The sequence below is a fragment of the Nipponia nippon genome, unplaced genomic scaffold (genome assembly GCF_047370975.1).
Source record: "Nipponia nippon isolate SJK-2023a ecotype South Korea unplaced genomic scaffold, ASM4737097v1 scaffold_12, whole genome shotgun sequence".
Classification (NCBI taxonomy): domain Eukaryota; kingdom Metazoa; phylum Chordata; class Aves; order Pelecaniformes; family Threskiornithidae; genus Nipponia; species Nipponia nippon.
This window is the reverse complement of record NW_028262313.1, coordinates 18634686-18778864: the sequence shown is the minus strand read 5'-3', so window position 1 is coordinate 18778864 and position 144179 is coordinate 18634686.

The window sequence follows — 144179 nt, the reverse complement described above, 5'->3', positions numbered from 1 at the left end:
AGTCACTGGAAGAATTAAAGTAGCATGTTTGGTAAATTATTTTTTCCCCCTGACCTCACAAAACCTAAATTGCTCTTCATGCCCACTGTAAAACAGTTACTGCCTGTCTCTTCATCATTAATATTTTCTATGGCCCTTCTGTTTTGATTCAGCTCTGCCTATACCCCATAGAGCCCCTCATTTTATTTGCAGCACCTCACATAGTCTTTATATACCAATGTGCCTGCTAGAGGCGCTGAGTGGATAAAACCAGAAATTGTCTTGTGGTGTTTCTCAGTAGAGTATTAATCTGAGTTGTCTCCCATCCCATATACACCACCTGTCATGAAATTTGTAGGAACTTAATCATCTTTGAAACTTCTGTCCCTTTGTCAAATCCGGTTGAAATTGGCCAAGAGATTCAACATTTACTGAAAGGAGCAAGGGAGACCTGACAGAGCACGCTATCACACAAATACTGTTTCCTTAGGACGCAAGGCTAAAATAACTGTGTAACATGGTTTGAAGGACACTGTCTCAAGAATGTACCAGTTAAATCACAGGCAAGTGATTTGTTTTGCATGTATTATCATAAATACGCTGCTTTACCCTTTGCAAAATCTCATTTAACTGCGTTAATTTTAAAAGAACAATTTCAGTCTGAGTTTTGTTTTTGTGGAACACTGAAGGGAAAATGTTCTCTTATCTTCAAATGTTATTAACTGGAAATAAGTGTAACCTACGCTTTGAGGTCCTTATTGCAATTTAGATAGACAATTAGATATACAATACCAAAAAGAAAGAGAGAACTTTGTAGTAGAGTTTTTTCTCCTGGTGCCCCAGGTGACTACAGTAGACTTCCTTCTGTGTTCAAATGATTAAAAACTTCAATATCCTTCAAGCCATTTTTAGAAAGCTATTTATAATTGCACTATCAAGTAATATAACTTTTTAAAAATTAGCTTATGAGATTTATGTAGGATTGTGGTTTTTATAGGAAGGTAAGTTGTGTCCTCATTTGCAATAGTTATTCTATTTTTTCAAGGCTAGAAACTTGCAATAGAGTAAACCAAATTCTTCCTTCACATAACTGCATACATGAAGAAGAATTTCAAACTTGGAGACTTCCAGTAGCTTCTGCTACAGATACATATCACTTCAACTAATAAAAATGTATGTGTCTGCTCTGTTACAAACCTATCCTTCAGGACAGTGCTGAAAATGAAATGCTTTATGCTGTGAAGTTATGTTAAAAAAAAAACAAACATCTAGTTAGATGTTCGAAAGGGACAAAAGATGACAAAAGAATATGATCCGTTTTCTTGTATCTATATGTTGCAAGCAACTATACTCATAAAGCTGTTACAGACAGAAGGAGCTTTACTGATTTAGTCACATGCGACCCATGAGAAAGTTTGTGATTTATCCACTGATGTTTTTTGCGGTAGCTTGCACGTTGTAAGATGGGAAACAGTACATAGCTTGAACAAATACTTCTTTGAGGGATAAATTACCTCCAAAATTAGAGGTGCACAGCTGTATTAAGTTTAGTTCAAAAGCATCTGCAGAATCATGCACTTAGAAGGGTTGATTTAAATGTTTTGTCTTCCACTTAGGAAATATTGCTGAGAAGAAGCCAGAGTGGAGCAAAGAATAGAATAAAGAATTTTGGCACCTCTATGCCAAAAAAAGACAGGGAAAAGAAAAAACATAAATGCAAATTCATTTGCTTTTCCCTAAATTGTAACTGTATTATTCAATCATGCATAGATTTTATCAACTGAAATGTATACTGTATGAGGTCTACAGGAGCCACACTCAGAGAATTTCCTAATTTTTCACTCACATATTTGCATTGGCATCAGATTTTGGGGGGTTCCGAGAGCATGTAATGCTGGTGGAATGATATTTTCATAATCACTGAAAATCTGCATAATTTCCTTTTGTTAAATGACTACTTCAGCACATGGTGTGCTGTAGGCAACTCATTGTTCACCTTTCATAATTAGCTTTTGTTTAACAGTGCTGTTGTGTGTTTTTGTTGAAGTTGTACCTGGGCAGAAGACCTTGGAGTGATGTGAGGGTATGACCCTGTAGAATGCCTTTGCTTAACTAGAGCCCCAAAGACGGATGTTAATTGGCTACAGAGAGTAATGTATACAGATAAATTGAAACAGTTTCCTCTGTTAACTGAAAAATTTATGTGATAATTAAACTCAATTTAAGAGAATAAACATCAACAGTTTTAGTAAAATAACTTTTTTGCAAAAGACTAAGCACATTAAGAAATACCTAAAGGTCAATTTATGTAAGAATAATGTGTAATCTTCACCAGGTACAACTCTGAATAAATTTTTCTTTTCCAAAACAAAACTTCTGGGAGATTTAATAATCAGCTCTTGGAAGGTAAAGATGAAAAACCAGACTAAACTAACAGTAGAAAACGTGCATCTTTTCAGAAATCCAAGGTTTCTGGAAACTTATAAAGGAACTGAGATACCAAAAATCAGAAAGTCAAAGGTAATCAGAGAAAGAGGCTGTTTTACTCTGTGGAAGTACATGCTTCACTCCAATGTTTGCTGTTTGAGAACACTGACTTCCTTTTTACCTGCATAACAATGATTTCTTTGTCATCTTCTTAATTTTAAGCTTTCCTAGCCAATTCCAGATTTAAACCTAAGGAACTCATTAAAATACAGAAAATGCTGTCCTTATCTCATGGATCTTGGTCATTCAGTGTCACCATGATCTACTGCAGGTTGACTCACTGGATCTCAGTTTGTCTACACAATACCTGTCTCTCTTTAATTGCAAATACAGGAAATATTGAATTGAACAAAATAATAAGCAAATATTTTAAAATTAAAATTTACTTTGGAACATATTTGAATGCTGATTAGGAATTTGAACTCAAGGTATGGATAAACTATATTATCTTTCTTTTTTTTAATTATTTTTTGTAAGATATGATCAAAGGATAAATCAATACACATTTTTCAGCTAGAAATTAATATCAAGAAGGTTCCATTAGCAGGACACATGTTTTGTACTGAGATCATTCCTTTAAGCAGAAATCAGTATTCCAGACTCTAAAACTGGAAGTCCTGTAAGTGTATTTCACTTACTTAAACTATACAAAATAATATCTGAATACATCTCTTCATTCATAAAAGTCAGTATGGTAATCTACATTAATGAAAGCCTTAAGTTAGGTTGTATTTCAAAATGATATCAAAATAACATAGATAAAATTTATCTAGCTTATGTTGCACTCTATATATGCTATAGCCTGCAGCACATCTAACTGATGTTATTTAGCTACGAAAAATGTAGCTACTTGATTTGGTGTAAAAGATTATAACCTATGTTTTATCAAAGAATTTTAAACTATCTAATACAGCCTGTTATGTAAATGCTGTATTTAAGTATTCGAAAAGTCATTTTTAACCCTTTTTTAAAAATTCGATTTGACTAACTGCTGAAAGACTAAGAGAAAAATAGACATTAACACCACTGTTCAAAATGTGTTCAGACTACAAACATGTGGAATGTTATAAAATAAACCAGAACTTACTCACTTAACATATAAGTGAAAAACTTACCTAAATGTCAGAGAAACTGTTGCAGATGTCAAACCAACTTTCTGATTAGCTTCAAAAAGCTTCACAGAAGGATCCTTGACTTCTTTTGTTTGACCTTTGAAATCATTTGGCCTCCTTTTTTTCCTCATTCCTCACTTTCTCTTCACCTTTCTTTTTTGAGGGCAACACTGAAACAGAAAGAATACCTTCCCTGAGGACAGCAGATGAAGACTTGAAGCTCCTCGCATTTCACTTGAATCAAACTCTGGAAGAGGATTATAGACTTGGTCAAGAGGGAAATGTTGTGGAAGACTATCAAGCCTGTCCATGTAGCACATTAAAAGACTCTTTCTCTCCACTTGACTTTGCTAATCCTTCCAGCCATTGTTGGTTTTATGCATAATTTTCACACCATGACAGACTTTAAATTGAAATGCTAATATAAATTTGAGAAATCAATACAAACTTTTAATATCAAAATAATTCTTTACAAAACATCAAAAAGTTTCTGTCAGGTATTGTGGCAACTACCATTTCCCTACCAGATTGTACGCAAATGTAATTGACAGTACTTTGATTTTAAATTACATCATCCTATCCGTTAGACAACTGGGAAAACTATTTTCACACCTAACAGCACTGCACCAGTATCTGAAGCTAATCTGAATTTAATTATATGGTTTAATTCTTAATTTGTCCCAATGCTTTAATATGTTTGCAGGAAAAGAAAAAGAAAAAAAATTTTCCATGGAACTAGTATTTTTCATTCAGTTTATTCCAGTATTCTTAAGTCTCAATACATGTAAATTGCAACCTCTTTTTTTTACTACTTAAAAACTAGTAATAAGCCCAAAGGGTAAATGCTTCATAATGGCATGTTTTATGTATTTTGAAAGCAAGAAAATAAAAAGTCAGAACACTGGTAAGCTGATAAAATTGCGGCCAACTTCCATTTATTACTAGTAAATCTTCAAAAAGAAAAACATGAGAATTTTCAAAATGGATGCACATATCTATAAAGCCGGTGAGTAAGCACAGTTTTTATGAGGATACTTTATATCTGCAATCCTTGCTCTGTGCTAGGCTTCAGAGCTGCATCAGTCTCACCCATTAAAAATTCAAAAATCAGAAAACATGATGTTTCATAATCCTGACACATTAACTCGTGTTTCTAGTTTACTGATATAATTCCTTTTATTTCCAACTAAAGTAAATGCTGGCAAAATTAAAAGTCTCGGAGGAAGACACAGACTAGTTGAAACATACATCCTCAATTTAATGGAGTTGTAAATGCTTTCATGCTAGGCAGTGGAAGGTCAACTTCTTTAACATTTCCCTACACGCATAATAGAAATAAATAGCGTTCTAGTTAAACGAGGTAGTCTGAATTCCTAGAAACTCTTTTATCTAATTTTAGAATCTTTAATTGTCTAATACTGAAATTTTATGAAGTACAAAAGCATTATCTTTAATCATCGTGCCAGATACATTTTAGAGGTGTTCCTTGTGAGATCATAAATCTGTAAATTTTTGTTCTTACCTAAGAATTTTTCTAGAGTGTGTGACTTCTTACAGCTAAGAAAACGTAATTTAGTTTTAAAGAGAGACAGCAGTGATTACAGTACCATCAAACTGCATATATAATTATTTTGGAAAGCAACCTTTGATAGAATTTATTATGAAGGTATTCATAAATCTTATATTTCTAACACAATTACTAGTAATTTTGCAGTAATAGGCCCAAAATAGCTAAAAAAAAAAAATACAAAGTACGCTAAATATTAAGTAGTATGATTTCAATTTAGTTTGCTTTCATTGACAGTCAAAATATATTTCAGATAGAATATTTCAGACTCCTTTTCTCCTGTTATTACTGACTACAGTTCAGTAGTCATTCTAAACAGTCCCATTCAGCCTTTGAGTCTCACATAACTTCTTTTGACTACAAAAAAAAAATCCCTTTGCACAGGATCAGTTGTTTCAAGAAGAGCAGAAATGGGTGAATACATTCAACTATTCATATTGATAGAAAAACAAAAGTAGTCAGACGAAATACAAATCCTTTCCATTCCCTAGAATGCAACTTTCATACAGAACTTCAAAATGCCATGGCAAAAACTTGTAAGCTATTCCATTCATTGTTTAACAATTTATTACAGCGTTATCATAATTACTACTCAGACTGTGGTATGTATATAGCTCCTATCCCATAAACTAGGTAGCTTTTAAAATCAAAACAAGAAAAAAGCTGAAAATCCTGCTGAAGGAATACATAGCACTTTACCATTACCTTACCAGAGGATATAATTTTTTTAATCCAAGAGAATTGTTAAAATCAAAAAATGGCTAATGTTGTCAGAAAGTCTTACCTAACTGCTAGCTATGATTCTGCATGTGTCTGTGACAACTTTAGAAGAGTATATGGTTTCAAAAATAAAAAGAAAATACAAATAGAATGTATGAGTAGTTAGTACTAATTCAAGCATTCTTCAAACTCTGTTTATCTGTTACAGGCAATATTAAGACTATTCTTCTAAAACATCTTCATTTATAAGCCCCAGATATATTGCTTCTATTTCCTACCTGCACCCAAATTTTAAGTGGAAGTATCTCTTATGGAGTAGTTCTTTGTAGTTGCTGATGACACAGACACAGTGTGAGACAATGTTATTAAGATTCCTGTGTTTCCCATTCCCACACTTGACACAAAGTGCAAAGACCATGCCTTTTTCTTATGCAACAGTCAAAATCATATCTTACCTATGTAAATCAAACTTGACAAAATAGAGACTCTTCAGGAAAGAGCTGGCAAGGTGTGGAGAAAGGGGTGCAGAGGAGTGGCTGGAACACACAGCTTCATCCTGGGGCAGCTGATGGGCCAGGGTAGAGCTTGTGGGAGAAGATAAGCACGGGTGATGCTGTGGTAGGCATCTGCTACAGAACAGCTGATCAAAAAGATGATATAGATGAAGCTTTCTTTAGAAGCTGATGAGCTTTACCTTTGTCCCTAGAAGGGCTATGGAGCAAATCCTTCTGGAAGCGGTTCCAAAGCCAGGTTATGCCTGACAACTTGATTGCTTGCCATGAAAAAATTACAGACTCTGTAGGCAAGGGGAGATCAACTGATGTTAATATAATCTGCAGTTTTAGCAAGGTCTTTGACACTGCTACTCACAGTATTTTTATAGCCAAACTGGTAAAATAAACTGGATAAGTGGATGATAAGTTGGATGGAAAATTGGCTCAACTGCTGGGTTGCAATTGGGAGTTCAAAGTCCAGCTAGTAACCGGTAAGTAGCAACATTCCTCAGGTATCAAATACTGTGGTCAGTAGAGGTAAATGTGTTGATTAATGACCTGGAATAGGGGACAGAGTGCACACTAAGAAAATTTGCACCATGCTAAACTAGGGGAAGTAGCTGATATGCTGGAAGGAAGGCTGAGCTGCTCTTCAGACTAATCTTGACTGGCTGGAGAAATGGACTGACAGAAGTCCCAGGAAGTTCAACAAAGGCAAATACAAGTTCAGCATCTCGAACTGAATAAGCCCACACAGCAGCACTGGTTGGGGCCAGCAGGACAGAAAGCAGCTTTGCAGAAAAAGACCTGGAGATCCCGGTGAACAAGTCAAACATGAGACAGCAACCTGCCTTTGTGGCAGAGATGACTGAACACAACCTGGGCTGTCTTACCAAGAGTGCAGCCAGCAGGCTGAGGGACATGATTATTGCCTCTTATTTGGTAGTTTTGTCTGTGTCCAGGTTTGGGCTCCTCAGCAGAAGCCAGACATAGACATACTGGAGCAAATCCAACATACACCACCGGGTGCTCATGGGGCTGGAGCACCAGGGAAGCTGAGTATTTTCAGCCTTCAGACAAGAAGGTCAAGGGGAGATCATATTGCTATGTACAACTGCATGGTGGGAGGGCAGAGAAAAGATGAAGCCAGACCTTTCTTGGAGATTCCTGGTGATAGGATGAGAGACAACAGACACAATTTGCAACACAGGAAATTCCAAGTATGTGCAAGGAAAGCTGTTTTCACCATGAGGGAAGTCGAACACTGCTACAAACTAGCATCCGTTTGAAGAATGTCTCCAGTATACCTCAGCGACAGATGTAAAGGTGTTATAATGGGGGATAGATGGGAAAGAGAGGGACTGAACAGCATATGTCACCAATTCAACTAAATACCAGAAGACAATCCTAGAAAAAGAAGGCTGCGTTTCACAGATTATTTGACAGAAAGAATTCCCACAATGGCAGAGAAAAAGCATATAGTAAATTAATACCAGTCTTTCCACTACAGCTTTATAACGTCCCTGTAATATCAGGCAATCCAAGTCCTTATTTAACAACCTGGCTTAGAAGTGCACACAAACCCTTGCGTTGGTGAATCTTTTCACAGGAGGGGATGCTGTTGAACTTCAAGGATACTATTGGCAATAGGGTAGAAAAAAAAAGATGCAGAAACTCTGAGAGGTTAGTACACTTAGACCCATTTTTGGTTTTCAGGTACATGACCCAGAAAGTAGCCCGAGAGTTAAGTAACAGAGCTAACAGCAAAACTACCAAATAATACAAAAAGAATTGTCAAAAATTGTCTTGAATTTAAAAATAAAAAGTTGTACAACCTATACCATAAGAGTTCCTTTGCTAACCAGTCTAATGCACTAATTGCCTTCAATAAGTTGAATTGTTTTTGCATGATAGTTGCATGCTCCTGTATGCCCATCTGTTGTAGACCTTCCATGAAAAACTATGTATTATTTTTAAAGTATACTAATTATTCAAAGGTGTTGAACACAAAACACTGTTATGGGAAAAATTAGGTACTTAGGGCATGAACCATAAAAATAACTTTTGAAATGTCAAATTACATATTTAGACAGTAAGAGTATACCAGATAGAATATAACTGCAAATTAGTTAGATACTCTATCTGCATGAACATATTTATACATTATAATTTAGAAGTAAATTATAACTTTAAAGAACTGTACTGTTTTATCTGTGACGTTTTAAGAACATTACTGGTTTATGTACAGTCTGGCTACATTCTTGATTTCATCAGAGTATCTGAATTTTTAACAATCAGGTTTGTGGCACAGATTTTTGTATTGGATAGCTGCAAAGGGTATAAATTGTGATTGTTAACATTTGGGGGATTGATGTTAAAAAACATTTGGCAGATTGCTTTCATTGCATTAGTAGGAAAGAAATAGTAAATGAGGAAGAAAGGACATACAGATGCCTGAAAATAAGTGAAGGGAGCACAAAAAGGAATGGAGAAAATAACAGTGAATGAGACACTTCATCTTCACATACAGCTAGTAAATGAAAAAAAAAAAAAAAAAAAAAGAGACAAATTAATGAGGAAAAAACCCCACAAATTGGGGTCAAGCAGAGCCAAAAGACTAAACAAGATGCTACTATTAGAGGTATATTATAAGAGATTTTTTTCTACAACCCAAGGAAATTTAAAAGCTAGCGGAATGGAAGCATTTCAGAAAGATGAGCTTGGGACTATTGTCAGCAGCGTGGTTAAGAGCTTCGTGTCCATACAGTAGCCAGAATGTTTTACATAATAGGGTTCAGCATCTACTCCCATTATAGCTAAAGTCAGTCTTCCATAAATGCATTCAAATTACTATCTGAGTTATCCACATATTTTCTTAAACTATTTAGTAAGTGCACTTCTGATGCAAAAAAGCTCAGTACAAAAGGGAAAGTTTTAGACTTACTAGGTTTGGATGAACAGGCAAGAGTAAGCCATTCAAACCTCTGGAAAATTTCTTATTTTGGATGACATTAAAAACTTCCAGACACTCGAGGGCTTAGTCTATGCTTCATTTCTCTATGATTAATACTATAATCACAAGTATAGTTTGTAATGTAACAAGTTATGAAAAGATTTTACCTTATTTACAGAACAAAAAAGCTATAACTACTCAGCAATCACTGCAAAGAAAATGCCTGTACATTGGGTCCAATGTTTTCTAATAAATGGCTTACTCTTATTCAGTAGCTATTTTTAGGGAAATGGGTAATCCTCAAAGAAATATGAATGTCCTTAAAATGTTTAGGGACAAGGCATAACATTCAGATAAAACATTAGATATGCAGTAAAAAGATCTTTCTATTTGTTGATTAAAGAACACCCATGCCTGCAAATATGGTGGTGGTCTTAATGGAAAAAACTTAAATGAATCAAGAACGGTGGAAATTTGTTTTAAAATACATTGCAGTTTAGCTGTTTGTGCAATTGACTATATGTGGATGTAAACATTCATTGTGGAATATAGGTCTTATCTAAAACTTGCGCTCCCTTGATATATAGCCAAATGATATTTAAAATGTGAACTTCTGAAAACCATGCCTTATTAAATTGTGAGTGAAAAAAATGAGACAAAATACTGTTAAGACAGTAGATCAGGGGATGGCACTCCGGCCTTACTATGGAGGAAGTCAGTACTGTACTAAAAAGAAACCAAAGAAGAAAAGACAGAATTTTCCTTAGAATACTCTTACCATTTTGTAAAAGAAAGTTGAAATGATCATTGTGCATAGCATTAAGAGGTCCATCTGGGAAAAGAGATCCCATTTAGCAAAAGCAGACAGCAGAAGAAAAAAGAAAGAGGAGATTGGGTGTGAAATCCAACCCCCTTTGAAGTCAATGGGAATTTTTCCATCGATTTCACTGGGTCAGGATTTCATGCAAGGTGGATGCAGACTGTGCTTTGTGATATCCATATTGAATTGAGGTTTCTAATTTCAAAAGCTGTATTAAAGTCACCCCCACATAAAACTAATGTAGCAGAGTACAGAATAAAGTCCATTACTTTTTTAATGAGAGAAAATTAAAAGATTAGAGCTAAAACCTTACTGTTAATACAATTAAGCATGGACAAAAGGAAAGAATACACATTTCAGCATTTACTTCCAATATCTATTTTGTTTTTTCTCTTTTAGTTTTCCTCCCTGAACACTCTTATGACTCCCTGCTTCATTCCTTATACTCACTTCAATGCTTAACTGCAAATTCCAGTGGGCAAAGTAAGCTGAAAAAAGCATACTCCCATTTTCGTACAACCTAGCCTCTTAAGCTGCACTATTCAAGTTCTGGGTAAAGTTTGTTAGACATAGTTTTTAATATATATTTTATATACATTTTTCAGTAAGAAAAAACAGTCTCAGATGCTTATTTTTGTTATTAATAGAACAGATTCAGATGTACAAATAAGAAAACGTCAGCTTTGACTGAGGTGGCATTTGATGTAAACAAATAGCATTTAAGTGTTATTTTCTACTATTGTGAACAAGCAATAATAAAGATAGGTTATTAATAATATCATAAACAATACTTTTTACAAAGGGGAAAACCAGATCCCTAATGAGATCTTTCTCATGAAATGCATTCAAAAGTTACAATAAGCCTTGTGCTTTTAGATAGGTCATCTTTACTGGTGGGAAGACACATTTCCTTGTCCAAAATTGCACATATCATGACAGCCAACAACTTTCATAGAAACCATATCCAATTAAAACTGAGAAAAAAAGAAAGAAAAATAAAATTTTATATGCTATACAAAAGTTTGCCTTCTTTCTAATTAAAATTACTTCTGGAACCTAATGTTAAAAATGTGTGTTCATTCCACACACGTATTTAATGGAATCAGTGGTGCTATTTAATCAGATGCTGGAGATTTAAGTTGGAAATAATGAATATCTGGTTGGGAAAGTATTCAAATATTCTTTACCTGCTTCTTTCCTACAGTTTGTTAAATGTATTTTTAATGCAAATATATCAGCGTGCTTTCTTCTCTCTGCTGTCCTTGATGAAGACAATCCCATAAGGGTGAAATGCTGGCCTCTCCTGTTTCTTCCCTGATGTGCCAAAAGAACAATTAAGTCCTAACTATCATAATATGTATGATGCTTACCTAAAGCTGGCAGATCTGCATCTAACATAATTTGGTTTTAATTTAAAAATATTCTTGCTTACAAAATGCAGCAGTTCAGAAAACTATTGTTGTACATGTAGCTGAAAAAATAAGAGTTGAATATTTATGAGGCTCTATAGAAATATTCCTTCCAAACAACTTCTTGTCTGCAGGGGAAGACTAGATTCCTGAGTTAAAGAAGGCATCCTTTTCTTTTAATGTCAACAGTGTCATTGAGTAAAGTGTTAATTACTGATAACTATAAGGATCACACCTAGCAGTCCCTTTCTGTCATGTAAATATTTTCTTTTAAAAATTGAAGTGATAAAAATATTTTTCCAAAAGCAAACTAGTTACTGAACTTTACGTGAAAGGTGATAAAAATAGGTCTTAAGTTTCATTTTTGCCTTCTGAATGTATCCAATTAAAGAGTATCATTATTCACCACTAAAATATAAGGATGAATAATAGTTAGGGAAAAAACCTTACAGAAAATTCTTTGACCAGGTTTCCAAGCTATTGCAATCCCTCACTGCCAAACCAGATCTTCTCCATTTTCCTTAAGTTGAGACTTCAGGCAAGCTCTTTTCAAAGGAAAGTAATTAATCAGTAGCAAATCAACAAACTCACACATACCACTGTGTGCCTCACTTTATACACAAATCACTCTGGAAAAAAATAAATTTTCCAAGGACCAGGTATTTTAAAATATATTTAAACCCCAAACTCTTACCTGATTACATAACTGTATAGCTACAGTTACCTATATATCTCTATATTTATACCTATCTATATATCTATGGCCCCTGAAGACTCAGTTATCATTTAAAATCCAGATCCTGAGAGATGCTAACTTGCTTTGACCTATGACCACAGAATATTACATCTCATTGAAAATAAAGGGAAGTCAGGCTAGTTTTGAATTTAGGGGATTGAAAATTTGACAAAATTTCCCTTGTTTTAGATGAACCTATAAGATCTTTCCTTGCTGAACAAGAAATACATCTCTTTGAACATCAAATGTATTAACTGTAAGGAAAAAGCCATGTGATGGTGTATAAATGAACCGTTACATACAGTGAAATAAAACTAGTTACTATCACAATGCCCTGGAACAATTAAATGTTATTTTTTGTTTCTTTTACTAGATGAAATTTTTTCTGTATTAAATATAGCCCATTTCTTCTGATAAAAAAGTGAATGTTCTAAAGTTTATCTTTTTTTTTTCTTTTCAAAGCTGTTTTCTTTCAAGTGTCCTTGTGAAAAAGATGGCGCGCTCTAAATGTTTTCAGAGGCATTTGTCACTTGTTCAGCCTTTAACCATGTTCAGCTTAATGCTGCGAATCATAATATTCCAAGCCCTTCCAGAAATTAGAAAAACAGTACATGCAATGGCAATCAAGGCAACAGTCACTTTCTACTGAAGGTTACACTGAACTGTATAGTCTGAAATATTTTTCAGGGAGGCTTTTAAAACCAGAAATATGTATATTAGGTCATTGTCCTCAAGTCGCTGAAGACATTTACAAACTGAAAGTTATTTTGCCTATATCTGTTAATTTTAGGGTTCAGCATGTTATGAATTAAATGAGTAAATTCTTTTTAAACACTTGTTTGCATCAAATCAACAGAAAAGTAGTAACTTTCAATCATATGCTTTGAGTTTTCTCTCAAAACTTCTGTATTTAGAATACGTTATAACATATACCAGGTTCCCAACTTTTGTCCAGTGAGACAGCTTTGTTTTTGAAGGATAAGTATACACACATAATAAGAAAAGTGGAATTATGTGTCAATACTGAGATCTACAATCAACCCTGATGGTTACCCTTGTCTTGTTCAAATCACAGGAGTCACAGTTCTCCATAGGCATCTTCTTGTGATGTTTCTCATATTATACATTTTAGCCCTCTGTCTTGGCTCTGTTTGATTCTTGGATTGTTTCTAAAGACTGACACTAGACCTAGGATGGCGAAGTAGAAATGGAAAGAAGAAGGAACGGTGGTGCTATGTTCAGGACCTCTAATGAGCAATTTATCTCCTGGTGTCTTAAGGGAATGGGCCTGCATGTAAGTCTCCAAGCACATTCTGACTTTCACCAGAGCTGCAGGACTCAAGCTAAATTGTTGCTGGGAAATCAAGCTAAAATTTGTTAGCATTCTGGGTTCCAGAATTACTTTAAACATCAGTTTAAATACACAATAAAGTTTATTTATTGACTGAGCAATTGTTATTTACAAATATATTGGTGACAGCAACCACTAGGGGGAAAAAAAAAGCTGTTAAAGCTCCTGATAGTGTTGTCACATCAGCATTAAAGCAAAGACGAAATTTAGACTACAAACAAGAAACTGGTTTATAACTCCCAAAAGGGTGAGATTCTCAAGCAGCCACCTTATGGGGTTAGGGGAGGGAGAGGAGGAAAGCACAACAAAGCAAAGCATACATTCATTTTAAAATGAAGCTTGATAAATTTAAAGATCCAGCCTCAGCAGAGGAAGGCCTTTCTAAGCCTGTATTCCAAATAAGATTAAAGGGATTGTTGAAATCACTTCAAGCCTACTGAGGTGCTGTCCAGTGAGACTTTAAAGGGATGTGCATGCTTCAGAAAAGGCACGTGATTATTGGGAGGACTCTGCAAATGGGGGCAGGTTTGTCTATATATGAGTTAACAAGGAAACTTTGCAGCTTGGTTGAAAATGAAGCAACCCCCAGGTTGTACTGCAAATTCAATGAAAAACACAAGAACGCTCTGTCTCTGCAGTAAAGGCTGTAAGCATACAGACTGGAAAGAAAAATGAGTATCATGAAGGTAATCCCTGTACCAATTCATCAGGTGGTTTGGTTGCTTGCTTTATTTTATATTTTGTACTACTCTAGCTCTAAGCCTTAAGCCTTTCTATAAACACTTCTCCTCTTAAAGGGCAAGGTGTGAATGATGTAGCATTTGTGCTTTAACAGCATTGCTGTGTTTTTAACCATTCCAGAGCCTTTTGTATAATATTCAACTGCTAATGCAGTCTGCTTACTCTGCCTCAAATATGTAAAAAATGTATTTTCTAGTGAAATTAAATAAAACTGACTTCTGTTATTGCAGTGAAAGATTAAGGCAAATCAAAAAAAAAAAGAAAACTGGTAGGCTAACTTCTGAACAAATGCAAAAGGACAATAATGGAGAAATTAATGTAATCACAAAATAATTAATTCTGCACCAGAAAAAAAACTATGAAGATTTCTCTCATTACAAAACACTGAAGGTCACAGCTAATTGTCACAAATTATCATTTGCCTTAATTTCAATGTTAAAAGAAAAAAATCCTTAAAAAATAAATGTGTGGCTGGTGTTTTTCATGTAGAGGAAGAGCAGGTTGTGGGTTTCATAAAGAAAAAATGCTCACTGATTACACACAGAATAGGACAGTTGTGCAGTACTGTCCTCTTCACCACGTATCTGACACTGGCTCCTTGGGATCAAAGCAGATCCTGAACACCATGGGGTTCGACAACAGACGGGCCTGTTCGGCTTGCAAGGATAGCTGTTTTATGCAGCAGGTTACCATAGCAACTTGTCCCAATTTACATAGCAAATAGCTGCATAAGTTAATGTGACTCAATACAAGCATTCACTCCCAGTTGAAGATTTCAGCTTATTAGCGTAAGACAGACAGAACTCCTATGTAGAAGTCAGAAGCTGAAATGCCTAGGCATAGCCATTTAAATGTCCCAAGCCCATCTTCCCTACACGAGGGTTCTCTCTTTGCAGTTCGTACCTTATGCATATTCCCTGCTCACAATAGTCATTTGCTAGCTTGAAACCTAGCTTGCACAAATGGAATAAGACTTTTTTATGTGAACTTAACCTGCACAAATAACTTCCTCTCATGTTGTGTTCAAAAAAAAAAAAAAAGCAACCCCAAAAAAACCAAACCCCAACAATTTATTTTATGGAGCATGAGACCAAAAGTCAGTTTCTTGTGCAGGACCCTTGGGTCTGCTTCTGTCCTTAATTACTTAATTCAGCCTGACAATGCAACTTCAGAGTTTTACTTCTAAGAGCATTTTAAACATTTTTCTGGACTAAGGGCAAGACACTGAAACTCAAAAACTCCCCAAAGTTTTTATTAGCATTGTGCCTAGTCTTAATCAAGACCTACTACTGACTAATATGCATTAATCCCACTTACGTACTTTTGTACTCTTACGTTCAACTACACACACATTTCTAAAAGCAGATTTCAATGTATGAAGGAGCTACTGAAGTAGGGCTAATCAGTTTTGCAAATACAAAATAAAGAATCAAAAATTAGACAGAAGTTCTTCAGAACAAAATCTGGGCATTGTTTTAGATTGTCACCAAAGTATGAGTCAATGTCATGATATTGTTGAAGGCAAATATCATACTGGGATCTACAAACAGGAGTTAATACTTGCAAGATGTATGAATTGATTCCTATTTACACAGCATGGATAAAATTTCCGTTGAAATAGGAGTTTCAGACATTGTCTTCCAAGAGATACATGGAGGAGAGCAATGAGATGGATGAGAGGTCAAGAGAAACATGTACTAGAAAAGACAGAGAGTTAGGTACTATTTAGCTGAAAGGAAAGACTGAGTTCTTTATGAATTTAAGAGGCCCTTGAAAAGAGGAAAGAAATAATCTGTTTTTCATGTTTGTGGGTTTAAATTTCAGTGAGAAAAAATAGGGTTAGACCTGGGAGGGAAGGGAAAACCTTTCTCACAGTAATGATGAAGCCCTACACTATAGAAAACCAGAGCAACTGTAGGGTCTCTATCAGTGAAGATCTTAAGAAATATGTTAGATAAACTTTTACCAGGAACAACGGAGTATAGTTGACAGGATAGTTCTGTTTAAATTCTCTCAAGCCTAGTACATTATATTTTATACACTGGAAATAAATATGGTACTGATAAGAAAAGTGAAGATTTTTCTCCTAGCAGGCTTATTTTTATTGCTTTAACTCAAGTAAGCATTGGAACAGTCATAAATAACTTTCACCTCATCGTACCACAGAGACCTTAATATTCCTTAAGTAGGGAGGGGAGAAGCAAGAGTCCAAAGATAAAGTTTGAAAAACTAATTTCCTTGGGATAATTTGTCCCATACAAATGGGAGCATAAAATGATTATTGACATTTCCTCTTCCACATTATTTTGGATCACCTGTACTCAGAATTATATTGAATTGTATTATATTGACTGTATTAATTTATTGCCATTCAAAGATAATTTGTTGATCAGTCACACAATAGTGAGTAAGGGTACTCTTGACATGAGCTCTTTCATTCATTATTCGGGTAAAGAGCCGGTCTGGTCTTTCCTACAGCACACCTTTCAGACTGGAAGTATTAGTTATAATAATGGAAGTTATTGAGCATGAACTGAAGTAAAACATAATGCTAAAGTTAAAATGTGTAAATTAAAGAGAAGAAAAGTTATAGTTGATTTTTTGCTTCTGAGCTAAGGCAAGATTCTAACTGGGTAATATTCTTATTGCTCTGCTTCAAGATCTGCAAAGACACTCCAATCGACCACTTTCAAAGGAAATTCTCCTTTCCCTGAAATTATTTTTTTCTTCTTTACTTCTAAAACTTCATTCTAAAGTTATCCTGGATTCCTTGATGATCAATAATTTCCCTCTGAATGCATTTATTAAGAGAAATAACTATATTCAATATATTTTACAAGTGTGAAATTTCTTTTTCTATAGAGACATAAATAACGTTTCTTCTTATCTCTGACTTCAGAAATATTCAGATAGTGGCCCTAGGACCATATACTCAGTAAGAGCAACTGTTTGAGGAATTCCATAATGCCAGTCTGAGTACAAAAATAACAGATGAGACAAAACACATGATCCATTTACACAATTGGGAAATACTGCTGATCACCCCCGCCTTCATCAGTGAATTTCAGAACATACAATTATTGCAAGATTTAGAATCAACTGATACCTGTCTTTCTGCTTGTTATGCCTTTGTTCTTTTTGCTGAGAGTGCTTTCCTTGGTTTTTTAAATAGAGTATTCTGAAAAGAACAGTGTCCATGGAATGAACAAAAATACTGAAGTTATTTTAAGAGTAACTTCTACCTGAAGAATTTTAATCTCAGAAAAGACCAAAAGAGAATATTGCTTGCTATCCCTATTTTTCAAATAAAGAAAATTAGAAACAGGCTGGTGAAATGGCTTTCCTGAAGAGGAAGAAAAAGAATCTAGGTTTCTGAAAACTTAGGCAGAGGCTATTTAAATAGGACATACTTTCTTTTTCTAACTCCAGGTAGGCAATTTCTAAAATTTTATTATCTAATTTCCAAGTCTAAACATTCTAAAAACTTCTGGAAAAATAGCAGCTCTATCATTTGGTATACAAGGTATTGAAAGAACAAGTACTTCACTTAGACTTTCTTAAATCTATTATGACCACTTACTAAATAACATACTTGAATGTGAGTACACATGAACACACAAAAAATATATCATTTTTTCACAGAAAAAGGCATCTTTTAAAGACTTGCTGCAAAAGTGCACCGTATTGTTGTTCACAAATTGTATTATTATCCACAAATAACACATTAAGTTCTACGTTAGACCTCTGGGAAAAGAATGTGGTCTTGTCTTTTCAGTTTTCTTCTAATAAATACTTTATGTATAGCTTGAAGGTTCATGGGCAGGAGACTATCCAGTGTCTAGTCTCTTCAAAGTCTGATTCAATAACTAACTCAACCCAAAACCCTAAACGATACTGAAAATATATGCAACATATCCTGGAAAGTGTTATACTTCATAGAATTGTGCTCTCTTTTCAGTACTGCTGAAAGAAACTTGCAAAGTTTTAGTGGTGGGAAACAGATATGACAGAAAGCTATTTGTCTTTGAGAAGCTTTATTGGAAGAAGAAAAGGCTGAAATAGCTGTGGCTTATTACAAGCAAACTTAATAAGATTCAAATTGTTACATGTCTTGAAAAGAAGAAAAGATGTCCAAATTGCACATTTTTTCCAGAATACAGGTACAATTCCTGGTATATCAATAGCCCAAGGGCACAACATATTGAATGACTTATTAAAGTTTCATGATACAAATTTATTTCCTAACAACACTGTAGGAACATGTTGTTTTCCATTACAGGAAGCAATGCTTCTCAAAAGTGTTTACAACTCTCAAATTGCAAAATTTAATTTTCGAATTGAATGAAGCATAATGAGCTTCATGAGCTCCTCATTCTTCACACCCAGGTTTAGCTACAAACATAACACAGCAAAACAGATTAGAACAAGTAAACCAGGTGTATTAAAGAATTCTGATGCAGTGAACGAGCATCTTTCTCTCGACCAATGGCAATTCAAGAGAGACTTCCAAAGAACAAAGCATGGTCAAGTTAACTGCCTATCTATCTTCCTCTCTAAGCTGAGAAAAACAATGAAATTATATTCTCTTTGCTGAACATGGGTGAGCGAACACTCATCAGATTGAATTTTTTTTATCATCTCATATAAAGCAGCACATTGTTGAGATGTATACCTACATATATCCTATGTCTAGTATCTTTGCAGAAGGTTATGATTCTATTATTAAAAATGCGGTTCTTGTATGATAACAGCATGGTGGCAAGGGGAAATGATTGAAGGAAAAATTTAGCAAAATGAGAACCAGAAGCACCAACCAAATTAGAGGTAGATAAATTGAAAAATTACTAAATCTGAGCTTTTGAGCCTGATTTTAGAAGCAGCAAGACTGATAGCGTAGATCAATTATACTCCACGCACCAAAATCTTCAGCTCTGCTTCTGTGTGAATATCACTGACTGCAAATTTTGAAACCTGATTATTTCTATTGATCCAGTCAAACAGAATCAAAATAAAGGAACCATCACACTTTTCAATGAACTACTGTGAAGGCTACCACAATTTAAACAAACAAAACTGACAAACCAACCAAAACACTGAATGTGGTGTAAAAATAGACATAACTGAAAATTTTCAGTTCTACACATTTTCCTATATTAATGACTTCATAAAATATTATATCACCAATTATTAAATCTATTTTGAATTAGTTTTCCTCATTTTTTGATCAATTTTATCAACAACTCAGGAGAAAAAAACTCATGGCAACTTAACTCTAAATTACTCAGTCCTCTAGGGTAGTCTTGACTTCATGTTCTTTGTCTTAAAGAGACTAAAAGACATTTAACTGAAAAGTTAGGTTTTATCAGAAAATAAATTAGAATATTTGTTTTTATAGAGAAAATTCAAAATAGCTAAGTAAGCCTGGGTAGAAATATAGAAACAACTCAAAAACAAGCGGCTAGATATATCTCTGCTTCCAGGTGGGTTTCAGTCTATTCTGCACCTTTCTGAATAGCAGCAAAATCTTAATAATCCCTGCTGATCAAGGAAGGTTATTTAGAAGGTTGTCGAGGCCTGGAAATCTGTTCCCTGCATTGCTTAGTCTACAGATCCTCTGTGAGTGCCCAGCTTGCTGTTATGACCCTGTCTCTCTCTTCTGCCTGGCATAATCTCCCCAGACAATGCTCAGTGTTTGCCTAGGAAAGGCACTGTCTCCCCTCTCTCCAGACAGTGTCACCTTGCCTGGTCCCTCCTTTATAAAAGAAATAAGATGCAAATTTAGAACAAAGAACTCAACCAAACGTTGTCTGTCACAGTACTACTGGACAAATTCACACGCATACAGAAAATAGACGAGGTACATGATTTACAGTGGGGATTGGAATCCAGTTCCACAAATAAATTGTAATTTTTTTCAGATTGTTATTAAAAAACAAGATAAATTTGAATAAAACTTCATAAATGTCAATGAGTGTCTTTCCTGTGACATGACAACATATAATTGAAGAAAAGCCCAGGAGTGGTAAGAGTTTAGTTTTCCCATGACAGTCATTTTCTTCTGGTTATGCTGTGACAGCTGGAGAGTGAGTCTTAATTTTTTTAGAAGTGAATTTAATTGCTTTAGAGAGCCAGTTTAGCATATCACTTCAGAAATGCCCCAAAGCTACAAGTAAACCCATTGTAAGCCAAATTGCTTCTTATTTGTAAGATTCTTAGTTTAGGGCTGTAGTTAACAAATTATGTTTTCAATACCTTACCACGTATTCCACAAGTGGCCTCCAAATCTTATCCCTGTTGGAACATTTTCAATTAAGTTTTATGATAAGGATCCATGATAGTCTGAGAAGTGTTGATGGGAGATAACGGGATATAATCCAATGAATGTGGGAATCAGTGGCTTAAAGGTTATCCTGGCAACAAGAATAATCCATTGATTCTAAGCAGTTCTAAGGAAATAATTGTTTAAAATATGATAATGCTTTTGAAAGAAGTGGTAAAATTCCTTTTCTGAAAAAGATAATGATTCTTAGCTTGAACGTAGCTTATCTTAAACAAAACAAATATAGTTGATAAATAACAGTGATTTACCTCCTCTGAGAATACAAAAAAATCTGCTGGTTTAATTGTAGAAAGTTTTCTAATCATCCAAATATCATGGCTATATGTTTCCCACTATATACAGTTCCTGGACAAATGTGTGATAGAAGCTTTATACCTGCAGATAAGGTATCTCTAGAAACAGCTTTGTCTTCTGGAGGCATACCATTGATTTCCAAATACACCAAAAAAAAAATCATTATTGCATATTTAAGGAAAATAAGGTAAGGCAACGTACAGTAGTGACATAAAATATAGCAATTATCCCCTAAAGTACAAAATTTTCTGGAGATAAAAAAATCAGAAAATTTAATCATCATCTTGTATTTCATGTACATCTTACCTCATAATGAACTGCTTTCCGCTACTTTTGTGAAGCTGTTCTTTATTTTGACTTTTTTTGTTTGCTTGTTCAAAGTGGTAAGAGAGAGATTAATTCATTAGTCATATAGTTAAAAATTATGATGCATATGTACATGTCCAATATATTCATATAGATGTACTGTTCACAAAAATGTGACTCAGTTACTATTCAATGACAGCTTGTCTTCTGATTGAAGATACGTTGATATGTTACATCTAGTTCTTGTAATAACCAATACTGCTGTCATTAACCAATTAATAGACCCTATTTACAGGCTGAATTTATTAATAATCTTTTTATTTCTCTTTTCAGAAAGACAGCAGAAAGGAAACTAAAATGGGGAGGATAAGCTCAATATGGTGAGACTATACTCAGAAAGCACACCAACTGTGTTCCAGGGAAATAAGAAAATCAAAAGCTAAAAGAAGGACAACCACTAAACTAATACATAAATGAGACTAGTAGAATACACTTATATTTCTCCAAAGATGCAGTTCATGGATCTGGAATGAGAGTTTATCCAAAGAAATTAGCAAAGTAACCCACCATCCAAACACAAAAATATCTAATAGTATATGAGGATAGCTCAATAAAAAGATAAAAAAAAATAAAGAAATCAGAATAGTTTTAATAAAGAAAAATGAAACTATTTATTGTAGAGCAACAATTATAATTTTGAAGATACTTCTTTAGCATTTGGAAATGTTTCTAGCATGTGAGGATTTGACCAGATATGCTTTCCCTCTGGCAAAAATCCTGCTCAAGAAAGGATTGTGTACAAATCTGTTTTTCCTTTTTAGAAATTTCTAAGTGATTTTCTGTCAATAGTGAATGAAATAATTGGATATTATTGGAAGAACACTTGTTCATGAACTTTAAATTATTTTACTTCATAAATGTACTAGGGACCTGTACTCACAAAGATAACACAAACACCAGAAGACCTGAATTTAAATTACATTATAAGCAACAATTCTGTAATATGGTGTCCTACCCTGCTCTTACACATGCTACGGTGAAGCAACAAAGCATGACACAAGGGCCATTAAAGGACACATATTGCAACAATTAGCAGCAATGCCAAAAAAGATCTGTCTCTGTGTAAGGATCTCCTCAACTCATCTGCAGCAAATCTATCAACGTGATGATTCCTGTTTTCCAGGTCACCATATCAGTAAAATCATACTGATGCTCCTGACTGACAAGAAGTTTCTGATTATCAGTCTTACCATTTCTCCTCCTTTCTGATGTTTAAAAGTTAGAAAAAATTTACAATACATAACTCAGTTATGATCAGTAATAGTAACCAAAAATGCAAGAAAGTTCCCTCAGTATTATGCTAAACTTATAGACTGTGATGGCTGAAATGTCAATGGATAGTCTTTTTACCTCCAAATAAAATATACTTAAAGGACATATGCAGAATTCTGCTGAGGTGTGCAGTGTGATATTTAGGCCCGTTTATTAATTTGTATTTTGCATGAGGGAATTTAGTAACTAGCTGTGAAATATAACTGCATTCAAATGTTACATTTGCTAGATACAGGCAGTCTCTTTACAGCTATTTATAGAGAACATAGTTCCAATAATCTCATTTGCCTTCAACTCAGTACAGAGCGTCCTTACATCTTTTATACAGGAGAATGTCATTCACACTCAAACTTTTTTGTGTGGAACTTCTGTGTTTCTGTGTTCTGGGTCAGCTGGCCACATGCTTGCAGGTCAGTTGGACTCAATGTGCAATTACTGTTTGCTGTGATCATCAGAATTCAGTAAAATGAACTACTGAAATCTTAAATCTAGAAAACCAAGGTCACCTTATTACAGTTAAAACAATGGAAAACACCTGGTGAATGCAGCATGCAACAAAAAGTCGTACTATGATACTTTTGTTTTCTTACAGGCATGAAGGGCTTTCTGCACTACATTCTACCAAATTTCAAGCACTGAAAGCAGATTAGTGATCACAATTGCTTCGAATACTTTTCTATCTGCTGTATAGGATTATGGCACTCCTTTTTCCTGCAGCACAAGCAAAGAAAAATTACTATTTCACCTCACAGAAACAGTCTAAATTTACTATCCAGATATTACAGAAAATGTACAAAAACATGTTACAGGACAGCTGATGAATACTTTATTTCTTGCAGCAGTTTTGTTCCTTTGTACCTTTTGGTGCATGGCTGATCTCTAATGCTTAGCTTTTCTAAGAGAATTGAGGATAGTTTCAACCCTGTAAGTAGAAATTAAAGAATAAAAGTCTACTAATTCATAAACATACACTCAGTGTAAAATCCAGACATAATCAGCTCATCTATGCTGTTTCTTCTCTTTGCTAAGCCTACTCTTGTATTTGTTGTGGCCTATTCTTTTTAGTCTCTCTTCAAACAGAGGTCTTTCCATACTCATAACTGTTTCTGCCTCCATGGCTGGACTCTGATAAACAGATTGTACTTACTCTTATTTCATCTAACTCTTTGATGATATGTGTTAATAGCTCAGCAATAAAACCATTTCTAGCCATAAACGTGAGCCACCATAATTTGTCATGCATTATTGGCACTTCAGTAGTTGACATTAAAAGAAAAAAATCACAAAGCCACGACAGTCTGAATTGAATTCGTAATCTAGTTTGGCAGGATTCTCAGAAGCACATGCCTATAGTTTAAAAAGAGTATAGCAAGTTACCATATTGGCTAACTTGCCTCAGACAGAGCAAAACCATCAAATCAAAATGGATGACTTAGTATGAAGCGGAATAAAAGAACCATCAGTTCAAAGATGATTTACACATTTGCCATTTATTCTGAGATACATCTTTGTCAATACCAATTTCTCACTTTAACATGCTAATTTACAAATACCACATTTGCAGTCACTGATTTTTTTATTCTTTTTTGAAGAGATTTAATTGTGACAAGAGTGTGTTTTCATGATTCAGGCCAGCCCTCTACAGTATTCTATTCATATGGAATGGAAGAGAATGGAATAGAATAGAATATTTCAGTTGGAAGGGACCTACAATGATCATCTAGTCCAGATGGATGCATGCATGATTATGAATTTTAATCCATAAGGCACCCAGTAACGCCACAACTGCTGTTTAAAAAGGTGGTTAATTTCTTAGCATGTGTGACCTTGTTACAGCAGACATGTATCAGACACCAAATAACAAAATGCAAACCCAACAGTTCTCAATACTAGATTAATCTGCCATTGAGAATTTAGAAGCTTATTTGACAAAATCACTAAATTCATACCCTGTCTTTTTTGAGAATTCAATAAGAGAAAGTGTGGTCCTGTGTAATCCACAGTTAAAGTGTATTTTGATGGCAGCGCATCATGCCCTGCCCAGATTACCCCAAGCCTCGTTGCTCCAGATGTGGAAGGCAGTTGCATTCTAATGGGAGTAGCATATAATTGGCATTGCAATTTAAGAGGTCAGAGAACATCAGCATTGATTTGGTCTCGGTTTAGATGGCAACACATGAATTAAAATCATGGATAAAACCTTCTGTACCAGAACAAATTAGCTGGTCACTCCTGAAAATGTTAAGCATGAGTTTGCATGACAAAATTGAAAAATAGCTTTCCTGTGAAAGGATATAATCTTGAGTATCACTTACAAAGTTTTTTGAACAAATTGTTTCCGCAATGTCTTTGATTTCATTTTATCCCGGTTTTCATTGATCTGTGCAACTGCTATTTCAGAGCAATGTTAAAAAGCAGTTGCATACGGGCTGAACAACAGAAGCTCTCTACAAGCTTTCTATTTAAAAACTCATAGAAGCCTTAAAAAATAATTGCCAGGTTCAGCATAGAGGGGTCATACCTTTGTCCTTATTTACATTCCCACACAACTGCTTGGGAGAAACAGAAGGTGATACAGGAAATGGGTACAAATAAACACTTCCAGATTTTTGCCATTCTGTTCAGCTCTATACAGGAAACATGGCAATGGTTTGGAAGGAGTTTCCAGATGTTGGATGACAAAGTAGACTCCAGTGAAATATTATACCAGCATAAGTTAGAGCTCTTATTGTTACTTTCAGTGGAGATGAAGAACTAATTTAATATTTGGACCTTAAATACAAAGTTTTTGATGATACTTCCAATTTTAATGCATGTTTATCTAAATTTAAACTTACTAATTACATAGGGATTTGAATGGCACCTTCAAACTGTACTGCTAAATCCTGTTAAACCACAATGCAAAGCTATGCTTATATTTAAAGACCAAATATATATATAGAAGGTATCTGGATTCTTTCTTCCCTTTTGGGTTTCCAGATAAGCTGTTTTGTAAATGTTGGACATCTTTGAAGAAAAATAAAATCTACTGCACAGTTCTGGAATATGCAATAACTCTCTATGTCCTGCCATTTCATAACTAAAGATTATTTTTTACACCCAGAGTAGTCCTGGCAAATCCCATGTTTTTGTCGTTGTTAGCTGTGATTTGGACTCATCAAGGGACCCTATTTAGTGAAAACTCTATTGGGATCTGTCAGATCAGCTGCCAAATTATATCAGAGTGTCATTAAAACATAGTCTTTGTGTTTTATTGGATGTCTTAAGCTGATATCTGAAAATTAAATTGGGTTTGGGATCATGGACATGGTGAAGGACTGGTACTTTGAATCCCATTACACCATCACAAAAGTAATCATTTTTAAGCAAAACTTCCAAAAAATTGAATTCTCAACTTTTTAAAAATGTTTTACATATAAAGAAATAGCAGAAGAATCTGGGAATAGAATATGTGTTCTTTTCATCCTTAGGGAAAAGGACTTCAGAGAGACTTTTATGGGACGCCTCACAGCTAAAAGATGTATGAGATGCATAGATTGCAAAACACAGCTGGAGTAAAGGCGTGAGCACATGAACACGTTATCACAAATTTAGCCAAGGCAGCCATTTGCTTCCTCATGATAAACGTAAAGTAACAGGACTTCACAAGTAGCTACTATGCCAAAGTAAGGTTTTCCAAGCGGATATGATCAGAACCAAATGCAAACTCGCACATCCTAATGCATTGCAGAGCCTGAGCTGGAGAGCAGATGTGCAATTGTACCACAGCTACTTAGACCACAGAGAAAGCTGCATTTGATGGACTCCAAAGGCTTTGGAATGACACAGAAGTGAGTGCAGTTGCATTCACTTAAGTTCTAAGCATCTAAGATACTTTTACTTCATGTAAAATATGCCATTCTCAATCACCTTTTTTTTTTTTTTTTTAAATCTCCCCATAAGCTGGCTATGATTGAATGCATGAGGCCCCCTAGGCAAAGACATCACTTTAGACTTACAGAGGAACTTATCAAAATTGTCAGTATTAAAGTTCTGTCCATGCTATAACAATTTTCTTGAGGAAAACATTATATCTGAATATTCAGCTGATTTTATTAAATCAGTTCTCCTAGGCCATGCTCACATCCTTTGGGGTGTTTGATTTTCATGAACATTTGAGTGACTAACTTATTGGCATGCACATTTGTGCAAAGTTAATTTCAAAGTACTATGCACCAGTATTTGCAAAAGGAAAGTAAAATCCACACACGAAAAGTATTTGTGCTGGAAGGTCTTGCTGCTGTGGGACTTACCTGATTTACCACAAAATCCCAACCTCCAGCAGTCAATAGCTACTGAACTACTCGTGATCTCTGGACTTAAAAATAATTTCAAACACTTGATTTTTTAAACTATTAACATTGGTTTTAAAAAAAAAAATCTACTCATAAACAACAACCAGAAAAAGTGACTTCAGGTTTTATAGTGAACATATTAACTACTTAGATCTACCAAACTTCAATTATAATTTCAGTAGATACAGCTTTCATGGAAAATCATATTTGTACAAGTCTACTGGACAGGGTTTTTCCTGTTTAGTTTTTACATGGGAACAATATAAATCCAATGTTAGTTCCAACGACAACTTTGCATGCTCCTTATCCTTCCGTTCCTTCCATATCAGCCCCCTTAAGAAGAAATCCATTTTTCCCCTCCAGAAGAGTGAAATAAGAGGTGATATCTATGGAAAATACAGCTTTATTTGATTTATTGAGTGAATCATTGCTTCTCTGGTTCATTAAACTTATCAGTAAGAAAATTCAAATTCATATACATTTTTCTCCATTTTCAAGTACACATTCCAGTAGTGTTGCTTATCTACTTTCAATATAAAAGATGAGTTAAAGCATTAATCTATGCAATCATCTTGTAAGGGAAGTAATGATAGTTTCATACAAAATTCACTGTATAATGCTGTAATCACATTTTGAAGAACGTCTCATAAAGTTACATTGAGCTGAGGAAGGAATAGAGCCTCGATAGTTGTCCTTATAGGACTTTACTATTATTTTCTGAGTTGCAGTTGCTAAACTCCATTGGAAACAGACCCTTGCTTATATTTCCACTTCAGAATTACATTTGGATTCTACAAGCTGTGGACATTGTCAGGAAACATGCAAAGTAAAAATACAAAAATTTAGTTAGAGGGCTCAAAACAAAGTTTTAGCCAGGCTTCATATTCCTACATGAAGATGCTTCTACTTATCACTGCAGGATTTGTAGGAAAGGAAGAAAACAACATATTAAGTTCTGCTTCCTTGTTTTTCTGTGATCAATGGAAAAGCTAAGTTTATTTTCATTTTTTAAAAAGATAATAGTCATGTAAGAAATGAACTTGGGTGCATTGTTTGGAATGGAATCATCATAACAAATATTAAAGATATGAACATTCATTGTTCATGTATGAGGGTATGTTGCTATTATTTTTACTACTGAAAATGAAAGACTGAAAAAGTTCAGGAAAGAACCAGGCTCTTCTGTCTTTAAAATCTGCATGGAAAGAAGTGGTAGGGAGATCCCAGTATTTGGCTTCTCCTGAATCAAGGAGGCATATAAAATAGAGAATCTGAAAGTAACCTGGACAGCTCGTTAGAAGAACGCCTCCAGCATTCCTGTGCTGCTCTGCCTCTGTAAAATCTTGCACTCACACACAGTAAGTGCCTCAGAAAGCAGCATGTCAGTGGGATTATTGGGTAGGCAGAAACCTCGCCTGGGGAGAATTGTACCCTTTTTTATTCTTTTTAGAATGTGATGTGCAGGGCTTACAAAAAATACACCTGAAGAAAGGAGAGATGCTAACCTGAAAAAATGTGAAAGAAAATAAAAGGTGCTCTGGGAGCCAGCACAAAACACGGAATGAGCGGAGGATTTCTTATTCGTATACATGAACATGGGTACATTTCACTTCCTTCACACACAACTATTCCACTTCTCTCTGTATTCCTACTTAACAGGTAGACATTCTCCTGGGAATCCTCCCTCCAGGAGCTTGTAAGGGACATTATAAGTTTTCTGACCTTTACACTTCTCTGCTTCAGGGTCTTACGTCACGACTACCAGATCTTTAGTCAAGGACTGGAGGCTGCTACTCAGAGCTAGTTAATACCACTCCATCCAGCCAGGTCAACATGGAATGCTAACAAATGTTTAATTTACAGGCCTAATGCAGACATCAGGGCAAAGCCAAAGACTGTTTCCAATACAACATGGCATAAAATATCAAACTGTTGTCCCAAGTTCAAATTTTAAATCTGATTTTTGTATTTGAATACAATTTATTAAGAGTTACCAATTTGTGAAGGTTTAATAAGAACTGATGACAATATCTTTCAGGTCAAAATTTAAATATATTTAGGACAAGGAGAAACTTTCATTTTGATACTTTGCAAATACGTAATTTCTTACGATTGAAATCTGAGTTGCTCAGTCTATTTCTTTGCCCACATGAACGCATCTATGATATATCCAGTGTATTACTTATAATAACTTCCAGCTACAGTTAAGGTCAAACAGTTTGTCATTATGGCAGTAGATGGGGAAAGGGAGTTGGAGGGAGACAGATAATTAGCCTTTCTCCCCTCCTCTTCTGTCCTTCCAATTTGTATCTTTTTCTTCCTTGGATCTCCCCCCCCGCGTCTCTCCCTGGCAGACAGCCTCACCATGTGAGCTCTCTTGACATGGCATAGGGAGAAGCTCCAGGACTGAATTTGTTCACATCAGGGTCATGTCCTTCCCTTTTCACTGTTACAAGCATTTTTAACAGATGCTCATAATATTTAAATAGTATTTCTTGTAAATATAAAAAATTTCCATGTTTTTCCTTTGGGAAAAAACATATGGATTAAAAGTAAGGTTTTGTTATTTCAAAGTTTGTCAAAATGAAAAAGAAAATAAGTCCATTAAGATACATTTACTTATACTGTATACAGAATTATCTATCTTTTGGCTGATTATTTCTCTTTTGCCATTGTAAGAAAGGTGCTGCCTTGAACCATTGACTTTGGCCTCACAGGTTAATTAGTCCATTGCTGTTGTGTGTACAGTTAGGCAAAAGTTAGTTGGAGGTAGTAGTTACCTTGCCAGATAGGTATGTGCCAAAAAGCGGAGTTCAATGTCTTTTCTCCATTCTGGGTGTTCATATGGATGCTGAAAGAACTAAGATTTATATTGCATAGGTAAAAAAACCTCACCCTTCCCACACACATATCCAAAACAAAAAACAAAAAACAAGCAAAAAAAAAAAAAGGAAAACCAAACTTGCAGGCACCAGAACCTGCAAGTTAGGGCTTGAACCTAAAAATTAGATGCAAACAGTTTAAGCCTTCATGCTACGGATTTTCCTCACAGTAATTGTAACCTCCAGTGAACTGAGTTTTGATTACTCATGACCCTTCCTAGGAATCTCTGGGTCAGAAGACCGGAAGAGAACAGAAAATGCTACTCGATGAAAATTCAGAGATAGTGGATGTCGTATAAAGCTACAGTTGATATCTATTGACATATTGGTGTTTGGAAGCTTTGCAAAGATTAGGCCATACCTGGCCCTTGAGCCTGTGGCAACATCAATGGATGTTCTGCAAAGATTTCTGCCTTTAGCATTGTCATCCTTTATCTTAGTAAACATCAAAATCTGAGCACAAAAGACAGAAAATGAGCTATTGATTTTCCAGTATTGTCTTAACCTGCAGCTTAATTGAAGGTCAGTGCATGTATTCCTGTCAAAGACAGACTTTTGCTATTCATTGTGAGTGTCTGACACAAAACTCTCCTCAAGAGGGAGAGCACAGATACTCTTTAGGCAGTCCACAAAAGGAGAATACGCAACCCAACTCTTTCAAACATTCTCTAAGGAAAACTGAGGCATGGAGAAGACAAACTGCAAAGTAATTGGATTAGATGTCAAAAGCTTTACAGAAAAGGAGGAGGGAGAGGGAGAGAGAGGGTCAGAAAGAGAGGAATGTGAGTTTGTCATTATAAGACAACAAATAAATTGTCTCTTTAGAGGAAGTAGATGGCTGCCTCTCTCCCTCTGTGTTGTTCTCTCTCTCACTGAGGGATGTAAAACTGCAAATTCTCCTTTTCCCAAGAGTGTAAAATAGCAGCTTTTGTGAATAAAAGTAGCTTGTTTTATTAGAAGACAAATGTAGTATGACAGTAAAACAGACATTGTCAGATAATAGATAGGAAAGAAAATCCACATCTTTCTCTTATTTTCTGTTATTGCTCTTGCTTTGTTATCCTTCATCATCCTCCTCCCATGAAGTATCAGATTTTGCCATTTCATATCCGTCATTCAAGAAAGTTGTAAAGATTATTTCTCAAAAAAGGATTATTTCTCGAAAAAAAAGAAAAAAATAAAACCAAAAGAAAAACAGACGAGTAGATACTTCTATTTCCAAGACTTTCCAAATCATTTATGAAGTTTGTACTTTTCCTCTGTCATTAATCTACTTTAAGTCTCTTTCTCCTCTACATTAAATGAATTCATTTTCTCCTATATATGTCAATCAACATCATCATATACTCCTCCTGCTTCCACTCTAATGATTGAAAACCTAGAGACATGAACAAAGGAAAAAGCTTTATGGTTCTTTAGCTTGACATTGCAGTGAAGCTCCTCAGATGGTGACAGTCAACCTAAAATGTTTTGGTAAAATCAGATAGTCCTGTAAAAACTCTTCATTTCTGTCAGTATAAGACTTTCTCAATGAGCTTCAGCCTGTTGTTGGAGGATGACTTGCATGATCACAAGGATACTGAGCAAAACCAACATTAAGTCATTCACATTTAATTCACAAAATTTTTGCAGCTGGGAGAACATAAAGATACCTGGCCTTACTGAAACTTTTAAACATGGATTCCTTGGTGGTGGATGAAGTGACTGTATTTCTTTAACTGTTATTTGCTCCAGAATGAATGTATGATAGCTGATAGCTATTAACTGATAAAGTTAATAAAAAAGCTGATAGCTAGTAACTGTTCATATTTCAACTTTCAAACCTTTTGTGTTTAGGGTTTAAAAAAATTAAGTTGATTTAAACAGATAAAAGTAAACCTAATCACAGCCACTGAGGAACATCTTGTAGTGGTTTAACCTCAGCCAGCAACTCAGCACCACACAGCCACTCGCTCATTCCCCCCAGGTGGGATGGGGGAGAGAATCGGAAGAGTAAAAGTGAGAAAACTCATGGGTTGAGATAAAGACAGTTTAATAGGTAAAGCAAAAGCTGTGCGTGCAAGCAAAGCAAAATAAGGAATTAATTCACTGCTTCATATCAGCAGGCAGGTGTTCAGCCATCTCCAGGAAAGCAGGGCTCCATCACGTGTAACGGTTACTTGGGAAGCCAAATGCCATCACTCCGAATGTTCCCTCCTTCCTTCTTCTTCCCCCAGCTTTATATCCTAAGCATGACGTCATATAGTATGGAATATCCCTTTGGTCAGTTGGGGTCAGCTGTCCCAGCTGTCCCAGCCCCCTCCCAACTTCTTGTGCACCCCCAGCCTCCTCACTGGTGGGGTGGGGTGAGAAGCAGAAAAGGCCTCAGCAATAACGAAAACATCCCTGTGTTATCAACACTGTTTCCAGCACAAATCCAAAACATAGCCCCATACGAGCTACTGTGAAGAAAATTAATTCTATCCCAGCCAAAACTAGCACACACCTCAAAAATCTTAGTGTTCTAAAAGCGTTCCTTGGGAAAACTGAATTCCCAAGTCCTGGAAGGACAAAAGGATTCATAATTTTTAAAAGTACTAAGTATCTTCAGACAGCAGTGTTCTATGGCCATACAGACACAAAATAAAAGGCAGATGTTTTATTCAGCAAGGAAGAATTTGTTTTTCATATCATGATTTTATTAAAGTCTCACTTTTCATTTGACCTCCAACCATCTTTGGACCTTTCCTGGCTCAGCTCTTTGAACAAAGATTGAATGGATGGCACTGTACATCTTTCATAATGTGATTATCATATTGAGTTTGTCATTGCAGATTCTGATACCGAATTCTTGCTATCGTTTATGATAGCTAGCATAGGTTTTTGAATGCTTATTATCTAATAAATCTGTTCCTTATTTTAAAAAATGTATGCACTGGTCTTTCATTAGAAGGGCTCCAAGTATGTGGATTTGTAGCCAAACCAGTCAGAGCTAGATCTATGACATGCATCAGGATTCTGGGGTTTCTAGCATGTAATCTTGTGATCAGACTACCACTACCATAAAGCATGCACAGTGATGTGGAACGGCACAAAAGCTACAGTAGCAGGTGTATGATATTGGAGCATTACTCACAAACAGCAAAACTTATGAGTCAGCTCTGGTGAGCATCCTAAATGAGTGCTAGTAAAACCTTTTGTATGGCACTTTCATATACACTACACGTCTTCATACTACAAGAAAATATTCTATGACCATTTGAAATAATTTAAATAACATTCTGTACCTATAAATGCAAGAGACAATTACCACAAATGGCTGAATGAATACAAGGGATCAAGAAAAAGTTTCAAGATACTCTCTTAAGGGATAACAAAAAGAATTTTAGCTGTATGTAAATGACTGAAAAGGATAAGGTTCTATTTCTGTAACTCAAACCAGGAAGAACAGTGGGATGCAGCTGAGGAAATTTAAAATACTATTCTAAGATATAGACACCTCAAAGAGGTGTCTCAAGTACAAATAGGGAAGTATTAATACCACTGTAAAAATGAAGTTGTTCTGCAACAGGGGGGTCAGGAAAACAGAGTCTGCTAAATGAGTGAGGATTAGAAATTCTTGGCTTGCTCATCCCAGAAAAATAAAGGCTTCACAAAGGTAGGGTTCCTGCAAGTTCAGGAGGCTGATAAACACCAGAGACATAAATACCAGAAAGATTAGCATATTGGAAGATGAGCAAGTAGATATAAACCAGCAATGAATAAGTCTTCTAAGACATTAAAAGGTTCTCAAGCAGTAGGAGAGGGAGTTCTTCACTAACTTAGTAATGCTTTATGCATTTATATTTTTTTTTAGTCTAGACTTTCCAATGATCCTTTCTAGACAATATGCTCTTACACTAGAAATCCACTAAAATGAAAAAATGGTAGCAGTACTAAAAAAAAAAAAACAAAAAAAAAAAAACCAAACGAAAACAAAAAACCCCAACAATTATCAAAGGCTAACTGACAGTGATTTAATGAAACCAAAAATAACTCAAAATGCTTTGTTTCTCACAAAATTTGGAAAATATTTTATGAGCAGAAAAAGAAGAAAATGTCTTCTAAAAAATACCCCCAAACAACACAGGCAATCATTTTGATACTGATGTGATTTAAATAAACAAAAACAAAACACTAAAACAAAAAAAACCCCAACCCCCCTTTTCAATACTGTCGAATTAATTGTGTCTGTTCGAAACAGAAAAGAGAATCTAACTTTCTCCCAGCTTTCTCTGAAAGTCTCAAAAGCCTTATTAGCATGAGAAAAGGTGTCAATGAATAGAGACAATGGAAGCCATCCTGAAATTCCTAAATTTTGCTATTTTGCCTCTACATAAACATATAGAGGGAAAAGAAAGCACCTGCCTCTATTTCTGGAGGAGGAGGAAATGAAGGCAATATTTTTACTGGGAAAGGTAGACTTTAAGCAACACAGACTATGAATCTCTTCACTTGTAGCCTTTCCATCATCTCCAGACAGACATATTTTTCCTACCTTAATGGCTATTTACTTTCTTTTTCATTTTTGTTTGAGAATTCTTTATATGTCACACACACCATACACAATTATGAAAACAAAAAGACAATCATAGGCTTTGAATGTGTTTATCTGCCTGTGTTACCCTACGCAGCATATCTATTGCTTTAACAGTTATCATGCTTATTCATTTATTATTTTTGTTTCAAAATGAGTTCTACTAGAGGTGGTGTTTTAAATATTAAGGTCCAAATCCTGTTTCCAGGAAGATGAAATAACTTACTCTACTAGAACTCATTCTTTTTTGCTCTGTTTATCCCATCTATTCCTTTGTTATTGTTCTTCATGTAAGGTAGCCGTCTATACTGGATATGACATTCTGGCCTGTTTCTTTATGCTTTCTCATTCCAGAGAAGGGAAATGTTTCTCTTACTTTTAGCTTAGTTTACTTTACTTTTAAATGAGTGTGTTACTTCAGAGCGCATTTCTAGTCCAGCATACTGGACTAGATGGTAACAGGGTTTCTCAGCCAGTCTTCAAAAAAGAGCATTATATAAGATTATTTGATTTCAGACCATGTCTCAAAAATAGTATATACAGTACCTGATATCCATAAGACCCATAGCTTCAAGGGTCAAAACTGAGCCATGGAAAAAGTCCTTTATTTAAGCAGCAGCTTACACTGGGCACTGTGGCATGGAGAAAAGAACATTTCAGGTAGGAGGATACAGATGATGCAAAAACATTTCAAATTAGTTTGGAAATATTTTCATGCTTCCTAAATGATTGTGGTCTGAATTATTCCTGTAGCTATGAGAGCTGTGAGTCATACTCCTTGGCAAATCACAGCCAACTTCTTTAGAGAAAGTTAACTAAGGCTATGGAAATAAAGCAAACTGAGAACAAAAACCTTCCTAAACACCTGAACACCTTCACAACTAAAGAAACATGAAGTTCTCCATGATGCCATAAACTTGTATCAATTCCTTTCACAGCAGGAATTCAATACAAATATAAATAGAATACTTCATCTCATGATATTTTCCCAATGGAATATTCATTCTTCTGGGATTTCTTATTGCTTCTTTTGAAAACACATTTTTTTTTTTTTTCCTCTGGTCCAAATTGTGAATTGTGATTACTACAGACAGCAGTATAAATTGGCATTGCAGTGGAGACTTAGCTGCACATCTTTCTGGCTATATTTATAACCGACCACCACCTGTATATTTTGGATCTAATACAATGTTTGTAGCACTACAGTGAGATTCTCTTTGGAGACTTCAGTCACATGTGAGATTGCCTGTGTTCTCTTTCCAGGCTCACAACTCTTTACAGTAATTTGTGATAGTAGGATTAACCCATAGCATGTATTTTCTGAATTATCATAATTACCAGTGTTTTCCTGCTGTCCAGAGAGCCCTTTTGCCTCCTTTTTTATTACATTATGTAAACTAAAGATTGAATGGGCACACCTCAAGTCAAGTACTCTATTATTGAATTCGGAATAACTAGTTCATATATTTTTAAGGAAGGCTGAAGAACACAGAGAACTGACTTGTAAACTGGACAACAAAACTGAGAAGCTTAAAAACATAAAAACATATTTACTTTTTTCAAGTAAAATATAGCCGAGATACAGAAAGCAAGCCATTCTCAAAAAGGTGGACTTTAACGTATAAACATACACATTCTCATACAAAGAGAATGCATTCAGTAGCCAGAGAACATGATCTAATGAAGAACTAAAGGACTAACTTGATTTTTTTTTTTTGTCCTACCAAAGCTTATAAAATCATTCTGTTCCAGCATTATAAAAATTCTGCTGATATGCCATACCTTCACAGTGGGAGTCTGTTTTTTTCTTTTTAATTACTAGGAAGCTGGAAAAGACTTGACTTCCCAAGAGAAAAAGGACTTGAAACTCAGCCAGCCATCTACAAGTGATCCTACAAAGACAGTACAAGCTACATTTCTATACCATGATCAAAAGCCTAAAAGAAATGACTGGGAATGCACTGAATTTAGAAGTTCCTATTTCCTCTTTTAGACACTGATACAAAAATCATAGATGCTATATTTTGCCTCTAAGTATCTCTGGAAAAATTTATAAATTATGTAAATTTAAACTACCATTCTCATCTTTTTAATCTTTTTTTTTTTTAATTAATCATTTTTTATTACATTTGTACAAGATAGCTTTTACATTTATACTTTTTTTTTTTACTTTGAAACATTTTCAGATTATAATCAGGATTTATTTATTTTCTATTTCATCACTCCTCTTTGACTTTCCCCTTCCTACATCCTAACTTCATACAACTTTGTATCTACCACATATTCTTAAGTTCAGGCTTTTTGCTCAAGCTTTCCAGAGTACTTTTATGCACCATTGCCTTCAGCATGGGCTTGTTTTTGCCTGGTTGAATTTATTGGGGGTGTTCTATAAACAACTAAGTACGAGCACCTAAGAATACTGGATTTGAGAAAGAAATCCCAGCCTGACAAATTTAGGGAGGGATTTCTCAAACCTTGAGCAGTTGGGGTTTGGCCACACATAACAGTCTGGTCTTCCTTCACAGCTGTACCAATAGGAGAGTCAGATAAGCTAAACGGAGGGAATGGTGAATGGGGGATTTTATTTTATATTTATTTATACAGACTCTTTCTTTGAAACATTATTTATAGTAAATATCAAGAATGCTCTCATACAGGGATATACTTAACTCCTGTAGGTTTTGGTGCTTGGTTTCTGGGTTGAGGGGATAAAACTTGGCATTAGTAGTTCTAAAAAGAAAAAAAATCTTTTTAATTCAAGAAAGAATAGTTGAGAAATCAGACAATAGAGTTTTCATCTTAAGTCACATGTGAAAGCTTTGGACTTTTCATCATCTGTAGGTGTGTCGGAGCAAGTTCACCAGTAACTCTCTGTACAGTCTCTCAGTCTTTCCCACTGAGCCCCCACAATCTCCTGTTGCACAAACAGAACAGAAAATACTGCTGTGTTAGTTCAGCAGGTTGTCTGTGCTTTTCAACTCTTCCTAAGGGATGTCTCTGTGTTTGATATCTCCTCTCTCTTCTGCTCTGTTCATTAAAGTCTGTGTCATATGAATATCACTTATTTCACTTTATTACCCAAGGGTAGTTCGTTATTTCTAAACTAAGATCTTCAGAAAGACTTTGGTACAAAAATCTCCTATAGGCTTTGTAAACAAATGTAAAGATTACTCTTGGTCTCAAAGCAAGAGTTTGTATTGCCAACAAATATTTTACATCCAAAAAGAATATGAAGTTCTGGATGAACTTCAAATTTCAAAGAATTCAGTGTAGATAAATTGTTTGGAGTTCAGAAACATATAAATTTTAGGGGAGCCAAGGCACTGAACATGAAAAAAATGTTACATATATTCAATGTTGCATCTTCATATATGGATTTTTTTCTCAGCTTTTCTTTTCTCATAAATTGTGTCCCTTCTGAAAAACCTTTTCAGCCTGCTTCATTTGAGTGTTGAAGTGGCCTTTTTACTTAACTGAGAGTTTTCTGGTTTTTGGATTTTTTTTGACAAATTTTCCTTTGAAACAATTTGGATAATTCTATCATACTAATCAGCCTAGTTATGTTTCATACACTACTGAAATTCTGGAAGAAAAAAGAAACTGTTTGTGAAATGTCTAATCTAGAAGAAACCTCAATAAGATGCTGTAGCATGTTAAACTGTAACCCTGCTAAATTTTTCCTAGAAATATGACAGGTGTCAGCTAGTGAGGTGCAATATTGGCAATAACTTCTTTTTACCCCTGTTGAATTGAGAAATACTAAAGGAAAAAAAAAAAAAAAACAAACAGAGAAATAGCCTTGAAATTTCATAGGTTTCTTACACAAGATTCCTGGTGAAGAGTGTTTTGCTGGTACAGATGCTCAATGAAATCAGCCCTTTTTCATGATATTTTAGTTAAATGAAAGATAAGATGTGGGCAGAGAAAAACCCTCAAAAGTCACTGATCATTTAATTGTAATTTTATCTCAAAGATTCAGAAATACCAGAAGGAAGTTAAATGCATTAAATGCAGTTCAGTTTTGTGATGCTAATTTACAACATGCAAGATCATAGGGGCACCTACTACCTAGCTAGTTTATATTTTCCCTTTTATTCTTTTAACTGTTCCTGAAGAATTAAAACCAAACCAATTTCTGAACCTGGATGGAAAAAAAAATTAAAACTAGCTATGAGAGAGAGTTTTCCCATGTTGGAGAAGAAATTTCAGAAAGCAAGTACAGATTAGCTAATAGCTATATAAATTAATTACTGTAGTGACTACTACTTATAGGATATATTTCATTGACTGCTGCCTCAAAAAATTTTAAAATATTATAAGTAATTTTATCAAGATCTTTTCTTCAAACCAACAGTATATCGAGCTACAGTTTTAGGGGTTTATAGGTTTGAGGATTATTTTTTGGTGTACTACCTAGAATATATTACATGAAGAGTGCTTTTGTCATTGTATTTGAAAGACTGAAATTAGGGAAGAGACACATGTGTAGCAACAGAGTTCTTAGAAAAAGATCTTGATATAATATTTAGCTAAATGCTATTCACATCAATCACATAAATACCTTTTTCAAGTATTACGCATTCCTTGGGCAATTCAAAACAACCTTTCCACAAACGTTAACCTTTTCTTCTCGTCTTCACTGTATCTTAAGGTTCTTGTTCCCTAGTACCTTTACATCAGCATAGAGATCAAAATTATGGTTATGTTTTATGTTTTTATTAAAGCTGTAACATTTAAAATACATCTCTATATAAAACTTACACAGGGACTCCTCAGAAGCTAATATATCAGCTAAAAACCCTAGTTATTTTTAAAATGCTCAGTGCTTTTCTGTGCATTATATCCATGTCTCCAAAGTTCGTTATTACAAGTTGTTTCAGTCCCCTATATTCAGTCTTTAAGTAAAGAAGAAGCTGAAACATTATACTTTGAGCCAACGCAATAACAGAAGTAGACGCTCAGCCTATATTGTATCTTGACAGCTGATTTTCTCATTTTGCTGTACAGGCATTACAAAGTGATCATCATCAACACTCACTTTCTGCCTGTGGTTTGATTTTTTATTAATAAATCACAAACAGAGTAAGTTCCAGCCTGTTGAAAGTCGGCTTTTCAGGCAGTTTGCCTTACAGGTTTACTTAGTTCACACACAAAAAAACCCCTTTTTTTGAGAAAGCCAATTCCAAACTACGCTTAGGTGGGCAAGAGACATCTGTCTGGTTAACTGTTCCACCTTGACCTTTCTATATGTTATCATATGTGACCTCCAAAGTGTGTTACTTTTTAAAGACATGGTCAAGCCCACTCCTTATAATAATATTCACTGAACAAAACATAGTCACCCCACTTAACAGAGATGATCTGAGCTGCAGTGCTTTTACTGCCAGCCATGAGGTATTACCAATTTTGGGGCAAAGTGTTTGGGAGCGTAGAGGAGAAACGTAAATATAATTAATGTTTAGAGGTCAACACCTTTCTGTGACTTTACATTCACACTGCACTGAAATGCCAATGCTCCCCTGCTCCTGCACACAGTTTATTATAATCCTTCTCCAGTACCAAAAACTTTCTGAAATTCACCTCTATGGTCTTCACAGTTGCACTTTAACCACAGCACAGTGTATCAGGAAAACACGTCACCCAGATTATTGGCACTTGTCTGACATTCATCTCTAAAAGAACAGTAACCCTTTTACGCATTAGTATTATCCCACAGCATGAAAAAAAACTTAAACTGATAAAAATAGAAAAAGAACTCTTATTCGCAGTTGATATTGTCTCTGCTCAACATGTTCAGGGTAGGTTATTGTCCAATACACAACCCCATATCTGTATGACTACCATTACAAATGAAAGCCATGTACAAGAAGGGATTCAATGTAGAGTTCACTGAATATCTCTATTTTTAGTGTTGACCTACCTATAAATGTGACAGCTAAATGTTTACCACACCTATTATTTAACACATTTATGAAATGCTTTGAGAAGTGCAAATAAAACTCATAAAATGAAGTCTCTTTATTTTACAGTTAACAGACAAATTCTGAAACCTATTTTCCTTTTTTAGGTGGGGGAAGCTTTTTATTTAATCTTTGACTTTCATTGAGGAAAAGCCACTAATGGAAAAAATATTTTTCCAAGTGCACTAATCACAATTATGTGTAGCTATGAAGCTTTCTGACAGTTCTTGTGATTTAAAGCACACAGAATCTATTGACACTCCTCAGACTTTTGGCAGCCATCAGATTTCCCTGAGCTAGTGCACAACTGTAACAACTGTGTTTGAAGCAACAGCCCTCCTTAAAGTCAGATGGATCCCTGCCCAGGCTGCTCCCTCGCCTGATTCACTGGAAGAGAAAGTGGAGGAGGAAAAGTACATCTGTTTTTCTTCATGGAGGATGTAGCCCTAGTCCCAGATATTATTCACATCTCCTATTACCTATAAAGAGGCGAGAGAAAATATGTTTGGTATTACGTGTTTTACCTAGTATGCAGTGGCGGAGAGGATTTTGGTAGCTCATGCATGAGGCCTGTTCTTGTAGCAGTGCTACATTGTGATTTGTGACACACTTTGCTTGCTTTCTGACTGGCTCAAATCCCACCTTCAACTCCTGTGTTCCCTTCCACAATCCCCCTTAAGGCTCCTTAACAGCTCATAATATCAAAGTTACTGAGGAAGAAGAAACCAGCTGCTATTTCCTCCTCCTCCTCCAACACTTCTTAGTTCACTACACAGAAAAACGGGAAAGCAAAATTAATTCTAATGTATAACAGCACATACACTGCCTAGAGTTGCAAGTCTGCCCATATCTGAAGCAGCACAACTCTCCTATCAAGCACAGGGAAGATATCCAAGGAAAGAGCTCTTAAGTATGTTCTCAAGCCATCTGTGAACATTTTAAAGTGAGTTCCAAAGCATGCAGGAGACTATGGCATCATTTGGAGTGTAAGTGGAATGCATGGCACATGGCTGGATCCAAATAAATTCCTTCTGTAGGAAGGTTAGTAGTAATCCACACAGTTCTTTTAAGCATTATTTTACCTTTCCAGAGCTGTGACTGGTGACTATTAGACTGCATAACTCCATGCTTACAGGTGATTATTTTGCTCCATTAAATAACCTCCTGTAGAAAGGCAAGTATTTATGAGCTTTCTTAGGAGATAAGCCAGCAGGGTCCATGCTGATGCTGAAGATTTCCTCTTTACATCTTCCATGTACAGAAATAATGCATTTGGAGTCAAAGAAAAAAAATGCAAAGATACTATTGTCTTAGGATTATGTTCTAGAAACTTCTGTCTGAATGAATTGCTTTCTTTTAGAAACTATGCCAAATTGATTTCTTTAAATAAAGGTTTATTTTAAAGGAGGTCCTGTTATGTTTATTGAGAGTAAACTCTTATGGTAACAGCCTGTCTTTTGCAGTTAATTGCTGCTTGTCTCCTTGGATATCATCATTTGCATAATTGTGATTCTTTTCAATAAAAAGGGATTATATAATCTTGGAGAAGCAAACATCATAAAATTTAAATTTACATGAAATTAAAGGAATAAGTGTTCCATGGTAACAGTGCTATTAACTTCCACCAAAGAATAAAGTCTTTAATATTATAAAGTCAACGTATTTATAGAAAATCACTTAGACTATGCTACTTCTCAAATGTCATGCAAAATTAAAACATCAGACCATACTTTGAAGCAATATTACTGAAATAAATATTAATGCCAACTTTAAAGGTTTGTAATAAGGACGTAAGGTTCTCCTGAGGTCAGTTTCACATTTCTGAATTGGAAAATTTGTACCTCTAGTAAGTGCAAAATAAGCAATTGGATTGCAATTTTATAAATAAGAGTAAATTTCAAAGTATATGCCATAGTAAGTTTTCCATGCCTTCCAGTAGACATATTTGCACAACCCATGGTTGCATAAATGAGCTGCAACAAGTTGCAGTGAGACTCTGAGGTTATAGCAGAGTTTTTCCTGCCAGGGTAACTGGACCATTTATCCCTTGCTTTTTTATGTATGGATTAATTAATTGTATTTGTTCTTATTGCCACTAACATTTGAAATTGCCGAGAGCCCATGGCAGGCTAATCTAATTAGGAAAGTGCTTTGTGAGCTGAAGAACAAAACCAAATTAGTTCAAAGATCTGACACTGAAGAGCTACCAACTTAAATTCTCTAACATTAAGTGTCAGTGAATTCTTAAAGAATTCTTTCACAATATATTGTGACACATTTAATGGTCTAAGAATTTAAATTAGGCCAAACTCCAGCTTAAAAACACAGAACAATCATTCATGCCTCCTTCCCACCTTGCTTAGCACCATCCAGCTTCCCACAAAGTTCCTACTTTCTGTCAAGTCAGCTATGTTTTTGATATCTTAAGAGAATTTATTTCAATTAAATCCCAATGACGACCTTGATTGTCATTCATATATGCAACCTCAAATCAGTCAGTATGTAGATAACAACTATGGAACGTAACTCAACACAACCAGCTCTGTTCTAGAAAGAACTGTCTCAAATGCTGAAGCAAGATGATGGAGAAACAATTCAAAGCAGAATATAAAAAAATTGCTGAGAATGAGCACCTATAATTTCTCTGAAGGTCAAAAAATTTGCTGCTCCAGCCTGATAACAAGTACTTTTCCCTTAACCTTTATATAGTTAAACAGGCATGACAGAAAAATAAGCAAGCTAAATAATCTAGATGTCATCATGATATGAGGATGAATGAATATAAGCCTGTTGCCTCAGCACAGCATGCAGCTCCTCAGCTCGACACAGCGAGTGACAAGAACTCTTCCTAGAAAAAACTATTGGCCACGTATCAAGGAGCCTTTGCCTTCTGGAATATTTTTTAGGCAGAGACTGTTCAGAAAGACAGATAAAATCCCATAGCCTGTGTCGCCCACCTTAGTGCTCAGAAAAGAGCAACTCTATGTAAGAACCAATGTAAGTTGGTTCCTTAAATGGCAAATGCTTTTAATCCAGCAAACCAGAATATCCCTGCCTACCCTGCTCTGTCATGTCTACTGTGAGGAGTTGGGAAGCTATGAATCGATGTTCACAGCAAAGTAAACAATTTTGTCACAATTCAGCGTACATATTGAAAAAGATATCCAGAACAATAAAAAAAACTGTATTTATTTTAGGCATGGATCTTGGCTAATGTAATTGCCTGGGAATATAGACAATGCAGAAAATCAGCCTGCATGTGCTTTGTATTTGACTTTCTCATTGCAGCCAAATATGTTAAATGTTCCTGCTTAAAAACAAGCATCAAGGGAAAAATAGTAAGTAAAGCCTGGGTGGGGAGATCCTTTAATCATTCATTCAGGACAAAAAAAAAACCAAAAAAACCCACAAAAACATTTGCAGTTCTACAACTGCAAAACACTGGAAGACTTCCTTTGCAAAGAAACACCTTTGCAAAGTGCAGTACCACAAAACCAACAAACCAAATGAACAGAATTCCATAAGTATCCTATCTTCAGGTAAGAATATGATATGGTATAACAACACAATAAGAAATAGTTTCTCACCGAGACACAAATTCATATTTAACAAAGCAAAATAAGGAGAAGGAAATAACAGGCATCTACATCTTGAGATAAGAAAACATTTACAAGCTTGGAAGAGTGACTTCAAATAAAAAACAGCAAATTTATGCTATTCATTACATTGTATTGGACCCCTGGATGCAAAGTAATGTGCATTTATGAAATAATAATATACAGTGTGTTGGAAGTGCTTGATAAAAGTTAATAAACATGGACATATGTTCTGCAACCGTCCAAAAAAGTCTTGCAAGCTATGTTTTTGTTCAGAAAAGTAGTAATACTGGAGATTCTGTACAAATCTTACATGGCATAAAGTATACATAATATATATCCTGTAGCTTAAAAAAAAAAAGGGTGGGGGCAAATTTCTGGTTTAATTTTTGTCATGATTACTTTATTAAATAGGAATTCTTTAAAAATAAATTGCTTCATTTTTAAAAGCCTTGGGATGTTGTAAATGCATACATCAGTAAAATGCTGTTTTTATTTGTAGCTAGAAAGAAAACCAACCCCTCTCATTGCAAACTGATTTGAAGTGCTTTTCCTAACTTCATCTCTAAATCTGAGATGGGTGGTGGCAGAGAGGGAACAAATAAATGAACAAACCCCCCAGCCAGGCAAACAACAAACCAACAAAGACACATTCTCTGGTGAAGTACAGCTTCGTCTCTGTAGTAATCTCGTACAATCTGTGGCAGTGCTGGAAAAGAGACAAAAGAGGCAGGCTGGTCTGCTCCCAGAATTGGAAGAACCAGAAATGGAAGAATTTCTTCTTGATGTGAAAGGACCATAAGTACTGAGATAAAGTTACACCTACGCATACAATTGTGCACAGTACACTGTGCTCAACAGGAAAGGCTGCAGTTTTCTCAAAGACATGACAGCGAGGCTAACATCTTGGATTACTACCCAGGAAGTAATAATTGTGATAAAGCCACTGGCAGCCAGAACTTGATGAGAACCCAGGTGTTCTAGTCTTATCTAGATTTTCTCTAACAGACAGAATTCTTCTGGACAGACTGTCTTCCTTTTCAGTACAGATGGCTGAAATTAAAATAGCTATGACAGTTCATTAACATTTTGGGGACAGCTGCTTTCTGTCCGTCCTTTCTATCTGGACTGATTTTGTCCTTTGCCAAATACAGATCTGTACCTCACATAACCCTGACAGACATACTCCGCAACTGGTTGCTGCTGGGAGTCATTGCTGTACCAATGCATTGCTAAGTTATGCATCACTCTCTGCACTGCCTGGCTCAGACTAGGAGCTGCAGCACAGCAACAGTCATTAAAAAACACGCACACAACCATGCATCTTCAAAAGACATGTATCAAGGTACTTAACGCAAAACAACTTCAGAAATTGTTACTATACTGTAGTATAATACCACACTATAGAATAATATATATTGAGATATATATGTATTAATACAATACTATAAATTTCTGAGGACTTCTTCAAATATTCTAATGGAATAATGGAACAAGACAACCACTGTTTGCTTTGGTTGAGAAAGGACAGCATTTTTTAAAGAGAACACTTGCACAATCTGTAGAGAGAAGGAGCCTTTCAGGTCCCTTCTCTCAGAGGGACCTAAGGTGAGAAATAATAGTATGTCATCTGAAAACTGCCAGATCCACCGTCCAAGAAAAACAGTTACAAAGGGCTGTACTAGAAAGACAGGGAGGGGAAAACAAAGAGAGGGATCATAACAGTTCCACATACACAAATTATATTTAGTGGCACTTACTGTGAAAGTTGGCAGTTATGTTTCAGGTGATATAGCCCTCAGTGTTGACATAATGCTTGCTATCAGAGTATAACATGTGAAAAAAATATTTTCATGTCATAAATGCAGAAAAAGCCATCTTGGCTGGTAGAATAAGTTTCTTCTCCTTGTAAAAAGGGAACCATTTTCTCTTAGCTGAAAAAAAGAATTCAGGTTTTAGAAGATCCTCCTAGGTATATCCATTTTTAAACACTCAGAACAAATATGCCTGTTTAAGGAGCCATAATTTCCCTTTACATTTCTTTTTGTTTGATTTTTTTCATTTAAATATTTTGTGGGGAGAAATTCTGATTAAGCTTTATGAAAACATACAGCTTAATACAAAACCTGAAGTTGAAGGAAGTTTCAACATTAAAAGAACCATCTTGTTTCAACTTCAAAAAATTATTTAGTGAGTATTCAGCCCAAACTGGACTCTATGATCAATTACTGTTGACAACCCATATTAGTGTTAAAATATGTGTCCCTGTGCATTTCAGTGTATGTTACTATGCAATGCACACCATATAAGACACTGTTTCAACGAATTATTCCAAACCATTTTTTCCTGAAAGAACTGTATAATCAGTATCAAAAATGTACTATGAGCACAGAAGCTACAAAAGTTCTGCTATTGCACTCTCAAGAACACACAAGCACTGGATCATATTTCTTCCTACAAGAAAATAAAATATAAAAAAAATATAACAACAAACCACACATCCCCTAAAACACCAGAAGCAGGGTCATTTTTCTGGAAATTTAAACATCCATGGCATATCGCTATGTTTTAGTCCAGATTCACAAGCTTATGCAAAATATTAGCTGTACATTACACCCAGTGTGTGATTTTAAGTTTGGATTAAATGGCTATTAGGAGATACGAATCAATGTAGAGTGTTCAAATGCACAGCAAGCCCATTATTACATGCAGTCACTACAGACTCCATAGTAGCTGTGTATCTTCCCAACTTCTAACAAGTTAAATACAAGTTATTGCTGCCACCAACAGGATGTTTCTCAGTATATTTTATCTTAATAGCTCTCAAAATTTGCTTTTCTATACAAACGTCTGTATGCTTGCATTCAGTTGTAAGGCTACTACTGATGTGATATGAAATTCACAATCAACATTAAAAAAGCTTGTACAGAAAATAATTCCATGTTCCCTAGTAAACCTGGGAAGTACATTACTTTTCCTTCTCATGAAAACAGCTTACAGAAAATAGCCTACTGTCATAGGTTCAAGTCAATAGCTCTAAAAAAAAAAAAAACAAACAAAAATCCCCACCCAAAAAACACAGAGAAAGTAAAGAGAGCCTGTAAAATGGATGAAGGGTTCGATCTGGTGAGTACCATAACAAGTAGTAATGACTCTATCTGAATTTTTTACAGTAGCAACTGAGTCTATATACAAATAATGTAATCATGGTACAACCATGTTTAATGTAAACAGATTGAATAGAAAGTAAAAAGCACTGCTGATGTAGACAAGGGGCTCTTCCTTTTCATATTCTCCTGTTGATCTGGCTTTGTTCGGCATATATGCGTTTGCTTATGAGAGGGAGGCAGAGGAAGTAAAAGAGAGGGAACCATCTCTGTGGCATTTCACAGAGTAGGTGGAGGGATGCTTTACAAAGGACACTGTCCAAGCTTTGGAGAGCTACCGAGAACATGGCTGAGGAGGTGCCCAGCAAGGCTGTACCATGCAGATCCCACAAAAAAAAGGAAATTTTTTTTTTTTTTTAAAATCATTACAGCTGCTATGATACACTGATAAGTATCAGCACTGGCCAGATCATAGCAAAATTATTGTCTGTAAGAACAAAGCTTTGACAAGACTAGCAGATTTATAAACAAATCAATTCTAATCTGTTGAAAGGTCATCTTTCCATTAAGACTGAATAGGAATGAGATTAAATTACATGGTTGGCTACAGACATCTACAACAGGGCACCAAATAGGGAGAAGGTTAGGAGCTGAGTTACTTAAAAAAATGCAAGGTGATACTCCATGGCTTTGCTTATGAAACACTCACATGAGGCTGATTAGCCACATTCTGGTGAGGCTGAGTTTGAAACGTGTCTTTATGATGGCTGAAGGGAAATATCTGTCTAAAGAAATACTGTAATGATAGTTCACTCTATTCTTACACAATAAACATTTCTTTCCTCCTCTATAAATCAGGTCCAGCTGCTGAAACCTGCAATGGCAAGATTCAACTGTAGTAGATCAACATCGGCTGTGTTTCTTCCCTGCAAATTTTGCTTGTTAAAGAGCTTTAAAGAATTTCTGTTTTAAAAAAGGAGACTGATTACAAAATCTACAAGCTAGACACAGAAGCAAGGGATGTGTGTATTCAGCTATACTGGACAAAGGGGACGAGAAGCATGAAAGGGAGAGAACAGAAACTTTGCGATCAGCACCCAAAATTCTCACAAGAAAGGTGAGACCTACCTAAAAGGATAAATAATGAAGAGATACAATTAGCATCTGGATTACTCAGTTCACTCTTCATGTCTCTGGAAAGTCAAACATGAACAGGTCCAATGCAAATCAGCTCTTTTTGCTTAGCTGATGGCTAAACTGCAGCAGATGCTAGAGGATTTTTAAGCTGCAGAGACTGCATGTAGAGGCTGATGCAGTGCATTGCCCATGTTGTGTGCTAGCTTGATTTCAGCATTCCCTTTGAAGAAGGTAAAAAAGCACTTTGCAAATGACTGTGAGAAAACGATTCTTCTCCACTTCTGCCGCCAGAATATGTTTTAAGACTACCTTTCTGTTTCTAAGATAAAGACAAAGAAAGCAGATAGATATTTTAAAAAATCACTAAAATAACGTATGCATGTTGTTGGTTGGGTTTTTTTTTTTAATATGTTTTTCTAATGTCTACTTTAAACCTGTCATTAAATACTTTAGCTTAATTAGCTTATACTGGCACCTATTGGTAGAAATAATATTTGCATGCTACATTATCATTATTGCTTGCTCTTTAATCAGTAACAGAAATGCTGGTTACAGTAATTATTGGTTTGCACCCTTCCCACTTCATTAGGAGAGTATTTTCCATTGTTTTAATTGTCCTACTGTAATTGGTACTGAGAATAATAAGGGGGAAAACCTGTTCTAATTCATATGAGTTAATTTCTTTTTTTTTTAAATGAAGTGTTCTAAGAAGTTTCTTAACTGATTTATGCTTGTACTCAGAAGATCTGCAGAGTACACTCAATCAGTGTGATGGGACAGAAATCAATGACAAAAACAGAGGTTTTAAATGGAAGCATAGCATGCCTGAATCTTAGCAAGCAAACCACCATCTACAGCAAATGTAAAGGAGATAATTGACAATTATCCTTCAAATGCTAATTAATTAGAATAGTAATGCTAAAAAGAATAATCTAAAACAACATTAATAAACAATAAATAAAATAAATGAAATAATTATGAAAATTATTTCTGAATGGGACTGATCTGGAAACAGTTTGCTAGCTTTCTTTTTTTCCCACCTATTTGATTATGGATCCAATTATTTATTCAGAAGGGTGAAAATTCAGCTCTTCAATGGCAATTTATTTAGCAGATCGTATGAGGAAACTAAAATGGTTTCAAGGCTCTCTGCAACTGTGCTCTGAATGCACATCTCTCTGTACTGAAAGGATATCACCTCAAAATTTGTCTCCTGATTTGGAGACACACTTTTCCCTCTATGGGCTTAATAATATTTGAGATTATTGAAAATTATATAAATTTTGAATCCTACTACTTTTCAGTTTTGCAATGGCTGTTTCCTGTCATTCCTGGAGATTTTTTTTTTCTCTCCTAGAACCCCAAATTTTAGTTGCCATAAAGATCACTACTCAATAATTCTGTTGCTTAACTACAGGTTTCTTGTGCCATTTTACATGCTCATATGTAGCCTCCAGCTGCTGTTCCAGAAGGGCACTGGTGTCCCATCCATCCTGTCTCATACCTGCTAGCCCCACAAAGCTGTCTTAAATGCCTATAACACAAAAAAAATGGCTTTAGATGTCAATATTTAGGCAACTGAATTTTACACTTAATATCAAGAACAGATTCACAAACATAGTTGCTTCTGCTGTCAGCTTGTCCTTTGTCAGCCATATAAATAACTAATATGAATACAGACATTGATGTAAACCCCTGAAGTTTCATGGAGTGCTTTCTGTAACTGCTTAGTTACTCACCCTTTCCTGTTGTCTGTTCTTCAAATGGATCGTTCAGCCAATCGAATGAATCAAATCAAATGGCTAACTTTCACACTCCAACAAATATTATATTTGTATAGTGAATTTAGCTAATTTTCAGATGCTGATTTTATCCATTACACAAGAGCTGGGATAAAGATACACAGCAAAGCCAAAAAAAAAGAAATCTGAAATGCGTGAAATATTTTTATTCAACAGTACTGGCCAGCTCTAGCAATAAAAAGAAGTGCAGGGAAGGAACACAGTGTATACTAGACATTTTGACCATATCTTCTTTCACTTTGAGCTCTGTAAAGATGCCCTAAGCACACATCTTTATGGTATTGTGGTTGTGATTTCATTTCACATCATAAGCTGCTATCAACACAGCCTTGTCATTGCAATTTGTCACACATAGTAGCGTGAGCTTTCTCTATCTCACTGAAATTTTTATCTCACCAGTTACAATCACAGACTGCTAGTTTAAAGCAGAGCTCTCAGACATTATGAGAAGATGAAATCACAAAAGATAACATTAATAGACATTGCCACCACCATAGAGACAAATGTTATAGCTTTTCTGGAGCTTATAAAATCAAAGCTAATATGGTATAATAGCCAAGCTTTCACATATGTATATATGTATGAGTGGGAAAAGAGAATCCATTTACAACACTGCTGAAATTTTCATGAAACTTACCCAATACGATTTGCGAAATATGAAATTTGCCTTTTTTTAAAAATATTTTTTTAATGTCTCCTGTCTTCCCCCTTTCCTCCCCACAGTGGCAATCTCAGGGAAGAAGCTTTGTTCATTCCTCCGGTCTTCAGTTTCTAACACTATTTTTTTATCATTATGCAGATTTGCCCTGATCATGCCCTACTGTACTGTGCACTGTAAAAGACACAAGCCTTAAGCCAAAGATTTTAAATCAATCAAGGTATGGATAAATAACAGTGTTTGTCCTAAAATATATCATATGAAGAACTCTTAAGAACGAAGACCACCTGTGTTTGGTGGCTGTAAAGTTCCTGCCATACGTTGAGTAGTGTGCACACATTTGATTAATCATTTGTGAATGATTCTCTTTTCAGGGATCTATTATTATCTTTACAACTTCTAAATGAGATTGTTTTTTCACTTGGATCTCAAAACCAGCCGAAGCATTTTACTGAGGCTTATTGAACAGCAATCCCATCTATGAATCAGCATATCCCATCTATGCCATTAGGCATGCCTCGATTACAAGTTCCTAATTTCTTCTGGTTTCAAGTTAAAAGGTAATTACTAAAGATGGACAACTTTGTTAGTGGAGTAACTTCTGATGACAGCCATATAAAGTAAAGGACTAAACATTCAGAAATATTTTAGTATCTACTTCTCATTAGTCCCCAATTATTTTTCTGGAATTGTCTGAAGCATCAATAAAAGCTTTTTTCAGAAAGCATTTTAAAACAGTGAGCACCCTAAAACATGTTAAAATAAATCCTTGCCTTGGGTAAACATGTCACACTTACTGGGATATGTAATTAAAGACAGAATATATGTAACTGCTAAGTGCTACTGAATCTGGAAGCAATCATGAACGTTAGTGATCTACTAACATAATTTTTGTTCCAAATTCCTTTATTAAAAACTGTTCAAGGGATATTTTCATTTCAGTTAAAGTCAAGCAGCTTACTCTTCAAACAGAGCTTCTAAATAGAAAACATCCAGTTTGTCTTTCTCTGGTTCTGTCTTTTTTTACTTTTGCTGTAGAGAGTAAGAATACATCAAAAAATACATTATTGAGAAAAAATTTCCAGGCTTGAAGCAAAAACTAAACCACTCTTCTGTGAAAAACCTTTATAGATACAGTTGCATTAAAGAACAAAAAATCTCAAACAGAAAAAAAACCCCAACAAACCACAACTGTAAACATATTGGGAAAAAAACCCAAGAGCCTAAAATATTCTGCTTTGTACATTATTGTATCTGTATTTGTTCTACATGACATCAAAATAGCAACAAAGACAGGAAACCATTTTGCTCTTTAAGCAAACTGGCCACATTCTGTGATCAGTTGAGATACAGTTTATTATGTCAAGAAAAGGGGGTAAAGACTTCCCTACCCCAAGTAGATGCCCTGTGTTCTCATGTATCCAGTAAGAACATCCAGCATTTCAAATAGAACTTTACAATAACAAAGTGTTTTCATTTTTTTTTCTATAAATGACAGTTCAAAAGATACCATACCTATGCCTAGTTGCACTTGATGAAGTACTTCAACAACAACAAGAAAAAAGTTTAACACACAGTCACTTGATTTGTCACAGTCTGAAGCTTCCTATTAAAGCACTGTTCACAAAGGGATCAAATTAGCACTAGAGCTTCTGAAGGTTTGGAACTTTTTTTGCTACCATGACATTTTGTATGTTATGTAGTTGGATTCATTCCAGCTTTTGCTTTCTTTATCATTGTTTGCACTGTTAAAACCGGATGCTTATCCAAGGATGTACAACCTTTAACTTTACTAAAAAAAGTATTTGAATGACTCCAGAAAAACTTTTGGGGTCTGATATTGGAGTTTGCTTTCTCTACAGAAAGCTGGCACTTCTGAATAAAGAACAATAGCTTGGTCAAAAAGCACAGGTTTTTAAATACACTTTCCATTGTTGGGTGTAAAAATACAACCTCATTCCTATTCAGTAGAGTTATAGAAATAGGTCACATACTGATAACTCCATCTTTAGTAGAAAATTTAAAAAGTACTGCTGGGAAAGGCAATAACAGATGTATAAAATTAACATTAACATTAATCACCTCTATTATTTCTTGTCCTCCCCCTGACAAAATTGCAGGTATCCTAATCAATGGAACCCAAGTAGATTTTTCTAAGTACCACCTAACGTCATAAAATTTCACGTGAGAAATGGGTATCCTCCTCAAGACTTGGCAAATACAAATGAGGTTTCTTGGCATGTGGAGATACTGTTTAGTAAGATTAACTGTTCAGGAATTTGAGACCATAAGGATAATGGGTTGGAAGACTGGACTATAGGAAGTTTGGATGCTGAATCCCTTAACCTGTTGAAAAAGATGGGGGGGGGGGGGGGGGGGCAGGGAGGGGGTAGAAGCAGCAAGTTTTCATGTTTGCAAAATCACCAGCAACTCAGAGAACTTTCCCACATATATTTCCTTTGGTGACAAAATGAGACATTCCTGAGAATTTCACCCTAATGCACTGCAGGTCCCCTTTGTTTCTATCAGGAAACATAAAATAATAATAAAAAAAGAATCAAATAGTAAGAAAAATACAGGTCTAGTGTTCGGCTCCTACACAAAAAAAGCCAAGCTCTTTAATGGAAGGGTCTAGTCTTGGGTAAGAGGAAAAGATTATTTTATTCCAGACTATCTTTAGTCTACAAACTCTGAAACTCTGGAGAGGATGAGACCTCAATAAGTTGGTTTGTAAAGACAGCAAGTGATCCATATTTCTCTGTGGAAACTATTTAAGATGATACAGCTGTTAAAGGGTTTCATGAAGAAGGAGGACTTTTGAAGAGTGAGTACATATTTTCACATATTATTTATATTTACAAAAATACAAAACTTCAAAAAAGTTTTCTTAAAACAATTGTGTAACAAACATTTAATGTTGTCTTGTTTTTCTTGAATATATAAGGATGATGCTGCAGAAGAAGTATCATTTGAATTAACAAAGATGCAAAAATAGTTTTCAGAGTTTTTTCAAGTAAAAATTTCGATATTAGTGCAACTTAACAAAAAGCTGAGCTCACACAATATTGGACACTTTATAAAAACTATCAATATGAAACTAAATAATTTTGATAATCAGTTTGCACTCAATTACTTGGCAAGCCAAATGAGATGAAAGGCTGAAGCAAAAGCTGGATTCAGAATGAATGAGATGATCATAATTAGAAATGGGTACAACGATACACAGACATATATGAACATCTCAAAGTTAATATCCTTTCAATCTACTGAATTACTGGATAAACTATTAATTCAACAAATGCACTTCTAACTATTTCTTCAGCTGAACCCAAGGTGCCTTTTTCAAAAGAGGAGTTGAAATAAAAATACATTTAATTAAAAGTCCAAGAAATAATCACCAAAACCGCTATACACTTAACCTGAAGTGTCTAAATCAAAACATTAATATCTGATATTTTCAATACTGTAGTTCTTTTACTTCAAATTATATTTTTTTCTAGAAATTTCATTCATCTTCAAAAGTATAATGAATCTCTAAATGAAATGATTGGTTACACAGACTGTTTCTTCCTGAACAAAAACATTGACTTCTTGGTTTATAAACTGTCTTTCCAGCTGATCAAACAAACATTTTCTATTCTCTCTATGTAGTTTCAATTTTGACCTCATGAAATTTATAAACTGACAATGAAACAGCAAGCTGCAAAAAGCAAAATATGCAACATGTCATTTGCACAGAAAATGTAGCAGAACTCATAGATGAGCCAGACTGCTGAAAGACTGAACAAGGAAGGTACCACCATCTGATTACATAAATGGGCACATGTAAGTGTGACAAGTTTATATTTTATGAAACCATTCAGGGAGAGAATATATTAAGAAGTACCAAATTATCTTTGTATTGCAAGCACAAGCACACTTAATCTATAAATAATCACATGCTATGCTTCACAACCTGATAAAGTTACACTATGAAGAACACAGCAGGTCAAACTCTACTCTACAGCTACACCAGTTATCATGCAAGCATCAACTTCCAGCAAGACTGCTTTTATTAATAGCGATTATCCTTTAAAAAGTAAGGTAAAAAGACAATGTGGATTCAGGAAACAGTTACACAAATGCATGGAATAAAAGTTTGTCAGAGTCTAGCAATCATCACCACATTTCATCACTCATTAATTACAAGGAAGGCACAAGAACAGAAGTCAGAGTCAGGGTGGAACCTACAAGGAGAGTAACACACTTTCCCTAGAGCTCCCAGCTGGGAACAGAATCAGAGCTTGGACCAATCTGTATTGTGAGCCATTGCTAGGTAATAAAGATGGTGAAAAGGTCCTCAGCAAACTTAAAGAAACTCCCAGCATTTGACAGCCATCAATGACATTTAACAATAAATCATCAGCATACGTTGAGGGCTTCATCTTACCTGCTCCCTTAATCCAGAATTAGCTCTTTCATTAATTTAATCAGAAAGTTTTGGACTGTTCATAGAAAGTTTTCCTTAAACTTTGAGAGAAACAGCCAGAATTGTAAATACTGGCATACCAGTATTTTTACATTTTCCCCTAACTGGGAAAATATGTGATGCAAACAGTCTTGTTCTTAAATCTTAGAACTATCCTCAGACATGATAACTTTAAGTGCAGGGTTCTCTGTGCAGATTGTATAGGACAGTATATTTCTCCTGCACCAAAGCAGGTAGCGAGGAACATATTAATGATGCCAGGGCCTTCAAGTAATGACACTAACATTTCCCCTCAAGCACCACAACAGACAATGTAATATATGAAGGTGCAGAGGCTGAAAATATCCAGGCCTGAAGCAAGTGGTTTTCAATGAACTGCTCAGACAGGTTCTCAGCAGTGTTTCTATGCTTCCATGGATCAGAAGCTGTGAAGCTTTTAGCTTCTTCCATTTTGGAATGTTATATGACTTACGGGAGCAGTCTGAAGGATTTCCAGCGTGATTAATGCCTCCTGAAGCAGCTGAGAGATGAATGCATGCACATTGTAAGTCCCTGCTGTGATTTTAACAATTGTATTTTGAGAATGAGCTTGGACAAGGAAGCATGCTGATCATTTTATCTTCCATGATCCCCAATTCCTTATCCTCTGCAAAAGAGGGCAGAGCTCCAAGGCAAATAGGTTGTTCTGCTTCCAGTATGCATTAACTGGAGTACAGAAGCTACACAGACAAGGACTGTGCCATCTTGCTACAGCTACATCTTGTCTTATGCCAGATGCAGGCTGCTGAAATACCAGTATAGGCAGCCCAATTCAGTCTGCTCCATGAATATAACAGGGCAGAAAACAAGCTGTGAGGATCAGCAGCCAGTTCATGGAATGTGGATGGAACTGTAAGAGTAAAGGAGAATGCAGTAATTTAGAATTGCGGTTTCACCCTAAGCTTTGTCCATTCTAACGGTAGGCTCCTGCTAAAAATGGATATCTTCTCTCACTCCTCTTCCCAGCCATTCATTTTTCTTGCACTAAATCTCATTGCCTGTAACTCTGCAGTGCAGTTCAGGAGCTTGTTGATCTGGAGGAACACTAACTCATCCAAACTAATCAACCAAAGAGGTTTGGTTTGTTTCATGGCATGTGTTAATTGTAACAAACATTAAAAAAAAGGTACATAAACTTGATGATGCAACTCATCCTGCCAATGAACATGCTGGTAATAGCACTTTTAAAAATCTTCAGTATATGCATAAATTTGCTGAAAAATTAAACATTGATAACTGCTTATATTTTTATAAAGAATCTTCCCATCCTCTCCTGCATTACAGGAAATGGTTTCACCTTCTTAATGCTTTTTCTGGAACACTGATAGAGAATGACTAAAAGCGAATCAGTTAAAAACTGAACTAAATTTTTTCTTCCCAATTTATCTACTTATTAATTGCCTACTCTTAAGGACATTGCAGTTTAAAAGTCCTCCCTTATCCTAAAAATTATGGCAGTAAAATAGTTTGCAATCAATTTCATGAACAACTCAAATTTTTGCTTTCAGATGTGATAAAAACCAAGCTTGACTCATTCAAAAAGTGTTCCAGCACAACTCCCACACCACGCTGGCAGACAAATAAATCGTAGAAAAAGCCAGGGCCATAAGTGACCTCAATATGCTTTCAAAATCCAGAATATTAATGTTAATGAGTTAATGGTAACTGTAAAATACTAAGCAAAATCTTGCATCCCTTATATCACCTCACTGGTAAAGAAAAAAAAAAAAAGTGCAAAAGTATCCTAGAGGATAGTATCCTAATTACATAGGCTAAAATGATCAAAGGTTGTGCTTTTATGGTTTTTAAAGTCTTCAGAAACTTGTTAGCCTAGTTATAGGATGCAAACAATTTGTAAGTAAGTGAAAATAATCCACAATGCCAAATAAATAGAAATATTTTACTTTATTGTATTCTTACTTCAATTTAATTTGCACTTATTTTAAAATGTCATATAAGCCAGACTTCAAGTTTGGAAGTACAGAACTCTAGAGGAGACAAAATTCCTTTTAAGACAGCACTTTTATAAATAATATAATTTTCTATGTTTTCCAGTTAAAAAAATTATTTTTAATATTTAAAAAGCACTGAAGATTCATGCAAACTCTGGAAACAGGGTCTCTTAACAGTTTGCAGAAACATTTTCTTGCCATAAGTTAAGCCTTTCAGTTTTGTTTTTGGTTCCAGATTTGAAGAAATAGTTAAATTTCACTTGGTTTTGCACTGCCAATATCACGGATAATGCAAAATGCTAACCCTGTCTATAGAAAGACAAAGCAGATCAACAATGTGAAAAAAAAAAGTCTGCAAAACTTTCGAAATGTGAAAACCCCAAATACTGAAATGACAGTAAATTTACTCTGTGGCAAAAACTGCAATCAAATATATGAAAGTTACCTGAAAGGGGGCTGTAGTGAGATGGGGGTCAGTCTCTCTTCCCAAGTGACAAGCAATAGGACGGAGAGGAAATGGCCTCAAGCTGCGCTAGGGGAGGTTTAGATGGGATATTAGGAAAAACTTCTTCACTGAAAGGGCTGTCAGGCACTGGCACAGGCTGCCCAGGGAAGTGGTTGAGTCCCCATCCCTGGAGGTATTTAAAAGATGTGTGGATGTGGTGCTTAGGGACATGGTTTAGTGGTGGGCTTGGCAGTGCTGGGTTAATGGTTGGACTCGATGACCTTAAAGGTCTTTTCCAACCTAAACGATTCTATGATTAACTCGTGCAATAAATAGACACTTATTTCTGCATTAATTGCATTACTTGAATGAGGAATTAATTGGTTTCACACACTTAATGTATTGCATAGTCAAACGTATTGCCCCACAAACGTAACATCTGCTGATTACCTCTTTCTAAGCACCTACAGAGCGTGGATAAAAATCTCGGAGATATTATCTAGTGTACACTGTGGTTCAGGTAGGCTGCTGTTGACAGTCTTTGGTTGTGTCATTGCTGCATTTCCAAATCCATGAGGTACGTGGCTAACTGGGGAGGCAAAGGGAGCCCCCAGTATGTTACTTACTCTAGGAGAGCAGAAGTGCAACTCTGGGCTCAAGGACTTTAGGCTGCCTGTTTACAACATGTATCATGATAGGGTCTGCCCTTATTCAGCTACTAGAAATCACAAAACATGTTTTATTCCTGGAGATTAATTATAGTCTGGTTTGTTCTTACAAACCTAAACACAATTAAATAGATAAAGCAGTATAGTGTTAAGGAGGTGCTTCTCTGCTGATGAAATAAGCTTTGGCAATCAGAAATCACAGCTAAGAGGAAAAAAGCTTGCACTTAAGAAAGCAAAATGTGCTAGTGCAATAATCCTGTTATTATATTATACCTCTGGCAACAAAGAATATCCTCCAGCTGGATGGGTGGATGGCTCAGATGGCCTTAAGTACTTGATAAATGCATTTGCCTATTTATAAGTCCAAAGAGTATAATAATCATGTGTCATTTGGATTTTCTGTAACTTAATAAAATCCAGGAGAGTTCCTTAGAAATACATTGGTTAAGCTAGAATACTTTTGTATAAATTTAGGTAAAAAAGGTCTCTTGTTGAAAAGCTAGATTAAAGTATCTGAACTGTCCAAAGGTAGCGTCTGGAGAAATACTTCATTTCTTAATGAGTCTCTATGGATGCTTCTGTTTGCAGTAATAATAGCAGATAAAGCAAATGTCATTTATTTGCCATATGCATCATCGCAGGTGGACCTGGTATCTTAGAAACATGTAAAAACTTAGGTTCTTGCTAGTACAGCCTAAAGACAGAAACAAAATAGAGAAAAGCAAGCTGAAGAGCAGATGGCACTGAATAAGATTGCAGCAGAAAAACTAAATAAAATATGAAAGACAATAAAATTATCGTTTGAAAACCAAACCAGCATACTTCTGAAATAGGTATGCTTCTGTAATGATACTGTAGTTCTTTTGGTGGCTAGTTAAAGTTTCTGGGCATATAAAAAGGCATACAGGTACATCTTCAAGATAAGTTAGCTAGAAGTCAACTTCTGTACCATAAATAAAGAGCTCTCTGCTCCAGCCACATTTAATTAGCTTGCCTAATGAGGTCTTTTAACATAACTGCTGAACTATTCACCTGCTATACCTTTCAGGGAAAATATCAAGTACATAATTTCCACTTTGTCAGAAAAAAAAAAAGGTTCTTTTTTTTTTTTCTATGAAATGGAAAACCATCTGATATTTTGAGGCAAGTCTGGAACCTCATGGAAGTCACTTTGGCGTCTGCTCCTCCAATCTAAGTTTACTCTTCTGGGATTTTTTACTAACAGTTAAAACAGATAAACCAAATAAGCCCATATTTACTGAAATTACAATTATATGGAGTGTGAGTAGACAACATGAACAAGGAGGGCTAGAACAGCCATTTGTGAATGAGTATGTAGTGTGATACAAGAAATTGGACATAAAGAATTCACATGGCCAGAAACACGTTTCAACAAGAGCTTAACCTCAATCTTTTGATTAAAGACTTCTGAAGTAATTAAAAAAAGTTAAAGATACAGTCATTACCTTACTCCAGCAGAAGCTGGTCCTACAACACAGTCCTGTATCAGACAATACATGGAATTTTTCCACTAAGGGCAATACAGAGCTACAGCTGGGGTAAACAGGCAGTATACATAATTAGGTAGACAAGAACAAGGAGCGAGATGAAGGAAAGCTGCCATAACCAAAGCGCACTGAGAAACTAAAAGCCAGAGATGAGACTGCTTTTGTTACCTAGTACAGTAACAAACACCAGCCAGATGCAAAAGTCCTTAACTGGTCAGAAAGAGCTCAGTAAGGTTGACCCTCAGGAAGCCAATGCAGGGAAACAACAGCTGAAACAGCCTGAGGACCCTCCTTCCCTCACATGTGGTTTTTATCCAGCTGACCGCAACCTAGGCTGGCAATTCAAAAGGCCTCATTATTTTTGTGTCCTATACAAAACTTATCAGCTATGACTTACCTTAAAGCTTACTTGTGATGCCTTTCAAAGAGCTGGCTGGGCTTAGCCAGCAAAGTTTGGTATTTGATGCAGATGAAATTCTATAATCAGGTAAAGCAGGAAGTCAGACTGTACCGACCATAGATGGTCTCTTCTAGCCTTAAATTTTCTAAATATTATGTGCATTGAAAAAAAAAAAAGTCCAAATCAACAGAAAAAGGAAGAACTGCCACTGAACAGTACACCTTGATTTAATATTCCAAAGACTGGTGCCACAAACTAAGCAGAGTACTGAATACACTGAAAGCTACTGATAATAAAATTGTAATACAAACAGCAGAGTTTATTTCACCACTACCAAAAATGAAAATAACTTAAAAACTGAAATCTGTCTTGCGACCTAGAGGCACTCTTGAGCAAGAAAAAGAATATCTACATGAAGAAGGAAAAATAAGCCTAGGAGGAGGTTAAAAACCATCTTTTTCTAGACTTCACCCAGTGATCTCCCTCAATCACCCATATTAACAGGTACAGACTGCATTGCATCACATAATGCACAGAATAGGAAACCGCTTTCATAGACCAATTATGTCATTACAAGCATGTAAATAGTAACACATTAAAATATATGACTGGAAGTTCGAGTTCAGGTAAGCATCTAGAAATTGAAATGCACTGCAAAACCTTACTCTGTTCTCCAATATCTTCACAATCCAACAGGAAGCCTAACAAGAACAAATCATTGTAGAGTACACCTTATTAAAGTCCCAGGCAGCAACCAGAAAGCTATCTACAAATACATTTTAAATAATTCAGGTGCTGTTCTAATATGGATATTAGTTAATCATTCCATAATACATACACATACATACACATATACATCCTTCTTCACTCTCCCCTTGCCAAATAAAGAAAAACACAGATATACCAAGATATTTCTTATGGGCTTCTAAGAGAGATTGGACAAGCTCATTGAAAAAAATCATTGAAAACTTCCCAGAATCCACCTGAGGGCATTCCTCAACCTCTGGGAAGGTATCTGAAGCCAGCTTCCACTACATGCTTTATTTTTGAATAAAGAAAAACACGACAAGCAATAACTTGGGTGAGTAAAAAAAGGGAGTTCTGTAAGACAAGAATCAAGCAAATTCATCAGTACAAACACATACATGAAATAGCCCAAGGAATTTGCATACGAGAGCTAGCAGGGATTTGATTACACTGTGAGCTGTCTAAAAAGGGAAGAAACAAATGATATAAAGAAATCTGATTGCCAAACATCAGTTGTAGGATTTTAGCCTCACGCAATGTAGGCTCCTGAAGGAACCAAACTAAACTGTCACCTAAATTGTAAATTATAATTTTCAGAACAACTTGAGAAGTTTACAGCCCTGTCCTGCTCCCCAAATATTTTATTTGCTTCATACATGGTATTTGCAAATTGTGTGGGGGAGTAGAAGAATCAAACAAAATATGTGGCTCAGCTGGAAATATATAACAGGAAGGGAAAATGCTTTCATTAGAACTATGTACTCCACTGTGATTTCATAGCACACAAAAAATTCTGTGTCTTTAACAGATTTTTTTTTCCTGACTTCTAATTACTTACGGCTCAAGAAATACTTTATATACTCATATATGGATGTAATATATGGTATATTGGATTTATTATAATCCAGACTGAGTAGCAGCTAAAAGTAAAATTGTTAATCCATTTATTAGTTTTCATATAGAGTCCCTGTTTCTAAAAGCCTATGTGCATGTTTATCTTTGTAAGACTATACCTGCTGAATTAATGGGAATAGCATGAATATAGTGAAATGAATCTGTAGAACTTCACAGTTCCATTGTTCAAACTATGACTTTGATTAGAGAGCTTAAATGAAGTGAATATGACCATTTCCTATATGTGAAATACTGCTCATGCAAGCATTAATATTTGCTATTTTATTGACTAAGTAGAAATGAATTAATGTAAAAAAAGAAATCTAGTCTTGTGGGTTTTTTCTTCAAATTAATACATTTGTGTTTAATTTGGTGTGCAATTTCTTGATTTTCATTGTCAGTTTTGTATAAAACTGTCATATCATTAGAGACTGCAGGTATTTTTTAATCCCTCAGTCACTTTGGTAATTTTAAAATTTAATCATCCTTTCCATCATTTAGGATACTTGATTGGCCCATGAATTTAATCGGACTGTTTATTAAGCGTATCTGTGAAACACAAGGGTTCTCATTAAGGGGAACTGGTCAAGCTTTTACATTGACAGCTGGTATCCACTCAGGTCGCCGAAGGTTCTGGACCAACACTGATTAAAGAAAGGTGATACAAACTAACTTGTTGTTCTGACCTTGATTCAATTGTTTATTGTTCAGTTCTTTGGGTTTCTCTGTATTGCTGTCTGAACTGCAACACAGAAATACTTGGGTAGTACAGAGGAATGACCTAGTTTCAATGTTGAAAGCATCTAACTAGGGCATTACAGAGCTCAGCACACCCTTAGCTAACATTTTTTTTTGGCCACATTACTTCCAAACTTTAGCTTCAAAGTATTATGTAGGGCCTGTTGTCCCATGGAACCTTTCTTTTCACAAAAGGACAAATGGTCAATTGAATACAACCTCATTATGCTCATTTTATTATGTTGGCTTCCAAACAGATCCTCGGTAGGTGAAAGATTCAATGCAGTATTGAAGTGCTCAACATCTCCAGCTTACCAAGTAGAAGTCTGTATTATATTATTCTTTGTACGCAACCATTTTTTGAGACTTGAAGGGCAGAAAGGTTAAAGAGCAGGAGGAAAGGTCAAGCCAGATAAGTAAAAGTCCATATTTCATAGAATTACTGTTTTACTTATCACTTTCCTTGAGATTTGACAGGCATACTAGTGATTAGGTTATCACCTTCAAATAGATTTATAGACTCTAGGGAATTTTTATTCAACTTACCCTTGGGGATGTCTTGATATAATGTCTCTGTGTTGGCATTTGTGATTTTTAAAGGTCTCAGAAAATAATGAAGAAAGACATAAGCAGCAAATATCTTTGGATTCACTAAATATGCTGGTAGCAAGTATTTAACACTTTTTCAATATGCCTGTTTGCATTGCGTATTGCTTTTGAATGCAGACTTTTACTATTCAAAGATAGTTTTAAGATAGCGAATGAAAATCAGCATTTCCACTTTGGCTAACTTTAGTATTTGTCATCAGTGATCTTGTTTGATGCAACATTAATTAACTTCAAGGGATTCTTTCATATTAATTGGACAGGTGAGCACTGAAGCAAACACAGTAATGGATCTAAGGTTCTCATATGCAGGGACAAGTGTGCACACTCTGTTACAATATAGCCAGCAAGAATTTAAATAGGGAATTTTGCAAAAGCTTGTACACTTCATTAGAACCAAATGCAGCAGAAGCACTACCTCACAACTACACATCATAAATCCATGGATTTACTCAGCAGCTGATTTCTCAAAATATTTTCAGTCTGTTATTGACAGAGCTGTAATCTTCACTGTAAGTTCTTACAAAAAGTGGCCTGCCAAGTTTGCCACAAAAGACATTCCCATCTCTACCAAGAAACAGAGCATCAGATACCATTTTATGCAAAATGAAAACCATAGCATTGCTGCTAGAAGCAGCAACCAGAAGTGACAGCAAGATCCACAGACAGACAGCTGCCTGTTCAGCAGTAAGACTCCCTGCTGGCTGATTTGTGGACTGGTATTTCATTATTCTCGATTTCAATGCCATTTTTTGGTAAAATCAGCCAACAGCTATATGAAAGGGCTGGCATAGTACCTGGACAACCACTGTCGGTTTCATTTCAAAAGCAAAGATTTCACTACTGTCTGGGTGACCAGCCCTCTAGTAAGAAGTCTCTCAGATTAAACCTAATTTTAATTTTTCAGTTTCATTGGGTCAAGGTACAATGCCTATGTATAAAAATGAACAAGGTAATTTTTGTACTTCGTTGTTAACACCCATCAAATATTCATGCAGTTAGCACAGACATCTCAATATCATGGCAACTGCTCAGAAGCAAGAAAAGAACATTTCCCCACAGGAAGAAGCTTACTCAACTTATTGTTTCTTGAGCTTCAGAAAGAAGATACCTACTTCTTCAGGGGCAGGGGAGGGAGAGGGGGGAGAACTGTCACTGTTCCTTTCACCCGTTTGAGACAAAAACATTGACCGTCAGCTAGTTTCTGACAATTGGCTGTTATTAAACTCCAACTTGCTAGGGCCAGCTGTGCCTAATTTGAGTCACTGGTGCAAAAATAACCAGTCAGCAGGAATTGAGGCAATTATGGGTAATTCTGCTGTAGAGCAGTCCTGCATCAGAATCCCAGGATTAACTTTAGGCTGGCACTCCAAGGTGATTGAATGAAGAACACAAGGCTTCAGTAAAATCATCAGTAGCTGAAATCAGTTTTTATATAAGCTGATTTTGGAAGTCTGTAACCTGTATTTTAATTTATTTACAGGCAGAATGTTGACATTCTTTTACTGCCTGAAGGTGCATAGATGTACATACTAATATTTTCAAGGGGCTATTTGTTTTACTGTTAAATATCCAGCCCTCTTGCCCATATGTTAGCCCATAATCATTTTGCAACCCAATAAATCTGTAAATGTGTTTAGCAATATCTATACCTTGCCTTGTATCTGCTCTGCTAGACTGCAAAATAATGCATTCAGTTTCCTTCTTCCTAGCTAAAAAACATATAAGGCTATCTTTGTAAGTACTGCTATGAAATCCATACAATAAACAAATTCAGAGAGTAAGGATTCTTCTAAGCAGTCAGTCAGCCTTAAGTTCTGGTTCTATGTAAAAAAAGTGTAAGTAGAAATAAAATTTTAAGTAACCATGTCATTTTGACAAAAGACTCCAGAAAAAGTGGTACAACTTCATACTGCAAGATGTAGTTTATTTTAAGCTTTTAATATGAAAACATCAACTAGATGTGCTATATCACTTAAATAGCTTCATTAAAAAAATAATATATGGAAAAAATCATGAAAAGAACCCAGCAAGCAGTTTAAATTTCACAGTCCTGTCATTAATAGCAATATTAGCAAGACCAATATAAAACATCTGTAGCTTTATTTTTAAAGATGGCACCTTACACTCAGCCCTTGTGACTCCGTGGTGTCACTGTAACAGACAAAACTTTTCATAGAGAAAATTAGTAGTATCTTAATTGTATATGAGAATGACTACAACTTCCAGTTTTTCAACTTCTTAGGATATATGTGACAGGCAAAAATATCAGGTATACTGACACTGTTTCCTTAAGTCAGCTTCTGTTGAAACAAAGCATAGGCTCCCTACCTCTAACAAGGTATAATTTAGGACATCAAGCCTCTGTTCAAGCTAATAAGTAGATCCATGTCCCTTCAATTATTTATTCCTCTGGCAGACAATTCCATTAACCCCCTCCTGTGCAATAATTTGCTCTGCCACATGTTAGAAAAATTATTTTCCAGCTGCTCAGCAATACTGCTACAGTAAATTGAAAGTATTTCCTGGTAGACAGCTGATACTCAACAGAGAGGTGAACAGTGACATCTGATACATGGAGGGTAATGTAGTAGTAAATAGCATAAGACAAATGTTAAGTTCCTCCAGCATGATGTTTGTGGACTGACAGCAAGAAGACATGCAAAAATACTGATGAATTATTCACTCAGCTCAAGAAATAAATTAAGGCTTTTCCTGCTATCTAGGTGAGACCCAAGCATGAAGTGAACACTAACACCTGTAACATAGAAGTTAGTTAACTTAGTAGTAAGTAGTACAACACAAACATGGTTAAGTTCACCCACCACGACATTTGTAGACTTACCATGACAAGACCCGTAAAATACTAATGAATTATTCACTTAGCTTAGGTAAACAAGAAACCATTTCATTTTCTGCACCAAAGAGGACTGTCTGGTGAGTCGATATGAACAAATGTGTTACAAGAGCAGCTTTTGCTTCTGTACTTTATTTTATGGGAGGCTGCAGAGCTTAGAAAGTTACACACCTAGTGGAGGTTTTGCAAAATGTTTTACAGCTACACCAAATGGCATCTCCACAACACATACAATTTTCTGAATGGGTATCCAGTAGCACATAATTCTAAATCGAGAGGCGTGAATAACAGCAGAAGTGCTCCCATTACACTGGAAATTAACAACTAGGAAGGCAAGACAACTCAGGCTTTGCACAGATGTCCTATTCTTGAGTTAGAATAAGATGAAGATTACTGGAAGGTCACGTACTTTTACCTCATGTATGACCAAGAAACAAAGAACTAAGAAGCAGCCACAAAAAATGAACAAACGCCCCACCCCAGTCAGAAAGTCCTGTCCGACAGCACGCATACCAGATGTTTCTGGACAGAAGTGGTATCAGCAACTGGCAAATCAAGACCAATTGGCTGAATTCCACTTTTCTCCCCTCTCTCTCTTCATTTTCCTGGGGGACTCATTTGTTCATACTGTTTCTGTGGGTTTGTTTTCTGTATATTCAACCAAAAGATAGATATATATCTTTTTGGTTTGAATATACACACACACATACGAGTTAATCCTGTTCTATGGTTAGAAGATAGGCGGGCATTTTTCATGAGCAATTTGACCAGAAAAGAAATTATATAGTTTTAAAAAACATATAAAGGAACAGAAATCCAGCCACCAGGAGAAGCCGGTTTAATGTAGAGAAGAAAAGACATGGCATGCTTTACAAATGCTAATATGACAGAAAACTAACAACCTCATTTCTCAATAGAAAATTTAAAATTCCAAGCTTAAATGGTTTACTAAAAATTACACAATAAGTCACTGCTGAATTCTGAAAGTAATCCCAAACCTAAGCCCCAGACCACAGCGAGTCCCTAGGGAATTACTTATGGACGTATTTTTCACTGAAATTGTGCTTTCCTTTGCTTCCATTGTATTGAATAGAAACCATGGCTCAACACCCTTTAAATTTATTATATTATATTTCATAAGCAGTGGACAGAGATGAGCGCAGACTGAAGCTGTTCCTTCACTCTTTACAGGCCAGTCAGCCCTGTGCAAATCCCAGCTGCCTTTTCCACCCTGAGGATCCAGGGGCCTTTGGTTGTGTGAGGGGCCCTGCCCCGCCCAGCTCGCTGCTCCCTCCCGCCTCCTGTCAGAGGGCTGGGCATAGTCATTCTTCATGTGGGAACCAAGTCTTGGAGAGATTGTTCAAAACGGACAAAAGTAACATTTGTGACTCATTAAATGCAAAAACATTTACCTCATCTTAAAACGCAACACTCAGAGGGAGCAGCAGGAGCGTGGCCTGCAGGGCAGCCATGCCCTTGCTGAGGCACTGCAGGCCCCACACCCCCAGCAGGCCTGGGGCCAGGGCCCAAGGCCTCCTGCAGCCCCCGAGGCCCAGAGACGCCCGCCGGGACACTGGGAAGTCAGGGCTGGTGCCAGGGTCTCGCCAGTGAGGCACAGGGTCGCTCAGGCAGGAGCTGGGGCACAGGCCTGAGCATAGCAGCCACGCAAGGGGGGCAGCTCCCCTCAGCTGGCCACCCGCTCCCAGCGCTGGCATCGAGCACAGGCTGCCAACCACCCGCCTGACCTGACCACCACTGCAGTCCCTAAAAGAGACTGTAAAAATTAAATCCAGGTTTGAATGAAGAAATTTATGTTTGGGAAAATTTTTATGAGTCACTGCAATGTGTGAAGAAAACTAGGAAATAAATATCATAAGCAGAATCGTAAAACCACTGCAACCTAGTGCACTATCAGTTGTTCCTCACGCTGAAATGATTCTTAATTAACTTGAGAAACTGTGTACCAAACAGCATTTTTAAGCTTTTTACATCACCTATTTATTTGCTTATATTAGCTGCAGGTAGAGCCATAATTTTCTGGATCATTTTAAAGGAAATCTAGGCTGCCATAAGGAAATTTTATATATCCCAGGCCGACTGTACTTATGCAATAATGAAGCTGCAGCTGAAGAGGGCTCGATATAGTCACATCACTGAATTCAGCAGAAAAATTCATTTTATTCTTGAATTCAGGATGCTGCTAGTCAATGGAAAAAGTAGAAGTACATACTCTAACAGCATGTGAAGACATGAAATATCACCTATATGCTTATCACCCAGACTGAGAGGGACAGTTGGGAAGGACTGAGCAAGGACACTGGGATGGAAAGCCTGTTTCTGGATACAGAGGGACTGAGGCAGCTAAAAAGGAGCCTAGGAAAAAACCTCTGGCTAGGTGAAGAGAACGAACAAAAAGATGGACAAAAATAGGGAGAAGTAGCATGTATGAAGTGGTCCATTGGAATGGGACACACGAGTTTAACTATTCTTCTTACAGCAGATATCTGAAATCTACCAGTAAAGTGTTCTCTCCTGTCTGGGGCTGGTTGATATGGTGGTAGTAAGCTGTTATCCTCAGCAAAGTACTCTGCTGGGCTGCGCAGCAATCTGAGCACTACAGCTCCAAAACTGTTGCTGGAAGTGGAACACCAATACAATGAAAAAACAATGAAGAAATTTCACTGAGCAAAAAGAGACATATGAAAGTGTCAGGCCTGCAAAAAATCAATTTCTAAAACATAAGAATAAACCTTGCCTGAAAATAATGATTTAGCTGTCTCATATTTAGTGACTCTGATTAGTGGGTGATACACAAACCAATTGTACATTTGTTTATTGTTTCAGTTCCTGAAGAAACTGGAATGTAAATGTATCATTGTTACAAAAGAAAAAAGGATTGTCTTACAGTCAGAACAGCTGAAAGCTGTTTTAAAATAGAAATTAGAATTGCCTTTGTTGCACAATTCATATATAATGCTAGGTAATTCCTTTATTTATGTTTTTCTGTGGGTGGTCATTTTCCTCATGGAAAGTGTGGTATCTTCACTAATTACCTAGCAGACAGCTTTAGAAATTGATCTTGCTTACAGAGATGCTACTACAGCAGCTAAGTCAGTCAATGAACCTATGGTATAAAAATGCAAACTTCCATGTAATGATACATGGATATGCTGAAAATACCAGCATTTGCTTTCTCATTTTGGGTACCCTGTATGAGAGAGAATTTTTATCTTCTTTCTGTGCCCTGATTCCCTAGTTATAATTCCCTAGTTACATGGAGAATTTCTTTTCTGTCTTACTATTTTGACAATAAATAAATGTTCTTAAAGCTCTTAGGCTAAAATTCTGGACAAAAGCCTGGCAGAAACTAATTCCGTCTTAATAGTGTGATTTTAATTGCATATCATAACTTAGGACAAGAAATGAGCATTAGGTGAGTACTGTCCATCTTGTTTTAAAGGAGGTAGAGTCCTATGGAAATAACATGATGATTGTTTTAAAGACATTGTGATTCATATTAATAACAAACTGATTAAGAGCGAACAGACAGCACCAATTCAAGAAATTCTCAACTCTGTTAAATTGGAGTTGGTAATTTTATATAGTATTTTGTTTGCAATACTATCTGTATGTCTCAACAGTAAGCAATATTTAGAACAGTAGCTGGACTAGAAAAAGTAGCAAAATAATAAATCAAATAAAAAAAAGATAAACCCTATAAGTAGTGCTTATGAAGCTTCAATTCATGATAAGAATAAAAATAGAAAGTTGTAAATATTTTTTTTTCTTGTCATTTAAAAAAAGGGAGTTAGAGCAAGCCCATAGAAAGATGATTGATGGAGTATGGTGGTATTATGAGCAATATTCTGGAAATGTCTCAACAGAGAGCCTATAAATTTGAGTTCACACATCCCTGCCTTACACAGATCACAGTTCCACAGAGCAATGTCTTCTACATGACCTTCCTCTGTCATGCTTGCTTTATGCATTGTCTCTGTCTTAATGCAGACGCTTGTACTGGGGGTTTTAGCAAATCGATAGGGAGGGGCAAACAAGGGGCCTGGCAAAAGGTTACCCCAAACCTTCAAATGAACTGTCTGGCTAGAATCCAGTCAGTAGTCAAGAAATTAAATAGGCTTTCAAACTCAGTGGGTCACATTAAGAAGAAGAGAAGGGAAGAATTCTTATTAATGCTGGAGAGAAAGGCAGGTTGATATTTTTGCCTTCCCTTAGATATACTTTGGGCCAGCCTGTAGAGCTCAGCAGGTTAGAAAAAATTCAGATGTGCTGGCTCAGAATTTATCTGACTTGGCAAGTTAGCTAAGGGGCAAAAGAGTCCTTTGGGAAAAAGAACTTGGTCATCAGGAAAAACTTCAAAAATATTTTAATTTTCAATTGTGTCTGACCATGGTGTCTAAACCACCAAGAATAATTTCTAATAGCCATTAGTTGAAGTCCAAATGGATACAGGATTCATATGACACCAACTTCAGAAGAGAAAGATTTCAACAACATAGAACTGATATTTGAGACTTGGTTACACATCAAGTGTAAGGAATAAATTCCTAATTGGGAAGCTGAATGTTTGTATAAATGCTTTCACAGTATTAATTGTCTCATTTATAAGACTGGTGACAGAGAACAGCAAAGGGGAAAAGCTATTTCTTTGTGTACGTAAACAGTAACATCCAAGGAAACTGATTGTGCCTAATGCAAATCATGAATTCCTTAAAAAGTGACAAAGTGGAGATAACTGGATCATAAAAATCAAAGAGCAAATAAAGGACTATATGAAAAAAAGTCTACTCTTTTGGCAATTTTGTTTTTATAAGAACTTTTAGTTCTCTGAGAGTTGCTGTATTAACTCTTTAACTGTGTCATATAGATGTAAATTTTTTGAAAGCACATTCAGGAAAGGTTTCCTTTCAAGAGAGCGTATATTCTGAACTCTGCTATCTGGTACATTTATAATACACTACAAAGTCCATTTGCTTCTAATTTTAAATGGAGATTTAGTGTAGTAATAGATTTGATCTGAACTTGATTTTAATTACCTGTATAGTTTGTCATAATAAATTGGGTTACCTTTCGTCACATTATTTGTGTGGCACAAAACAAATGAATATAAACTGGCATAACATGTAATATACTTAAAATACTTCACTAACTCTTACATTTTACTGAAAATGAATGAGGTAGTGGAACAAATCTTCCCTTAGGATGGCAATATTAGCCTTAATTACGGCTTCAACTGTTCAGACCTCACTTCTGGTAAGAAAGGAGCTTCTAGTGAAAAAATAAAAAAGTGGAACTTTTCAAGGGCGCTAAGACTGAAATCAAAGAACACTTTCTGAGATCTTATTAAGAAAGCTGCAACTGGAAGAAAAAATATGCTTTTTAACACTGATTCAAATGTCAAAAAGATGTAGCTTAATTGGGACTGGATAAAGTCTAACAGGATAATGCGTTGCCATACAAACAACACATGCCCTCTGACTTGGAAGCAGGATCTCTATAGCAAGAATTGCAAATACCACATATGTAGCAGTACAAATAGATTAAGTCTTGAAGTGTTTAGGAAACTGACTGTGGGAATACGATACATGCTGTCTTAACAAGAACAACAAAAAGCTCATATGCCATTGGGAAATATTGCTGAAATAATAAAATTTGTCTGAAATTTATTCTTAAGGTTCACCAAAACAAATTTATCATGACATTACATACTAAATAAGGAGCCTGAAAAGTGGCTTGCACATACAGAACTGGATACACTGTAAAAAATATCAATCTGAAGTACTTTGGAAAATCTGAGCCCATGAATGAAAAAGGATATTACTTTAATGTTCTGACTGGGTGAACATCAATTTAAGGAAAGCTCTTTAGCAGGACCCCAAATCTAGGCCATATGAATTAAGAAGTTCAAAACTTTATTTTTAGTGCCCCGAGTAGGTGAATATCTCTTTAACTGGAATATTTTATTTGCTTCTATTCTGATAATCAAATGAAAATCAAAGACGACAATCAAAACTAGAGCTTGGGCGGTAAAATGATCTCATAACTCTTGATAGTACTTTTATTAGGGATCTTCAAGAATGATTTTAGGATAAAAAAATATTGCTTTGGCTTTGTATCAACAGATGGACTACTTGGAAAACTGTTTTCATACACAGTTTAGTTTAATTTTCCTTCCTAAGCATTATTGTCTGCCCCATATACCTGCCCACAAATATTTACATGGGTATTCAAAAACTGTGTACCTTATAATATATGCTAAAGATGTTTTACAGGACAAATCCTAGCTGCATGTATTAGTTTTACATTCACAGTCTTTGTTGATCCTAGAAACTATGGATTTATTGAAGGACAGCCATGTCTCCTCAATATTACATCAAATGCAGCGCTGACACAAATTGTATTGAGCATTGAGCCCTATAGCATTGGAGCAACAGGAATTTCTTTAATAGTAGCCATAATTAATTTTGTCATTAAATTCAAAGGCAACAGGGCTAAACCTCTAGGATGGAGCAGAGTAAATCTGAGACTGTACATAAGAAGACATTATTGTTCAAAAATTTATGTTTGGACAACACAATAGTCTCTTGGTTTTGTGCCTATCAGATACCACAGATGACTGTGAATGAAAAACATTATGTTACCCTAAACAAAAAGTCTGTAAAACCAATAGATGAAAATGACATTCTTCTATCTAGTGAAACTAATAACAGTCTTCCATTTCTAACAGGAAGAAAAACATTGAATTCCATAAGTCTTTGTCTTTTGGAAAACTCATTCAATAATTGTTTTCTCTGCTCTCCGTTTCTTAGATGCAACTTTTATGAGTTCAACTAATTGATTACAGTGCCTTAAGTAATCAGCAGTGGAAACTGCTGATGATTCTACTCAATTATATTCCAATAACTGAAGATCTGCCCAGATAAATATACCAGCCTCATCACTGTGACATGTGAGCACAATGAGGTCCAATCCCATTCTGCGCATTCATTGATACATCAGTTTCCAACATAAACTAAAAATGTTTACATCAATCCTTGTCACATTCTATACATCATCCTTTTCCTAAGCCACAGAAGGCTATATTCCTGCTAAATATTTTATAATCTTCAAATAGGCAACTATCAAATGAATTTGGAATTATTGTGCATGTAGTAATATAAAGAAACCTCCTTGAGAAGTATTTAGCAATTATTTTAAATTATTTCCTATATGTTGTCAGTTTTTGCTGTCTTTAAATTGCATCTTGTTCACTTCCAGAGTGAAACATATTTGGAAGGTATATTTCCATCTGAACAGAAATTTAAAGTGATGATGGTTCTTCTTTGTACATTCCCGTGACAGAAAAAGTGACATTAATGAAATGTGAAATATCATGAATTAGGGGTAGTAAAATATTTAAACTTAGTTGTAGTTGTTCTGTAACTATGACACTCAGTCCACACTAGAAGTATACAAGAAAACGAATTAGTGCTTTTTTTTTTCTTCTTACTATTTTTTCTTTTCTTTAACACATTTTTTAAATGCAGTGAGTTTTTCAGTGGACACATTATACTCATCTCACAATTTAGCGATTTTAGAGCATTAAATTTATGGCACTGACTCCAAAATCTTATTGAGTCAATATTTGGTAAATGGATATAATAGAACAGAATGATGCAAAATTCTTAAGATGCCATTATTAAGCATTTCTGAACTGACTTTCTGTCTGATCATACCTAAACTGGGACCAAGGTTTTAGAGTGTTTAGAGAGCCTTTTGACAGCAATAGTCAGGGACAAAATCTAATTAATTGTAAGATAAAGCTTGCAACATTTGCCAATAGGATTATATAATTTAATTCCTAATGATAGGGGGGCCTGGACTCCCAACCAAGATACCTGCTATTTCTAGTCCTAACATTTAGTGTGATTAATTCTGCAGAATTTATCTGCAGAATAGACTTTATATAATTTGCAAAGTATGATTAGCCAAGATAATTTTTACTGAAATCACGTTCTATACCATTGCTCGTGAATGGCCCATGTTCTAACTTTAATTTGAATGCGAACAATTGTAACTCATTTCACACTACCTATTTTTAATCTTCTCTCCCTTTCCTCAGTGAATATGGTTTTTATATTTCTTCTCTGACTACATAGTGAACTCATTTATATCCTGTTTCAGTTTCCTATCTGATTAGTTCTTTTCCCTACAGATTTAGTTTTGCTGAACCATGATGGTACCACACAGACAGCAGAATAAAATATAAAATTCATACATAATCATGTAAGCAGAGATAGAATACCTGCAACTCCTATTCATTTCAAAGAAGCTGCCATTGTTTAATACCTTTAGAAGCTGCACCACTGTTTGTATTCAGCAGAATACATTATCCTAGCATATAGCACTGAATAATTATCAGTAGATGAATGCACACTGTAAAATAAATATCAGAACTGGCAGAAAAAGAAATACCTTCTTTGCACTCCACTCTTGTCTCTAGAATAATTATGTAATTTTTAGCAGGGGGGAAAAGTCTGAAAAGACCATTGAATGAAAACCTTCCCATATCTTTAGGTTTAACAAGAGTACCACTGAAAGAACATGTACAAAGCTGGGGAGAAAACTCTAAGAAAAGCAGATTGAATTTCCATCAAGAATCCCAAAGATTTTAGTACTATCAGCAGACTCAGATAAAACTCTATACATAAGCACTTCTCTGTCTTGCAAGAGTATATAATAGAAAAAGGAGCAGCAGATTTTGTTATGATCGTCAGCTCTATTCAGATAGGCATATAGTGGTACTGTTCCCTCACATGTAGCATTTTCTGCAATTTATAAGGCCATTCGGAAATGTGAGCAAGCTGGCAGTTTATTACCAGCTGCATTTCGCATAGCAGAGATGGTGCAAGCAATTTCCATCTAGAATTAGAATGAAGTGGTGGCAGTCTCCCACTGCCAATAACCACATGGTCTGATAGGTTGGATACAAAATTTAGGTTAGAAGATACCTGTCTTGCTGCTAACTTTAGCAATGGACTTAGAATCTCCTACATTATCTAGTAGTCTTTACACAACATGTTGGTACCACAGCTACAGTTAAGACCTTTCGCTGTGGCACACACTGTTCCTATGCTCTAAATTAGTTCTCAATGAAAAGTAACTAGATTTTTTAAGGTATTGGATACAGCAGTGTCCAGCAACATCTCTCTACAGGAATTACTACTTGTTGGCAATGTTAAATTAGCATTAATATTGGTAGGCCTTAATTATGATAAGTTAATACAACCAGTAAGTTTATAATAAACAACCAGAACAGCAGACATCACGGATGAAACTAGCCTGAGTTAGCAGGCTCACTGAGCTTGAGTCTGAACCTTTGAACAGTTACAAAAGTCCGTATGCAAAACTAATCTGGTTCATTGTAAATTTTGGGCCAGTTTAAACCCTGATGTCTCTTTCTTACTAAATGGAGATCTATTCTTCTCAGCCTTTTACCTTTCACCTATTTGATGGCAAAATTAGAAACCACTCTGAAAATTTGACCATGTGAATGGAAGAATTCTTCAGATGGATCAGAGGAATATTATAGCAGCAGTTTCTTTGAGCAGTGAGAAGCACCTGGAAGTGGCTTACAGTTGTGCCAGTTCCCATGTTGCCTGTTAAGGATAAGATGGCACTAAAAGTAGGTCACAAGTATACCACTTCACTTTGTGAGAATTGAGCCCTAAACAATTAAAGTAGAGCTGCTGGAATAACTAGTGTGTGAAGAAGAAATGCAAAAGGTTAAATATTTGATGGAATGGTGTCAAAGCATCCCATTAGTATTTTGCCCCTGCTTCATGGCTTTTCTGAGAAAACTTGTAAGCTCAGCAGCAGCACTTCAGTAGCACCATCTGAATACATAAAAGCATTCTAGTGAAACTTGTGACCAGAAAATCTGCATGAAACTGAGAGCAGGAGATAAGTGAAAGAGAAGTTTTAAACATTTACAATTTGATCATTCAAGAATGAGGTATTTCTTCGGTTTGCATGATTCAAGGTAATAACCTAAACTTGAAGCTCCCTCAACTTCTTGGTATTACCCACGAATACTCCAGTACAATTACTAAATGTCTTACCAACAACTGCTAACTATTACAATCTGAGAAATACACACTTTAGCAATGGAACTTAGGCTTAAGACTTGTTGCTGCTGAAGTGCGTGAATATAGCCAAAGATAGTTTGGAAGCAGGGTGAGTGTCTCAGTCCTGCAAACAGATATGACCCTCCAGGTACTCATTTGAATTGGCAGTAAACAAGCCACATTTTTAAGCTGTGGGTTTTTTCACTTCATATCTATAGTTCAATGTAGGGAAACAACAGGTCTACTATTAACTGTGACTTTACGGGGGGGAAAATGAAGATGACCTTTGGCAGCCCTCATTCCTGGGCCAGAAGGTGGTGGTTCTGTCCTCCACACCAGGCTTTTGGGACCTAGCCAAAACTAACACTGCAATCTATTACGGGCTATTCTTTGGATGAGATGTTATAGATTTGGGTTCATTGCTACAGATCTCATGAAACATTTTGAAAACAGATGGGGATAACCAATGCTTTCTGGCCAGCATATCCTCTATCACACAACACAACTGCAATATACCTTCTGTCAACAGAAATAGGATGTCATGTTGAAATCTATTTTACCAGCCACTGCTGGTCATATCATAACTGTCACTCATATGACAGTCTCCTATCACTGTTGCCCTACCTTTACCAACTGATTCCCTCAAGAGATACTGTATGATTTCAGACAAACTTCATTATAGACTATACAGTAAGTAGAGTCCTTATTCTCTCCTTTGAACTACCTGCCATCTCATTTTGAGCTGAGGCAAGTAGTCAGCACGTTAGCTGCCTGACTTAAGGTAACTGAGTAAGCAGCTTAATTTGTTGCCAGTGAAACTTCACAGAGGTTGGCACCAGTATTTTTTATATAAATATTATTTTAAAAATCGTAAAATACTAATAACTTAAGATGTTTCAAATAGTATAGAAATAGCTATGACAAACCAAAATCAATTACCATGTGATCAAATGTTTTGCTAAGTAGTAAACTTACTTTGAAGTTTCTTTTATGGTCCACAACAGGGAATTTCAGACTGACCTAAGCTAGAAATATCTTTCCATAATCCAATAATTTGGATTCTTTTCAATTAAAACATTACAGCACCATATTCTCACTTTACCTCGCTATACTGAAAACAGAGGCACAAGAAAAATCTTCTGTACACGGCTTTCATGTCACTTTGATACTTCTTTTCTACATGAAAGTCTCGGGGAAAACAAACAAACAAACGAACAAACCATTCTTTAAAAAAAGAACACAGTAATTTTCCTGATGGCATACAAAATGTCTCCTCTTTTTTAGTTCTTTCTGCTTACTTTTCACAGGAGGAGAAAGATATCACAAAATAAGAAGCATGAAAGGAAGGGACAAGAAAATCCACATCACAGACAAAAATCTACATGATTTTGCTGGGAATAATGGACCCAATCCACCAAATAGCTTTTGAGAAGCAGCTAAGAGTTCAAGAAACTGCCTTCTCTTCAACACACACTCAAATGAACCAATATTTTCACAACTGGGAAGTATGTAATTTGTTCTGTGCTTCTTTCCACATGCTTCTGTGCTTCCTCTCTAGAGACAAGTCTAAAGCTGAGATTCAGTAGAAAACAATACATGAAACACCATGAAAAAGAATCAACTCCTTGCCAACATCAATAGAATGAACACTTTTTCAGACCAATAAAAGTGATATTTGTGTAGGTTGTTATGTTATTTTAGATACCTTAGGGCCTGATTGTGCAGTTAATTGGATTCAAGGGAGTGCCACAAAGAGTAGGTGGTGTCTGTCAATAATAACTGTTGCTAAAAGGAGGGAAATATTTTAGAAGTAAAAATACAGACTAGATATTCCAGGAATGTTTATTTTTCTACTGAGAATACAAAAATATTTATGTACTTTTATACCTCTGTAGCAGATGTCATATAATTTCTGATTAAAATTGCTTGCCAATAATAGATTTCTCTCAGGCACAGATTAAAATCAGCTTCTACAGCTAATTCCACAAACTAAAAATTTCCACTGCTTTTGCCAAAATGTCCTCCATATTTTCTGATGCAAATAGGTAGACAGATACAAATAGGACATCAAGAACTGAATGTTAGAAGACACAAGTATTCTGAATATCCTCGGAGAGCTTGTTCATTTAGAGACCCCACTTCCTGTGGATAATTTATGTGTGCTCATTCCAGCTATTGCTGATTTAAAATATTAAGACAGCTTGCTAACCTCAGTAAAGAGAGTCATAGGCTTGAAAGATGGGATAAGGCAAAAAGAACAAGCTTGCTGAGCATGCCAGATGAAAAATTTATAATTTTAATATCTTTGTATTTCCATATTCTGTTACGTGTTCATCAGAATCTGAAGCATGGGATAGCAGTTACTTTACTTCTTTTCTGCCTCCAGGTATACACCAAGGCATCAAGCTGATAGGTTGGTTCATATAACACCAGCTCTCTTATCACTCCAGATTATTTATTTATAATGAGAATCATGTGTTTTCCCAGTCCGATGTTGATGCAACATGACTGCCTTTTCAGTTTCTAAAGATGTATAATTGGTAAATGGATACAAATATTGATAAAACATCATTCCTTACTTGAGACCAAATGTGCCATACAAGGAGGGTTTTCAGTGATTAATCCTAGGAAATAAATTACACATCATCTGATTTTCAACCCAATGAAATATTTCCTCAATATTTAAGGTCTGAACTGCTGAGCAGCTTTAGACTTTTCACTTCCACATTAATTAGCCTATTCACAATTACCTGGAAGTCCTTCACTGTATGTAAGAGTGCTGTTTACTTGGCTTAGTTCCTGCAGAATGGGCACTGAGGCTGTATTTGGAACTTGAGTTTACAGAAATGCACAGACACATCAATTGCATGTATCAAACCATAACATATAAGATGGTGCTCTGGCATAATAGGATGCACGATATATGCACGGGATCATGCCAGATATTACACCAGTACACTAAGCCGTATGATGGGAGAAATGAGGGTGTTAACTAGAGAATGTGTCTTACTGCAGGGTGCCTTTGCACATGAGACTTTGCTTGCATGTACATGATCGTTATCAAGTACAGGTTAACTCCTTGTGTGATTCATGGCAGAATGAGGGCCCTGCAATAAAAGTAAAAAGCACCGGAAACAGTTCAAGTTGCCTACATCAACATGCTGTCAAAAAATTATTAAGAATCATAACTCGCCTTATAAACTATTTAAAGAATTCAACACAAATCTTTCACTTCCAGGTTGCTGGAAGTGAAAGACACTAAGACTTCTGAGAAGCATTTAATACATGTGAGTCAAGTTGTATAAATCAGGTTAATGAATGCAAAAATAAAGGAAAACAAACAAAAAAGACCTGTACTCATTTGAAGGTATACTTACAGTTAGCATAACATTCCTTGTAGGAGAATGACCTTCAAATTCTGCGATTCTGTTAAATTCTCAAAATATGTCAAAAAAGAATTTTATAACTTAAAAGTTACATTTCAAAGTTTTCTTTTAGGTTTGGTAGCCACCGAGGTGGTAAATGTCCTCACCTCTGCTTTGATGAAGCCCTGTGCAGTACAGCACTTATTCAGACCAGAAGTGGTACACTTGGAGCTTTAGTTTGTGCCCAAATGACTTAATTCAGTGATAATGAAACTTCATAGACTTACAGACATCCTGAAAACAGTAGAAGCGAGTTCAATATTATACTCCAGGTCATATTTACAGCACTGAAATATTTTCATAAAAATTTTTTTAAAAAAATATGAAGAGGAAGAGACAGAAATTGTTCACAGAATTGAAGTGTCCTATCAAATACAACTATAAAGAAGAAACCTTGCCAGCCCTCCAAAAATGATATATTTGTTTGAACTGGTGATTTCAGTTATTAAATTTCAAAATACTTACATTTCAAAACATTTAAAATATTCACTCTAGGATGTAAGAAATAGTGTCTTTACTGAGAACATTACTAGGTAGCTCTGCAGTAATTAGCAGTGTACATTAGAAGTGCTTAAACACCGGTCATGATGTCCTTACCAGCGATTAATCCCAAAAGATGAAAAAGTGCAGTCTTTTCGGCAGTGAGTAATTTAGGATGAAAACCTAGCAATAAAGGAGTTTGAAATGAATATGTCAAGGGGGGTAACAAAGTATCCCCAACACTTACCGTACGGTTGAGAACACATGAAAGTTATGAAGGCTCATTATGTGCAGAATGGTGTGATAAAATAAAAGCAGTTTAACCTTCTTAAACATTTTTTTATCCCTAAAATCTGAGTTTAGCTATACGAGAATATCTACATCTATAGTAACCAACCAACCTGAATAACATTTTCTCTGAATTTCAAACACAGCCTATGACAGTTTCAGAGTCTCCCTCTAAAGAAAACTGTAAAATCCATCTGTTCTGATGAGCAAAAATAAATAAATAAAACTCTAACCCTTTTCACATTCCAAGCATGTCTGTTAACTTTCTCTATTAGCACTCTTTGGATAGAAATAGCATATAGAATGCGCAAGAGCTAATATTGGAAAAGCTAAACAAAAGCTGTAATCAGATTTTAAAACAGACAATATAAAGCATTGTAATTAACTGGGTTGGAATAAAGTGGTCTTTATTAGTGCAAGTGAGCTCATCTGCTATAGGAATGAATATTTCACAATGTAATCCAGAATGTATTGACATCAGCCAAACATTTACATTTCTTCCATGGACAGATTGTTATTGACCTTGTGATGTGACATATCTACTGTCACTAAGCTACAAAATGGGAATCTCATCCTGCCTCTCCTCTTTTATATACAGAAAGCAACTAATTTGTCAGCATGCCAGCTTTAACTAGCTGAGATGAAGGTAAGCTAATTTAATAGGAACTGTTCAATAGCTTCGACCCACCTGACACTGTCAGTTAAGGCAGCTCCACATTGCAGTGTCTTTCATTATTTCCAGCTCTTTCTTCAGACTACTTGAACAGCAAGTCAAATAATATGCTTAGGAGTCAATAGGCCTGACTTTTTCTCAAGGACATTCTTTTGATGCCAGGAACTGTCAAGTGGGAAAACACATAGCGTGAAGGTGAGAGGACACTAATTAAATATACATAGCTCTGGCCAAAGAAGAATGAGGCACAGCTTGCTATCTGAAAACTCAGTTGCCTGCTTGACTGAGGTCACAGCTGTTGACTTGTACAAGTTCTTAAGTTGCGGTCTCAGTGTGAGACGCTTTAACACCCTTAAATACTAGACAAAGGCTATCTTCAAGGATTCTGTGTACAGTTATATGTGCTTTTGTAGTTTAAAGACAGACATAATAGAGTCCTTATTTAAGTTCAGCTAAAATGAATATGGATCTTTTATCTGTCAAACTCTGAGATATTACGGTATTTCCTGAAGCTGGGGAAGAAACTATGCTTGTTACAACACAATGTGAGTGATACTATTAATGCAGAAACTAACTTTTTTAAGGCCTATTTCAAAGTGTAATTCAGATTAAACTGGCTATAGTGAAGATCAATGAACAACAAGTGATGTGTTTACATACATGCATTTGGGTTATTTCACAGAGGTGAGCGTGCATGCTCCCATCTGCGTCAAACACTTTCAGGCCATGAAGCTAACAAAAATATCAGATGGCCTAATGCTTTCCTCGCTTTCCTCCCTTTCCTCTGTTTTCTTTTCACTACTGATTGGTCTTATTTAATATATATTATCTAAAATCAAATGTTCTACTATCCAGAGCTGAAAGTTTATTTTATTTACATTATAAAGTATCAGTACAATTTTTCTTATGAGTGCTGTTGGACACAGCTGCTCAGTGCAAGTATTGTGCGGAGTTCCCTGAACAGTACTACCCTGCACTCTTACATTGACATGGCTCAGTGCAGCGCTGTGCCAATGTGCCAGCAAGCATCCCATTCATGTAGTACCATAAATGAGCTCATTTACAGAGTCAGAGTTTATTAGGACTTACCGGCTTGAGCACTCTGCCCCCTGAGCACAGCTATACTGCAGGTGGACTGGTATCTGCATCTGTTCCACAAGGCTTGGAGCTCCTTGGCTTAGTCTGGGAGTCACTTCAGCTGGGATGCAGGTGTGTCCTTTGAGATGAACAAATAATAATAATAGTTACGGAGTTGAAATATTTCTTACATATCTATAAGGCAAAAAATCTAAGTAATATTACTGGTATTTGATTGTACTTCGTAATACCACATCCAAAAAACTGCCAGAAGACTATCATTTTGACCTGAAAGTTGTAGCATTTAGGTGTCTTTCCATCTTGCCAAATACTACCCCGACCTGCAGAGTCTTACTTTTACCCTGCTATGTAGGACATGATATGTGGATGTTCGGCCTTCCACAGACACGTGGGTAGCAATGGCCCGTACCTACAAATGCATTGGTTTTTTTGCTCATGTATTTGTGCAGGAAGAGGAGATTTTGTAAGGCAGTTTACATGTCATGAGGACTATCCTTCCCTTCAGACTCAAGAGTAATCAAAACCCACATTATCTGCAAATGGACAGATGAGGAAGTGCTCAAAACTGGGCTTATATGAGAGAAAAATTATGCAAATTAACACATTTAATAGCCGCATAATTTCACATTAACAACTAAGCATTTCAAACTCCAACATTTACTATTCCTGGTACATAAATATAATGGTGTATCATATTCACCCTTTATCGTTTCCAGCCTCTTGCAATTTTATCAGTCTGTGGCCAAGGAGAGAGTGTTTTCCTGGAAACTGAATTTTTCCTCCCAGTTTTCCCTGCTGACCACACAAATGACATTGCATGTTTAGCTTATAAGAATAACCTTTGTTCATCAGCCATCACAAAGAAGAACAGGGGAAAACAGAAGTTCTTGCGTTCTTCAGAGACTGGACTTGACCGTCCTCTGCCTCCACCAGACTGTTTTCAGGTCTGAAAGCTGTGGGATTAAATGTTGTCTGATAAATTACTAATATGCCATTAAACTAAGTCTCTTGGACTATTTGAGAGCAATCACAGGTCTCAGTTCATAAGCTTTTCAAGTTAACAGCCTTTTTTCCCAGGTTGTAACTGTATTACTCTCTGAACACATTTATATGTAGGTTGAGAGCAATATAGTTCATACTCCTTAGGAGGAACATGTAATATGCTATTGCTGAAGGCAAAATCTCCAGCAAGATTAACACATGCTTCACTAGATCCTGTTTTTCACTTCCGTTTACCTTTGGTTGTATTTTTCATGCTTACTTGATTAACAGTCTCTGTATATATGCATCAGTCCCTTCAGTTCAAGACTTAGCTGTCCATGGATAAGTAGGTTCCACATGGTTGACGGATACGTAGCACCTGCCTTACTTACCTTGCTTGATTTCAATCTATTCACACAATGTTGTCACTCCGTTTCACAAACATACTGAAATAGCAGACACTTCCTGCCTGATTGCAATTACATATTTTTTAACATCTCGGGTGTCACACTTACAGTCCACGAAAACCTGGCTGAAGCAGCTGGCAAAACTATGGGTTTGGTCTGGCAGCTCAGAAGAGACTTCCTCACAAATCCTTCTCCCTTTTACTGTGAATTTGCAACAATGTAGATCTGCTGATTGCAGAGGAATCCCTTATATTTGTAAAAATGTAACTCACAGCACATTTTGTCCTTTTGAGCTTAAACACAAGAATATTGGCTGCATTTGCTAGTTTCAAATCCTTTAAGACATTATGATCCATATTCAGATATTGTGCTACAATCACTCTCCGATCCGAAATTACAGAAAGAAAAATTATATGCTTTGATCTTTTTCAAAAGAACGTATTATTTCCAGAGTATTTTTGAAGTGTAGTAACAGAGAGAAGAAATACAAACACAACTGTCAAGAAAACTGTAAGTGACAGTAGATTGTGATAGGGGCAAACTGGATGAAGGCAAAATGTTCAAGAGAAATATTTTTGACTTACCATTCACCCTGAAACAATTGCAATATATTGATGGTAGATAAGAAACGTGAGATACTAAGATTTCTACAAAATAATACATCAGCTCTCTACCCAATGGCTGTTCTGTAATTAGTGCACCTTAGGCACTGACCCACTTTAAAAAAAAATCAGAAAAAATAAAGTTATTTTCCTCCCTTCATTTCTTCAGGGCAGGAAGCATGTCAATGTTTGTAAAACGTTATGTAAATGCCTAACACTACACAAATTTTGTTAACAATGAAATAATTCTATTTCTATGCCCAAAATCCAGATATTAAGAGTAACCCTTTTCTAGCCAAGGACTCTATACAGAATCATATATCCCAGTATGGCATAATAAAGCAAACCCCACAACAGCAGCTGCATTATGTCACTCAATCTTGCGGCTTCATGAACACATTAAGGGTGGTTTCAAAACTGGCCTTAAGAGCAATTGCTCCTGAAGCAGTCACCACTGTGACGCACTTGGTGATCGCAGCTGATTTGTATATGACTGGCTCAGTCTGTCAGCAGAGTAAGTGTTCCGCCATGCCAAATAATGTCCTACCTGTATTTTGGAGATGGAACAAATCACCTTCCCCTTTCCTTGTCACTTTTGTAACATGAGAATATCTCTTTCTTTTGTCTCGTTTGAATGTATAAGGAAATATTGAGTATCTTTTTATGATAAATAGAACTTACTGCACAGCAACAACCGAATTGGAGATAATATTCTGGGTAAGAGCAGGAAATTATTCACTGGCTCCAGTGAATTGTTAAAAGCATTTGACTTGCAAGTAGTCTTTATTGTGCAACTCAGAATGAGATTTTTATACAAGCCCTGTGCCTGTAATGCTGCACTCGTTCAGGTCTCAGAAGGAGAACAAATATAGCAGGATGGTATGGGCAGAGAAATGAGCAAAAGGGTCTCTGTTGCTTTAAAGCAGTATCCTAGGGCTGCTCTAGTGCATCCTAGTGAAGTTATCTGCCTTGTACAAGTCATTGATCTAGTGACAAATCTAGCCTACAAATAATGCTCTATTATCTTCTTTAAAACTGAGATTTTAGAATGGACTATGTGTTTACAGGAACTTTATGTATAGCTTTCTAAATTTTCTGGTACTTTAAGGTTTGGGGAGAGATTGAAAATTTAGCAGCGTGAGAGAAAATTGAACAACTCACAGGTCTAACAAGGGCACAGGTCATGTTTCTAGATAACGTGTTCAATTTTGGCTCAAAGTTGAATCAAGAGGATTTCCATCATCCCTGTTCCTTTCATACAATTTGTGATTTCAGACCTGTCGGTTAGGTGCCCATTTAGCAAGAAGTCTAACACGTAATCGCATTTGTTTCTTTTGCTTGGGAAGGCCATTGGGTTTGGGGGTTTTATTCCAAATAATGGAAAATATGAAACTATGCCATTGGTAGTGTATGCATCAAGATTTAAGGTCACCTGTAGGATTAAATCAAAGCTTAGTTTCCCAGATTAGGAGTGAGACATATTGTATAATAACCAATCTTTCCTGAAAAAGAAATAATCAATCATGATATTTATCTACAGCTTTTGCAAATCTACCATTAAAGCTTTTGCAAAACCTGAAGGAATTTTATATTTAAAAAATAAACAGCAAAATCTGATGCCTAATTTAACATTTCATAACAATAACCTAGACAATATGCTGATTTAGCCTTACTATATTGGAGTACCATATTCATATAATCTCTCAACTTTGTATAGATTCAATGATGATATTTGTTTCTCAGTGTACTCCTGCACATGTTCTAGGACCTAAGGATAGGATAAGTTAAGTTATACAAATTCTTTAAGTTGGATACTAATCCACACCTTTTTCCTGCACAAGTGTTTTTTTCCATTCACACCAGACGGTAAAAGATTATATTTTTAACTGTTCCAGCAGTGAAAAATTGCATTTAGACTAGCTCTTATGAACATTGCTATGTATTATGCTAGTTTAAAGCCAGAATCCTCAGCAGCCAGCTTCTAGTAGATAGTTCTAAATAGGCTGGAGGTCATTATGTCACTTGAGCGATCACTTCTCACTAGAAAAAGACATTCACTCTTTTCATATTCATTATATTTATTCTTGGCATTATAAACACTGGCATTTGACGACCTGTTCCAAACTGACATTTGCATGGAGCCGAGTGCAAGCAGGTTCTCACTTCATCAAGGAAAACTAACTGCAAACAGCTGATGTAGATTTAGATTAGGGCATGATCTTCGACAAGAGTAGCACTGTTATCAATCTGCCTGAAAAACGTTGAATGAATATGTTGTAACAGCACTTTCAACTTAAGTCCACTCCTTTGTTATAAAAATCTATCAAGAGTATATTATAAGGCCATTTGATCTATCTATGGTATTTAAGGATATTAAATATTCCACCATATTGGTCAAATCATGAAACTGAGTTGCTAAGAATACAAAAATCACATCCATGCTTACTACCTCAATGCTGCTCTGGTTCAGACCATGTATTTTGCAGCACTTTTTAGATTATAATACTAACCTTTAAATTAATCAATTAAACTAATGACATAGTTCTTCAACAAGAAGTTAGAAAAGATCATGTTATACGTATTGATTTAAGAAAAGATATGACAGAGATATATAAGGTAATGAATGACATGAATCAAAATGCACCATCTCATCATAAATGATCTGAGAGTTAATGAAAACTGGGAAGTAATTATTAAAACAGACCTTTTTTTTTTTTTTGGTAATATAATACATAATTAACACATGGAACTGATTGCTTCCAGGCATCATTTAATGAAGAAGTTTATGAGGTTGGGGGTTTTTAAGCTTTGTGTGGGTAATAAGAAATTTCATGTATATTCCAGAAGGCATATTCTGCTCCAAGCTAAAGACCAGGGATATCATTTAAAAGCCAAGACTCAAAAAACAGAGCATACACTTCAGGTTTATAATCCACTAAACCATGAATATGCTACTCCGCACTGTGTCATTAGAAGTCACAAACAGACACACTTATGGAATTTATCACTGTATTAAAAACACTTCTACATTAAGTTGGGAGCAAATGACAAATTATGGCTCACTCCAGAAACCAGATTATTATAGGCTTCATGTGTCAAGACCTAGAAATACCGTTGATAAACCTCAACTTTTCAATCTGAAATATGGCACCTTAGAAAGCATTAAGAAGAACTCAAATGTATGAGATCAAAGAACCGTCAATGGCAACAACCTGTCTGTCTCTATGTGGGCTTTTAAGGAGAAACTTAGGAATAGGACAAGTTTAGAGTGATACTTGCATGGAAATGCTCCCATCATCTATCAGTTTGAAGCTAAAAGGTTTCCTGACTTCATGAGGCTTTCACCTATCTGGCAAACCTGAATAACTTTCCCTGCAGGAAACTTTCAAGCCTCTTCTGTAATCCATGTATACTTCAAGTACTCATACCAGAACAGTAAACAAAAGATTGCTTTTTAAAAGAAAGATCCTTTTCTATATACAAATATTTCCATTTAACTACATTGCATGTTAAAACTTCATTATAAGAGCTGTATCTCAATTGGAATATGCAGTTACATAGTATTTTCCACTTCTGCAGGCATATATGCTGCTCTAAACTTTTGGTGTCATCTGTAAGATCATGTTTCCCCAGAATGCCTTTATTTACTCTTCCATATTTATGGCCTGAAGCGGACATATTGAATTGATGGAAATAGCTGCAAACAGAACTTTAGAAATGTAGAATAGCGTGTTTTAACAAATTCATTTGACTATTATCCTAAAATAAAACAGATCAGGCAAAATAACTGCCAATAATGCACAGACATGGTTTATTCCAAGACAATCTAATAATAAAAACAAATCTGAACTTTAGCCTACAACAGGAAAATAAATATTTTGCTCTAGCATTAAGAATTTTTTTAAAGTATCTTTAGAGGGTTCTGAAACCACATAAAGCCTTGTTTTGCAAAGGTTCCTGAGGAAAAAATGCGAGAATAAAAGTACTCTGGAATCAATGGTTAAGTTCAGATCACAGCTGAGTTGGTGAGAATTGGAGGTGAGACGTGTACATAGGTATGGATGCAGGTATGTGAATCTATATCTGCCGAATGCAAAATAATAAGGAGAAGAAAAACCTTGTCCATTATTTGTGAGGATAGTTCTTTTCTAAATTTGCTATTTCAACTTGAAATGATAATTTCTAAAACACAAACTTAAGTACATTTAACATACAGTTTCATTCTTGTGAATTCCGACTTAAAAAAATTCCCCTGAATAACACCATGTTTATACCTAAGGAACACCTTTTCTCCACAATCTGAAGAAATGCTTATGTAAAGGACAATAGAAATGTATAGATTACCAGATGGGAATCTACAGTGAGACTCAGTACCTAATTATCTATCTAAAAATGATAATACATGTTAACGTGCAGCTATATAATGGTATCTTATAAAGGTACTTCAGGTACGTGAACTGGATTAAAGATAAAAAGCATTTTTTTTCAGGTTATTTAAACTACCATTTCAACAAATGTTTATACTATTAAATTATACTAAAACATGTATTAGACATATATGTATAACTAATGTACCAATGTCCAATTAGATTATGTATATATTTAGTATAACATACATTAAATACTAGCATAAATATCTGCCCCATTTCATTAACACTGGGAACCACTACCAAAAAAAAAAAAAAAAATCTGTTCTGAGATAGGAAGTATTTTGGGTAAAGTTATATATTTTTCTACTTTTCTAATACTAAGGCTTAGAAAAATTGACCCTTGAACAATTTTGAAACAGAAAATGGAAACTATGTGAAAACCAGCTGCTTTCAGACAAAATGTTTGATTCTCAACAAAAAGGAAATACTTTTCACAACTAGTTTTCCTGAAGCAGTTACACCTTTCATGGAAAAAAGAAAATGGAAGAATTTCAAGAAACTGGGAAAAAACCAACATGAATCCACACTGCACTGCAAAGACAGAAATACTCCGAACTTGGGAGAGTGCCCTGATCATCAGCTACAGCCAGAGCTTTTTTCCTCTCTTTGAAGATGTAAATATGCAAAATGAAACAGCTTCAACATGAAGAGTTGAGAATACTCTCTTTTTAAGCCTAACCAGTTAGACTAATATTTGAAATCTGTACTTGGCTCTCCCCCATCCTGATTTAGTGCTCCTACCGTTTGGATATTAGGAGGAAGCATCATCATCATCATGAATTTACAGTTGCACATCTACATCATTGTTTCTTCTCTTTTATTCCAAATAATTAAAAATAAAACATGTAAAAGATCCCAGTTTAGCTTGTGTAAAGCAGTTCACAACACAAAAGATGACTAGAGGGAGAGGTCCATTTTATTTGGAACTGGAAAGTACAGTTAGAACAGATTTGATTTGGTTTCTTTAACTTCCAGTTTGGTTACCAAATCAAAAATGCTAATAATTTGCATAACACCAGGGTACATTCTCCGTTACAAAGTAGGAAGCTATAAATATCAGCAACCAAACCTCATCTCCACTTAAAAAGACCCAGGCAGAGTTTTAAGACTGCAGGAATTCCTCTAGTTTCCATGGATGGCAAAGGAGGAGAACTGAGAAGAGGGTAATAAGCAAAGTATTTTGTGATATGCAGATGGTAAGAAGCAAAGTTCCATCTGACTTTCTTTCTCCACTGGGTAATCACACTCTCCCAAGCAGAAGCTTTATGTCTGCACTGAAAGCAATAGCCAGTTCTCTGTAAGTAGCCTACTTTGTATATTGGGACAGGGGGAAGGAAGCTTTGCGAAAATATTTTTTACCTTTTTTGGTTAGAATTTTTGTGCTGTAATTTCACTTGAAGTGGCTACTGTAATTACAGGTTAAATTTGGCACCTACACTACTAATCTAATATTTTGCTAACTCATTTAAGCTAAAACATAAGAGGATAGAAAATTAGTTTTAGGTTTCTGTAATGTAATTATTACCTTTTATAAAAAAAATAAAAATGTGTACCCAATTAGTAAATAATGAAAACTAATTTCCTTTTGGTAGTTGGCAAAAATATTGTGTAATTTCTGTCTTACAAATTTTTTAAATTACTTGCTGTACATGACCAATTTTTCTTCCCCTTACTAAGTTTTGTAAGGACTTTTACACAAATAAACATCAAAATACTATAATTACAAATTAGAATCACTGATTACATGTATTTACAGTAATTACATAATTAGCAATAATTACATTAATTATACAAACAATAGACTGCATTGAGTAGCAATGAAAAACAAGAACATTCTCACATATAAAAACATGTTTTGAGCTAGGAAAAAAGGATTTCTCATTAGCACTAAAACACAGAACTAAAGCACAGAGCAACACCACTATATTATGTCGTGTTTTGTTCAAGCACTGAAAACTCTTTTAAAAATGCTGATTACAAACATGATGCAGTGTTTTGGGATACATATATCCCAAATAACATATGCAGAGCTAAGGAATACACAATAGATGTGGAATACATTAGGGATAACGATTTCTTTTTCAAAAGCACCTGACTCCTATTTTCAAGAGCCTGACCCTGCAGCTGCACGATCAGCTTAAGCTGATCATACTATGGGCTGTCAATGAAAGGTGTGACTTTGCATTTGGCACTGCTATGCCTGCTGCACACTCCCATCCTTTCTCTTGTGCTGGCTCCAGTGCTGGTGTGGCCATTGAGCTCAAATATTCATGGTGCCAACTCTATTCGGGATCGTTAGTTTTCTTTCAAGCTGCTCTAGATTATCCTACAGCTGTGAGAGCATTAGAGCTGATGCTAGAAGGGAGAACAAAACTCTCCTTTTGAAAGGCAGCATTATCTTAGATCAGATTAAGCAGACAGTGAAACTGCAAATTTAGGTGCTTAGATAGGTACCTCTAAACATGGTATGCAAAATCAAGGAAAGTCAGCACCTGGAAGATAAAGGCACTCTGGGGACACCTCACTGCACATCAGGCGTACACAGAACCTGCTGCAAGAAGAGCAAGATGAGGTCACTGGAAGAAAGCTAAGAAACAGACATGCATTTTCCAAAGAAAATTAAAACCCCTGTCTTCTTCGTGACTTCATCTGTGACCAAAGAATGGTCTCAGTTAGTAACTACATATATAAAGAGTAATTTTAGTCTGAACCTTGTACATAAGAAACTATGGTTACTTCTGCCATGCTAATTATGTCCTTATCGAGGGAATGAACCGCAGATTGCAGCCAACTCGTGCAGAGTTGCCCTGGGTCCCTCTGAGCTTCACATCATGGTGTCCCATTCTTTCATGTGGGGGATTTTTTTTTTTTTTTAATGAGTATTGATAGGATGTGATGACTATGTTGCAGCCCACCTGAATAACAGTATCTATGGCCTGAAATGACAAGTATGCTTTATGCAGCTGGGGATATAGCTTCAGAGTACCTGAGCTTCCTGAGAGTGTGAAGCTTGCCACAGTGGTGTCCAAGTGAAGGGATAACCAAGCCTGGGTCAGTCTCCTCCACACTGCTCAATGGGAGAAATCCCTGCAGCAAATGATTCCCAGAATCACACCTGTGTTTGAGAGAACTTAGAGAGAGAATTAATTAGTTCAAACCAAAAGAGAGATCATCAGTGAATTAATATTTATGCAACACAGACGATCAGGGAACCAGGAAATAGGACTGAACAGCAGATAAATTACTTGACAGCGTAGTTGTTCCTATTATGTTTATCAGAGTTGTAGTGACTAGATTTGGTGCCTGGGTACATTTCTCTCTTTATTACAGCTTTGATATTCAGAAACCTTGGCTAAGTTAAATTGCACATCTGCTTTTAGTCAAAAAATGAATTGCAAATCAAGACTGTTTGTTAGGTGAAGGACTATAGGAAATCGTGTGCTCAGAGTGCTGAGGGTGAGGCAGCCTTGGGTAAGTCAATACAGGCAGCTGCTCTGTGGGTTTCACTAAATCTGAGATATCTGTATTTTCTGTCAGAGAGGTGCAAAAGAATTCAGGCCAAAAATTTCCAAGTTAGCTGGGTTATACTCCTCTCTGGTCAAGAATACATGTAGTTTTGTCAGTGTGACACTAAGCTCAAGCTCTTAGTTTGGAAGGTGCCATGCTAATACCGATCTAAAGCTTCTGACTTACAGCACGTGGAGCTATGGTCAGTTCTCAGCTAGTCTAGGGATCAATGTCCTGTCATTCATTCTTGTTTCCCAAGGAAGTGTGGCAGGGATACCAGGGAAGAAATCATGAGTGCTGAAGCTCATTTAGGTCAAGGAAGCAGAAAAGTATATGTATTGAATGTGCGAGGCTCTCCAGAGCAAACCAATCAGCAGCTGAGAAGCAATGTAGACAGGAGCGGTCAAATACATACATAAAGGTATTTTCTCTGGTAATTAAGATTTTGATACAAAATAAATTATCTAAATATCAGTTGCTTGTTCTGACATCTAGGCTGATATCTAAGTAAAATTGCTGCTTAATATAATTCAACACTCTTTTTGAGCACAGGCACACACAAATGTTATCAGTATGTCACCAAGTCGCCCACCTATACTCACTTGCCTTTAACTTTATTGCCAAATGACCACCCCACCCAAAAAATCATAATATTACAATACTATGCTTATGATAATAATCTAAGGATTAGCAGGACAGCAGGACCACAGTTTGTTTCAGTAACTAGAATACCTTGACATCAAAAATTTAAACATAGGGAAAGTCTACTAGTTCGATAAAAGGCCAAAGCTTCTGGGGTCTTCTAGAATACATCTTGCTCATTTCTGCTCTAACCCGTATTCCTCAAAACCACAATGAGTTGCAGGTAGAGCAGTTACTGTTTAGAAATTTAGCTGCAGCAGTCTGACTTAAACACTTTAATTATGCTGTTCTCATGCTACCTTTGTATTTAGTGAATGACAGCACTGGTGAAGGTTTAATGAGCTGTGAATGACTATACAAAATGTGCAGGATCACAAAACCTGCTTCTGGTAATTTACATGAACAGTTACACCTAAGTGCCAGAATCTATGTCATGATCCATTGTTAATATACTCTGTATGTTCCTTCTTAAGATTGGTGGAAATATAATTATTTTCAAGTCTCCAAGCTAAACCTGTCTATTCTGGTTTTCCTCTATCTGAATCACTCATTGATACACAAAAAGCCTGCCTATGAACATCAGCTCCCTAGGGGTTTTAACAGTTAAAATATTTGATATGTTCATACTTTTCACATAACACAAGTTTTTTTTAAAAGAGAATGCTCTACATTTCTGTTTAAATCTCAGTCACACACTGTTTGTGGGTTTGCAGACTGCCAGTATTCCCTGCTAGAATATCTGTAGGCACGTAGCACTGCTCACAAACCTGATACTCTTCAAGAGTGAACTGACGCATTATCTTCCCTTGCACATACATTTGATCTTGTGGTTTTGCCAGCTACCCAGAATGCCAGAGCTTTTACTCTTTGCACATTGTAACTGATAACATGCTATCTCCTGAATGTAGTATTTTTTTCCTGAAGACCACTGCTATTCTTGCAAAGTGTCCATATCAGATATAACACTTCTTACCTTAGGAGACTTAAAAATGATGTCTCGGTGGGACACAGATTAACATAGTAATCCTTTAAGTCAAGTCTGATAGTGTTATCTCATTATTTGTAGTTATTGCTTAATAAAGAACTCTTCATCTTCCATATACTCATCTACACTTCTATCTCTACTTATAAACACTGGCCATTTAATTTAAAAAATTCCTATTATTAAGAAATCCTCCATTTTTATCTCATTGAGTGTCTCAGTTCAGGAAATGACTTGACATTATCTATTCATTAATTACATAGATAACCAAAAGCTACCTCCCACACTAACAAGGGAAAACTGTAGGAAACAAAGAAACCAGAAACGGAATTGATGAATGCTCAATAATTTTTTTCCTGTTAAGGCACCTTCAATTCAGAGTATAAAATTTGGTTTAAATGTATACGAAAATGCATCAAGAATTCACTTTTAGCCCTTTACATATACATACGTGGGTGCTATTACTAGCAAAGGATCTATTTCTGCAGTCTACAGAATGCTCAAAAATAAATTAGAGAATGACTCAACTGCAGTAACATGGCTAATGCTGTAACGCTGACATGGAAGATAAAGTCATAAAGCCTGGGAAGTAAAACATTATTCTTTATTGTCAACTTGCAAAAGATTTAAGAAAAAAAAAATCTGTAAAAAAAAAAGCATCACCCCCCTCTTTATTTTTATTTTATTTTTTTTTTGTTACAGTTCTGTTTACAGAATTGTTAAAGCCAACTACAGAAATAGAAAATAATTGCCTGGAGACGTCATGCAAAGAGTCTTGCCCTTGACGTTACAAACACCAGATTCATAAACAAACTTTTTGCCTGAAGTGTTCCTACAAGCTCTACAACACACCTGCTTAACATCTACTTCTGAAATAACTCAACATGATCCAAAAATCAGAAAAACAGAAGCAGAAGCCAGAAATTTCATTGTGCAACAAAGAAAGGAAAGACACAGACAGGAAGGAATTCTCTACAGCGTGGGCTGATGTGGATATGCAGAAGTGAAGGTGTGATTGCTATTCAATTTCCAAAAGATGAATCCAAAGTAAAGGCAAACATTTTTCTTCTTGTATGCCAGTTCTGCACCTCAATCACTTTATATGGGACAGAGGCAAAAACTAGGAGAAAATACAGTGCACAAATAATTCACCTTCTGAATGTCTGTTTTGTACTTTTATGCCATTTTGCTCAATGATGCAGTTTGTCCAAGTCACACATGCCTACACTTTTAATTTTTCTCTATCTACTTTAAGCATAAAAATTATTGATTGCAAATATTCAGTGTCAAAGTGTCCAACTGTGTTCGTCCATGAGGTGTTAGAAAATTCTGTGTCTACACTGGGATTAACCCCAGCTTTAATTATGGTGTGTAGGGAGTTTAATGTAAAACCCACATGTTCTCTGGCATCATTTGCAAATTAAGCATGCAGATCAGTGGGCAAAGCCCAATTAAAATAATACCACAACTCAGCAGTAACAAGAGTATGGTGACCTTCCATGGTGTTAACAAGTACATAATGTTTTGCCAGTGCTGGTACACTTGTTCCCAAAGAAGTATTTCATTATCTTGATACTTTGAAAAATAGTAACCAGTCTGCTTTATATGATGCTAGTTATAGCCGTCTTTCTTTTCCATCTCAATGGCTTTTCAGAAGAAAAAACAAACAAACCAACCTCAAAATCACTAAGATTTTTTTCTCCATCTAAAGGGTGGAAAATTAACACACTTGCAAAACAGCCAAAAATTCCTTGTTGTAGGTTTGTTTCCATTTTGGAAGAATATCCGTCTTTCAGAATTTCAGCAATTCAGGTAAGGAGCTCCCTATACAAAGTGTGGGAAGAGTCATGAATACCAGTCCAAAACTGCCTAACCAGTATAGCCAGCAGGATACCGTAAGGAAAGGGTTGTTTCTTTCCCCCTGAGCTACTGTCTTAACATTATCCATACCCTCTTGTTTGGATCTGTAATTCTCATCTGGAGCTAGGCACCTGCAGCTGCACTGGTTGTACAGTCACCCTTCTAAAGCAACATCCTCTTTATCTCACCGTCGCATCATCCTTTGTTTAACAGAACTATTGTTCTTTGTTTAATTCAGAAGACATCATTTGAATATTTACTGAACACATGGGATAGTTGATGAATAAGTAGATCAATTAATCTGAAAAGGTCTTAAATTGCTGTTTAACTTCCCCTGAAAAATTACAAGTGATGACAATTTATTTGAAGACAGAACGCTGCAGCAGACTTCCATTAATTAACAATACAATGTAACATCATTCCAATTCCCAAAGGTCCTGAAGATCAATGTTATAGTATTTTCCTCACTCAAACATTATTTATTAATACAGTAATTTTAAATTATTTTTTGCTGCGATATCATGATTTGTCAAAGACAAAGCATTTTCCAGTGCTTTATCTTTGGAGGAAGGTGTTAAAAAAACAAGAGAGAATATCTTAAGGCCAATTACTAACAGGGAGCCACAAGACTGCCTGAAATGCTGCAGAATTTTCTATTCCAGACATATAATCAGGAGTGAACTGCCTCTCCTGTATCTCAGGTCAGTACCCTAATCTAGTGTCTACATTGCTTCATTTCCCTCCTCTCTCACCCCTAAAAAAAACACCAAACAAAACCCTTGAACACAAACTTATGCTTCAATAAAGATAAATATTTCAAGAATATTTGAAGTACTTGAACTGGTAATGTTTAGGAGATGGACTTTATGCTCAGTTTCCACATGCATAAAGATATCTTGTGAATGCTCCACTTAAGCTGTAGTCAAAAGGAATTACAGCATAATAACTACAGTTTTAAGACCTTTCAGACTTCATCAATAAATCTCTCTTTGATGCTATATGAAGATATGGGAAAGTTTAATCAATAATTAACATCAATCATGTTCAGTCTTAATCAATAACAGAACTAGTACTCTTTCAAAGCCCAGAGACAGTTCTGTTAGGTACAAAATCAAATTTAATTAAAGCTGTGCATGCAGAAGAGGGTTGTTAATGCTATCATAATTAGTTTGTTTAATACTGCAATTGCCAAACTCCCCTGTACCTTTTGCAGACTACTTGAATATTAAATTCATTATTTGCACCTGCTGCAAGAGAAAGTTGGGCTGTTCATGTACAGTACACATACATGAGACTATAGAGAAACAGGGATTCTCTTATCCTTCCAAGCCCATTGAAAGTTTGCTCAGAAATAAGTAGATAGTACCCAGAAATCTGAACATTTCTGAAGATGAAAATTGTCAATGGAAGATGCATCAGAGTCACTCATCTGTGTCCTGTCAAAAGCTGCTTTTATATGTATGTTATGACTTTCTCTTAGCCTCCCAGGACTGTTAGGTCACATCGTGGAGAATAGCAATTTCATTCACTGCAAGTTATTAGGGAAAAAAAAGTTTCTTCTTTAACTTGGGGATCAAAAAAGGTAAGTGCTACCCATTACTCCACCTGATCTCTTGAGAGATGTCAAACTGAGCCTTTCTGTTTCCCTTCGCACTTGAAAGAGGAGGTCACAGCGTAAAAGTCAAATATTTAACAACCCTCCAAACAGTGTATTCAGTGCCAGAGGACCTGAGTCAGGGAAGAGGGGTAAACATTATGTGAACTGTGCTCTTTTGAGACTGTTCTCTTTCCATTCCGGTTCTGCTAGTAGGTGTCTATTTTCACACATTATAAATTAGGTAAATGTTAACCTGTTCACACTGACAGCTGCCTATAATGGTACATTTCACACCCCATGTAAAGGAAAGAAGAAAAAAAACCTGTTTGTTTTACCAGTATTTCTCATTCACACTAGCAAATGTCACTGGTCAAAGGACTGTTTGATACCATGTTTTTGGTTAGAAGCAAGAGACGCGCTCTGATTTTTACTTGATTAGAATCTAAGATTTGCTTCTGAAAACTAAAATCTTTATATTTTTAAATTTATAAAAATATAAATTCTCCCCTGCATTGAGTCTTAGCCTGCTTAACTGTTAATGTAGGAATTAATACTGAAACGCATACCGATATTCTCAGTTTCATCCATTCGGATAGCTACCTTGAGCTCACATGTATAAAATTAAGCAAGTACATAAAGATTTGTGAGCTCAAGACCTTGATAACACAACCATTCTCTAGCAGTTAAATTTGACTGAAATCCAACAGTAAAAAATCCTGTAGCATTAAACAAACAAAAGACAAAAGCACAAAATGGAAATTCATGAGCAAGTGTGTCACCACACACAATAAAGAATACCATTGATTAGCTGCCTGAATGTTTGCTCTTTTGGCTTTTTTTTGAAAAGTAAGCACAGAGAGAAATTTGCTCTGTATTTATTTTTCTGTCTTTAAGCATTCCTGATTGCTGCGAGATTCGGTCTTGTTAAAGTGCAGTCTTGCATCATTATATATTTCATTGACCATTTACTGTAATGCTGAATGACTGATCGATTGGCAGTTAAACTGCTCATTAAGAAAAAAGTACAAGTTTCTCTAAACTCAGCTACTCCATTTTTCTCCTAATCATTTCGTTGGTCTGTTAACAGGCAGCTTTGTCCTACTGTTCAATAGTGCAAAGTTAGATTTGCCTTATTCTGTGTAGTGTAAAGCACTTAGGCAGTTTTAAAGTGAAAGTACTTTTTGAGAAGCTTCTTTAGAGCAAAAATGACAGTAATAACATACATCTTAAATGCTAGATTTCCATGTTAGAGCATCAATTCAATAATCTGTGATCTGCGAAAAAGCAAAGTTATTTTACTATGATTTTATTTGTTACAATGAACTGACTGCAATTCCCAGGAGCAAATATGCATGCTATAAAATTTAAATTTAAAAATCTGACACTAATGGAAACTTCAATACACAGACAGGAATCCACTTAGTCAGCAGCCACAAATAAGGACCATCATTTTCTTTCAATAACCTTTGCAACCTGTCTTGTAAGTCAAAAGGGCTTATTAAAGAAACCAAAAGCAAATGGTCATGAAGGTGCAGACCCTGAATTTTTCACCCCTCCATTCCAGTATTGCAAGGTGGAGCCTGTGCACAAAAACATATGCGTGTCACCTCAGATGATCCTAAGTTATATACATCATATAAACCTTTTCTTTTTCTTCTTTACAAGATTCGGGGGCATATATATATATATATATATATATATATATATATATATAATTAAGTCACATAAGCAGGTGTTCAGAACTGAGATATTAGTGACTCATGAAACACGGGTTAGTGCTCATCTGCATAAAAATCCTAAAACTTATGGTTAGATTGAGCATTGTCCTATTTATTACATCACTGCAAATTCCCTTTTTCCAGGCAGATGGGTCTGCAGCACTTTGGCTTCAAGCTGGAGGACCAGATGCCAAAAAGATAAAAGGTAGTTGTTTACTAAAGCTCAGAAGCAATTCTTCCACCTTATAACAGTATTACCAGTCAAAACTTGCTAAAGCCACCGTTAAAAGTTATGTGTCTCCATTCACAGGCCACTGAAAGAACGAACTATCACCCCAAACACCTGCACATGAAACCACATCATCAAAAATCCCCACATGCCACAGTAATGCTGACAAGCTGATCTAAGTAATACAGGAGACTGAAGCAGTGGAGGTACTAGTGAGGAAGGACGTATAAAGAGCATGAAAAAAATTTAGAGGAAACCTGTAGGGTGCTGAAGAGCAGAGAGGAGCAAGGGGACCATGAGCAACTGAAAGACGTTGGGCAACATCCTGACCAGAAACAAGCCTAGAAGAGCAGACAAAGGCACTGTTCTTCAGTTCTTCCTGCCTGTGGGGAATCACAGAAACATTATCCCCCATTTCTCCTCCATAGAGAAACTGAACAGTAGACTGAAAATTGGTGAACCAGCTGGGCTAAGAAAATGAGGGAAAGAGCATATGTCAACAGCTTTACTCCCACTAGCTTGGACAGCATTGTTTACCAAACAGCATTTTAGAAATAGGGTAGAGCACTTTTACTGTTATTTTTTTCATATTATTCCAGTGCAGATGATAGAACTGCAACCTTTTGTAGTTTTAAACCGTTCGGTTCCTTAATATTAATGTAAAATGCCTCCTGTGTGGGTCTTCTAGTCAGATTAAAGGTGTGATTCTCATGATTATGATTGAAGAAACAATAGGCACTCTTCCTACATGGTTTCTTTTTCATTTGGTTAAGTATATTTGCAAGTTCTGACAGCTTGATTCTCATTAGCAGGAGTAAAATAGAAATGTAATAGGCCTGGACCTGAAAGACAGAACAGTTTGGTTTGTGTGACATTTGGGAAGGAGATTTTATATTTTGGAGGAAGAAAAACACTCATAAATCAAGCAATCAGAAGAAGAATCAAAATCAGAAGTTATTTGGTAGCAGTTAGGAATTTTGTATATTGTAGTCTTGCACAGAAAGCACCCGAGACATGAGGAGGAAAAAACAAGCAGTTTACCACAAAAAATCCAATTTATTACATGGTTATCACCAATATGTATGAAGACTGTAGAGAGAGGGACCATTTGCTTCCTTTTTTAGTTTGAAACTCTGCCACCTGTGGTATAGCTATAACACATAATAGACCTTATACATACAATGTCAGTTTAATCTAATTTCTGAGAATTTTCTAACAGTAATGGAAGATTTTTATTGCATTTTTAAAAGGCAAGTTCTTGAATTTGCATTTTCATATATTAAACAAAACTTTAATCCTATTACCGTTTTTCATTTTGGGTTTGACTTAGTTTGTCTGACAAAATTTCATAAAGTCTCTTGAAGAACGCAACTGATGACCTGTTCTAATTTATATTAGTATATGTTGCCATTTAATGGTAATGACGAAGACAAAATACCAAAGTTTAGAAATATAAAGTGAGATATGATAGTGAACCCCAGAACCTCAATTATGACCATGCACAAAAGTAAACCTCATATTGAGAAGAAAAATCTGAATGAACATGCTTAATCTCATAGGAACTTAAAAAACAATACTTTTGATTCAGAGATGAAATTATGCCTTTAGACAGTTAATATTGAGCCATCTGTTATGATACACCTAGTGTGGTGACTGGGAAAGTAACTGGACTCTCAGTTTATGAGCACGTATTATGGACACTGCCTAAGGCAACAGATAGGACTGCAAAGGGAAAAAAAATAAAATCTGTGGTGTACATATCACAATTAAAGACAAAGACCTAGCCTTCTCCCCGATATGTAACTCTTCAAGTGAATCCCTATGCTGTTTAGCTTTTGTGAACTGTATTACTTCAGCTAGTTGCTTATTACAAATAGATGTTCAGTCTCGGACCTTTACACACTCTTATTTCACCACTCTAGGTAGGACAATTAAAGTAAAACATGCAAATAGCTGAGCAAAGCACTGACCATCTGGAAAGACATTCAAACTGCTTGTAAATCCAAGCAGCCCCTCACAATAGTAGCATGAACAGATTTTTACCTTTACAGATTTTTGCTCTTCCCTCATTTTGGAAAAAAGCTTTGTTTTATCAGAAAACTCCAGCTGGGCTCCCCCCAGTTCAGAAAGTTTTCCCCATGACTCCCAGACACAGGAACCTAAGTAGCACTCCATGACATAGTAATAAAGATAAAACAACCACCATAATCTTTACTGAGATCCGAAAATATAATCTCATAGTCACTATAATAGCGGCAGAGTCAGGCACAGATAGCACTGAGTAATTCTGCTCTAAAACTTTCTGAAAAACTAACAAGATTTCTAAAAAGCTATACAGCTTTTCAGATTCTATTCTCTTAAAATGAGAACAAAATGTGTACCTAGATTAGTCACCCCTCTCTCTTTCTGTATTTATACATGTGTATCTAGATATATATTAAAAAGCCTTTACTTCTAGTTCATATAAAGTTATAATTTAAAACAAATAAATGTCAAGAGGTGGATTTTACTAAGTCAGCTTAAATGTTAGGCCTAAAAATCATCACTGCCCCTTTAACTTTTAAGTATAAGTCTTTCCCACAATAAAATAGTCAACTACGTCCCCACTGAACTATAAAGAATAGATTTAGTGGGTACATTATAGCACACTACTCTGTTCATATACCTTTGCAGCAGAAAGCCAAATTAAATGCTGGACTAAGCAAGATCAATTCAGTTGTAGTCAGCAGAGATGCATCAGCTTACCTGTGATCACAACACAATTTGCAAAGGAAGTTCTGCCAATGTTGTATAGTGATGAACATTACCTGAAAGTTTTTTTCCGTTACTTACACATGGCTCTGGAATTAAGTTCAAAAGTAATGATTTTATTACCTAATTGAAAACAATGGCTTTTAGGGGCTATGTATATTAACAGCCTTCAGAGGTAACTCTTGACAGCATTTGTTTTAGTTTACAATAGGAGGAATTAAAACATGCCCTTCAGTTTTAGTCATTATGCACATTGCTTCGTCACACTTTTCAAGACAGAAGGAAATAACTTGACAGAGATATTAAAGAGGCTTAAAAATGAAGTTTATAAGTGTGAAGCAGGTATGTCAGATATCATAAAGCAAGAACTGGAATGAACCTGTTGAATGCAGTAAGACAAATGAAGGTCAATGGGTATATGAATAAATTGAAATGAAATTAAAGTTCCTTGGGCTGTGGTCTTCTGGAGCAGCATTCCAGCATTCTGAAGCAGCAGAGCCAACATAAAGATCCTAACTGCTTTTGAGGTGTAGCTTGATCAATCTATTTTACAATCCCTTTCCTATGCCTGACTGCACTAGCAGGAAACTGAATTCAGTGATGCAGAGTGTTCCTTCCAGTACTCTTCCCTGCTAAGAAATATAAATAATACCTTAAATGCTCGTATTGTTTAATTTTAAAAAATCAGTGCAGTGAATTTTCTAGTTAGCTGGAGCTATTATGCTGGTACAGAGGGAAGGAGGCTTTGCCAAGGTAAGTATATAATTTGCAATGACTGCAATTTGAGTGCACCTGGATGGAGATGCCCAAGAAACTCTTGTGATGAACTGACAAGATCATCACAAAATGCACAGAAACTAAATAGCTGCTCCCACTTGTGCACATACTTTTCAAACAATAATGTTTTGGCGTAATCCTGAAGAGATTAACACCAATACATAAATATGTAAAGGCACATTCTACAGTGGAATGGCATTTTTTCCTAAATACAAATTAAGCAATTTAGCAAAACCATTTAGAGCCATTCTGTTTTCATGAAAACAGAATTTTGATGTGTCTCCATGCACATATAACTAGGCACAGGCAGACTTGTGTCCAGACAATCTATATGTAATTCCTGAATCCTGGTCTGAAACTATTTATGTTGTGATTGTCAAATTAAAAGCTCCGTTTTGCTTCTGGAGGCAGTCAGCTGGATAAATACCTCCATTCCTAGTGCACAGTTCAGAGGGTGGAGATGCACAGTTAAGTCTGGGAGAGGAAATTAAAGCTACACCTTAAATTTAACTTCCTGTAAATATAGTTTTATTTTTACTCACAGCTATTTTCTTTACTATTTTTCAATAAAAATGGAGTTAAATACTCTTGTGCTTGAAAATGGCTCTCAAGTACTAAATTTTGACACTATGATGCATTGCCTTTCACTAATGTTTGAAATCCTTTCTCCATTGATATGCTGAAATCTTCCACATTTGTTATCAATATGCAGGGTGGGCCCATCCATTTATGGTGATTTAGAATAACATAAAGGATACTTAAGTATGAAATAAAGAGCAAAATGGAGATAATTGGTGCTTGTATTTATCAATGAGTTAGAAAGTTAGGAAAAGAAAGCTGATGCTGATCATCTACAACTGTTACTTTTATTACCAATATTAAAAAGTTTCTTCATTTTATTGTCTTCTGTTTTTTAAAATACATTTTCAGTTTTAAAGAAAGCTGAGAGAAATCACTATTTTTAATACGGGAGTATCTGGAAAGCCGAGCATGATCTCTACGGAGAGATATTGAAAGTTCACTTTACTGTAAGATACAAGTTCTGTTACTAAAAATCCAACAACATTAACATTCAGATGTTTGTGACAAGTCTTGGCTTGTCCAAAATTTTAACTCATAGCTCATTACTTTTAGATTATACATTTTTAAGTCTTTTAAATTAAGAAAATTAATAAAGATCTGGTCTTCCCTGTTGTAATTTAATACGGTCGTCTTCTAAAGTGCCATATTATTAGGCTGGATTACACCAGCATCTAACTTGGATCTTAACAAATACATTTTTAATTAATCACGCTGTTTTTTCGCCTGATAAACTTCAACGGTTTATCTAAAACACTGTAATCCAGAAATGCTTCCATGTCATATCGTAAAGCTAGCAACCTTGCTAACCACTTATTTGCTGACAGAACACACTGTACTTATTTGCAGAATGTGAAGAATTCAAAATTTGCAAGAAAAAAAAAAAGCCTTTAACAAGGTGCAAAGCACAATTTTTGAAAAAAGCTTCATCACCTAGCTACATTTAGACAATAGCCTTCTCTCCTCCAAAACCAGTCTAATTAAATACAGCTGGAGATAGCACAAAAGAATTTCATTAATTAATTGGCAACCTGCTGACACTAATTAAGCTATGAAAATTCAACTCCCTCACACCAGATTTTAAACATTAGTCAGTTACATTTGTTGGGAAGTTTGCCTTGTGTCTCTAACACAATCAAAAAAAGAGAAAATGAACTTTGTGGTTAACATGTGTGGGAACAAAATGACCTATTATTGGAAAAATTAGATATTAAACCTTGCACTGATACAGAAAAGCAGTTGTGCTACAGGAGCTCTTACTGATAGATTCCCTTACGAGTGGGATTAAGGGCTTCACAACTACAGCCGCCTTCTCACTATATAGGAAAGAATCCCAAAACACTAATAGCACAGTGGAGGGTAATTACCTTTACTTAATCCTTTGCAACACCCTGTGTAAGGTGCCGCAAAGCTTCACTTCGTTGCTGTTTGTGCAGTCGTCTACCAGTCAAGATTTCATGCAGTAACTAATAGAAAACATACCAACTCTTTTACCCATATTCCAAATGTCATCTAAAATATCCAGTGAGACCTCACTTAACATGTTAACAGTTAATTACACTGTAACAAGGAAGATTTATTATTTCATGTCTCAAGGCCTACTGGCAAAGAGTGCTTCTGCTATCTGAGTGGACATTAATGAATGACATCTGGTGCATGCTCTTTCTCTTTCCAGAAACCCAGTCCTGTCTCATAGCATGAGTAACGTTTTAACACCGTGTTAGAAATGTGCTAACCCTGATCTGTATCCACATTATTTATTAACAAACTAGACAAAAAAAAAGGAATTTAGTGCAGAACAAAAATATTGTCTACTTACTGAAAAATCCCAACTTTTATAGTGCTGCAGGGACTGTAAGAATCAACAAACCACTGATTTTTTTTTAAATAAAGGAAATAAGTTATTGTCAAAAATAAAAATATAACTTTCCTGGGTTGTTTTTCAGTTTTCTTTTTCACATGAGACATAACAGTAAAATCACACAGCCTCTGTATAATACAGTGCAGCATAATTTGCCCACCTCACCATATTTTCAGAAATCTAATTGAGAGCTGGCAATTAATTTTGAATCTGCAGGAAAGTATTTTTCTGAAGCAATTTTCTAAGAGTTGATTTGTATAAAGTAGAGGTTCTGTAACCTAATATGCTTTCAGTTCTGAAATTCTCAGTTAGTACTTGGTGAATCAGCCAGGAAAGTAGCAGTCTCGTGTTAATGAATGGCTCATTCGTTAAATGCAAAATCTTTAAAAAAAAAAAAAAAGTAAAAAAATCAGGAGTCTAGATATATACTAGTTCACATTCTCTGTCCAAACACATGCTCATTTTTCTAAGATATGAACTTCATATTGAGGCTGTAACTCAGTATAGTCAAATAAAACTCGTAATTTCTGTGCAGGTTAAGATGACTAGCTCTGATTCTCAGGAATGTCTGGCAAGACCTGAAGAACTACATCTGACTGTGTCCTTAAATGCTTTCTTGCTATGGTTAAGCTAACCCAAATGTTAAAAGGTAAGGGTATGCTTAAAATCTTCTTGAACTGTTGCCAATTAGGAATAATCAGTCACTGTAAAATAACGGAATTCCCATTGCCTCAGTCATTGCTATACAATGCAAAAATCAGCCAGACGTGAACATGCTCAGCACCCATCAGAATCAGTCTCTTTAGAATGTGTTGATAACAATACGCAAAATATAATAAAGAATATGTGCTTTCCATTAAGGGTTGAAAAGAATTATGTTAACCAGTGTACCATTCCTACTTCTAAGCTTTATGATACTCTCATTTACTACAGTCATAACTGTAATATTTTATCATAAGATTAGAGTGCATTTGACAGTATGTTTGATAATGCATTTGATAAACAGACAAATTAAAGTAGTTTATGTTGGCTAGTATCCCACAGCATTCACATGGAGCCTTCCATTTTTCAGCCTACCTCATGTTATACTACTTCAGCCACATCTTCAAAATGCTGTGAAGTCAAACTGTCAGCAAAGCCACCGTGGTACAAGATGACATTGCAATTATCAAGTGCATCAGAACCTACCTGGAAGTTTTACTTGGGTACAAGCAAGGTCAGACAAGATCAAATGGGATAAGACCATTCTAGAGACTGATCCTCCGATTTAGACATTTGACTATTTTTCAAGAGAGTCACAACTTAATTCCAGAAGTATGTTTTTTGCAAACATTTATTTATATAACCATAGTAAAAAATGGGTGATTAAGGGAGAATGGCTTTTGTCCAAGGGGATACTGTCAGATGAGGGCTAGGAAGAGGAAGAGTTTAATGCAGCGCGAGATAGTGTCTCACTGTGAGAACAGCTCTCATAATAAGGCCCAGAGACATCTTCCAGGCGACTGGCAGTTTCTGACAGTACCACTTTTCACAAAACTACCGAAATAAGAAAGGAAAGGAAGCGACGCAGAAAATGAAAGCAGTATCTTATTTTAATAATAGACTTTTTTACTCTACTGTAATTAAAAAAAGGCTTGGATATTACATACAAGTAAATATTAATAGCTGAAAGTGTCAAGTTTTTCTATTGAGGACTGAATCCTTCAGTTATCATGAAGACAACAAAATGAAAATTGAGACAATGAAGGTTACATTGACAATAGAAAAGAAAAAAGTTCAAGCCATGCCTGGGGCATGAAATGGAGAGCAAAAGTTAAAGGAAAAATTCATGAAAGATGCATGACTGTCAGATTCACATGTATTACAGTTAAGTGCATTCATTAAACGATCATAGAGAATATATGGCATAAAAATGAAAGAGAAGAGCACAGTCTCTAATAGAACCTGATAATTTCAGTCTAGGAAAAGCAGCAGACCATGACAACAATTTAAACTAAGATCACTAAATCTTGCATTCCAGCTTCCACTGGAAGCAATCCTTAAAGAAAAAAAAAAAATCACACAGTAAATGAAACAAGTGACAAAAGAAAATATGAGATCGAATTTTAAGGTTACACTGCAGTAGTACACAATGAAGCATTCATTTGTTTTGAAACCATCATGAAATTATCAGATCATTAACCATGTTGAGAAATGCATTTGTTCTGAACGCACACACTGCAAATCTCCTGAAAATACAGGATTGTATTGTTGTAGTGATTTTGACCAGGTCATTTGGTATGTGAAGCCTTTACATTCCATTGTGGTGTATATCATCTGTATTATTTCACACAACAGGTTATAACAGATCCTTTGGCCAGGGTTTTGACACCTCTGCATGAGATTATGTTTAACACCTCATCAGTTGGTATACATATGCTAATCGTTGCTGTTTAGCACCTGTTTTCTCCTTTCCTGCTGTTCAGGCACAACACACAACTACCACAACTCTGCCTTTGCAGTATTTGCAGAGCATTTCACCACTTTACCGAGTAAATCAGATCTATTTTTTGAAAACGTAGCAAAGAAAATCCTGTCCTCACCTCAAGTAAAGTAGTAAAATGGCTGAAGTAACCACTTCTCGTGAATATATATTTTTTTTTTTTCACCAGTTTCATTAATATATTAAGAAAGAATGAGTCAGGTATGGAGAATGAGACGGGACTGATGGTGCGGGAGCCTCTCCTCACCAGCTTCAAAACTTCTTTGTCCACCCAGTTCCGTACCATACACACACTGGTGCTCTGTGCCAACCCATCACACTTGTTAACTGAGCATACATCATTATAAACTAATTCACAGATTAAACACAACCCACTGATTCCCATGAGTTTCCTATCAAGGAATTCAGCCATTAGTACTCTGTGCCACTGGAATTAAAGTAGGTGACGAAGGTGACAGGGACTGCTCAAATGCCTCTTTCTGTGGCTCTGTCTTGATTCCTTAAGGTCTTAACAGAGCTTAAAATCCACCCTCTCTCATCATCCCACTGATGTTATGAGTTTTCTTCTTGGGAGGTAAATGAAGAATGTGAGCAAATGGAGAGAACACTTGTTAGAATTTCTGACAAGAATTTATGCAGAGTTTTTGATCAGATAATTTTAAGGATCAATTAGAAGAGATTATAGAACTTCAGGGTAAAAGCACTGTGTTTGTTCTTGAGTTTACCCTTCAAAACATGAGAGGAAAGCCTGCCTGCTATGAGTGAAAAGGAAATGAGAGACAGAAAATCATTACTACAATGAATAATTATAACTTGCATCCAAGAACGTACTAAATGACTTTAATATGAATAATTCTCATGAGTGTTGCCATGATATACACTTGAATACTAGTATTGAAATATTTGTTGATACCAAAAGAATACCGGTGGCCATACGTCTCTGCAGACCAACCCAGCAGACTCTTTGCAATGAATTTTGAAGTATGTGGCCATACACATTCCTTCTTACAAAGGAAAAAAGAAAAGTCTGCATTTTCATGAAGTTTGATTGACATTGATGGATGCAGCCATAGTATCACAGGGAACAGAGCATATATGGCAATACGCACTGGGGATGTGGCCTCTCCTGTGCTTTCCCTTCTTTATTACCAACCAACTAAAACTTACTGTAATGCATCAGGATTCAGGCATCTCATCTAATATTCTTATTCCGATGAGTGGGCCTGCAAAGTATCAAGCAACATAAACAGTCAAGTAAAGTAGATCATATCCTTTGACAAAGGAGCTTACCTGCTGTAAAAGCTAGTACAGTAAAGCTCACAGAATGCATGGCCTTTGCTTACAGAATTTAAAAAAAAAGAAAGGTGCCAAAGCATACCAAAACAGAAGAGACAAATGGTCTAATTCATGCCTTTCAACTAGCTGTCTGCATCAAAAGTAGTCAGTGGAGATAAAAGCAACAGACCAATGGAATTTAAAGCATAATTCATCCAACAAAACATAGGTAACTCCACAGACTGGATGGATCTTCTCTGAGTCTCCTTCTCTGGAGATATTCAAAACCCATCTGGACACGATCCTGTGCAACCTGCTCTAGGTGAACCTGCTTTAGCAGGGGCGGGGTTGGACTAGATGGTTTCCAGAGATCCCTTCCAACCCCAACCATTCTGTGATTCTGTGACAGGTCCCAACTCAGTATACAGGGAGGCTTTGATGACTAGCTTAAATGTAGAAACTTTTCAGTATGGGCACATTACATTTATTCAGATGAATCATACTCAAGAAGTCCTTAAAGTTTACTTCTTTATTTACTAGCTCCTTACTGTTTGACAAAGTGTCTAAGAAATTTTCAGACATGACAGTCTGATGATGGTGGCCTCTGTTGGACTTGCTCCATTATCTTGGGAGCCCAAAACTGGAGGAAATACTTGAGACAGGGTCTCAAGTGCTGAACAGAGTGGAACAATGGCTTCCCTCAACCTCCTGGCTACAGTCTTGCTAATACACCCAGAATACAGCCCAGACCTCTGTGACTGGAAAGGTACTCTGTTGACTCGTGTTTGACCTGTTGTGTACTAGAATCCCCAGATCCTTTTCTGCAAAGCTGCTTTCTATATATGCAAAGTAATAACACTGAAAGAAAGCAAAATGCCATCAGCGAGTTTTCTATATATTTACAATACTATGATCTCAAAAATGATCACCAAGGTTGACTCAACATTAAAAACTAAGCCCTAGGTATCTACACACACATACATTTTTTTCTCTAAAGTCATATCTGGCCTCCAAGAGTTGATGCAAGTTCCTGAGTAGCATTCAAAGATTACAAAGATGTGTGAAATGACTGATACATGCATAATTCATATTTTTCTGCCTCGTATTTGAAAGCATCAAGACTCTAACCATTCTTGGGTTTATCTTAATTATATAAAAATTATATATGAAGAGATTCCTTTTAGTGTATGGAGGTAAAGAAATGTTTCTCCTGCTTAAGGTTATACATTGCAGAAAAAGTGAGGTGTCATGGCTAAAGTGATACAAGTTGGAAACATAAAAAAGGCAGTGTGATGAAAAGCAGAGAAAAGCAAATAGTAGAGGAAAAATCTGCACATACAGAAAATGGCTTAAATCAGCTCATCATCATATAATGATCAAATGTATTTTCACTGCATTGAACTAATCAGCTACTGCATGGGCATTTATGCCATGAGGACGCTCAAGCAACGGCTGCTTGAGGCTGCTTAGAGAGGTTGTGGAAGGTGTCCAAGAACAGACTGGACGAAGTCCTGAGCTCATAGCTGACCCTGTTTAGAGCAGGAGGTTGGACTAGATGATCTCCTGAGGTCCTTTGTGACCTGAGTTATCCTTTGGTTCCATGATCCTAATGCATAACAAGTTCTGACTTCTCTTTGTCATAGTTTTCCTATGCATGATTTTTTTTTTTTTTTATGCATGAAAGGAACTGGCCCGTCCAGACTTTCTGGGGGTTAGCCATCAGGTCAAACATGAAAATACTAGCAACGGCAATGCACAAGCCTTTTGTGACAGCAAGTTCATCAGAGTTGTACATAATTACCGTCTCTAATTTAAAATACTAGTATGTCCTCAAATTAATTTTAACGGGTAAATATCAACCATGGAAGTAGAATTTAACATATTTCAAATTCTTGCCTTCAGAGAATTACACACTGTGCTCTTGAGAGATTTTTACATTGCTATATTTATTAATTAGGACAATAGCATGTCTACTTCAGACATTAGTATATTTTAAAACTCAGAGCAAAAGAACAACAACATCAGTGCTTCAGGCACTGCTCCTTGAGCTTTCAAGATAACCTGAAGCATAATTTGGCTTCATGTTGTAAGCAGGTCTAGAGCCAAATTCAGCATTCCCTACTGAGCTAGTCTAGATATCACATGTAGCTGTAGCATAGAAATGTATTAAAGAACAGAAATTTGACCATTTTAATTTGAAGAACAGAATACATTGCATAAAGCTTTCCAGCTCCTTGACATTGAAAATAATAGTGTCTGACAGTTCTAGGGTTAAGTAGCCACTCATTCAGCACAGTATCGTTTATCTGCCAACAGTATGTGTCTCTTGTTGTTACTTCAAAGAAAAAATTCAATAAAAATTTAAATAAAAACAGATCTGTCAGTATAAAGCTTTAATATTTTACACCATACTCAATCTCTTTCCTTTGTAAAGCACTTTCATACTTCCTGAACTTGTCCTGCAGTACACAATTCTCATTATTTAAAAGAAAGAAACCATGAATCACCTTTAAACATCTACACTTCCCTGAAACATTAACATTTATTTTTAATAGACATCACTCCAAAACTGGCTTCACTAAGTACTGTGGAATGCTTAAGGACTCTATATAGATTGAGAGGGCTATAAGAATATATATGTTAAGTACTTCAGCATCGTTACATACAAGCAGGTTACTCGGTTAAGCATTCATGATTCAGAATATAACATTAATGGTTTCATTTCTAAGCATAAATTTTCTCCTTCATGTATATGAAGTATACAGCGGTCCTTAATTCCATATGCTCTCTCTCATACAGTACATTTCTTGTTACAGACTGCAGACTGTAATATAAATATACTTCAAAATAAATGAAACAAAGGATTCAGTTATTCAAGACAACGGCCTCTCTCTATATTTTTGCCCAATTTTTCCTTTACCCACCCACATATTTTACGAATCTAACAATTAAATACTGCAGCATTCACTGCTTATGTCAGACTTGTGTTTCAAAGCTGCTAGATCCAAGAAATCAAAGACAGTTTATGAGAGATACCTAATGTCTCTCTTCTGTAAGTGCATATAGCAAGGTACAGTCTCTCCATTTTAAGCTTTCTCCCATATATATTTTCCCATATATATTTTAATAATAAAATGATTTCTATTTAGAAATCTCTCATACCATTTAATAATTCAGCTCTGGAGTGTAACTACTTTGAGAAGAAAAGAAGTGAGCCACTGGCCCCATGTAATAGATTCAGATTATAACAGCTTCAATAAAAACATTTTCTTTAAATTTGATTGCACACCCTAAAAGCAAAATTAACAATCTGCCAAAGCCAATATGTTCATACAAATAAAAGATTGTAAAATACGATCATAATTATATGCATATAAACAGGCTCACTTCTATTTGATTTTAAAAGTTTCTTCCAGGCAAAAAATACTATCATCTATTTTCTATCCCAGTCATAAGTTTATAACCATGCTACAAATTACAGTGCTAAAATTTTGTGAAGAAGATTATGATAAAATTGTCATTTCATATCAACTTTACTGGGCAAAATATAGGCATTAAAATGATAACAGGAATAATCTATTATCTTATTTAAGTATCTTCATTATCTGAAATGATAGTTGCTCCACACTATTTGCCAAAATGCTTTAAGTGTTTTTAAAAGTTATAAACCTCTGCCACTCTCTTCTTTATACAAGTGTTAACTATAAAGTTCTATCATAAATTATGAAATAAAAGGGTTTAAGTCAACCCAATAATATTAAATCTGCTCTTTCAATAATAAAATCCATGCAGCTGAGAGCTGCTCATTATTTATTTAGCTTCCACAAATGAACACCTGAATTTGTTTCCTTGTAACTTCACTGTTTATCTTTCTTTTCCTAGAAGAAAAATTGTAGCTGTATCTTCTCACTGCTGTATGTTGCACTATTCTCTGGTACGAATCTACCTGTGTCATGCCATTTCGTCACCACAGGTAATCATCATGTAATAGTCTAACTGAAAGCATGTTTCTATCCATATCACCACTGAAAATAAGCTATCTGAAATCCTCAAACAACCTAAATGTGATCTCAGACATCCATACCACAATACTGTTAATTATGTAGATTTCTCATTTCTTAAATAGCTCAACTGCTTTTCTGACAACTGGTTATATGTCCCTACCTGATAGGAAAAACAAAAACCATACTCCAGAGTAAGCCATAGTGGAATACAATCCACAAATAGTAGAAACACGATCAAATACTGGTCAAAGCTACTCTTTCTGAAATTACTTCAGAAATACATCCGCAGTACATCCCCCATATTCAAATTGCCAAGTGATTCTTTCCATTATATTCAGGAACATGTATATGTTCCTCAGCTGAGGGCTCTCTGTTACTGCCCTCTCTGAAAACAGGCCACTTTCTGAAAAGCAAAAGCAGAAAGGCAAAGTAGATGCAAACCAAAAAATATTTACTGCAGCATTTGTAGATGGTGGTACATGAGACTTCATTGGTGGAACTTCAGTGAAGACAAGACGTTACTAGAACAAGGATAAAATGACACAGAAAGGATTGGGAGAAGGAGGAAGGAGTAGCCCGTATTTTTCAGGAGGTTGCTATCACACCACTTGCAGCCTGGCTCAGCTGCAATTCTCTGGGCAGTTTGTAGTTCAGTCTAAGCCATGAAAGGTCTGACATAACTAATACTGAAAAAGAAGGTGTTGCAGTCTGCAGAAGTGAAGGGCTAGAATTCAAACAGTTGGTGCAGCTATGCTAGCTTTAAGGCTCACTTGTCAGAGCAGAGCAGGATCAGAACAGAACAGTGTTTAAAAAAGAGCAGAGCTTAAAATATTTGAGTCCCCTTAGGAAAGTGCACTAATGAGGCAGTCTATCTATAACATCTAATTCCAAGCAACAGGCATACTGGAGAGCTCTGCTTACTCCCACAAGTCAAAGGACAGGAGTAATCTCCTCCTCGAAAAGCCAGTAGAATTTTTGTAATGAGAGTGAAGAAGAAAATGAAATGAAGTGGCAGAAGCTAAATTCAATTTTGCAAGTCCAAGACTGGACACGAGACCCCATTCCCTATGGGCATATGTTAGTAGCTAGTATGCATCCTGCGTATATTAGTGACACAACCTTTTTTGCTTCTTTGAAAAGAAAAATCTTGGCCTTCTGTTGGAGCATGAGTTCACAAAGAGCCAAGGATATACCTGGGAGGCTGCAAAATAATTAACTGACTCAAATAGCTGAGAAAAATAATGTCCGGGACTCAAAAGTACAGATAAAGCCAGCTGTACCCCAGTTGTGGGAGGTATGAGCGAAAGAAAAGGGGAGAAGAAACAGGTTTGCAACTCCTCAGCTTAACCTTGATTAGATAATTGCAAAAACAATGGTATGGAAGTATGAAATGCATGAGGAGCAGCCTACAGTATGTGCAGGAAGTGGGCTGCTCTTCCATTTCCACAGCAAAACATTTCCTCCTGTGGCCGAACCTCAGTGTGGTTTATTCTCTTTGCAAGTTTTAAATAAGTGTTTGATGACCTGTTTCGAGATCCTCAGATGGAAAATGTTATTAATTCACTGTTATTTACAGTGGAAATCACAGAACGGTATCATAGCAGCACCAACCACTTCCCTTTATGCTGGAAAACCTACCTTTTAACCTTTTTTTTTTTTTTTAAGAGAATAGCATAAGAAACCTTTATTTTAGCAAATCAGGAATAAAGCATATAAAAGTTCTTGGCACTTCAAGGGAAAAAAATTTCTTCTTCCTTCTTCCTGATTTATATCTGGCAATCACACCATAATGCATACAATACACAAAATGCTCTTTTATGATTTAGAAATACTACACAAATAAAATTTGAAATCTTCCCGTGGAACTGTAACTGTGCAATCAATGAAAGCCCAACAGTTAATCAATGGTAGCTTCATCAGTGATTAGTTTATGTAAGGGTAGCCTTCCTCAGCTCCTTGATTTAAAAACTTGAAGTTAATTCAAAGCCACATGAGGCAGCCAGAAAAGCATTGTCTGCTACCTAAAAAGTCACACATTTGAAAGTTATCTGACATACAAAAGAAAGCCTACTGCTAATAATCACCACAAAAGTAGCAGAGGATTTGATAACATACCACAAGATTAGTGTAATCAAAAAAAGGTGTTTTTCAGGAAAAAAACCCAACTTTTAATATTTGTAGAAGTCTGGTAAAATAGCAACTGGTAAAGCTAAGCCTTCAACTAGTAAGAAAACAATAAATGGCTTGCTGACTCTTCCCCTTAATTAAATATTGTAACATTCATAAAGTTTCAGTATTTCAGACAAGCTTAGATGAAGATATAATTCCCTCTGAAATTCAGAGGCATTTATCAGATAAACAGAATTAACCTAAAACATTCTCAATGCTCAAAAGCATTGAATGCTGCAGATTTTAATTCCAATAGCAGCTTTCATACCTGCCCCATAACAATGTAATGTTAATAGTTTTTTGCAGTGAAGTGAAAGTGTAGGTCAATTTGTAACTCACTGTTAAAACACAAACTTCAAAAAAACCCACATCAGAGAGTACAAGAGCTGGAAACAGCAGTAGGATGATACTGCTTGGTTCAAAGAAACATCTGCCAAAAAGAGGAGAACATAATCCTAAAATGATGGACAAACTGAGAGTAAGCCCTAGTGCAGCTCCATCTGAAGAAGCAGGTCTCTGTCTTCAAGGCTTCTCTAGATTTTCACTTATTAATTGAGGCCAGGATATTACAAACAGCTTATATAAAATGCACAGGAATAGATCACCTACAGAGCCAAATAGCAAAGTTAAATATGTGAAAGATTCTTACTGGTTTTCAATCTTACTCAGTTCCCCAATTTCCCTTTTTATTGCCTTTTCTATTTTACATCACAGTTCTGCTGTGGTATAGATGGTAACGCTTGGATAAAATTCAAGAATAAAAGATTGATTTTGCTTTAACAAAGAAAGATGAAACCCATCCACTCCAAGGCTAGATCTAAGTGACCTGTTAGATGTATGTTGAAAAGAAGTTCATGTCCTTTCACTCAGTCATTAAATGTAAAGACGCCTGCTAATAAATAAATAAATAAATAGATAGATAGATAAAAGATCTAAATTCTCTATTTTGTCCTTAATTCTATGAGTCTTTATGTCATTTTATGTCAATACTAGAGGAAAAAAATCACTCCCAAACACCTGCCATTTTCCATAGGCCGGTACGACACTACTATGAAAGCAAAATTATGTAAGTGCTTGGTCTCGTTCAGAGAAACAAATTCTGCAGTTAAGAAATTACTTCATTATAGCAGGCAAAAATATAGCATTAAAAAAGCTTAATTTCTGGTGGTACTATGCACATAGTACCACCTTTACAGGCATAAGAATAGAAGCTGTAATAAACAGTGTTACTCTTATCAATGATGAAAAGAGTATGTCTAATCATTTGTAAGATTAAGACCTAAGACCTAAAATACAGGATCTTTAAATTAAATCGATGACTGCATTCTCTAATGTGATTTACACTTTTAAAAAGAAGTATTGGTGCACACTGTTGGTAGGTACGCTTAACAGAGCCACTTAAAAAGAAAATTGTATCTGTCCTCCCTTTTGTTTGCTAGAAGGATGACAACAGGGAAGTCACGGGTCATGGAAACACACATTGCTATGTGCCCTTCTTGCAACTTACCTTAGGCTGAACTACATGTACCATTTTGTCACAGTTGAAGATAAGGAATAACATTGTTTTTATAGAAATTGAAAAAATAAAATAAATTAAAGCTCTTATCTTTTAACAAGATCAACAAGGCAATTTAACTACCAGTAAACTAGAGGCGCTACTTCAGAGTCATATTAACATTCTCAATATACTGCTCTTCCAACTGTCTTAACCTGTAGGGTCATTTGGCAATAACCAGCCTTCACTTTTGACTATTCCTTCTTTCCACCTCTTCTGGATGCTACTTAGCTATCAGCTTGTAAGAGTTCCCACCCCACCCCGCCAACATTAAATCTCGGACAAAATTTATTCTTAAAAAGTTAACTTTTTAAAAAACCTGTTCCTCTTGGCATTTGTTTGTTATTTTCTCACTTTTGAATTGATTTTTCTTTCCAATTTTTTAATGTTTGCTGTCATGACTGATTTCTTTCTTTATCTGGGAAATTAGAAAGCAAGACAAACTTTCCAAAAAATCATCCACAGTTGGTAACTTTCCAATAACAAGCAGTAACTCCTCCCACCTGCCACTGGATATAGCTATTCAACATTATTAAGTATTTCTAGTTCCCCACAGCTAGACAAATCCCAAAGTGCCTTCTTTATTGCATTTTTTTATTGATGAGGTTTGTCATTTTATGGGATGTGGTATAATAGAGGGCAATTTAGTCACTGATGCACACAAATGTTACCTTTTTGCAATGCGTCAGCAGCAATAATCTTCTTCCAAATATGCTGAGAAGCAGCTATAAACCTTCTCCTGCCAGAGGCAAGCTCTAGTGAGTCAAACTCAGCTGTGCTAAGAGATCTTCACAGACTGTGTTTTTTAAGGTCTACATTCATCAAATATAGCAATAATTAAGGCACAAAAGCAGTTCAATTTTTGCACGGCCCAAAGAAAATAGCCACTGAATTATCTCTTGTTTTCAAAACAGTTTATTTGATCTCTTTTTTAGCGCCTCTGCGTGAAAACCTTGAGGAACACATGAGGCCCAGATACTATTTGCATGTCTTAATCATCTCAGAAAAGGGATGATGAAATGGGTCACAGGAATCAATGAACCCCAGGAAAACCTGTTAACATTCCAGCTGATAACACAACTGCTGTGAACTGGAAGGTGTTGGGAGTAGACCCCTGATTTCTGTGGATCAAAACCTTTTTCCCTTAACCTTGGTGAAAGTATCACTTTTAACTTCACCAGAAGCAGAAAGAAATGAAAGTCTGATCCTCTCTTCAACCTTTACAAGTCAGCTAAATAAAAGGTATTACAGCATGCAATTGCATGAAACAGTAATATTCATTGAAATGAAGAATTTTTTCCCCAAGTACTAGAAAACACTTGATACTTGCTAACCGAAATGGAAATATTTCATGGAACAAGTTATAGAAGCAGCATTTTCACTAGAAACAATCTGAACTAAATCATTCAATCACAATTTATATCTAGAAGCGAAACGTTGGACAGATTAAAAAACGGGAATGCGTGCACCAAACTTGTTTCTGAATAAGCTGAAGCTGTAAACTATGATCGTCATTCACAGAGAAATAGCTCCCAGGGCCAGTAATTCTCAGAGTGACAGACAGGCATGGGAGACCCTGTAAGTATTGTTACAGCCCAGGTACCGGGCTGGAATCACAAACTACTCAGTAATAATTTTTATTCCAATTGCAGCTTATGGCCCTGAGGAAATCACTTCATTTCTATCTCAGTTTTTTTTCATTTATATAAGGAGAAGGATGTACATTTTCCTATAAACCTATTTCAGAGGGGTAGTGGGCAATTACTTATGACTTGTAAAGCTTTCTGAGGTAACAAATCTCTCTTTAGCACAAGTCTTGTATTTTAAAAAGCCTGCAATTTTCATAAATCTACCTCTAAACAGTTCATGGCACTAGAAAAACTAACCTAAGTTCTGATTATACTTCCAGACTGAAATAAAAGTGACCTAAGAAAGTAAAAATGAAGTGTATCAATATCAAACATTGACTCTGACTGTGCCTGGGGAGAATTTTCTCAGCAACAATGATGGTGATGTATTGCAGAATCACTGCAATTAGCACCACTGAAATCTCCTCACCTAGCAAGTATTCCCACAGCAGGAAGTCTCATGTGTGCATCTATATCTATATATGTGTCTCCTAGATGAGTTTGTCAATGATTTTTTGGCTTATTTTTGGTACACATATATTTCCATTTCATGCTTTACATTATATAAACACATAGATGGAAACTTAACCATGTCGAAAGAGATTCCAGCCAACAATTCTGAGGTACTGTTTTACGTTTTATACTACCCTTCATTTTTAACTTTTCTCCAAAAGCAATTAATGTAACAATTGTTTCATAAGCTGACAGTAAGCAGGAATAGTAGTGAAACACTATTAAACCTAGAGTTATCCATCAAACTTCAAGCATTTAACTGTGGAGTTAAAAGGAACTGCAGATTCTGTGCACAGCCAACAATAAGATGCAGGACTTGCAGAATACGATTCCTCTCAGATCACCGCCATTCTGCAGACGTGCATCTCCCTGTCTCCTTAATGACTACAGAGGAAATCTATGGTAATATAGTTCTTCATCTGGGAACCTTGGATAGCTGGGAGAATGCTGGGTCCTTGTTCTCTCACTCTAGCATATCCTCCAGTCTGCTTATACATGTGACCAGAGATATGACAGATTAAATACAGCCCATATCAGGAGCATTAAGCTCTCAGAAGCTACGTGCTAACAGACCTACCTAGTACCTGAATTAGGCATCACCTAGGAATCCTGAATGTTTCAGGTATAAGCTGTTGCTTTTCGTATTGTACTTTTTTTTTTTTTATATTTGTCCTCTAAAAATGCATTCATCTTGTCATTATTTCTTCACTGACTGAAAAGCACAACAAAAATAAAGCCCGTAAATGTTTTCAGTATATTAGGCATATTCTAATAATCTTAGTCTTTCTCTCTATTAGCAGCTATTTATAGAAGGCTACTTCAATCAACAGTGATTGGTTTGAGAAACTGAAAAGCACTTACTTTGTCCCCCGAGACCAAAAGCTTCAAATCCCTGCTTTTAACTTGCTCTGGGCTTGCGACATTATTCTGTTCTCCTAAATGGCAGCACTATACACTGCTGCAATTCCACTGGGTCATTCTTTATTTAAATTCTCATTGAGAGTGGCTTGGGTAACATTACATTTGCAATATACTTCTCCAGATTCCGTATTTTGAAATCCAGCTATAAAGCTAAAGCAGCTCTTTCATTAACTCACAAATGCCAGACAGAATACTTGGCTTGGGAGCCACGTACAAGTTTTTTGGAATGTTTACAGACAAAAATCCTCTTACTTGACCAAAACAATAAAAGGAATTATACCCACAGCTTTGGTCTGGAGATTTAAACATAATAAAGCTGGAAGAAATTTAATGGCAAGTCAGTGTTGTCTGATACAGCTTCATACAATATTCTGATCCCATCAACCTTGTGAGGATAATGTGGCACCATTATTCATTCAAATTGTGGACATCTCAAGACAGAAAACAACAATGTTTATTTTTTAAATGTTATTTTTTGTGCATTGTGATGCCTAGGAAGGGACAAGAACAGAATGCTTGTAGAAATGGCAATAATAAACAGATTTTTTTAAAAAAAAAAACACAGCTAGAAAACCATTAATAGGTGCAGTTTCTACAGACTTTGAGCTAGATATTGAGCAACCCATGGTTCTCTGGCCCCAAACCTGCAAACTAGTTTCCACCAAATGATCTACTACTAGATTGCATAGGTCAGCTGTTTGTAAAACTGTAAATGCAATTTATTATAAAGAAAAGAAAGACCAAAATGTAGATTTTCCTTTTTGCTTGTAATATGTAGGTTTTCATTTTGATTACATAAGAGATCCTGTCATGTCCCTATATTGTTACATTTTCCAAAATGAATAAGCATTAAAGAATGGACATGAAGAAACTTGGTTGATCTGATACAGTATGCTTTTTTGCTAAAACTTTCTTAGCACATAGGTGATTTTTGGAAACTCCATTGCAGAGACTATGGGACCACATATAAACTGATAAACCTTATTGCAGTGCTGTTGGTTAACTGATGTCAGCTGTTAACTGATACTGATACTGTGGCCTTTTAAGCGCCACAGTACACAGTTGCATAGAGCAAACTGAGAATTCCTGCGATTCCAAGTTCCCATCACTCACCCTGCCATATTTCAGGTGCATGCGCCAAGTCCTGGATGCTCTCTATTGCAAGGGAAGCTTTCAGTTTCTTCTTTTAGATTTGCTCTGCTTTGCAAGAGATTGAAGCCAGGCCTCACATTCTAGGTAACTCCACTAATTAAGCTAATTAGCTCTATATATTAGGTTTCTTCCCATGAACTGATGAATATTAGACTATTTAGAATATGGTCAACTGCCAGGAAGCAATAAGATGATCTGTCCCCAGAACAGCCAGTATAGCTCAGGTGGAACAGGAGTTTCACCTCACATTCTGTTGTAAACACATAACTATGTTATACTACAACATTATGTTCAATCTTTAAAATACAGCTTTGTGTAGTTAACTCATAAATGTATGTCCTACAGATTACATAGTGTATTTTCATTTACAAGAGAGATCTAAATAGGAAAATAAAAAAAATATAGCATCCTAAATCACTCTAACATATAAGACAATCTGTTAAACTGAATCAATATAAAAGCAGTAAAGCCAACTATCACAAAAAGACACAAAACATGGTGCAGAATTAAAATCTGTAAAGACAACTGAAGTTATACTCATCTTAGGTTACCCTTGAATTTTCCTTTTTACTTTTATATGTATGCATGCACTATGTGTAATCTTAGAAATTTATTATTTGGTCTAATTAATATTAACCAAAAGAATTTAAAATCCAAATAGAAATCATAATAAAATGCCACTTTACAGTTTGCAACTTTACTTACAAATAGGATGATATTTCAAGACAGACTAAAATCAGACTTCTCTAATATATGCTAAATTATAATTTCAACCTGTCTTGTAAGTAAAAGGAAAATTCCTGCTCATTTACACACTCAATTCATAACTGCTACAGTGTAGCTAGTGATTACCCCAAGGACAAAAAAGACAGAATCAGACCTCCCATGGCAAAATGCTCATATTTACATCATGCTCACAGACAACAGAACTGCCTGATTGAAGCAGTTCAGGGATATGAGATGTCTATGTCAATGAACTCCACATATAGTATTAAAGACCCTTTTTCCTAAAAAGGATATGTAATAATGGAAATATTAGAGTAATTCTTTTAATATAAACACACTTTTCAGGAGGAAATCAGTGTTTGTGGTTTTAACATGGTGAAGACACAGTTCCTTTATAAAGGAACGGTTGTGGATCTGATCTGTTTTTCAGTTTCCTGGCTTTAATTAAACTTACCAGCTAACAGGAACATTTTATAGTAAAGGGTGCTTTTGGAGTTTGCTAAGGAAGGATTCTAAGGTTAGGATGGAAATTCTAGTTAAATTAATAGCAAGAAAAGAAAATAAGCATAGAATTAAGGGATAAGGGATATAAAACTGAAAGGAGCAATTGGAGGCTTTACATCTTTTATAGGTTAGGTAACTCCTCTGAGTATCTTGCTGTCGCTCACCTGGCATAGTACATAATAGTTATACAAAATGTCAGAGTTATACAATGTCCAAGTAGGCAAAATGTTCACATGAGATGCAAGAGATCTATTTTCAAAACCATGTGCTAATTAGTGCTACATTGGCTATTCTAAGCCCTCCTATGCCTGCTTTTCTATTTGCTAGGTGAGGAGAGGAAGAGATATGGATATTGGTTTGAAGATTTTTTTTTTTTTTCAATAAACGTCATAGGACAGGAAAATGACGTTCTTCCAAATATTTTCAAAATTCATTCCATGTATATTTATACATTTTACAACAGCATTTCTATGCCTTATTTTCAGAAATTCATTAAGAAAAAAGTTAACCCTATGGGAAAAATGCCCACTAAACTGCAAGTTACAAATCCTCGAGCCAATAAATGCACATTGAACACTGTTCCTTGGAAAAATGGCAGAAAGTAGTTATCAGACTCGTTCCCGTGGTACATCTCTTTCCATAGTCAGCCTCTATCTTTTGATAAGTCATTAGAAAAGATGACATGTGTATCCTGGCACAACTAGGTCCTAGGGAAAAGTTGACAGATGTTACAGTATAAATCAGTTCTGATGCACATTGTGTTGCCTCCAGAGGCATCTTCTGGTCTTCTACAAAAGGTTACTGAACCATATATAATACAAAAATGCAGATACAATTGTAAGGAATAAATGTAAGGTTCTGCTCTATCCCACTTAGAAAGTCTAATGCATGAATAATGTTCCATCTGCACAATGGTCAAATGTGACTGAAATTGATTTTAGATGTACCACATGGAGCAGCACAGACCTTAACAAGCTTAGTGACATAGGGGACCTTGTCAGGAATCTGTACAAAATTCATGATACAAGAAATTTGTATAAATGTGAATTTGGGACAATGAAGAATGGGGGTTATATTACAGGAAACTTTTGTACCAAGTAGTCAAAATGAATCACGTACTGAAGGCATTCTCAAGTAGAATATAACAAAGTTTAGTCACATTAAATTTATAATAAACATGTGAAACGTGTCAAATGTGCAGCTACATATCCTGACCATTAACTTTTCTGGATGCATGAATAAAACGCGAGCAATGGGCACAAAACAGTCTTCTGCTAACATGTTTAGCTGGATAGATTATTTTTTTTTGCCTGCAGCTTTAATCTTTCCACAACCTACCTTAGTCAACATCAAGGTAGTATATCCCACTTGCAGCCGTGATAGTCTAGAGTTGCTCTAGGCTTCCTCATATCGCTTCTAAAATGCTAGACAATGATCCAATGACATCTGGCAATTCTGCAGAGGAAAGAAAGAAGAGTTAGAGTAATAATATTCCACACTTCCTTTCCTCTTCTAATAGCAAATGCTTCATGACACTGCAGTCCTGGAGGGAGTTGATGTATAGAGAATTACTCCAGCTTCTTGATTCTCCATCATGTTTTTGCTTGTGTAATTCTGTAATCATTCTGAACAGCTGTAATAAACAAAGCAACAGGAAGAACTTGTGTTTCATCTGTATTTGACAGAAGAGAAATTACATTACAGCAGCGCTTTACTTCAGTAATTTTTTCACATTGAAAAATGCCATTTTATTCTGCTTGCTCTGTTTGACTCACACTTGTTTCACATCTTGAGGGCTAGTTCAGTTCTCATTATTGGGTTCATCTGGATTCAGCATAACATGAACAACCTGGTGAAAACTCTCTACAAATATATCTGGGGGAAAAAAATCAGAATGCGTTTATAGTCTGTTATTCCTCAAAATACATGGTTTTCTTATAAAGACTATACCGCATTTAGTACGTTTTATTGCCAAAAAACCCAAATACTAAAAATATTTCTTAAAATTCTCAGTTTTCTAAATAAGCTATATATAAACATTTTCTATAAGATTAAATCAAATTACCATGTTTAAATGATTAAGAACAAACAAGTTTATCTTACCAAAACTATTTCAAAAGCTTGAAGTTTTTTGATGATGAATTTGCTTTCCAGTCTTTCATTAATTGTTGTAAGGATTATGGTTTTAAAAAACTACTAAAAGAATGAAAAAGGCTGTAAGATAAGTATTCTAAATTTTGGAAATGCCTTGTGCCGGAACCGGTACCTTTGTTCATTAAAAGCTCAGGATCAACAACAATCTTTGAAAAAGCACTTATGAATGTTTTTACGTTTCAACCTGCCCTATCTTTTTCACCAATATGTAAATACCATTGATGATATTTACATCCATGTGTATTCATTACACTGTTCAACTCATTTCTGGAATATGAAATAATTCATTTCTTGATCAGCTCTTTAAATCCTCTGACTATAGCAGCCAAACACCTTACAAACAGGAACTGCCATTTCCTCATGAGGCAATAGTGTTATCTTCATTTTATAGATGGAGAAGTGAGACAGAAAAACAATAAAGTTTCCTTTAAACTAGGAAGTCCAGTCTAAAATACTGAGGGATCAATTTTTCACAGTATGTAAATTCATAGCACAGTGAACATTGGAAATCACTGATTTAATTTACTTCAAACTGGACTTCAGTGTCAAATTCTCATTGTAAGAAAAAAAAAATTAGGAAAGCAGCATTAATATTTGTTTCAGTATTTTTAAACATTATTCCCAAACATCCAAATTGGATAAAATTCAACCTGAACAGCCTCAATCAGGAGACTGTGCTCTGAAATCCTTCTACCCTGTCTCACTCAGTATTTCCCACTACATCATGCATTGGCAATTCTGCAGCCTTTATGATGATCAAAATGGGGCTTTTTATGTATAAAACCACTTCCACATTCATTGGGTTGGTTCACTCCCAGACATGTCTTTCCCAACAAGTGTTCAAGGCAATCAGTCTCATGTTGCAGAGTATATCACAACTCATTTAAAAGGGACAAAAAAACTTCCTCAGTTTTAACAATTCTAAACTTGGGGTTTGATTTTGCAATCTTGGTTTCCTTTGGCTGTGTCCTGTGTGAATAGCTTCCCCTATGCTTAAACAAACAAAAAGCAAACCTAAAAAATTCCCAGTAATTTAATCTTGACTTTCCATACCTTGACCCACAGCATCTCCACCAATTAGGCCAGGTATGGGTTTCCAATCTTCAGAACATGTAACAGAAGAAGGATGAAGGAAAGTGATGTAGCTTGAAATATCATAGTGCAGTGACACCCTGGCTCAGCTGAATGGCTGAGAGCTGAGACAGCAAGGCCAAAAATGACAAAGTTTGAGAAGAGGCTTAGAGTACATGCCAGAGTGTAACTGTATATTCAGAAAATCAACCCTCAAAACCAATAGTTGCCATTTCAATAAGCAGTTGTTTTTCCCAATCTACTTCCCTCTTTTGCATTTCAAAAAATCTGAGAATTGATCTTCTAACATATGAATGGCATGAGAACTGTGAGGATGTGGATACAGTTTAGCTGCACAGGAATAATAAATGGGGAAGCCTAAAGCTTCTTCCCTACTTCCCTGTGAGATGATTGTTTCAGAAATCAGGCTTCTAAGTAGACTCACAAAATACATCTGAACCAATATGTTCTGTTCAGGAAGGCATTCAGGCACCACAAATTCATGAACTAAAAGGTCTGTCAGTCACCAATTTAGTACAGTGATTTATTCTTACATGTTGCAATGGCATTATGAGCCACAGACTACTTTGCTTTGAAGGAAAACAAGAACAGAATTTTTCAAATCGTGTTTAAATTTATACATTGATTCCATAATGTCTCAGGCTGCTTTCTCTAATTCACTTCAAGATTTTGATTATGGAACCATAGAATTTAAAGACAAGCAACTGAAATAAAAGTTAATACAATAAAACCAGTTAAGTGTTTCTTTCTACTGTCAGTCAATTCAATTTTCACAGATAGGAAACAGAAATAATTCAAATAGTCATTCACCCAGCTGTCTTTTCTGGATTTTGACATACTTTGTTTTGCATTTTTTTAAATGCACCACACTTTAAAGTGTTTAGGGATCATATTCCCTGGCATATAAAGATTCTTCTGTATAGATTTATACAGAGGGGACTGCAGCAGCTTGAACGATGGAAGCTAATAACATCAACACAGCATGCATATGATTTTATGCACAGAAACTTGGCAAGAGTAAGAGTGTTTTTAGTGTAATGTGGCTATGCTAATACTCCCTCCTGTGAATAGCTCCTTTTCACTGTATAATCAAGATCTCCATGCAGTGATCTGCGATGTCTTTTCACAGAGCTGCTTTAAAAAATGAAATTATCTTCATTATTATTAATTTTATGAAAATAAATTGCCTTGGAGTTTAGTGCTAATTACTGTCCCTGTCATATAGCCCAATAAGAGGAGGTGTAGCATTTTATGCAACAGAATCTCAAAGATACAGGCTACAACCTTGCAAAGTAATAAAATGACTTCTAATAAGCATAATAGAAACCTTGAGCTAAAATGTCTCTGGTCGCAATTACCTCACAACAGAACACAATACAGAGCACATTTCCCCTTTTATTTTAAACTCCAATAATACTACTTTTATGTTCAGAGAAAACTTCAGAATAAACACCACCCTTTTCCTACTGAATTTTACAAGTTGTCACCAAGCATACATGGCTGACAAGGAATCCATCTCTGAATTTTGGCATGTCTGGGTGTTTTATTTCCTTGTTTTGCAAATAAGTTGTTTTTCTTGAAATACTATTGAAAATAAGTATTAAAAAGCACATAGGAAAATCCATTGTCTTGCATGTTTCTGCCCTGATTTTGCCTATAGATGAAGGGGTTCGGGAACACAGAAAAAACTCATTTGCCTTGATTCCTGTTATCACTTAAGAGCAGGCCAGATAAGATCTTGGATCAAATTTAAGATACTTCAGTCTAAAATCACCTGCCAAGTGCTCAACCACAGGCTTAGGTTGAGCTTACTGTCTAAGACAGTATTGTCTTACATGTCACAACTTGATGGCAGCAATACATGAAATGGGAGCTCTGACACAGCCTCGTATATCCACTCCTCAGAATGGCCTTTTCAGGATTCATGTATAAAATTGCGTCCCAAGATGCTCTGAGCAGTAACGCAGAGATCTGCTTGATGAGACTGAAACCCACACAATAGCTTATGGAAAACTGCAATACTAATAACAGTTCATAGCCTCAAAAACTAGCAATTCTGAAAATGACTGGTTTTGTTCTCTGACCTTAAAATTCGTAAGAGAAAGAAACTATACACATCTGAAAACCATACCAAAACCCACAAAAATCCTAATTCATGCTGTTTTATTCAAAGAGAAGTACCAAAAGGCTGTCTGCACGAGAAGAGGTGAATGTGGAAACTCCTGCTGCTTTTAGTGCCTTTCTATAAACTCCAGTCAGCAGAATGAAACAATATAATACAACATTTCCTATATAAAAATAGTTTAATAACTGCTAGGTAAGAGAAATAAAAGTTAAAAGGAAGAAATAGTTTTCTTCATTCTCTCTTCCTCTCTCACCCATCCAACCAGGCATGTATTAGATGAAGCTGTTCAATAAATCTTAGGGCTTGCTTAGGTAAAAAAAAAAAAAAAATATGAAGAAAGAAAGAAGTTAGTAAGAAATCACTGGTTGGATACTGATGTAAATTTTACTTTAATTCAAAACCAAACCAAATGCAGCACAAATCACCAACTATATGAAAATAGTGTGGAAATCTAAAACATGGATTTTACACCAAAGATTACCAAAAAATCCAACTTTGGTGAAAGCTGAGGTAGGAAAAAAAAATATATAAAAGTAGTGTTACTCTTTGATTAAAATGAATCTGTACTTTAGATTCACTGGCACACACAGACTAGCCCAGGAGTAAGCAATAAAATTTTAAAAAACATGTCTTTTCCCTTGTACGCTGCTTTTTTTTTTTTAAATTACAAATTAAAAGGTATTTAAAAGAAGGGTAGACGTGGTGCTCGAGGACATGTTTTAGTGGTGGACTTGGCAGTGATAGGTTAACGGTTGGACTCGATGATCTTAAGGGTCTTTTCCAACCTTAACGATTCTATGCTTCTATAAAAATTGCAAGCAGCATTTCATGTAATAATTTATAGAAAATAAGAAAGGAAAGGTGAACTGTGAATTGACCTCCCAGAGTAGCCTGGTAGCCCAGGATTTCACATGCAAAAACTTGTATCCAGAGGATGGAGTCATAAGAGCAAATTATTTCCTTCCTGTTGTTCAGAACACACAGGGGACAATGAGGGATTTGCACTGACAAACGTGAGCACGTTAAGTATTACCACTTAGAGTAAACTATACTGCAAGCAGATATGTTACACTGTGCTCCCCTGAGACTTTTTGGATTGAAAGTGAAGAACACGTGGATCTGTAGAAACACCACCTTCCTCATTCTTTGGATTTTTAAACCTAAAAGATATATTTAAGATACTGTATGCAGTAAACAATAAAGTTTTATGAAAAACCTACCCTGTTTATTTAAAGTGTTTTTAGATATAACTAATTAAATAAATATATTGAACACTTATTTTTCTCACAAGTTGAGAAAACAAATGTGAAGTTTCATTAGATATGAAATATCAGGCAAAATAACAAACATCGCATCCATCACAACCTCATTCGGTTAATTAAATTTAGATGCTCAGCTGAGTAATTTTAATTAGTAGCACTGGACATATTTTCAAGTTGTCTGGAAGCAGGAGTTTTCAATAATTTATCCTCCTTTCTTGGAACTCATATATTTCACTATTTGATTTTAAATTCCTATGCCCATAAATTTTTCCCATGAACCATGAATTAGTGTAACAGTTTGTTCACGATTAACAGGTGGCTAAATAGGAGTGGAATGGGACGAGCATTGCGTTAACTGCAGCTCATCATTGGAAGATGTTAGCTCGATGGAGTCACAGTAAATGGCTTTTTTTTCTTAATCAAGTTTCAAATGCAGATCTCCTGTGAAAACACTTTTTGTTTTCAGACAAGTTAAGGTTTCATTTCAACTCACTTACAATATTCCCAGGTGACTTCAGGAAAACCTGGAGTTGTTTTTTCATCTAGAGTGGTAGCTGTACTTTTGACCTCAGCAACTAAAAAAAAAAATACTGACTCTTACTTTTTATTTTTCTTAGAAGGCAGAACTGATAACGGATATTGCTCATTATTCTGTTAATTGAGAATTTGTTATTTTATAAAATAGGACTTTTTGAGAACAGAAGACATCAAAACAAAAATGTCTTTGCTCAGAGCAACAGGGTCTGTTCAACAAGGTTCTTAAAAACCTCTGTGTTAGGCTTTTTTCCTAATGCTGTGTTCTCTGGTGGCTCAGGTTGTGGACCACACTTGTTTCTTGCTCTGCCTTTATATCTGCCTTCTGCTTCTTGTCTCTAAACACACACACACACACACACACACACACATGTCCTATTCAGAACAAGGATGAGCTAAGGGAATCCTTTTACACCTCATGCCTTGAGCAGTCTTATCTTTGTCTTCGACAATATAGGTACCTACCCATGTTCTGATCTGGAAACTGCTCGTTTTCAACAGTAAATTGTAATGACTTCGCACAGCTATCTTAAATGACATATACCCTGCACTCTTAGCTAGATTATACCTAGCTCATAACTGCTTAATACATACCAAAATTTTTCACAGCTGAAAGTGTTGCTTAAATTGCTAATTCAAGTACTGAAGGCTAGGAAATATCCCCAAGGTTTCCTTTTCAACCTTGGTTTACCTCCTAGGCACCATTAAATACTTTTAATTTTTAATAGTATGCTAATATCCCATTTTTTTCACTGACTACATTACTGAGGAGTCATTCACCCACTGAAGGAGCAGCACTCTACAATCTGCCCTGTTTTTAGTTGGTAGCAAGTGAATGATAGAGAGGACTGGAAAAAACAATGCATAGACTCGTGCTTCAGGCAGCAGAATACCTGCCTCAGTCATAGAGTTCCTTGGTTTGTTTACCATTATCCTTACATTAGACAAGCCTAAAGCACAAAAGATTTGCCAGAAATGTGCCACCATGTGCTAAATTTTTCAGTCTAATACAGCTGATAGAGCAGCTGATAAAACCCTGTATTTATTGTTTACATAATCTGAAATGCTGGGTGCTTGCTATTGCTAAGATTCTCATGCATAATTTTGTTTTAGCAGTCAATGCTGTTAATATTTTTTTATAGGAAGAAAGTAAAGTGCCACTGCATTAGACTGCCTGCATGAGAGCTCAACCTGAAATCACAATGTTCCATTTTTTCCTGTGGAGCATCTGTGAAGTATAATTATAATTAAGCACATCTTGAATATTAATTGTTCTAATGTCACTGATGTAATGTCCTAGGATACACTGAATCAGTTCTGTTTCAAAGTACTGTTTTATTTAAGAGCTTTGCCAGATGTTCTAATCATTTCACTTAGATTTTTCCACTAGGAAAAGAGTTGCTGAGACTTGTGAATCTCCTGCCTTTGCCAACTGTCAAGGAAATAATTTCATCCCCAAAGAGGAGGTGAAATCTCTAAGAATCTTCTTTTTTTGAAAAAAAAAAAAAAAAAAATGGAGAAGTGATGTTTCAGAAACATTTGTCTTGCTGCTGGCTTATAAAAGATTTTGCCGAGAACAATGCAATTACTGTAATCTTGGGCAACACTGAGCCCTTTTATTCATTTAAGTAGCCAACATGGGTTTTTATTTGCATCTTATTTTCCCATCATATCATGCAGCAGAAATTCAATGCTGTCTGGTTCAGTGTTATAGAAATGACCATTTTAGAGGACCATATCCTTAACTGATACATGACTGTATCTTCACTGATTTGAGTAGTCACATGCCAGAACAGGGCATCTGAGGATCTGATCTCTCTCTAAACAACAACCTTTGTAATAGCGGGGAGAGACTCTCAAGAACTGCTGAAACTGAAACATAGTTTACAGTTACCGATTCTGACAGTCCCAGACCATTGAATATAAATTCACTTGCATTACTTCATAGCTGCACTACCTTAAATATGTTATTGTAGCTTATTTATAAAGAACAATAAAAGAAAGGCCTTTACATCGAGGTTCAACAGTGACAATGAATGACTGAAACATGAAACGATGGCCTCAGTAAGAACCCTATTTGCTTGACATATTTCTTCTGAAAGAGTTCTTTGAAAGTAACTACTTATAAAAAATTGCTGAATACCACAGCAGTTAAGGAGTTGATCTCATAATGTGTCAAGTGCCTTTCAAGAAACAATGAGTTTCTTATTATGCATTGTTTTCAGCAGGAATATAGATTCCATGGAGTTGGTTGCAACTTTTAAATCCGCATGAGCGTAACATGCACTTGGCAGATTTTGGAATCTGGAGCGGGGGTTGGACCAAGATGACCTCCAGACATCCCTTCCAACCTCAGCCATCCCGGGACCCTGTGAATGACTGGCTCATTTTTGTGGAGATAGAGGTAGCCGCACTTATGCCAGGATTGTTTTCATGATGAATATGACAAATTCAAGATGCAGGCCAACAACTCCTTGGGCTTTAGTTGGATGAGCTTTTGGGTAAGCACGTTTGAAGTTCCTGCATAGGTAAGAACACTCTTTTGATTTCAAAAAATAACAATGTGAAGTTTTTTTGCCATGTTCACTTTACACAATATTCACCTGCACAGCAATAATTGTAATCAGCATGCAGTAACCAAGGTGAGTTTGGCTGGGTTCATAAAAATCTGGATCAAATCATTCTGCTACCATTGTGCTAACTGCAAATAGCAAATGAATTGTGCCAACATTTCACTGTACCAACCACATACTCATCTGACAAACAAGTCATATACAAGTCCTGAAGTATCAGATAACACAAATATTATCATGCTCATATTCTGTTCTTAAGGGTAAATTCTGCATGGGGAAATGACTTCGCTCAGAGTACAAGGTAAATAGTTAAATTTTGCTGTAAAGAATTCTTCTAAATTTAAGTTTTACATAGACTCAGAGTACACAATAACATTTTAAATAGGATATACCTTATTCAAAACATTTTTCTTTCTTTTTATATACCTTGATCAAAATTTCATAATAAGTTGGACTGAGATTGATCATATTAATCAAGGAATGAGTTCTTGAAAGCATCTTCAAAGGAGACCATGGTAGGAAGAGCAGAAGATGTAGTTTATCACCATACTCATTAACAGATGGTATTAGCATGTGTCTCATAAATAACAAGGAAAAAATAGATGAAAAAAGTAATTTTTCAAAAGTGGCCAGAGTTTCTAATATTAATTTACGTGTTAGAAGAAAAAAGTGAAAAAGATACGCAGTAACAAATGTCACTGCAGTGAAACCCTAAGAAAAAAAGAAAGTTTTACCTAATTTTTTCCAAATGTTACAATTGTCCCTCTTTTGCTTACTTATAACGTAGAGAAAAAAGATTATCAAGGTTTAAAAATTTTATCTTTGCATGTAACTATAGCCTTTTTATTATTTTAATCAAAATACAACTGAGAGTAAAGGAAGAAAAATAAAAGCTTGATATTCAGAAAAAGAATACCCACTGTGCCAGAAAGACTTATTTTTGAATCAAAAAGGATAAGAGAATAAATTCTCTGTTCCAATAAACTTTTAACTACTTAGACAAAGCAGAATGGTTTTATTGGAAAATACAGAAAATGTCCTAGTTAATAGTCATCCGTTCATTTTGAGTCACGAGGTAATCAGAAAATACTGTGGTACCATGACTTTTTCAATTGTCTTTGACTGTTTCTCTGGTAACCACATATACTTTACATAAATGGATACTAGAGATCAGTAATCATTGAAAAAAGGCAGTTTTTAAAATATATGGTCAACACAATTTAGAAAGTATACAAGTAGCAAGTAGCTAGTTCCAGCATGATAAAAAGGATGAGCAATGATTCCTCTGTTTTAAATACATAGCTAAGAACATGGTCTTTTCCTAAAATATACTCTCTATTATGTCCACAAAAGTATGTTAAAGACAAAAAAGCATATAAATAATACAAACCTGAACTGAACCCATAGATAATTTTAAAACTGCTATGAGAAAACCAGGATATTTAGAAGTGCCAATTCTCCTGTCAGATCATGTTTTTGCTATAAAATTTCAAACAAAAATTATTTTTGCATTTCTGTAATAACTGACACTAAAATTAAGTACCTCACTATATGAAATACCTAATAAAAGGGATGCACATTTATTCATGGTGTGGTAATAGAATATTTAAAAGATTAGCAAAAGTTTCTGTAACAAAATAAGAACTAGTTTTCTGATGCATTTATATTTTTATGCCAGAAATCCATCAGAACTCAGCAGAATAAACCCTTTTCTAGACCCATGAAGCATCAGCTAAAGTTAATGCAGAAATACCTGATCAAAACTCTGAAAAGGCTACCCATCTAACAAAACTGGTGTTATCACTGAACAAGAACAATAACCTATGTTATGTGACTATTTTCACACTATGACTGATTAATTTTGACTTGGCTGGTTGTTTAAGAAATACTGGGTAAGTGCCAGAGGTAACTGTTTTCTTTCCTTTTTTGTTTCTGGAAGCTTTCATTTAACAATAGAGTACTAGGCAGTGCTTCTCAAGTGTTAACAAACCTCAGTGTCCTCTTGCCAGCTGATGAAGAAAGAAGAAAATTAATTCCATTACCTCTACTAACAGAACATGTATGCCAACTAGTAACTGCAAACAAATGAGCACATGAAAAAAACCCTAAGATTTACAGAGTTGTTCTTTATAAAGTAGACTTGTTTTCTGTACCATTACCATAATTTTCAAAAGCACGTCTGTGACCTTACAATCTTACAAGCTGTATTATCAAAATCTATTTTCCAATGGCTGATTTGCAGAAGTTCACAGAATTACCAGTGAGGCTGGGCACCGAACCTGCAGATCCATGACTTCAGTTCTCTGTAACTGCTCTCTCCCTTTGGGGAACTTTACAGCTGTCCTCACATCAGCAAAACAGATGGGAACATTTTTTATTTCAACAAAGAAAGTGAGGATATAATGCACTCGCTTCCACAGAGAGCAAAGGTTCCCTTTAACGGGCTCACTTCATTCTCATTTCCATAAATAATTCTGTTAATCAAGAGACTGAAGTTTAATCTTACATCCCCTTTTTTAGTCCAAACCAAAGAATGATGGCTTCACCATTTCATCAAGACTGACGTAGATATTGCTGAGCAAGCCAGAAGTTTCCACAAACAGTAACAGTTCTCCTTTCGTCCAAAGCCTGGACTACAAAAAGGAATGTAATTAAGTAATGAACTCTAATCCTCCACAAACTCCCCTATTTTTAATATTACCTTGCCATGAAATAGATTCATCATCAAACTTTATCATTCTAGTCAACAACACTCACAATTTGAAACGTGTCCTCTCCTTAGTTGAACATCAATGTGAAAATATCAAGTAATTTCTAATTATAAACAATCAGAAGGAGCAAGACTACTTCTTGTTAAATATGTTTAACTTTAAAATATCTTTCCCTTTTAATGGGAATTCATATCCTCAGGTCCTTCTGTTCTTCTCACTCTCTAAACAAGTTCCTTAGAAAGCGCTACTGCGCTTAGCTGAGGTCACTGTGTATGACTTCCCCGAGTAGCAGAAAAGCACAAAGATTGAAAAAATTACAAATAGTTGCTCTAGAAATCCTAAAAAATATCTATTTTTGTACTTAAAGGGCTATTAATTTTTCTTTCCCTGTCAGGAATGTATGCAAATTAAATATATATTTTTAAAACATTTTATGTAAATGTTAGATAACCATAAATAACACTACGTACATCCTGTCTTGTGTGACACTTTGCTCTCAAAAAGTGGCAATGTGGTGTATCTTTCTAATCTCATGCATTATTAAGGACTCCTGAGATATAAAGTACCCAAAGGGATTCCACTGACAAAAGATGCCCCTAATAATAAAGAGCAAACACCTAGGTACATAGCATAGCCATCAAAAATATAATTTAACATATGAACCAGTATCCGGTTCCTTACATTTATTACTACCTATTTTAACTCTGAAGTTATAGAGTTTTATAACTTTTCTTTGTTTTATCCAAATTTCCTAAAACATTGGTGCATTTTGTACCACAAAAGCTGATAAATGACATCTATTTACTAAATAGTACTACTGACCTACTTTTACTTTAAAAAGCAATCTCTTACTTAATTTTATACCTCACATGAGACAGGCTCCACTGAGAAACGTAAAGGAATCTAGCTTTGCAAGACTGCCAGTAAAATATATTTTGTTTTGGACAGTGCGAGCTATAAACAAGATAATTTGTTATTCATTACATGTATCCCACTCAATACACTATTTTTTGTTAATTATACCAATATACCCTGTGTTTCACATCTCTTTTTTTCAGCTAAGAAGTAAAAGAAAGTATGGGTAAAGCAGTATGGCTGGGGAAAAATCAGCTAGGAAATTATCCTTGAGCACAGTTCAACATTATCAAATTCTTATTGATTTCAAATTGTCAGAGATTGACAAACACACAAAATCTCTTTCTCTTGCCTTCTGATTTCATTACTTAATGTACTAGGCTGAACGACAGTTTTCTAATGTGCTTACTTGCTGCCATCACGCTGTTGGACACAGCAAATACCTTCTAGACTTTTTTTAAATGGAGGCATAATGAAGATGGAAAATGGTATGTGATAACGATAATACTTGTTTATTAAATAAGGTTTGTCAAAATTATTTGAAATAAGATATCTTAAACTGTGTGTGAAGCAAAAAATATGTTTTAAATTTCTATGTGATCTTGCAACTGCCATTTGCTTTACTTCAAGACTAAAAGTGGTATTTTTCTTAGTGAAGGCAAAATGTATCAGCTTGTCCACCACTGGCAGATGTTCAACAAGCAGTTTGGTTGTACTTCATACAGCATACTTCAGTGAAGACTGCATCAAAATCGATATAGTTTCATGTGGGTTTGGTCCCTGATTGATCCCCAAACACTTCCAGTGAGACTGCTGGTTACTACAAGTAGAGAATTAAGTACCATGTATTTTTGTCCACTAACATTAACTAAACACACACATCAAACATTCACCAACAAACCTCATTAGATTTCAATGTATTTTCTTTTACAATCCACAGATTACATACTTTTTTCATCCTTAGTTCAATACTGCAGATCTTACTTTTTCACGCATGAATAAAAAAGTTACTATTACTTTAGTGATGCAGTTTTCTTTAAATAATGATTGTTTCAGCAAATAGAAGTTTATATTGTGATATCAAGTGAAAAGATAAGCAAAATATAAGTACTAAGGATAACAAATTTAAAATGCTGATACGTTGGGCTGAATAAGCAACTGTACTGCATACAGGAACAGTGTGATGCATGCATGTGGTTTTCAGTTTCTGGATATCAGACATCTGGTTTTGCTGAGCACATTCTTAGCATTGTTAATATTCATACCTCAATGTGAAAATTCATAGGACTATAACCATGCTGAATTTTTGCTCATTATTTTTCACAACAGAAAAGCCATTCATAATAATTTACTTCGGCTCACATAAAAAAAAAAAAAAGAAACAATATTTGGTCAATATATGGCCTATATTAAAAATAGAGTAACAAAGTTAAATATTTAGGATTTTTTCTGCCTGTCTAGCATTGAAGAGGGTAAATAAACTACATTGATATGTTTCCCTCCATTATTAGATTTTTTTTAAAAAATCCAGAATTTTTAAAGGTAATGTTAATCTTATATTTTCATCATGGTGAGAACCATCTAGAAAGTTTCTCATATTTAATGAAAATAGGTAAGGACATCTATTCTTATCAAACCGAGGAAAAATGTTTCATGGAAAAATAAGCATAAATGAAGATATAAATGTCTCAATGAGAAGTTTAAAAATGTTGACAAATATCTGGAATCCTAACATGCAATCTGAAGTCGTGAGAACAAAGACCTTTATGATTCAACTTAAAAGAATAAATCTTAAACAAAAAGTGATAAATTCCTGAGATAGTAGGTTTGACAGCCTACGCTGTTGGGTCTGACACTACATAAATTACTGTAATCCAAAATGAAAAGAGTATCATTCAATCTTCTATTACCTGAAAGACCTTGAGCTATTTCTTAACAATCTCTACAAGTTACTCCTATAGCGTCCTATAGGAAATGGTAACTGCTCTCCCCTCTCTTGGTTATAAAAGAAACAAACCAAAACAAAAAGCCCAACAAGTTAATCTTCTGCTTGTATTTCACATCGAGAGTCTCAAAACTTCACCTAAAGTTTGCAAAATTTTAAAGTCAAGGGCAAACCAGCATGCTTCTTTCTCCAGTGACATCTAGGCAGGAGACTCAGCCCTCTGTTTCTTGCCAAGAATTAAGAGGATTTGGCGTGTATGAACCCTGCGGTGTAGAGTGAATAAAAACTGCACTCAGCTTTGTGATATTGCTTGCACATCTATCTGCTACACAGAGATAGGGCTGTACATAGAGTATTTAATCTGCATTCAAATTATGATTTTCTGTACAATGAGGTTTTATGTGAATGAAGAAAGGTGGACAGTAGTGGCACCTACTCCAGTGTCCTGGTTTCGGCTGGGATAGAGCTGATTTTCTTCCTAGTAGCTGGCATAGTGCTGTGTTTTGGATTTTGGATGTGAATAATGTTGATAACACACTGTTTTAGTTGTGGCTAAGTAGTGCTCACACCAGTCAAGGACTTTCCAGCTTCCCATGCTTTGCCCGGTGCACAAGAAGCTGGGAGAGGGCACAGCCAGGACAGCTGGCCCAGACTGGCCAAAGGGCTATTCCATGCCGTGTGGCATCATGCCCAGTATAGAAACTCAGGGAAGTTGGCTGAGGGGCAACGATCGCTGCTTGAGGATGGGCTGGGCATCGGTCGGCGGGTGGTGAGAGCTTGCATCACTTGTTTTTCCTGGGTTTTGTTTCTCTCTCTCTCTCGTTTTCCTTTTCATTACAAATTATTATTATTGTTATTATGTTATTTCAATTATCAAACTGTTCTTATCTCAATCCACAAATTTTCTTGCTTTTGCTTTTCAGATTCTCTCCCCCATCATACCAGGGAGGAGGGTGAGCGAGCGGCTGTGTGGTGCTTGGTTGCCAACTGGGGCTAAACCACAACATCCAGGTAGCAACTAGTTTTCTCTCTTCTGCCCCTTAAAAGATCAATCCTGAGCAGCACTGAAATCAGAGAAGTTCAAGACCATTAACTCCTCTCTGGGAATATATTTTAAATGAATGAAGCCCTACTACTGCCTAGTGGCAGTGGGCTTTGACTAGTGGATAATCCAGCTGCATGGGTTTCACCAGTGGGCAATACAAATTAAGTAACTTACTCCAAATGCAGTTCAGAGAAGCTAGTGAGAGTAAGTAGTCAGTTTTGTATTTATTTTGTAGCACACCTCACAATAACTGTCTCTCAGTACATAAACCTGTTATGTGTAATCTTGTGCAAATCACTTGAGTCCTGGATTATCCCTTGGGATCCTTCCACATGCTTCAACCAGTAAACCACGAGCCTTCCTGGCCTAGGGATTGCTAGAGGATTAAACTCAATCTGAAATAGGTCTTAGACACACCAAACGCTACTTGAATATTGAAGACTAGATCCTACAGTTTTCTCATGGTTTAATTTTTTGAGACCACTATTTTATTGTAGAATTTTAAGTTTCAAAAAGAAGGTTTTCAATAAGACTGTTACAGCTTTGGCTGAAAAAGACACTGATATTTGAGACTCAAAGGAACAACTGTGATCTTCCAGACTGAGTCGCTGGGTAGCAATACACACAGTAGGCTTCAGTCAACTCTCAAACATAGCCTACAACTTGTAGTTAACATACAATGTTGGGCACAGAATTGAATTTAATTACCCCCAGTAAAAAAAAAAAAAATCTGTCCAATCTCTTAACAATCAATTACAGCAATCCAACAGATATGCTCTTTCATAAATCTTATAAAATGAACTTCAGCTTGCCTGTACATAAGTCCCTGTAACAGGGACAAAGTACCCAAATCAATAATTAATATGCCATACTGCAAAGTTAGGTGCAGGAAATAAGTAGAGGTGTTTTCACATATCATATGAAAAACACCCTGAAATATGCAGAAAAGTATGTACAAACCAGGATGAAATAGAGACAAAAATAATGAAATATGAATAGATTTTGAAAGTGAAAAATATCTAATGTACTCTAAGAATAGGAAAAGAAATCTCTGTGGTGGGAGAAACTTCAAAAAAAGTATCCTTACAGCCTACAATTCACCAGGAAAAGCTGTGCTTGCTAAAAAATATGCCAAAAGAGGAGCAGGATAAGCTGATTTCTCAGGAACCAAGACCAATCATCACAGTGGCTACACATAATGGGGGAAGGGGAGGGACAAAATCCCTCATTTATGCATTATATCAAAGAATTATAAAGGTAAAAAGAGAACATCTTACACTGTTAACAAAGGGAGACTTGGAATTAGTTTTCTATAGGCTTTTAAATAATTTTCTGTAACATGTGAAAGTTATATGCCACTGCAAGCACCCTCAAAAAAAAAAAATATGCTTTTGTGCAGATTTGGTACCCTTTGAAGGTATTATTTCTTCACGTTGCACTCCACTTTTAAAAAGCAAAAAAATGTTCTGCTTTCTTATATATCATTTAAGGTTATGTAGGACATCTGATCAGGGGAAAAAAAAAAAAAAAAAAAAAAAATCCAACTATAAGACTAGAGACCAGAAGTGATTTGGGAAAAGAAAACAGAGCTCTTCAGCTAAAATTAAACAAAGAAAATTGTTAATTCACCACAACTGAAATTATAACAAAAATGGAACAAGTAGACAACAGCAGCTTTGACACAAATAATCTAAACACCTATTCAGACAGACACAGAGGGGATACAAAAACTCCAGTGTTTCAGTGGGAGGAAAATCTCGCTCAGATTAGCAACCTGGAAGTGTTACTGGGCAAGGATCTCTAACAGAGGTAGTATGAGAAAACTAATAAAGATTTGAAACAAATAAAGATTTGAAGTGAAAGCACTATGGCAAAAAGAAAAGGAAATTATACTTGACTATTTTCAAGTAGTTCCTGGTGCTGCCTTTTGCAACAGTAGGAGCAAAGCCAGTGACAAAGAGTTTATACAGCATGGAAACTGTCAGAAATGGGACAGCAATATGTTCACGAGACAGCTCATCCCTGAGTGAAATTTCATGTTTCTACCTATTAACTTTTCTCATTATTGCCAATGGGAACCTAGACAATATTCCCCTATGATTTCCTTCACTTTTTTTTTTTTTTTTTTTTTTTTTTTTAAACTAGGTCTGTATGATTCGCAAACTGAATTTAAACCAGGCAGCTGCTGGTAGTTACAGATGCATTCTTAAAAGCATTTGGCAGAAGTTCACTGAGGCATGTTGCAGGGCGTCCACAAAGCTTTGGAGTTACCGCAACTACTGCATCCTCCTAGCAGAAGAGGACAGATAATCTGGGGTTTGTTTAGAGGCATCTGGATGGTAATCCCTAATGTGTCAAAGAAACAGGTGTTAAATGGTACTTGTAAATAAATTAGACATTGGAAATACTATTACAGGACTGAAAACATTTCTTACTAGCAACAAAAGTATTAAAATGATCACCTTTTTCTCATTACAGATTGTCCTTAGTTCACCGTTACACGAACAAGACTGAATAATGCAATTAAAATGCCGATTAAACTTCATTTCAGTACAGATTTTATTAACAAATCTAAATCTTAAAAAATTATCCACCAACACTGAAAACACAGATTTTCTACAAAATAAAAGTAACCATTGTCATTTTCTGTTTTCTTGTGCCACATAAGGTAGTATTACCCCACACTTTTCTTAAGTGTCATTGACCAAAACACAATTAGCCATTAGGGAAACAAGAGGAAGATCTTATTTCTATCCTTTGTTTTTCTATTCTTCTGAAGGAATTTGCTTTGAGTGAACTTTCCCCCCTCTGCCTCTAACATCTGGGCTGCCTTCTTTCTTAATCGCCCCCTTCGATTTGTTCTGGAGTTGCTGTATTTTCATGCTCTCTGCTATCTTTGGTTTGCTCTGCTCTGTTCCCAGTGACTCCCCAGCTCCTGACTCTCCCTAGTCACCAGGACACTATCCATACAAGCTCATTCCCTCCCAGAATAATTTCATGGACTGTCTTGAGAAAAGGCACATCGGAGGGTGCTAGAGCCATGGGTACATTGAAACAAGAAACCTGACTGCAAGACAGAATTATTTGCTTAAAGAAAAACAAAAAGTGTGTATGCAGGGCACTTTTAGGTGAACAGGCTGAGGTTAATCTGACATAACAGCCTTTGAGAAGATCTAAGAAATGAAATCCTGGTCCTACTCTTAAACATACAAGGAGCAGCCTCAGAGCGCCATACTGAGCTAACCACTTCTATTAATGCCAATGAGAACACAATTAGTGCTTTGCAGGATGTGCCCCAAAATGTCAACTTACATTTCTAGAAAAAAAACATTGAAACTATGAAGCATGTACAGTGTAATACATATAAACAGAGCAAGCAGTCCAGAAATTAGGAACAAGCGGATGAATATTCATATCTGCCATGTAAATTCTTTTATAGATTCATATGTCTATGTTTAGATATTTATATAGTTTTTAAAAACTGTTCATATACAAGTCACAAGAGGCAAGTAAAGATTAGATCTGATCTGTACTTACACAACATCAAAAAGCACAAGGGTAGTTTCCAAATTCTGTCCTTGCTGGGGATGTTAAGGAAAAAAAAAAACCCACCTTCAATTTGTGTTCACAGTATTAAGATTTGTCCATGGTGAATAAAATTAAATGCAAATATGAAAGTGAATTTAAATCATAAGATTGACTGTCAGGACTTAAACATTTACTCTCATTGCAATTTCGGGTTGCAAAGGACGCACTTACCTGTAGTCCAGACACGACTACATCTACTGCCTAATTCAGTCTCAGCTCATATGAAAAACAACCTACGTGTGCTACAGCACTTCATTTATGCAGAGCGTTACAAGGGTACTAACAATATAAAAACGTTTTCTATGTTTTCCCTTTGAGTGAAATTTTTTCCTTATATATCTTGAGTTGTTCTTTTTATTCTTTACTTGACTTAACATGAAGATGCCTGGAAGCAGTAAAATATTTTCTCTTCCTTATTCTACTGTCAGCAGCATTACTTTGACCTTATCAGACAAATCTATGTTGACAATTTTCTCATACTGTATTCTCTCATGAGCTACTATAATGTGCATCTTTATATTATCTGGTGTAATTTAGACGTGTGAGGAATTTTTTAATTATTAATTTTATCCTGTTTTAAAAGTATATACTAAAAATGGAAAGAAATCCCTGGACACATACATCTGTGTTGCACTTTATGCATAAATGGATTATAAAATAATAAATAAATATCAAATAAACATTAATGCTTCTATTTCATTTATATTTCAAGATCAAAGCTATGAAGCTTGAGACGCCCAATAATTAAGGTTACAATTGCCTAATGCTTCACACTAAAATGTTATAGCACTTTTTCAGGCTGAAAGTGTGAGGAGCTGCTGCTTACACCGTCATGGCACAGTAAGAATGAAACAAAGGCACTGCTGATTTTGTGAATCAATGAAAAAGGAATTATGTAATGACATTTCAGTCTTGTTCAAAATGAGCTTCTAGTGGCACCAGAGATCCACAAAGCTTTCAGATGATGGACATTCACTAATTATTTCAATAGTATTTTTGTTACGCAACAAAAGGAGAAAAATATGAACATGGACAAAAATGTTCAATAAATTAGAAAGCTGCACAAATTCAACCGAATTCCATTTGCAAAAAGCTTAAAAGCTCTTCCTTAAAACAGCATTAACATGATTTAACTGATGTTAGATAATTCATTTGAACCAACTTAATCTTGTTGCAAAGTCCAATGGAAACTTTGAACAGTTAATCTCACGTTTGCTGGCAGACTGCACTTAGAAATAAAAACTTTGTTCTCACACAAAGAAAAATATCTGCAGAATGTAACCGGCAATCTACAGTTAGCAACCGCTTCCATCCAGCAATCCACTTTGGTGCAGTCATGTCTGAGCACAGAAATAATCCACAGAAATAATCCACCTGTTGTTAACAGATCTATTTAAATTCTAAAGCAAATGAATATGCGCTCCATGAAAAGGAGTCTAACTGAAAAAAGTGTCCAAGGAGGTACCTGTGACTCTTTCAGTATCCTCACTTCTGAGAGGTCTCTCAAGAGAAGCAGATGCCCAGGCTCGGGGAACCCAGACTCAGAGGAAGCACTTGAAACTCAACAGTTTCCAGACCACCCTGGCATTGCCCCCACCTACCCACCCACATCCATAAGCACTATCCGAGCACAGTGCTCAATGCCAATGTCATGTAGCAGCTCCTTGGAAGACTATGAATGGACAACGACCCCAGGATTAGACACCCCTCCAAAGAAAAAAATCTGCTAAAGAAACTCAACATAGATTTTACTCATGCCAAATTTTGAGCACCCTCATAGCAATCTCGGTGATGCTCATGGATGAGAAACACTTCAGGCCATACTCTCAGGAATTAGCCTGAAATATCCAGCTTTGGTTTTAATGAACATCTTTTCTTACCAGAAGCTTATCACTTCCCCAGTTCCCCATGGCAGGCTGCTGTAAACAAGCAGCACTGAAGAGCTCACCTTCTAGCTCATAAATTGCAATGTTGGCTTAATCCCACTTGCATGCATCAGCTCACAAAGAGTTAGAATTCTGAAATTCAACTTTCTAAGGCTTTTTCTGGTGTTTCAGTTCGGGATAAGACCATCTCCCTTTGGTGTTAATTTTAGGAAGACTGGTTGAGAATCTGTGATATGCCATGGGGAGTCCCTACTCCAGAGACAATTCTCTCATGAGTGTCTTTGTTTTGACTTCTTATTTCTTTTTTGCTTTGTTTTTTTGTCATCTCATTTAAGTGCTTGTCAGGATAACCCCTAAAGAGAGCCTATAGGGATGTTGCAAAAGGGAAACTGAAGGATAAAAATCAAGCTTCATAGTCCATAGAGTCTGTATTTTTTTTTCATATGGAAATGTATGGCCAAAGAACAATCTTCTC